We start from the raw sequence: 144,179 nt of genomic DNA, 5'->3' as shown, positions 1-144,179 counted from the left end.
TGAGACGAGCCTGGCCACGCATTGGACCTAGAGGAAAGATTGAGCTACCCTATGCACCTTGAATGTTGTCAAAGAATGAGGAAAAATAGTGAAGGAACAAATATATAGCTTTCGAACACCCACAAGATGTATGAGATGTCTCAAGGGAGCCTTCATAAAGAAAAAGAAAAGAGGTGTGGAGCAACTATCTGGTTTGAAGTCCCACGATTGGCACAAAATGATTCAAATAAGGGTATCTCTAACCATGAATATATAAGTAATTAGTGGAGTAACTATGTGTAAACTTTGGGGTATGATGACTTTTTCCTCAACTAATCATTTGATCTATGAATATTATTTACATTCAGTTCGTACTTCCTACTAGCATATCCCATTGTGTATCCAAAGATGTACGTGATATCATTTACAAGATGGGAGAGCTTGTGTGGTGTGTATACATTGTATTTTTTCATTATATATCTTTGAATTTCTATACAAAAGTAAACAATTCTCAAATACATCTTGACAGATACGTGAGCTCGGAGGAAATTGATCCAAACACATTGCAAGATGCTCGAGTATTATCTGTTGAGATGGTTTGTTTAGTGGAGGAAATTTTTCCTCGGTCCATTTTGACTACTCAGTTACATTTACTCGTACATTTGATTAATGAGATCGCACTTTGTGGGGCAGTTCATGTAAGGTGGATGTTTTTTCTTGAGCGCTTCATGAAAACCTTGAAAGATTTTGTGAGGCAAAAAGCACGGCCTGAGGGAAGCATGGTTGAGGGTTGGTTAGTGTAATCATCCCTTGTTTATATCTCTGAATATCTTGCTGAAGTGGATCCCTCTCATCCACGACTATGGAAAGATGATGAAGACTTGAGGATGACCTCTATAGTACCTCAAGGAAAAGGAATGAGTAAAGTGCTAACAAAAGAAGAACTTCGTAAGTTAAATAGTTTTTTTGTGCTCAATAGTGATGTAATGAGCAAATGGGTGACACTATATAATAAAGCAAGGGCAAGAAGAAAAAGTGAAAGATAAGAATTTGGCACTAGATATGGACGTAATGTCTCATTTCTAGATCATCTAAATGCACTCCCACGTCATATTGATATAGATTGGTTACATGAGGAAATGGAGAGAATGGAAAAAAATGAGAAAATTAATATATCTCAAGAAGAGTGGGAATACGCACGAGGTTGCTGATCAAAGGTGAGACATAGTATCAATTATTTTGTTTCTATAAGTTTTATTTTATATAAATAATTGACATGTTTGATCTTTTATCTTTTACTACTAGTGCACATTATTCAATGCACTTTGGTGTGAGGGTAAACATCTTCGAACTCAACGTATAGATGAAAAGAGAAATACCCAAGATTGTGGTGTCCTTGCTCACTTCGAGGATGCCATTGGTACCATGGAAGGTTATTGTGGCTTGATCCAAGATATTCTGAAGCTTGACTTCAGACGATTCTTTATATATGTACTGGATGTGAAGTGGTTTAAAGAAGTGGTAAAAAATGGTGAGGATTGCACAATCAGACGTCATCCAAGTGGTTTTGTAATCATTGACTCTACAAAATTTTACCAAAACAAGAATGACACATAAGTACTACCTCAACAATGCGAGCAGGTATATATGCAAAGGCTAATTTTTTTATATGTATACATGTGATACATATACACAATATAATAAGTACAATTAAGTTTTTAGCTTTTGTTTTTCAAATACAGGTTGTGTATCATCCAATGGTAAACAATAACCGATGGTGGTATGTCATCCCTATATCTAATCGTTCAAAACCAATATATGGTAATATTACCGACATGGAGATAGTAGATGACAATCCAACAATTAATGATGATGTGCTTGATGACACCATAATGGATAATATGAGTGATATAGTACAAGATGAACCTCGTGAGGATGTTCAAGGAAACGCAGAAGAAGACAATAATGTGATTGTCGATGATATTGATGAAGTTATTGAGCAATATAGCAACACATCTGATAGTGGGATAGACTTATTTGTTTCGTTACCTCTTGGTAACATAGACCTAGAAGTAGATAGTTTAGCAAGGGTTGATCTCATTGAAGATGAGATGGATCATTCACTGTAACATACTTAATTTGCTTAATGATTCAATGTGTATTCCTAATTCTATGGTTTTTATCACGCGCACACGTGCATACTCAAGAATCAATAGTCAAGTTTAAAGCTAAATTGAATTTTCCATGATAAAAAGGGAGTATTTTTTATCATCTTCAAGTAGAGAAATTACGAGATACATATTGCAATGCTTGCTACTAATTGTAAGGTTTCTATCGCTTGCCGCTAATTACTTATATCAGGCTTGTCAACTGGAGGAACTGCCATTCATTAGAGAGAAATGAAAAAGTAATTATTAACTCTATTTTTTTAATTCAATGATTCAATGTGTATTCTTAATTCTATGGTTTTTATCATGCGCACACGTGCATGCTCAAGAATCAATTTCAGGTGGTTAAATAATTAGTAACTTTGGTTTTTTAATTATGTGAATTGCAATTTTAGGTGGTTAAATAATTGTGTGTTTGCTGGCGCGTCTATATTGGCATCTATTTGTATGGATATATAGACACAAAATTCGCATCTATTTACACGCACGTTTACACACACTTATAGACGCAATGATAGACGCGCCCGACTTTGCGCATCTAACATGTGTGTTTATGCCTCGTTTCTGTTATAGTGCATATACACGTGCGAATACATGTACATAATAAACCAAAATTGTTATTTATTTAATTCAATTTACACTTCTATTAGCATGTCTATTTGACAGTTAAACGGGCATATAGATACGCTTACAAACGCGCTTTTACAAGCACTGATAGATGCGAACGAAAAATAAAAAATCTCTTTTTTTTTTAAGATATTTAATTTTATTTTTAAATTTGAATTATGGAACGCGTGTATAAGCGCGTGTACTCTACATTGTAGACGCGTGTATAAACGCGGATTTTCTGCAATTTAGACGCATGGATAGATGCGCAAAACAAAACTGGAAAAAAAAAACCAGAGAGCCCTCTCCCATACATCAGATTGTGCATTTGGAAAAAAGACAATGTATTTTACGGGCACGAGAATTAAAAATAAAAGTCTATATATTCATTATAGATCAAAAGCATTTACACGGGAAGTTTAAGTGCTTGCGACCTAAAGCGTGGCCGCAAGCAGTAGGCTCAAAGATGGATTATACATATACAAGAAAACAAGGCCTCATGAGGAGGTATGGTGCTCCTCTACGAATCTGAAGAAGAAACATCTTCGCTAGTACCACCATGGCTACTAGCGTCGCTATCCCCCTCCTCACTATGCTCCACATCCGGGTTCACCTACACACACAAAAGATCAAGGTTGCTTACATAGACATGGTGGAAAAAAAGTTATAATTAGCTATACTTTTAATAGGAAAGTAAGAAAAGCATACCTCCTCTGGCTGTCGAATGCTCATGGCCGGGTTGTATTGGTCCTCAGTGATGAGACCCTCCTCATAGAAGTGAAGCCATGTGGCTACGCGGTTATGGCCTCGATAGTAACCTACCTCTCTAGGAGTAGGTATCCTACCAATGATAGTAGTCTGCAAAACAATTATGATATACATAAACAATTATGAGTCACAATATATTAGAATAAATTATATAAAGAATTGAAAGAAATATAAATTTTAAAAAACTAAAAATCAAAATATACTTACAAACTCTGCCTCCCACGACTCTCTACCGCCCGATCCGTAATGTGACGATCCCATGGTTTCCATTTGGATCCGTCGCGCCTCTGCATGCTGGCGACTCTTCACTTTCTCTGCTGCTTTCTTCTCGGCTTTCTTCCACTCTATGCGGTGGCACATAGGTGGTTGGCTATAGGCTCCATGTCCCTCCTCCTACATTCGCAGTGAGTCCTTGGCGCGTGTCATGAGGTGGGATCTTTTGTTGTAAAGCATATCCCTCACTTTTGTGCGTCCCCAATCATCCGAGAATCACTGACCCTCAGGATTTGGGTGCCTCCTATGGACTACCCTCAACACCTCCTACCACAAGCCGCTTTTCTGATTTTTGAAGGCAATGAAATAATCTTTATACGTTACATGCATGACGCTCCTCATGTACACCATTACATCCCTTCCTTCATCATCATGGAAGATGCCACCAGCATCTGTAACTCTATAGTACTGGCGTACAACCTCCTCTATGTAATCTACTGGTGAGGGTGATCGCTCGCCACCTCCTAGGCAACCCCCACAAAAGCCTCGTCCTCCCCCTCGACTCTCCCTCCTCCCTCTCTGTTGACTACCCTCTGTCTCGATGGATGCACGTGCTTCTGCAGATGCACGTGCTTCTGCAGATGGTTGTGCTTCAGCCGATGCACGTACAGGTGCTGCATGTGGAGTACCTACATATGGAGTACCTGCATGTGGAGTTTGGGAAGTAGTGCCAGGCAAAGACGTCAGAGGCATTCCAAACATGACACTGAACACCTCGTCGGCTATGGGAGAGCGGCCAAGGTATCTGGTCATCTCTCCCATGAAGTCTTCCCTACTAGGAAAACCTCCAAAAAATGCATTAACCCCCCTGCCAAACGAGGCCAATGTATCATTCATGCGATCCAAATCCGGGTCATTGCTAGATGAACCAGGATAAGACATCTGCAAAAAAAACACAAGGAAAACAGAAATTCCTTTGCATACAAAAAATCATATATTACCTACATTTTCAAAGAGCTTTCTTTAGGCATTGAGCATAAAACTTAAGTGCTAATGCTTCTCATAAACAAGAAAACTGATAAACACAAACATGGGATTGGTCACATTCATCATTGCAAAAATATATTGTTTTTTATCAGAGCTGGGAGACCTGGCGTGTGTATCCCCGCGTCTAAATTGTAGGTTAGACATGCCCTCAGACGCGCTCCCAAAGTCAACCTTCTGTCCACAGCGCATCTTTATTCGTATCTAAGATGTAGCACAGATGCACAGTCAGACGCAAATTCCAGGTCAATCTGCACGCGCATGTATCCTCGCGTGTAGATTGACCTGCACACGCACTAGCACACGCGCTCTAAGACGCGCCCTCAGACGCTATGAGACGAAACATTTTTCACGTCTATATCTGCATCTACACTGAATTGTAGACGCGCTATCAGACACGCTCGGTCGGCTGATTTTAGCCCGACGACCGCCATTGATGATTTACAAAATGCAATAGATAATGGAATCAAAAATCCTAAATACACAGACAGAGCAGAGAGAGAAAGAGAGAAACAAAGAGAGAGAGAGAGAGAGAGAGAGAGAGAGAGAGAGAGAGAGAGAGAGAGACTCACCTTGGGTGTTTGGTGTGGCGGGTGGTGGCGCTTCTTCCTTCTCCTTCTTCCTCTCCTTGGTAAGTTACCCTCCCTTTATGCTTGCTTGCTTGCTTGTTGCTTCTTCTTGTTATCCTCTCTCTTGTTCTCTCTTTCTTCCTCTCCTTGGCTTTCCTTTTTCCCTTCTTGTGTGTTTGAAATGAAAGAAGAGGTGAGTCATGAGGAGGTGAGGCATGAAGAGACAAGGTGAGGCATGAAGAGACTGCATGTCGGCTAAACTCAAGCTTCAGAACCATAAAAAACGCAGGAAAGGAAAGGCGCAGTTTAAAAAGAAATGATTTAAGTATGGTTTGAATTTTGACATGTGCGTCTATTTTTGCGTGTATATCCGCGTCTATTGTTCAGATAGACGCGAGGATAGACACGAATATAGACGCGAAAATAGACGCTAATATAGACGCATATGTAAACGCGGATATAGATGCACATTTAGGCTTTATCATAATTTTTTGTTTTTAAGATAAGTTTTAATAGTGAATTCTTATCATAAGTTTCAATGTATTTATGATGATTTTTGTGTACTTAAAATTGAGATCTTACGTAAACATATGAATGACAAATATTTTAATTTGATGTTGTCATGAATTAGGTTTAATCATGTCGTCGTCATCACCTAGTGCGGTGCATGCTGATGAGTCAATGAGCACATCCTCAAGTGAGGATGAAACATTGCGTCTTCATAATCGAGATGCATGGCTACGACGAAAAATTAAATGCATGTGTGATCGTTGTCGAGGGTGTATTTTTCGAGCATGTCGAATTGCAATGTCACACCTTAGCTTGTATGGAGAATGGGACCGAGAAAAATCACCGGTATTCATTATTTTTTTTACCACTAAGATTGCTAGTCTATGTTACGGGAATTATATATCAAGGTACATGAAACTAATCATTTGATCTATGAATATTGTTTACATTCAGTTTGTACTTCCTACTAGCATATCCCATTGTGTATCCAAAGATGTACGTGATATCATTTACAAGATGGGAGAGCTTGTGAGGTGTGTATACATTGTATTTTTTCATTATATATCTTTGAATTTCTACACAAAAATAAACAATTCTCAAATACATCTTGACAGATACATGAGCTCGAACGAAATTGATCCAAACACATTGCAAGATACTCGAGTATTATCTGTTGAGGTGGTTTGTTTGGTGGAGGAAATTTTTCATCGATCCATTTTGACTACTCAATTACATTTACTCGTACATTTGATTGATGAGATCGCACTTTGTGGGGCAGTTCATGTAAGGTGGATATTTTTTCTTGAGCGCTTCATGAAAACCTTGAAAGATTTTGTGAGGCAAAAAGCACGGCCTGAGGGAAGCATGGCTTAGGGTTGGTTGGTGCAATCATCCCTTGTTTATATCTCTGAATATCTTGCTGAAGTGGATCCCTCTCAACCATGACTATGGAAAGATGATGAAGACTTGAGGATGACCTCTATAGTACCTCAAGGAAAAGGAATGAGTAAAGTGCTAACAAAAGAAGAACTTCGTAAGTTAAATAGTTTTTGTGTGCTCAATAGTGATGTAATGAGCAAATGGGTGACACTATATAATGAAGCAAGGGCAAGAAGAAAAAGGGAAAGACAAGAATTTGGCACTAGATATGGGCGTAATGTCTCATTTCCAGATCATCTAAATGCGCTCCCACGTCATATTGATATAGATTGGTTACATGAGGAAATGGAGAGAATGGAAAAAGAGGAGGAAATTAATATATCTCAAGAAGAGTGGGAATACGCACGAGGTTGCTGACCAAAGGTGAGACATACTATCAATTAATTTGTTTCTATAAGTTTTATTTTATATAAATAATTGACATGTTTGATCTTTTATCTTTTACTACTAGTGCACATTATTCAATGCACTTTGGTGTGAGGGTAAACATCTTCGAACTCAACGTATAGATGAAAAGAGAAATACCCAAGATTGTGGTGTCCTTGCTCACTTCGAGGATGCCAATGGTACCATGGAAGGTTATTGTGGCTTGATCCAAGATATTCTGAAGCTTGACTTCAGACGATTCTTTATATATGTACTGGATGTGAAGTGGTTTAAAGAAGTGGTAAAAAATGGTGAGCATTGCACAATCAGACGTCATCCAAGTGGTTTTGTAATCATTGACTCTACAAAATTTCACCAAAACAAGAATGACACATTAGTACTACCTCAACAATGCGAGCAGGTATATATGCAAAGGCTAATTTTTTTATATGTATACATGTGATACATATACACAATATAATAAGTACAATTAAGTTTTTAGCTTTTGTTTTTCAAATACAGGTTGTGTATCATCCAATGGTAAACAATAACCGATGGTGGTATGTCATCCCTATATCTAATCGTTCAAAACCAATATATGGTAATATTACCGACATGGAGATAGTAGATGACAATCCAACAATTAATGATGATGTGCATGATGACACCATAATGGATGATATGCGTGATATAGTACAAGAGAAAAAGGGCACTACATTCTTCAACTACTTACACCCACGAAGCCCACATTCCTCGCAAGTGGTCCATACGGGATCCATCGATACTACAGTCTACTGTTTGAGCAGGTACGTGTAGCTCGCTGTATAGAAACGATACGGCCTCTCACATCTACAATTCATCAAAATCATAATGTGAATGATTAATTCCCATGTCATTTTGCGTAATGTTGATATCCTTCTCATGATGATTGCCTTGTGATCATCTCCATTACCCTTGGATGGATTGCGCAGAGTTCCCCAGTGGAGAACATAAAGAACGTGACAAGTCCTCTTCTATTCAACACACGCAACTTCACAACAATGTACAAACTTGGATATCCCATTGCAGGAAAGCTATTCACAGTAGATATTGATGCTGCTGCCTAGTTACAACCTCAATCCTCATAACTTGCAAAGCCAACAACAAACCATGGAAATTTGTTTTCCATAGTTTTCGAACTCTATTCTTATCAACTTTGATTTTTTAATTACCTTAAAACCTCTTTTCATGATGGCATTACATTGTTATTATAATGAGATGAGTCTTCCAAAGACTAAGATGATAAAAATCAAGCTATTGACCATCTAAAACTTATACAATGCCGCCATGGTTGTTCTCATTAATATGGATCTCATTCCATGGAAAGCCTCTCACACTACGTTGACAACAAACTATATTGCCGAGCACAAGATGTTTCCCATATTGGCATTAGCTTAGAATGTGCTTTAACTCTTTTATAGGAGAATACCAAGGACAATATGATGCCTCCCATATTGACATTAGCCTACAAAGTGCTTTCACTTTTCTATAAAAACAAACTTCTAAGTTTATGTGATGGATACAACACCATCAAGATGGAAAACAAACTTCTAACTTTATGTGATGGATACAACACCATCAACATGGAAAATAAACAAGCTGCGGATTGTTTAAAAATATCTATTTTTGGCCCATTGGATGGCTTGACAAGCTTGATCATTGGTCCACATGCATGTGTGATTGCCAAAATTTTGACATACGTGTCGATTGCCCAATGAGAAAATTATAGGTCAATTGATGAGTGAATAGATTTATCATTTTATGCATTTAGAAAAGTACTTATGGATGCATCTATAGGCATCCTTATTCCTACATCAAATGACTTGTGTATAAAACCATGTTTATTTTTCCACCAACAAGTGTGTAAACAAATGTGCTTTTATACATACCCCTTTTTAAAATTTAGCTCCGTATATAAACAAGACAATGGATGTGACTAGCCTGGTTAAGAAGAACAAGGGAGTTGTTGGTTTAGATTTGCATAGCATGCATGAGTCTCCAAAAACTAATAGCTCCTTGGGTGTTTTTTGTTTTGTTATTACTCTTTCAAATAGAACAAGAAATTGCACAAATTCAAAATGATCCCATAGCAAGATTATATGTGTACATTTGTAAAGTACATTTCACACATCAATTGGAAGGCCCTCTATGCCCTTCACTTAGCTATAAGATGTCTACTATATGCATGTCATGCACTACATTATATTTCCTTTAAGAAGGAGCTATAATCATCATTCCCTTCCTGCTCAATACCCTCTCCATTGTCCTTCTCTTGTGTATGCCCCCACCACCTCTCTTTGGCTCCCTTCTCGTGCCTCATTTCCTTGTCCCTATAGATATGGAAAAAATTTTAACAACAAAAAAGTAGTGCCAATGCATACAAAAAAGGAAATACATTTTAGAAATGATCTAATTATCATGATGTTGCACCAAATCTACGTCTTTGTAATAAGGCCCTCTTTGTAAAAGTGTGTTTATGTATCATGTCTACTATGATGACACGTATCAATTGTGTCATCATTAGTGGGAATTCATCCCATAATCTTAAACTACAAAACAAAAATACCATCAGTATTATAAAAAATCAATCACGATATTAAAGCATATATAAATGTAATATAATATTTAGATACTTGTAAACTTAGCCTTGCATGTGTAGACCTCATGATTCCAAATGTGATGATCCATACCATTCCATATGGATTCACCATGGCTTTCTTTGCTATGGGTTGAAGATTCTCTTAGATTTGCTCAATGCCCCACCCTCATAAGGTGGCATCAATGATCCATGGTGCTCCATGTTGTAAGGCCCCCATTATGAGGAGAAGCCATGTGTGAGCATAGACATTGGTTGGGTCTTGATGACTTGTATGTCAGATGAGGCCTAGGTGATCATATGGCAAAAAGATTATCTTTATGAATCTAGCCTTTGGGTTAGATAGAGTAGTTATGTTGGTAGCAACTTGAGGCACAACACATCAACAAAGGTCTGAGGAGGGAAGCACCCTTGGCTTGACAATAAAGAAAATAATCCTTGGAATATTTCCTAACCAACTAAGGAAGGTTCATAATATGGTCAAATAGGCCGAGTAGACTACCTTCCCAAGCTATAAAAGAAATATCTCTCCTAATCCATTGTCAATCTATCTTTCACCCATTTAGAGCTCTACTAGCTACCCTAAAGCTCTTCGCCTATTATGTGTCTAAATCACCATCTAAGCTTCATACTAGAATCCCACGGGTGAATAGAGCAATCTTTGTATCAATGCATTTGAAATTCAAGCAACTTCTATTCTTTGCATATTTGTTGTGTGTTCTCTACTTCTTGCTTAGATCGTGTCCATGTTGTGTCGTGTAATTTCTATATGGTATTAGAGCCCAAGGGGCTCTCAGAAGTGAAGAGTACATTGTCACACAATATAATATGCATGGGGGTTTGTGGAAGTCGCTCGCTGCAGGGACGCTAAGCAAGATGGGAATTCCAAGCACAAATCCAAGAAAAATTACAAATCCAAAATTTTATCAGGAGAGTTACAAGGAATACATACCAAACTAGGTGTTCATACATCAAACATGAAGAGAAATATGGTCAGTTGTTTGGATGTCAATGTCGATATGATAAATAATACTTATCCATGGCATGATAGCTCCATCTCTTTCATAATTTTAAGTAGCTTATGGCATCTTTGTTCCCGTGTAAAAGGAACAACATGGCATTGTGATAGCAAAAGGAAGTAAAAGATCTTAGCCATTGATAATCCCAACCTCTCCATCAATTACAAACACATAATCTTGATAGAGGATCATGTGTCCACAATAGCTTGGTCCACTAATATTCCATCAACATATGCTGCTACCCTTTGACAATGTTTTTCCGCATGTTCAAACCAATCGTCACCTGCTCACGCTATTCCCAAGGGCTCGTCAATATACCCTGTATGAAGAATCTTCTTAAATTCTTTACGCAACCTTGGAGACAGCTTAATTAAGTGCAGGAGGTTAAATTCAGTGTAACTTTGCAAAGCAAACTCGCTAAATCAAATTCATGATCGTTAGCAAAAGCTCGCTTTTCTCACTAGACCACTCTCTCCTTTGGTCTCTAAACCAGACTTGATGCCTCTTTCTTGGATTTTGCCTTCTTTTTTTGACAACTCCTTATCCTTCTTGGGGTCGGCTTTACCATCCATGACCTTTAGAGGTCTGCCTTCCATATCAGGGTTAAGGAATTGCGTCCCCTTATTATCTTGCTTAGGATTTTCCTCAACAGGTTTTACCTTATTCTTATAAACTTCTTTACCCTTTTGACCTCTCGTGATAATCCATATATTAGAAGCTTCAGTGCCATTGACACAAACAGCTTCTATAAGGCTAACTCCATTGCCACTAGGGAGCTCCTCTACCATAGCTTTCCCTCTCTGTAGTATTTGTTTCGGTCCTTTATCTTCCTGAAGATTGTTCCCTTACGTTTGATGATTAATCGGACTTGGCTATTTGCTTCCTTGCTGGAGAGAACTAATCTTGCTCCAACATGTACTACCTAAATGGCGAAACTTTCCATATATGTCACATTTAACATTTGGACAATTCCTAGGGAAATGTTGGCCGACACACCACTTACAGCTAAATCTTGAGGGGGCACCTTCAGGGCGTCCACTCCCTATCAAATTTTGATGCTTCTTAAGGAAATTGACATCAAAGGCTATTTGTCTGTATTGTTCCCTAATCATGTTAGTATAGTGCTTCATCATATCCTTAACTTTGCAAAGGACATTTGAGACACTTGACTCATAACCAATATCATCTACCTATCATTCCATTGGCCTAACCACTTGATTAGGAATCGATTGTTGATTCCTTGGAACAACAGTAGAATTTATCATTTGGCTTCCAACATTTGGTGGAGCCACCTGGCTAGGCATGGTTGCACTGGGAGGAGCTGGCAACATGGGCACATTTTTGAATCATGCTTCCTCTCCCATAAGGAGGACTCATGGGTATCCCTTGACTGTCATTTGTCAGTGCGAAAGGATTTACAAACCCTAAACTCGAATTCAAGTTTTCCCTAGTGGTATAAGTTGCTTGCAATCATGATTCTACCTCCTCTGCTCTTGTAATAGCCATGTATAGATGTCAGCAAGAGCAACACTGCTCAACTGCACTTGGATGTTAAAGTCTGACACATTAAAAAGTTATTGCAACTGAGCAACAATAGCTGGAATAGGAATATAGGTTTGCAACTTACAAAATACTTCGTTCAATTTCTTGGCATACCCCTGAACATTTTCATGAGGTTCTTAACGTGTTACATTGAGGATACATAGCCAATATTGACCTCCCCTTTCACGGGCAAATTCTCTTCAAAAGGCCACAAAGAAAAAGTCAATCATAGTTATGGTTCTAACTTCTAGGTTGTGATACCATACAATGGTTCATCCTTTCAAAGTCATATTAAAGAACATCATCAAGTGTCCTTTGTCTTGAATTCAACAGTTAAACATCAACTTTTGGAATTCATTGATTTGAGGTTCCGCATCTTCCTTTGCCAACCCATTAAAAATGGGTAGAGGAAACCCTAAGGATGGCAAGTTTGATATCCCTATTGGGATTGCAATGGGTTGTGCCATAGTAACAACTGGATTCGCTAAAGGAGTTTGGATGCTTGGAACTGTTACTCCACTCGAAGTGGACGGGCTGATTGGAAGAGGGAAAGTACTACAACTTCCTCCTCCGACCTAGGTTTACTAAGACCCCACCCTTGTAAGGATATTGGACCACTCCTTTGTGGAGAATATCTTCTAATGATTTTGGCATGTCCTCTAGCATGTTCAGCTCTTTCTTGCTTCTAAAGTTCGACTTAATGGTCTTTTGAGTCTATCTCATTGCCTTTTGGCATACGCTAATAAATTGGTCCCTATTGACTGAGATTCAGAAACGTCCACTTATTAGCAGCTCCCAAAAAATGCACCACCAATTGGGATCTAAAATGGGCCCGACAATAGCTCTAAAGCAATAGCCAGGCCTCTACTAAAATCACCCTATGCGCCCCCTACGCGGCCTCGTAGCCACAAGCATCTAAGAACTTTATGTTTGTACGTTTTTGTAGTCCAATGAATGCTTCTTTCCCCACTCCTCAAAGGGACTGCCTAAACATGTTATTGTTAAACACCACATAGCACACACACAGGGAGTACCCCTCAGTTGATCACTGCAACTCCACTACGGCTCTCCTACACCTCGAGGATTGGCCCCAAGATACACCGTGAATATAAAACACATTCAAAACAAAGTCCACTCTTTCAATTAAACCATCCAAGAGATGATAGATAAACCTCACCAAATAACCCGCAAGGAACTAAATATCTAGCTCTACGGCTTGGGATACCTCACACTCTCAACGTCGGTCATCACTCATACAAACATGTGCTATGCATCTAGGATACGATACCATGTAGTGCATCAATGCAAGTGGGAATATGACCATCGTGCTCAAATAAATGTTCATTGAAAATGAACAATGTGAAAGTTCGAAGATAATTCTTTTCATCATGACTTTCTTCTACTTCAATAGTGATTCGTTGCTTAGGGCTAGAACCAACCTTCCTCATGCTACTAGTCCCTTTTTTTAATTTTAAACAACTGCGAACCCTATATGCTATGCACCATGAAACTTTAGCATTAATTATACTTTAACTACTCAACAATCCTCTACTCCCTATCGTTCAAAATTTTGCATTCATTGATAGGAGTAAGGCATGGTTTTTTATGTATTTTTATTTACTGAAAGTGATAAAAACTCACTCTAACAAAGAGATAGGACTGAACTGAGGCTAAACCTCATGCTTCAACTCTACCATACATCCACAAACATAAATCTCCTTTTTTTCTATTTTTATGATATGAGAAACCTAAATTTCTCTATTTTTCTTTATTTTTCTCTATTTATTTAAAGAAAAATACATATAATCACTAATTTTCAAGTGTAGACTGAATACTCTCATAGAAAATGATTTTCTAAACATATTTCATTCCATAGGAATGACAAATGCACATTGAAAATCCAAAAAACCGCATATTTTTTCTTAAACTGCCTAGTCTCTAGTTTTGCGTCTTTTGCGTATAATTATTATATGACTAATTTTTCATGATTCTTTCAACATGACTCATCAAATAGAGTATGAGAAATTAAGTGCAATCATCAGCAACCATTTCAAATAACAATTGATCATAAAATAGCAAAATCTACCTTTTTCTCATAAAACCGCTCATTATGATGCACATTTTTCGACGTTGGAGGCCCGTTGATGCTCTTTCATAGCCGTTGACAATCTCTCCAACTTAAATTCACATTTATTTCCACTCCCCCACCACTTTTTGATCAAAAACCTCCATCTCAACCCATCCCCCTCTCTTTTACATTGATCCATGAAAGAACAAACCACAAGAGGAGAGAGAAATAGTGAAATCAGAGCCTGATGTAGAATGCATCAATTTCAAAACCGTTTATCGCGATGGATGGCAATGAGTTGGAGCATCCTGGTGCCCTGAGGATTGTTCCTATTGTTTGCTTATCATAAAAATGGCATTATTTGTATGATATAGGGGCACCAAAAAAAACTTTTGCTTTAAAAAAAACATGTTCACATTTTTGAGTTTGCACTCTGGCCCAAGTAGTTTTTTTAATTTTGGAGGGAAAAATGTGCTCGGATTTGAGATCTGTCTAGATGAATAGCTTCGTGACATTGAAATCAATAATTTGGCCACCGTGATACACTTTCCGACTTCCAAATCACATGGCTGCTTCATAACATGAAACCTTGCAGGGATTAAATGGGGGGTCAAATAGACTCTGATCAATGAACCAAAACTTGCATTGGGTTCCTTGCATTGAACTCCATTTAGAGAAATCCAACTCATCAATCCACAACCATATTATTTTGCATGAAAATTTGGTCTTTTACAACCTCTCGAGCTCTTTTTCGCTTTAAAAATGGCCTTTAAAATTGGCTCTCAACTAAAGATGTATGCAATCATAGATTTGGGAGAAGCCTTCCAATGCCAAAGAGCTAGCATGGCACCCTTGACAAAGTCTTTGATAACTTCAAGCATTGGCATCTCTTTGATAGCTTCCTGGGGGGTCCACCTTATAGAACATGTAAGATACCACATGGGTTCAAAAGAAAAAGTATTATATTTAGTGAAATTTACGTGATTATAAATGACCCCTTATAATTCGCAAGCAAATGGGCAAGTTGAAAGTACTAATAAGCAGCTTGTGGGTATCTTGTCTAAGATAGTCTCTGAGAAGAAACGAGACTGGGACAGGAAGCTATATGTGGCAGTATGGGCGTATAATACCACGTTCAAGCGAGCTACCGGCCATACTTCATTCAAATTGGTTTATGGGGAAGAGTGTGTGTTACCCCTTGAGATCGAATTGCCAACCATACGGTTTGCAATTAACCACTCTTTGGGAGATGAGGATTCCCTTTTTGAACATTTCATGACCATAGCCCACCTGGATGAGCTAAAGTTGCAAAGCTTATTACACCAGGAGGTAGCTAAACGTCGAATACTATCGCCATGGCTTCACCTTCCTCATTGTCAACCCTGACACTTTCAACCCTGCGGATCCCGTCAGCGGCCACTTCGTCATCCATTTGATTGTCTCTAATATAATCATCCCACCCTCCCTGCATGATCATGCAGATGATTCCTCTTTGTCTATAAATTCTCTAAGTGCAGATCTCCATTGTGTTATTAGACTGTATTCGTGAGTTCTGAAGTCGCAACCAGCTGCTTATTTAAGTTCTAAAATCGAAGAAACTACTTGATGGTTTGCCTTTTATATTGATTTACCATGCAGAGGTGGAGAAAAAGGGCACAAGATGTTTCCCATATTGGCATTAGCTTAGAATGTGCTTTGACTCTTTTATAGGAGAATACCAAGGACAATATGATGCCTCCCATATTGACATTAGCCTACAAAGTGCTTTCACTTTTCTATAAAAACAAACTTCTAAGTTTATGTAATGGATACAACACCATCAACATGGCAAGTAAACAAGCTGTGGATTGTTTAAAAATATCTATTTTTGGCCCATTGGATGGCTTGACAAGCTTGATCATTGGTCCACATGCATGTGTGATTGCCAAAATTTTGACTTACGTGTCGATTTCCCAATGAGGAAATTATAGGTCAATTGATGAGTGAATAAATTCATTTTATGCATTTAGAAAAGTACTTATGGATGCGTCTATAGGCATCCTTATTCCTACATCAAATGACTTGTGTATAAAACCATGTTTATTTTTCCACCAACAAGTGTATAAAGAAATGTGCTTTTATACATACCCCTTTTTAAAATTTAGCTCCACATATAAACAAGACAATGGATGTGACTAGCCTGGTTAAAAAGAACAAGGGAGTTGTTGGTTTTAGAATTGCATAGCATGCATGAGTCTCCAACAACTAATAGTTGCTTAGGTGTTTTTTGTTTTGTAATTATTCTTTTAAATAGAACAAGAAATTGCACAAATTCAAAATGATCCCATAGCAAGATTATGTGTGTACCTATGTAAAGTACATTTCACACATCAATTGGAAGGCCCTCCTCATCGTCCTTCTCTATGCCCTTCACTTGGCTATAAGATGTCTACTATATACGTGTCAAGCACTACAATATATTTCCGCTAAGGAGCTATAATCATCATTCCCTTACTGCTCAGTACCCTCTTCATTGTCCTTCTCTTGTGTATGCCCCCACCACCTTCCTTTGGCTCCCTTCTCGTGCCTCATTTCATTGTCCCTATAGATGTGGGGAAAAAAAACTAGCAACAAAAAAGTAGTGCCAATGCATACAACAAAGGAAATACATTTTAGAAATGATTTAACTATCATGTTGTTGCACCATATCTACTTTGTAATAAGGCCCTCTTTGTAAAAGTGTGTTTATGTATCATGCATATTATGATGACATGTATCAATTGTGTCATCATTAGTGGGAATTCATCCCATAATCTTAAACTACTAAACAAAAATACCATCAGTATTATAAAAAATCAATCACAATATTAAAGCATATATAAATGTAAGATAATATTTAGATACTTGTAAACTTAGCCTTGCATGTATAGATCTCATGATTCCAAATGTGATGATCCATACCATTCCATATGGATTCACCATGGCTTTCTTTGCTATGGGTTGAAGATTCTCTTAGATTTGCTCAATGCCCCACCCTCGTAAGGTGCCATCAATGATCCATGGTGCTCCATGTTGTAAGGCCCCCATTATGAGGAGAACCCATGGGTGAGCATAGACATTGGTTGGGTCTTAACGACTTGTATGTCAGATGAGCTCTAAGTGATCATATGGCAAAAAGACGACCTTTATGAATCTATCCTTTGGGTTAGATAGAGTAGTTATGTTGGTAGCAACTTAAGGCACAACACATCAACAAAGGTCCGAGGAGGAAAGCACCCTTGGCTCGCCAGTAAATATTCCTAATCGACTAGTGACGGTTCATAATAGGATCAAATAGGCCGAGTAGACTACCTTCCCATGCTATAAAAGGGAGACCCCTCCAAAGCCATTGTCAATCTATCTTTCACCCATTTAGAGCTCTACTAGCTAAACTTGATCTCTTCAACTATTATTTGTCTGAATCGCCATCTAAGCTTCATACTAGAAGCACACGGGTGGATAGAACTATCTTTGTATCAATTCATTTTAAATTCAAGGAATTTCTATTCTTCGCATATTTGTTGTGTGTTCTCTACTTCTTGCTTAGATTCTCATCTGCTGTGTCATGCAATTTCTATATGGTATTAGAGCCCAAGGGGATCTAAGAAGTGAAGAGTATGTGAGAGGCAAGGGCTTCAATAGGGAAGAGGAGAAATGTCATATGTTTCATCAAGTAGTGGTATGGGCACATTAGACATTGAGGATTTGTCTACCAACCTTTAGCAAAAGGCAAGTTAGATGGTACAAACTACACTATGTGAAAGTTTAAAAGCACAACTATCTTTGATTCTTATGAGCATCTTGAGTTATTGCTTAGGACTAACCCAAAACCAAATCCAACCCATCAAAATCAAGTGTTATGATTCCTCCAAATGCAGATATTCTACAAGCTTGGAAACAAAGAAACGCAAATGCATTATGTCCCTTAGTTATAAGCTATTCTGACAATGTTTTGGCCTTGATTCAGCATACAACCAATCAAAGGCTTGGAACATACTAAGGAATCAGTACAAAACATGAAATGAAACAAGGATTTAGAACTTGGAGAATCAACTAGTAAGAGAGAATTTTGTTGAAGGAGAGGCAAGTAAAGCATTTATCACTCAGATCAAGAATCTGTGCAACCAAATAGTTGGCGGCGCTGGAATATAAAAGACTAGTGAGAAGCTAGCTTAGAGGTGTCTTCAGATTTATCCACCAAAGTTTAATGGATTAGTAACTGCCTTGGACATTGAAGTGAGACCCCAAGCTTTGACATTTAAGGAATTTTGTGCACTACTAATGGAGGATTTCCCGCATAAAGCTTGAGAATGTAGCAGTAGTGAAGATATTGCATTCTCCACCAATGTGAAAGGCAAAGGTAGTTCCTCTACCAATGGTGATAAGATGAAGAAGGGTGGTAATAAAAAGTTTTAAGGATAGTATTTCTACTACAAGAAGAAAAGACATGCAATCGCAAATTGTTATATCAAGAAGGCAGATGAAAGGAAAGCCACCATAAAATCTAAAGGAAAGGAGACAGTCAGCATGGTTGAAGCAGAGTTGGAGTTATTCATGGTGACCATTGAGGATGTGTGTTCCTCAATGTAAGAAATATCTACCACTAACTCGTGGATATTGGATAGTGGCGTCTCTTATCACATGACCAATAAGAAAGGTCTATATAGTTCTAAAAAGTCTCTGCAAGAATCCATCACTATGATAGTTGGGAATTATGTAAAATGCCCTATTGAGGGCATAGGTACTATTTCCTTTGTTAGTGTAAATGGTGAACTAAAAAATATTTCAAATGTGTTATATATTCCAGAGATTAAGAGAAACCTACTATATCAGTTGGTTTTATAACTAATATTGGCCATGAGGTGAGATTCACTAATAAAAATACAAAAAACATCAACAATACTGGCAAAGTGTTAGCAAAGGGAAAAGAAGGAACAACTTGTATGAGCTAAGTGCTCTTATAGCCATTGCTGATGCGAGCACAAGTAAACTTTGGCACGAAATATTTAGTCAAATTGATTTTGCTATGTTAAAGGAGATGTATAAGTAAGGTATAGTTTCTCATCTATCTGTACTAAAACTGAAATGATAGAACCATGTGAAGCTTATATGATGGATAAACAACAGAGTAAGGCATTTCCACAAGAAATCAAGAATAGAGCAAATGCTCCTCTAGAGTTGGTGCATGCTTACTTGTGGAGTAAAATGCATATACAAAGGAAAATCTTCCTATTTTATGTTGATCATTGACAACTAGAGTAGAAAGATGTGGGTATACTTCATCTTTTATAAGGCTCAAGCTTTTGGTTAAAGAATGGCTAAAACTTATTGAGAATGAAACATGATAAAGTGTGAAGAAGTTTAGAACAAATGGTGGTAGTGAGTTCAACTCAAAGGAGTTTGACGACCTTTGCAAGAGCAAAGGGATTAAGTGCCAATTGATGACACCTCATAAACCTCAACAAAATGGCATTGTTGAAGACTAAAATCAAACCATTGTGGAGATGGCAAGGTGCATGCTTAAGGGCAAGGGATTGCTTGACTAATTTTGAGCAGAAGCTGTTTATACTACAATTTACATTCTCAATCAGAGTTATATAAGGGCTCTTTAGGGAAATGGCAAGGTATTACCTGACTAGTTTTGGGCAGAAGCTGTTAATACTACAATCTACATTCTCTGTCGGAGGTATACAAAGGCTCTTTAGGGAAAAACTCATCATAAGGACTATTCTAGTAAGAAACCCTTTGTCTCACATTTTAGAACTTTTGGATATGAATCTCGGGTAAGTTACTCATGAATATATGTGTGCATCATGTGGGTTCAAAATAAGGTTTTTTTTTAATACATTTTTAACATACAAAAGGGTATAGTATAAAGGGATTATTTACAAATTGAATAGAAAATGGTTATGTTTTATTCAAGAAATTTTCACAGAGATAAGGATATTTATAAATAAGCCTTGAACGCACGTGATGTAGAGGATATACATATAGTAACTTCCCCGAGATGTGATTGTTATGCACATGTTCCAAAGGTAAAGTGAAACAAGTTAAATCCAAAAAGCATAAAATGTATCTTCTTGGGTTATATTGATGAGCAAAAGGCTTAGAAATTGTATGGCCAAGATGCAAATGTTGCGATCAACGGATGCGTGGTTTGCGCGTAGCGAATGGAAGAAGCTTCCTCTTTCTCTCTTTTACTCATAAAATTGCATAGGACTCATGAGAAATTAAAAATAGACTAAAAGAGAGGGTAAAATAAGATGAAGCAACACAAGATTGGGTACAATCTCCCCCAACATGAAGTGGGCAGCTTCCTTCATGTCGTATTTATAATAATATTATGAAATCTTCTTTGCCCAAGATTTAGGCCCTTTACAATCACTCTTTGCATAATGAGTTTGAGTGTACTGGAAAAGAGATAGAGTATTTTGAATTAATGGATGCTAGCAGTTGTGCATCCCACAACTCTCTAGAACCATTAATATTTTATTGGATTTATCTTCTAAAAAACTATTAATTTTCTAATAAATATTTACATAGAGGCTATGCGCACACTTTATAAGAAATAGCGGTGCGTCTAATACAATAATCCAATAATTGCCAAATAAATTCTTGAGGATATATTCTTTGAAATGCTTGCGCGTGGCGTGCCTTTCCAATTCACCTTGCTCTACACATTAGCTGCAAAAAATTTAGAAAATCATGTTAGAATAATAACTAACTGAATAATTGCAGCTAGCCACATAAATCAATTAATTTGGAATTCCATATAATAATTCATTCATGAGGACATTAATACTCGTGTGGATAAAATGGTATCACCCATGTTCACATTTACATCGACGCCCGGAAAGGATAGGCATCCCCATCGACCTTCCACCTAAGACAATTCTTAGGAACGTGCCCCGCATTAACGGAGAACCATTTAAGGCACTCATCCCACCAACATACACACAAAGGAGAACCATTTAAGGTGCTCATCCCTTTGCGTAGGTGCCACCTGGCAACATACCCCCGAGATTTAGGACGTCTTGAAAATGAAAAGATGCATTGCTTGTCGTTGAAGAATTTTGGCGTGTAAGACCAAAATTTTAAGCGGCCTTGGACAAGAAATTATAGATGGAAATAGGCAAGAAATGCGAAAAAATTTTATGAAAATTTTGTGAAATTTATGAAGCTAGAAAGAACTGTGCGAGAACTACCTCTATGGAAGAGATAGTCAGCTGTGACTTGTGAAGATTTGCAGAGTCTATATATGACACAGAGTAAGAGAAGATGAAATTGATTATGTAAGTGATAAAAGAGGTAATGTAAGTTGCTTAATAAGGCTTTAAGCCTTTTAAAAAAACTTAATGATTTAGGACAAGAGGACATCGTGGATGTTGCCATGACGGCAAAAAACGCCCCCTCCCCCCAATGAAATCAAAATTGAGCTTAAGCTCTTGATTAAGCTTAAGCAAAGCTTTTAATTAGGCTTTAATTAAGCTTGCTAATCACCTTGAAGCTCGAGTCCTTCACAAAACATAGTACCATGATGTGGGAGTGGGTCTTCTTCAATGTCTGAGAGAATAACATAATTTCTTAACTGTGATAGAGGGGTTGGGGGTTTTGAAGGCCCGGGAATCCAGTCATGTAGTTGGTTCGCGATGAGACGGACCGTAGAGCCAATTTGCAACAAAGGGCTCGCCTTCACGCCAGAGGGTAGGCGATTGGAAGCCTAAGAGGTAGACTGGGCTGTGATACCACAGTTGCGAGCAACGGATGCGTGGTTTGCGCATAGCGAATGGAAGAAGCTCCCTCTTTCTCTCTTTTACTCATAAAATTATATACAACTCATGAGAAATTAAAAATAGACTAAAAGAGAGGGTAAAGTAAGATGAAGGGACACAAGATTGGGTACAATCTCCCCCCAACATGAAGTGGGCAGATCCCTTCATGCCATATTTATAATAATATTATGAAATCTTCTTTGCCCAAGATTTAGGCCCTTTACAATCACTCTTTGCATAAAGAGTTTGAGTGTACTAGAAAAGAGATAGAGTATTCTGAATTAATAGATGCTAGCAGTTGTGCATCCCACAACTCTCTAGAACCATTAATATTTTATTGGACTTATCTTCTAAAAATCTATTTTGCTAATAAATATTTACATAGAGACTATGCACACGCTTTATAAGAAATAGTAGTGCGTCTAATACAATAATCCAATAATTTCCAAATAAATTCTTGAGGAAATAATCTTTAATATGCTTGCACGTGGTGCACCTTTCCAATCCGTGCTCTACACATTAGCTGCCAAAAATTCAAAAATCATGTTAGAATAACAACCAACTGAATAATTGCAGCTATCCACATAAATTAATTAATTTGAAATTCCATACAATAATTAATTCACGAAGACATTAATACTCGTGTGGATAAAATGGTATCACCCATGTTCACATTTACATCGACGCCCGGAAAGGATAGGCGTCCCCATCGACCTTGCGCCTAAGACAATTCTTAGGAACGTGCCCCACATTGGCAGAGAACCATTTACGGTGCTCATCCCACCAACGTACACACAAAGGAGAACCATTTAAGGTGCTCATCCCTTTGCGTAGGTGCCATCTGGCAACATACCCCGAGATTTAGGATGCTTTGCAAATGAAAAGACGCCTTGCTTGTCGTTGAAGAATTTTGGCATGTAAGACCAAAATTTTAAGTGGCCTTTGGACAAGAAATTATAGATGGAAGTAGGCAAGAAAGGCAAAAAAAATTTATGGGAATTTTGTGAAATTTATAAAGCTGAAAAGAACTGTGCGAGAACTACCTCTATGGAAGAGATAGTCAGTTGTGACTTGTGAAGATTTGCAGAGTCTATGTATGCCACAGAGTAACAGAAGATGAAGTTGATTATGTAAGTGATAAAAGAGGTAATGTAACTTGCTTAATAAGGCTTTAAGCCTTAAAAAAACTTGACAATTTAGGACAAGAGGACATCATGGATATTGCCGTGACAGCAAAAAATGCCCCCCCAATGAAATCAAAATTGAGCTTAAGCTCTTGATTAAGCTTAAGCAAAGCTTTTAATTAGGCTTTAATTAAGCTTGCTAATCACCTTGAAGCTCGAGTTATTCACAAAACATGGCGCCATGATGTGGGACTGGGTTTTCTTCAATGTCTGAGAGAATAACAAAATTTCTTGACTGTGATAGAGGGGTTGGGGATTTTGAAGGCCCGGGAATCCAGCCGTGTAGTTGGTTCGCAATGAGACGGACCGTAGAGCCCATTTGTAGTAGAGGGCTCGCCTTCACACTAGAGGGTAGGCGATTAGAAGCCCAAGAGGTCCACTAGGCTGTGATACCACTGTTGCAAGCAACAGATGCGTGGTTTATGCGTAGCAAATGGAAAAAGCTCCATCTTTCTCTCTTTTACTCATAAAATTGCATACAACTCATGAGAAATTAAAAATAGACTAAAAGAGAGGGTAAAGTAAGATGAAGTGACACAAGATTGGGTACAATCTCCCCCTAACATGAAGTGGGCAGCTCCCTTCATGCCATATTTATAATAATATTATGAAATCTTCTTTGCCCAAGATTTAGGCCCTTTACAATCACTCTTTGCATAAAGAGTTTGAGTGTACTGGAAAAGAGATAGAGTATTCTGAATTAATGGATGCTAGCAATTGTGCATCCCACAACTCTCTGAGACCATTAATATTTTATTGGACTTATCTTCTAAACATCTATTAATTTGCTAATAAATATTTACATAGAGGCTATGCGAATGCTTTATAAGAAATACGGTGCGTCTAATACAATAATCCAATAATTGCCAAATAAATTCTTGAGGAAATAATCTTCAAAATGCTTACACGTGGCGTACCTTTCCAATTCACCTTGCTCTACACATCAGCTGCCAAAAATTCAGAAAATCATGTTAGAATAATAACCAACTAAATAATTGCAGCTAGCCACATAAATCAATTAATTTGGAATTTCATACAATAATTAATTCACGAAGACGTTAATAGTCGTGTGGATAAAATGGTATCACCCACGTTCACACTTACATCAACGCCCGGAAAGGATAGGCGTCTCCATCGACCTTTCACCTAAGACAATTCTTAGGAACGTGCCCCGCATTGACGGAGAACCATTTAAGGTGCTCATCTCGCCAACGTATACACAAAGGAGAACCATTTTAAGGTGCTCATCCCTTTGCATAGGTGCCACCTGGCAACATACCCCCGAGATTTAGGATGCCTTGCAAATGAAAAGATGCCTTGCTTGTCGTTGAAGAATTTCTGCGTGTAAGACCAAAATTTTAAGCGGCCTTGGACAAGAAATTATAGATGGAAGTAGGCAAGAAAGGTGAAAAATTTTTATGGAATTTTTGTGAAATTTATGAAGCTAGAAAGAACTATGCGAGAACTACCTCTATGGAAGAGATAGTGAGCTGTGACTTGTGAAGATTTGCAGAGTCTATATATGACACGGAGTAAGAGAAGATGAAATTGATTATGTAAGTGATAAAAGAGGTAATGTAAGTTGCTTAATAAGGCTTTAAGCCTTTTAAAAAAACCTAATGATTTAGGACAAGAGGACATCGTGGATGTTGCCATGACGGCAAAAAACGCCCCCTCCCCCCAATGAAATTGAAATTGAGCTTAAGCTCTTGATTAAGCTTAAGCAAAGATTTTAATTAGGCTTTAATTAAGATTTCTAATCACCTTGAAGCTTGATTCTTCACGAAACATGGCGCCATGATGTGGGAGTAGGTCTTCTTCAATGTTTGAGAGAATAACAGAATTTCTTGACTGTGATAGAGGGGTTGGGGGTTTTGAAAGCCCGGGAATCCAGCCATGTAGTTGGTTCACGATGAGACGGACCGTAGAGCTCGTTGGCAGCAGAGGGCTCGCCTTCACAGCCAGATGGTAGACGATTTGAAGTCCAAGAGGTAGCCTGGGCTGTGATACCACTGTTGTAGGCAACGAATGCATGATTTGCGTGTAGCGAATGGAAGAAGCTCCCTCTTTCTCTCTTTTACTCATAAAATTGCATAGGACTCATGAGAAATTAAAAATAGACTAAAAGAGAGGGTAAAGTAAGATGAAGTGACATAAGATTGGGTACAATCTCCCCCCAACATGAAGTGGGTAGCTCCCTTCATGCTGTATTTATAATAATATTATGAAATCTTCTTTGCGCAAGATTTAGGACCATTACAATCGCTCTTTGCATAAAGAGTTTGAGTGTACTGGAAAAGAGATAGAGTATTCTAAATTAATGGATGCTAGCAGTTGTGCATCCCACAACTCTCTAGAACCATTAATATTTTATTGGACTTATCTTCTAAAAATCTATTTTGCTAATAAATATTTACATAGAGGCTATGCGCACGCTTTATAAGAAATAGCAGTGCATCTAATACAATAATCCAATAATTGCCAAATAAATTCTTGAGGAAATAATCTTTAAAATGCTTGCGCGTGGTACGCCTTTCCAATTCACCGTGCTCTACACATCAGCGGCCAAAAATTCAAAAAATCATATTAGAATAATAACCAACTGAATAATTACAACTAGCCATATAAATCAATAAACTTGAAATTCCATACAATAATTAATTCACGAATACGTTAATACTTGTATGGATAAAATGGTATCACCCACGTTCACACTTACATTGATGCCCGGAAAGGATAGGCATCCCCATCGACCTTGTCCCTAAGACAATTCTTAGGAACATGCCCCGCATTGACGGAGAACCATTAAAGGCGCTCATCCCGCCAACGTACACACAAAGGAGAACTATTTAAGGTGCTCATCCCTTTGTGTAGGTGCCATCTGGCAACAGCAAAGAAGATTATAGTGATATGTGATGTGGTGTTCAAGGAGAAGCCACATATAGTGGAGGAGGAGAATATAAGTTCTTCCAATTTATCATCCTATGAAGTAGTCCACTATGAATCTATCCCAAGAGCTGTCTCTACCCTCAAGGAGGAGGAAATATCATCTTTGGATTATGAAGAAAAAGTTCACCACCTGCAATTATGCCACCACCGGAAAATCCATTGCTGTGATGGGTAAGTAAACTCTATAATCACAATAATCCTATGCCTACCGTAGTTAAAAACAAGGCCAATGGACCAAGGATTTCTCTGAGACTAGAGGAACAAAGAAAGACTTCTATTCACATAGTCAATATGGCCTTGATGGGTGGCTGAGATTATGAGAGAAGTTAAGGAGCCAGTAGACTTAGAACAGGCACTTGTTGCCAATCTAGCACGAAAAGCAGCTATGCAAGCTAGGTATGACATCATAATGAAGAATGATAATTGGGAGCGAATGGATTGGCTAGAAAAGAGAAAGATTATTGGCACAAAGTGGGTCTGAAAGATAAAGTACAAGGTTGATGGTAGCTTGGAAATGTACAAAGTGAGATTAGTTGCACTTGGATTTTCATGGATTGAAGGATTTGATTTTCAAGAATCATTTGCTCCAACTACTAGAATGACCACTATTCGTAGAGTACTTGCAGTGGTTGCTCATAAAAGAAGTGGCAAGTTTATCAAATGGATGTTAAATCAGCATTCTTGAATGGAGACCCCAAGGAGGAGCTATACATGGCTTAGCCACAGGGATTTGAGGCTCCCCATTCTGAGAACAAAGCTTGTAAGCTGAAGAAGGTATTGTATGGGCTAAAATAAGCCCCTAAACCATGGTACCAGTGTGGATAGATAAATTCTTTTTAGGCTTGAATTTCAAAAGATATATCTCAAATGCTAGCTTGTATGTTTACAAGGATAGTGAAAAAATTGTAGTGATAGTCCTATATATGGATGGCCCTCGGGTAAGTTACTCATGAATATATGTGTGCATCATGTGGATTCAAAATAATATATTTTTACACATTTTTTACATGTAGAAGGATGCAATATAAAGGGGTTATTTACAGATTGAATAAAAAAGGGTTATGTTTTATTCAAAAAAAATCACAGATAAGGATATTTATAAATAGACCTTGAATGCACATGATGTCGAGGATATATATATATAGTAACTTCCTCGAGGGATGGCCTTCTCATTACAAGTGAGTATGAAGATATGATCTATTAGACTTGAAAGGCTTTAGACTCTACAATGATAGACTTGGGCTTGTTTCACTATTGTTTGGGGATTGAATTCCAGTAAGAGCTTGGGAAAAATCTTCATCTCTCAAAAGAAGTATGCATGGGAGATCTTAAAAGCCTTTGGCATGACTGAGTGAAAGTAGATATATATACTATGGATGTCAATGTGAAGTCATCCATTGAGGATACATCTATACTAGGAACATTGGGAGGTATAGGAGGTTTGTTGGTAGCCTCATCTACTTGTGTAACACCTGGCCATATATTAGTTTTGTTGTTGGTGTTTTGAGTAGGTTTTCAGACAAAATCTGAGAAAGTAATTGGAAAGCTAAGATGTGAGTGCTCAAATACTTCAAGGGAACTCTTGATTATGGTATCACATCATATGGTTTTGAAAGTGCTCTTATGGGAAACTATAACGACTCAAATTGGGCAAGTAACAATGATTCTACAAATTAGTATCTAAATCTTATTTCTCTTTATATTCAATAATATTCTCTTGGATAAGTAAGAAGCAACCAACTGTGGCATTGTCTTTTGTCGAAGCATAGTACAAGGTAGCTTGTTCTCTTGCATGTAAAGTAGTATGGTTAAGGAGGATCCTAGGGTATATGGGAGTATAAGATGAAGATCCAACAATGCCAAGATGTGACAATCAGAGTTGCATTGCCATTGCCAAAAATCCAAATTTTTATGCATCGTATACCAAACACATTGAGATCTAGTTTTATTATATGTTTGACTTGATTGAGGATGGGATAATAAGCTAGTCTACTATCCAATGATGAAGAATGGAGCTAATATCTTCACCAAGATCTTACAAAGTATCTCCTCTGAAGTCATCTTAAGAGACTCAACGTTGTACCGAGGATGTAGTTCACTTGTAGGTGGACATTGGGGGGGGGGGGGGGGGGGGGGGGGTAGGTATTAGATATGCTCAATGCCCCACCCTCGTAAGGTGCCACCAATGATCCATGGTGCTCTCAGTTGTCAATCCCCCATTATGAGGAGAATTCATGTGTCAACACGGTTGGTTGGGTCCAGACTTGTATGTTAGATGAGGTCTAAGTGATTGGATCACAAAAACGTGACCTTTGTGGATCTAACCTTTAGATTAGATAGAGTAGTTATGCTAGATGTGGGAGTTATGAAGGACCCCTATTTTGGGATCCGAGCACCACGGAAGTGGCCCCTAGTTGGGGGTCTTAGGGGGGCTAGCAGCCTCCCTAGTGGGGGTCTAGTGGTAGCATCCTTGGCCCCTCAAGTAAGTTATACATGTCTGCATCATATGGTTTCAAAATAAGATATTTTCAAAATATCATTTTCATACATTTTTACATACAAAAGGGTATAATATAAAGGGGTTATTTATAGATTGAATAGAAAAGGGTTATGTTTTATTTAGGAATAATTCACATATAAGGATATTTATAAATAAACCTTGAACACATGTGATGTAGAGAATATAAATATAGTAACTTCCTCGAGCCTGGCCCATCAATCTCTCTTTCACCTAGTAAGAGTTTTTCACCCATCATCTGTCTCGATCGCCATCTAAGCTTCATAGTGGAAGTGCATGGGTGGACAGAGCCATTTTTACTTCAATTGATTTGAAATTAAAGAAATTTCTATTCTTCTCATATTTATTGTGTATTCTCTACTCCATGCTTAGATTTTGTCTGATGTGTCATGTAATTTCTACAAAATCCACATGCCACCCTTCTTTATGGTTATGGCCACCCATTGGGATGCAAACTCATAGCATTTATAATAGAATCAAGCCTTTTTGTGCCCTTTTCTTATTGTTTGTTACTTTCTATTTAAGCAACGCTTCTTGTTTTATGGGACCTATTTTACCCTTTCTCACATCTAATGGTCTCTAAATGCATAAATATATGCAAATGTATTAGCACATGTGTGGCATCCACATGTCATGCGCAAACACATATACATATATATACGCATGGCATATGCATATGTGTATACATATTCATATGTGCATATATAAACATACGCATATGCGTATGTATTCACATATGCATAGACATGGCATATGTATAAGCTAGCATGCACATATACATATGTATACATATACACATGGCATATGCATAGGCTTGCATATGCATGTGTAGGGCATAGGCCACTACAATTCCCAGCCTAGGCACAACATAAGCACAAGTAAATCATAGGCTAGCTTTACCCTTATGTCAAGTGCATGTTTATGTTGGACATAGGTGTATGCTAAGCATAGGTATACATTGGTGGGTCTAAGTGTAGGCTAGGCACAAAAGAAAGAGGGAGAGAGAACAAGGGAAACTTTTGCATAGTAGAGAGAGAGAGAGAGAGAGAGAGAGAGAGAGAGAGAGATTTGCACCATCCAAAATGAGAATGTGGGAATCTTGGAAGAAAAAGAGGAAAAATCAATTGTGCACTCCACCCTACTATTTTCCCAAAAGACACACAATCCTTCATAATTTTTTATTATTTATTGATTTTTTGATACATTTGTATTTGTAAGGCTCTACCTTCACATTTCAATTCATTCTAAGTTTTTAGAAGTGCAAGCACATACACTTTTATGTATACCATTTATTTTGATGGATGTGGATGTGGCCCCTCATGTAGGTGTATTTTAGTGCTTTTGAAACAATGTGATTATTATTTTCTTTACAAAAAATGGATATTGGATGTATGCATGGATATTTTTGTGCCTTGTTTTTATGCTTCTTTTGGTGTCATCATTTCCTCCTGCATTGAGATGTGAAGCGTCATCGCTAACCATGTTAAAGAAGAACCACTATCTTTCACAACAAATTCATGAAACTGTTCGCAAGACAACTTCAATAATGATAATGATGACAAGGCCTAGCTATGGTAAGGTATGGGGACTCCAAAACCATGACCACCAAAGTAAGGGAACTCCTACCTTGGTTACTCCCACATTGAAAAGATCTACTAGGCTTAGAAGGATATGGTTATTTCTTCCACAAGGATCACAAGAACAACTTTCTCCATCCCAATGGCGAAAGAAATATGATTCTCTCCATCATGTAACTCAAAGGACACTTGAAGGAATTGGATTCGATTATAGATACTTTGTGATGTGTCTCTTTCAATGGTTATGCCTTGACAAACGTTATTGTGATGTTAATGATGTAATGTTAAAGTTTCTAAATGTGGTTAGGATTTGATTTCATAAAAAAGAGTTTCAAGGATATGTTTCTTGAGTTTAAGGCCTTATCTTTATTTTTGTTCAATTTTTGAACATCCATCTTTTTCCTTTAATGTTCTTTTTTATTCAATGTTTATCATATTAAGGAGATATTATTTTAATTTCTTTCCAAAAAAATATTTATGTGTCATGTGTCATGTCCTTTGCCACATATAGAGATGAGGTATAGAGAGGGGAATGGAATTGGTAGAGGAGGATGGGATTAGGGGGAACTTGGAGGGAAGGAGTTGCAATAAATGGGCAAAGGGTGGAGGGACAAATAATGGAAATAATGCTTTTAGCAGTAAAGGATATAATTGCTCTAAGTTCTTAAATTTAAGTTGTTTTTTAGGGCTTCAACATACTTGTTGAGGGGGCAATAGAAAGGGTGGATTGAGGGTGAGATTTGAAGAGGAAAGGAAAATGCCATGGAGAAGGAGATGAGGGTGCAAGATGGAATGTGCAAGAAGGGATGAATAGGAAGGAATACGTAGGGGCTATGTGGGGGGTTTTTGGAGGAGGACAAGGAAACACATTGTTGCATTGTTGCTTCATCTTTGTTTATAGTCACATCCTTCTCCTCATCTCCCATCTTGCCATGCTTGTTGATGATATGCTTTGCTTCTAATGGAGCATTTATTGTGTTGATACGCAAGCCCTCACTATCAAACTTTTGTGATTCAGATCCATGAAATATTGGTTTGCGAACATGGGAGGGTTAGACTGGGAAGAGTTAAAGGGCAACTCCATGATTCTTGAGGCAAGGATCATGTGGCACACACATGTGCGCGTGCACGCGCACACACATGTGCCTCTCTCTCACTCCGTGTTTGCTTCTATCTTCTTCGTCTTCATCTGCCACTTCCTTTCATGGTGGCCATCTTATTGCAAAAGGACTCCATCCACCCCATCTTATTTCACCTCTCTAACTCCTCCACTAACTTCACATGCTACATTTTTATGCACAGGCTCCATCCATGAGATGTACAACTACTCTAATTGCAAGCAGGGCAAGTGTTTCATCATCATCTTCTTTTCTTCCTCCCCTCTCCTATTTGACCACCTTATTTAACAATGTTGGACATGCACCATTGGCTTCTCTATGCCATATCCTTTTGTGTGTGTTACTATTGGTTTTATTCCACATGACCCAAGGAACCACTTGTAGGTGTTGAAGACGAGGGATGGATGATGGGGAAGAACACCTTCTTCTTCAGTACTATCTACTGCAAGGGAGCAAAAACGTTCTGTCCTTTTTGGGAAGGACATTGGGTTAGGTGTTTTTTTTTTCACACAAGAATTGATTTCTGCTTCTTTTTTCATAAGCATCAAGATTTGGAAACTGAGATTTGTCCTAGTTATGGTAAACATACAAGACCCGAATCTATCTTCTCAAGGGAGTCTTGCGCCAACTCACCCTATTACTATTGCTACATTTTCATGTTTTCTTCCTTTACCCTTTTTCATTTTCACCCATTGCTTCTTCTTTTGGCTTTCAACTTCAACATGTGTTTCTAATCTCTTCACAAGTGAAGAAGGAGGTTGAAGAATAGATTGACTTTTGAGTTAGATTTTGAGCCACATAGGGACTGGAAGAGGGGAAACATCTTCTTCTACTTCCTTGTTCTTTTGCTAAGGTTATATTTAATGCACTACTACATGAAGTTGTGATCAGCAGTTGCAGTTAGAATGCAATCTCACTCCATAGCATCAATATGATATTGTTTCTTTAGTTGCTTTGACATCCATCATGATCCTCTTCCTTGTTGATGTCAATGTGACTCCAGATACATTTGGCAAGCTTGGTGGAATTATATGCTAGGATCATAATTTCCCTTCTTGAAGGGGGAGAAGTAAGTTGTAGGCAAATCAAATTTAAGGGGAGCAAAGGGGATTAGCACTCCTAAAAAATCTCAAACCTCGGAGGAGAATCAATTTGTGATTGGGATTATTTTGAATGGTTCTTTCTTCTACAATCCCATGTTGTTGTTCTTCTATTCTTCTTCTTTTTGCATGTTGTTTTATGTTGAGGGCATTCTTTAATGGCTATCCAAACCTTCTCAAGCCTTGACTAATCACTCTTCCTTCTCTTTATTTCTTTCTTTCTTTATTTTCTTTGTTTTCTTCTCCTTAAAACAATAAATAAAATTGGTTAGATAACAAAAATCAAACAACAAAGGTATGGTAATAATAAAGTAGAGGTTCTTCACAACCCTTCTTCTTCATAGCACTATTCGTATGCCCATCTTCTCATTTTGTGTAGCATTCGACGTTCCTTGTCACTATATAATCTCCCTCAAATTGTAGTTATTGAGATCATACTCTTCCCCGACTGCGCATCAAAATGAAATTTCCCCTTCCATAAACACAAAGCCAGGGAGAAAGTATGCAAAATCTATGCACATGGCTAAGCCATTGATCTCAAAACAAGAAAGAACCACACATCTCGGTCTTAATAATGAACTAAATCATCCTCTTTGTCATTCTCCATAACTTCCATTACACAAAAGAAAGAGGGAAGAGAGAAGAAGGGAAAGAGTAATTTTTGCACATGAGAGAGAGAGAGAGAGAGAGAGAGAGATTTGCACCAATGTAGGAATCTTGGAAAAAAGGAGAGAAAGAGGCCCATAATCAACTGTGCACTCCACCCCACCTTTTCCCAAAATGTAACATGTCTACCTGTTCACTTGCAGGACACGTCTCAGCAGCCCATTGGGAAGAGAGTTTAGAAAGCGCCGCCTGGCACTCCCACGAAATGTCACGGGATTTGCGATCTAGGTCCTCCCGAGTAGGCGAAGTGGAAGCCTTTCCCACTTAGGACCGACCTGAATCAGGGTTTTCCTAATGGTCAAATTCCTAGAGAGTAACTAACGTCAAACCTTAGGCGAACTACTTTACGCAGAAACGTCATGGTTGAAGCAGATTCATGCTGCACTTGGTTCAAGGAGAATGGGAAACGAGAGGGATGCAAAGCTAGACCTCTCTGCCCATAAGGCATAGTCCCATTCCATTCCCCTAAAACAGCACAAATCGGGACTCTAGCATCCTAGATTCTAGGTCAACCTTCCTTGCTGTTAATTTCCTTCGAGAAAAGTTTTCGGCCAATGGGGACCACCCATCCATAGGACCGACCCATGGCCCATCCACCGCACTTTCCTCAGGGTTGCTTTAGTTGTCTAATTACCTACCACATTTAGTTTGACACGCAAAAACAACTTCCTTAATTAGCCAATTATTCACCGGTTCCTTCACGTAATCTTAGCACTGACATAGAAAAACAATGTCAAACAAGTTCCTTTACAACAAATTAATCATATTTATCTTTGGAATACATCATATAATCTAGCCCGAAGGCTATCCATAATCCGCCCGAAGGCAATCCATAATCCACCCGAAGGAAATCCAGCAATCCTTAGGGATTAGTAATCCAAGTTTTCGCCTCGTAGACTAGTATGCCGGCCTCGAGATCCAATCATGAGTCATGTCGGCCTCTTGTGCAGGACCCGCAAGGCAAGGGATTTACGGATAGAGCCCCCTGGCACCCAAGCGTCCTCGTGCTCCAAGTAGCACCCAACGGAGAGACCTCTGGCAGGTTCGGTCCATGTTCCCGGCACGGCTAACAAACCCCTTGGTTACGGTCAGGCAGACAGTCGGGGGTAACTAATGCTGCCTCTCCCTCCAGGTCTTCAACCTGAAGCATTAATTATTTTTCCATCTTTAGTTCGTTGAGCAAAGCAATACAAACAATGCTCCTAAACGATACAAACATAATCAATCCAATGGTCGTTTATTTGGCCAACTGCTAAGGTGTATATCCTTCTCTCTAAATGCGTCCAACATCTGATCGAGGATCAATTGTGACTTGGAAAGATCCCCGAGGGTTTCTTTGCTTGTTTACCCTTTTATCCTTGGGTTAGGGTTTATACCCTATTAACCCAAATTAACTAATACCTTAGGTTCCTTAAGTTAACACAGTAAATCCTGACGACCTCGTCGCCCTAACTTGGTTGGTCAATTTCTTGCTAGGCAATACATAACTTCCCTAACTTGGCAAATCAGCCCAAAGAAGGGTAGTGTAGCAGGATGCCTACTCATCCTTTTGCAATTTAGACTTGCACTAGAACCTGCCAACCTTGTTCTAAGGAGTGGCAACTCTACTTTGTGATTTAACACAAAACCATGCGACGTTGCAACTTGTTGCACAGGTGTCGCACCTAACTCGTGGGATCATTTCTCCCCTCAAACGGCATTTCTTGGTCAAGAAATACGTTTGGTCAAGATGTAGGGTTTGGGAGTCCTCTTGACCCAACCCAATCCCTAACCTTACTAGGTCACAACGCTTGGCCCTAGGGTTTCTAAACTTAATTGAAAGTTTAGTATTAGGTTGGTTGCATCGATGCACTCAGTCACAAGGCATTTCTAAATTCTCTAATCTTGCAAAATCAGTCATCAACAGCTAGATCTCTAGCCACAAAGGTATCCATGCCAAACAACCCAATACTTGAGCTAGCTAGAGAAGAGGCATGCCATGATCCAACCTATCAGAAGTTGCTAAGGGAGATCCCCATCAAGGATCAAGACCCGAAGCTACAGGCAAAGTATCTAGAATTCTCTATCAATAGTGGACTTGTCTACTATAGAACGAGATTATGTATATCGGCAAGCCAGTCACTCAACTAGAAGATACTTTGGGAAGCTCATGACTCCCCTTTTTAAGGACATCCTGGCTATGCCAAGAACCTCAATGCAGTCATCAGAAAGAGCTATTATTGGGAGAGACTTAAAGGTGACGTTCTCAAATACGTCACAGAGTGTTTGTCTTGTCAACGCATTAAGGCCGAACATGTCAAAATGCCTGGGAAGTTGCAACCACTTGACATTCCCCAAATGAAATGGGAATTCATTAGTATGGATTTCTTGTTGGCCTACCTCAGGTTCAGGGAGGTTACAACTCCATTATCGTTGTGGTTGATATGCTAACGAAGGTTGCACATCTTATCCCTGTTAAGACAAACTATAAAGCCTAGGACATTGCAAGATTATTTATTAAGGAGATATTCAAACTGCATGGGTTACCCAGAAGAATCATTAGTGATCGTGACTCACTCTTCACATCACACTTCTGGAGAGCTATCTTCGAAGCCATAGGGACTCAACTCTGTTTTAGTACAGCTTACGATTCCCAAACCGATGGTCAAACGGAGCGAGTCAACCAAGTCATTGAGGATATGCTAAGGGCACAGTGCTGCGGTGAACCCAAAAAGTGGGTCCAATATTTGCTGGCGCTGGTTGAGTTTGCATACAATGCTTCTTACCGACAATGCATTCAAATGTCCCCTTTTCAAGCATTGTACGGGTACAACTGTCGAAGTCCTTTTAACTTTTCGGATCCAACCCTAAGGGTTGAAGCTTCAAGACAAATGCTGGAAGATATGGATGACCAAATCAAGTTAATAAGACAGGACATCCAAGCCGCCAAGGATAGACAAAAGGCTTACGTAGATTTGAAACGTCAAGATAGATCCTTTGTTGGCCCGGAGATATGGTCTTCATTCGCATACGCCCAAAGAAGAGTTCCCTATCCTTAGGTGAATGCAAGAAGCTAAGTCCAAGGTATTGTGGAGGACCCTACAAGATTCTCAAGTGCTTAGGGCCTAATGCTTACAGACTTCAACTCCCTGAGAATCTAAAGGTTCATAATGTATTCCATATCAGCCTACTGAAGAAGTATATATCTAACCCTAGCCACGTACTTGATGATCAACAAGTTGTAATGCCTAGCCAAGGAGTCCTTGAGCTACGGCCTGATAGGATCTTAGATATTAGGGAGAGGCATTTGAGATCCAGAACCTTGATAGAATACCTCGTCTGGTATAAAGATTATCCTGAGGAGAATGCCACTTGGATGGATGAATATGCTCTCAACCAACAATACTCCGAGTTCTTCTCGAGATGAGGACATCTCGATTCCTCTAAGGGGGAGAGAATGTAATATTTCCACTTGAAATATTAAGTCAACCTTAAACCCCACACACCCCGCACAATAAGGCACCCCAAAGTGATCTCCCACATCGAAAAATGTTGGCAATTAAACGCTTACCCCGCGTGCGCAATAATAATCCCCATCCACATTGTGCAAATAAGGCCGAGGTTAAAACCCGCAAGCCGCATGAGAACACCCCTTACGGAAAGGCAAATGGATAAATAATTAAAGTAGTGTAAATTTTTTTATTATTTATCCCCTCCCTTAGCAGATGCATGGCAGGGGAGAGGAGTGTGAGAGGGAGTGTGAGAACTCCTTGTGAGGTGGAGAGCGTGGAGGGAGAGAGAAGCCATGCAAAGCATGCCACGGGGGTGGCTATTTCCCCCCCTCAAAGGCTATCTAACCTCCCCCTTAAGCTTGGAGGGAGGCACGAAGAGTGAGAAGAGGGAGACTCTGCTTGTCATGCAACCGTCGTCGTCAGCCTGCAACGCCATGCAGCCCGCCACGCCGCCGCCTTCAATGCCACGATCGCCATCATCATCACCCTCATAATCATCATCTTCTTTGTCATCTTTCCCTTTCCCAATCATTCCCTCCTTCCACATCATCCTGTAAGTCAAAAGCATAGAAGCTTCTTAGAAGCTTCTAAAAACAAGGCTTCCATAAGCCTTGTTCATCGTCACCACTACGGGTTTTACCTAAAACCACATTCTGTAAGGGCCATGTTCCGCGCAGAATAGAAGATCTCGGGCATAAAGGGATTCAATACGCGAAAGAGCCAAAGAGGAATTGCTGATGAACCAAAATTCGACTCGTCAATGGCTCCCAAGAAAATGGCGAGAGGTGCTCACGCGGGAGTTTCTACCCCGAGCATATGCGTGGACATCCGTACCAGTTCTCAAGCCCAGGTTCTTAAAAGGATTAATCCCGCATAAAAGGAATGCATTAGGCACATTAAATTTTCATCAGAAGAATGCATTTACGCATGTTTCTAATTCACATAGTCAAGTTAAAATGCATTTGGGAAATTATTTCCTTGGACAATTTACAAGAGATAGTGCATGTCGTGCATTTGGGTTTGCTTGCATTTCCAAATTGCAAATCCTATGCGCATATTGCTTAGGTTTAAAAAATATGAAATTGTTTAAATGCATCTTTGATTGGCCATGGAAAAGAAAAGCGCATAAGGCATTTAGGTAGTAATTTTCTACCTGTGGATTCGTATGAGATAATCGTTGTCGTCCATTGGATGTTGTCCAAGTTGCATTACATAGAAATGAAACCATGAACTTGCATATTGCATGTGAAGATGCTTGTATTTTAAGATGGATTAAGTGCCGTAGAACGGATTAAGTCAACATTGGTCTTATGATATTCGTCATGCATGAATCTCATTTATCGAAGTTGTATCTAGAAAAGGTTGCATGTCATATTAAAGCCTAAAATTCAATTGCATTAAACGAAAACTTTGTAGGCAGAGTTCTTGATGTGAATCTAAGTAGGTTTTATGCAAGTTATTTCCCAAATCGTCAATCATCATGATTTTTGCAAGGAAAAGAAATGGTCTTTGCAAACCTTATAGTTACATAGAAGTAAAAGTCTATGATTCGCATACTTGCATGGAATGTTGCATCTTGAATTTATTTATTTACACCTCTTAGGAAAAGTATTTGCATATCTTTTAAGCAAAGATCATTCTTGTCGCAAGACAATTAGATCGTTTTAGGTAGATCACTCCTCCTTTTCAGGCTAGTATTTGATTTCAAAGACATATTCCTCCAATACTTCAATCCATCGACGTTGCCTCATGTTGAGCTCATTCTGGGTAAAGATCCACTTAAGACTTTTATGATCCGTCACTAGGGTAAACTTGTTGCCCATCAGGTAGTGTCTCCAGAGCTTGAGAGCATGCATGACAGCTAACAACTCCAGATCATGGGTAGCATAATTCTTCTCATGGCTCTTCGGTTTCCTCTAAGAGTATGCAACAGGATGACCTTCTTGCATAAGCACACATCCTAAGGCAAGTGTGCTAGCATTAGTTATCACTTCAAACTCCTTACCAAGGTTCGAAACTTTTAGGATAGATGCTGATACCAAACTTTGCTTTAGTTTATCAAAGCTAGATTGTTCAATAGGTGACCATACAATTGATGTTTGCTTCTTTAGTAGATCGATCAGTGGCACCGCAATCAAAGCATAGTCTTTGATAAAGACCCTGTACCATCCCATCAATCCAAGAAAACTGCGTATTTCTTTGATAGTTGTTGGTATTGGCCACTCCAGAACGTCTCTGACTTTGGCCAGATCTACTGAAATTCCTTCCGCTGAAACAATGAATCCCAAATATTCAATCTGTCGTTTGAAGAATGCACACTTCTTTTTTTTGGCATAAAGCTTGTGTGCCCTCATTGTCTCTAGGACAATACGAAGCTGGGGTTCATGATCTTCTTCCTGTTTGGAGTAGACTAAGGTATCGTCGAAGAAGACGAGTACAAAGTCATCAAGATATGGCCTCTCCCAATAATAGCTCTTTCTGATGACTGCATTGAGGTTCTTGACATAGCCAGGATGTCCTTAAAAAGGGGAGTCATGAGCTTCCCAAAGTATCTTCTACTTGAGTGACTGGCTTGCCGATATACATAATCTCGTTCTATAGTAGACAAGTCCACTATTGATAGAGAATTCTAGATACTTTGCCTGTAGCTTCGGGTCTTGATCCTTGATGAAGATCTCGGTCTTGATCCTTGATGGGGATCTCCCTTAGCAACTTTTGATAGGTTGGATCATGGCATGCCTCTTCTCTAGCTAGCTCAAGTATTGGGTTGTTTGGCATGGATACCTTTGTGGCTAGAGATCTAGCTGTTGATGGATTTTGCAAGATTAGAGAATTTAGAAATGCCTTGCGAGACTGAGTGCATCAGCAACTACATTCTCCTTTTCAGGCCAGTATTTGATTTCAAAGTCATATTCCTCCAGCACTTCAATCCATCAACGTTGCCTCATGTTGAGCTCATTCTGGGTAGAGATCCACTTAAGACTTTTATGATCTGTCACTAGGGTAAACTTGTTACCCAGCAGGTAGTGTCTCCAAAGCTTGAGAGCATGGATGACAACTAACAACTCAAAATCGTGGGTAGCGTAATTCTTCTCATGGCTCGTCAGCTTCCTCTAAGAGTATGCAACAGGATGACCTTCTTACATAAGCACACATCCTAAGGCAAGTGTGCTAGCATCAGTTATCACTTCAAACTCCTTACCAAGGTTTGGAAGTTTCAGGATAGGTACTGATACCAAACTTTGCTTTAGTTTATCAAAGCTAGATTGTTTAGCAGGTGACCATACAATTGATGTTTACTTCTTCAGTAGATCGGTCAGTGGCACCGCAATCAAACCATAGTCTTTGATAAAGACCATGTACCATCCCATCAATCCAAGAAAACTGTGTCTTTCTTTGATAGTTGTTGGTATTTGCCACTCCAGAATGTCTTTGACTTTGGCCGGATCTACTAAAATTCCTTCCGCTGAAACAATGAATCCCAGGTATTCAATCTATCGTTTGAAGAACGCACACTTCTTCTTTTTGGCATAAAGCTTGTGTGCCCTCATTGTCTCTAGGACAATGTCAAGCTGGGATTCATGATCTTCTTCTTGTTTTGAGTAGACTAAGGTATTGTCGAAGTAGACGAGTACAAAGTCATCAAGATATGGCCTAAAGATATCCTGCATTAACTTGTTGAAGGTGGCAGGTGCATTTGTCAGCCCCAATGACATGACCAGGAACTCAAAATGCCCATATCTTGTGCTGAATGCCATCTTTGGGATATCTTCTTCCTTGATCCTTATCTGGTAGTATCCAGACCTGAGATCAATCTTGGAGAAGATCTTCGCATCTTGAAGATGGTCAAGAAGTTCATCTATTCTTGGAATGGGATATTTGTTCTTAATGGTTGATTGATTCAACCCTCTGTAATCAATACATAGCCAAAGCGTTCCATCCTTCTTCTTCTGGAACAACACTGCAGCTCCCCATGGTGAACTGCTAGGATGGATGTATCCTTGCTCTAATAATTGCTTGAGTTGCTCCTTCAACTCAATCGCTTCCGGGATGGACATTCTATATGGCCTCTTAGGCGCAGAGAACAAGTGAGGAGGAATAGAGCATGGAAGAGGAGAGGAAAAAGTTGTCCACTGGGTGTTCTTCAGAAGGTTTTTGAGTCTCGATCGAATGCCTGAAGAAGAAGGAATGCAATGCTGGAACAAAATGGGGGATTTTTCCATGATTATGGATCTTGCATACAATTTTTGAAGGGGAATCAGAAGGCGAAAAGAAGAACGATGAAGGTTGCTGTTGAGGAAATCCATACTGGAGGATAATCAGGCTAAAGCGGAGACAGAACTGGCTTTTGGAGAGGAAAAGCATTGATTGGAGTCCAGGGAGTCGAGGAGCTCTGCAACTCCGTCAGCACAGTCATAAGAGTAGCAGTGTAGTCTGCTGCATTCCTTTAAATCTATTGTCCTTAACCTTAGCCTGTGAATCCTCATCAATCGTAGCCTGTGAAACAAGGAGGAGAGCAACAGAATCAGGACTGCAGGTCATGAAATATGCCAACTACTGCTGATCTAGAGAAAATAGGAGATCCGATCAAATATCATACATAGACAAGAAGAAGCATTACTGCCTCTGGAGGACATGGTGCTGACAAGACTTGCGCTTAACTTGGTGCAGACCTGAATGTGGAGAGGAAAAAGCTAACTATGCTTTGTTGGGGGGGCATGGATTTTGGAAGGAGGCATCATGAAGATAGGAGGGGCGTAAAGGTCACTTGAAGGAGTCAGAGAATAGAAAAGGGGACTGCAGCACTGATTCAAAGGTGTGCTTATGGAAAATCAGGGAGAAGAACGGAGGAAGTGGGTGGTTTTCAATGAAGAGCCCGAAGTCTGATAGACAATTTATTTGGGGGAAAGAAGTTCGTGAATTCGAGGCGGAATACAGAGAAGTATTGGCACGATTTAACGCAATTACCAAGAAGTATACGCAAGAGAAACAGGAAATCAAGGTTTGATTCAGTTTCATGACGATTCTTGTGAAATCTGAAGATGAAAGTTAGTGCATATTAATGCTTCTGGTCCCGATGGTGCCGACCTTAGGAGTTCTGGTTGCACCTAAATGGACAGGCAGATTGAAGTGAGATTTTAGAGAAGGGACTCCGTTCATCTCTGTATAAGTTGTTGCTCACCATTCAACAGCTGCTTTCATTCGTGTAGTTGGATCAGAATTTGTCCATAAGTATTTGGGTGAGGGTCCTCGAATGGTCAGAGATGTGTTCTGTCTTGCCAAAGAAAACACGACAGGTTCAAATTACTACGTGCGTATTCTCAGCACCATCGACAGAGAGCTGCTAAAGCCATCCTGGTTCATGCGAACGCTGCCTGAAGCGCTATGAATGCAACCATGGACAACTATAATTACACACTCTGAACAGCGCACTAATGTACCAACCCGCCATCATTTCCAGCATGTCAATCTATAGTAATGTGACAAACCACTTTTCTCTCTTTAACAAAGACAGAGAGACAGAGAACAATCGAATAATCTGAGTATAGAAAGTTTACATTAACATTTATTCAATGGGACATTGACAGAAATTCATTGAGCCAATGCATCAAGCATATCCATCAGTAACAAGTGGATTAATCGAACATGTTCTGGTCATCAAACATATACAATCAATCATGGAGTGATGGAGCATGGCAGCAGATTGCGCTTCAATAACTGTCCTCGTTACAAGCACAGGGAAATCATTTCCACATGAACTATTTGCTCTTTCTGAAAGCTGAAGTTGCATTCAGCCTGGTCACATACCCTTTTTCTCTGCTTATGCTGCTATGATTGGGCTGCTGTTGGTTGCAGTACATGGGCTTTCAAAGTTGGTAATGTATATCATGTCCTATACATGTATGCCCTATACATGTATATCATGTCGTATATACATGTATATCATGTCCTTATGATCCAGGTGTAATTATGTCGTATATACATCTAATCATGCCCTATCCAATCACATTTGTATAGGGCATGGTTGGATGTATATAGGGCATGAAATCACACATATATAATTAGCTTTGAATGATTGGATGATATACATGTATGCCCTATACATGTATATCATGTCCTTATGATCCAGGTGTAATTATGTCGTATATACATCCAATCATGCCCTATCCAATCACATTTGTATAGGGCATGATTGGATGTATATAGGGCATGAAATCACACATATATAATTAGCTTTGAATGATTGGATGTATATTTGTAATACTCAGAAAGAAGTAAAGTTGGTAATGTATTCAAACAAATACTAGCTGTTAAGAGGTTTGGTCATACTCAGGGACTTTATGAGAAATGAAAAATATGTGCGTTTATTTTTGCATCTTTAGCCGCATTTATAAATGCGGATATATAGACGCGTTCTGTATACTAGCGTGAATAGACGACCTGATACACGTGCTTATAAACGCACCCGCTTTTTCGCATGTACAGTGCACGTCTATAGGGCCTTTCTCTTGTAGTGGCTGATGAGGGTCTATATGTCAAGATTGTGGGAGAGAAGGAAGGAGTCTCGCTTGAAGCTTTCTTGCTTGCACAATGGGGGAAGACACACAAGGGTGGAGGCTGAAAACAGTTTTCCTCTTCTTAGTTGTGTAAGCCAAAAGAACTCAAGTACAAAGAAATAGAAGAACCCTCTATATGGGTCTCAAACCAAACTCAACTAACTAAGGTGGCATACTAACTGAGCCACGAACTAGAGTAGATAAGGATAGCTATCATGTAGCTATTATTCAGGGGCGGTGTACCAACCGCATCTGCAACTGACAAGTCGGTGACATAAATAGACAACGGTCACCCTGGTGTATCACGAGTGGAGCTCGATATCTCAACACTCCCCCTCGAGCTCAATCCCAATTCCTGCACGCCAAGCAGGTCTCTGAACTTGCGCATCTTCTCTGCGCCCAATGCCTTCGTGAATATGTCAGCTACCTGATCCTCTGTGCTGGCATAAACTAGATCAATAAGACCTAGTAAAACCCCCTCTCGCACATAGTGATAATGCACCTCAATGTGCTTTGTTCTAGCATGATAGACTGGGTTATTTGCCAAGTGTATACTACTCATGTTGTCACAATAAATGACAACTGGTCCATCTATAGACTGATGCATATCATAAAGTAGCTTATACAACCAAGCTACCTCACATGCAGCCATTGCTGCACCCCTGTACTCAGCCTCTGTGCTCGACAAGGCAACTGTAGGCTGTTTCTTGCTGCTCCAAGTGATTGCAGCACTCCCAAAAGAGAACACATATCCACTGGTAGATCGTCTATCAGAAATACTACCAGCCCAATCAGCATCAGTATATCCATGCAACTGTATCTGAACCCCAGTCTCATAAAATAGTCCATACTGCAATGTGGACTTCACATACCTGAGTATGCGTCTAGCCGCATCCAAATGTGGTTTCCTTGGAGCTTGCATAAACTGACTTACCAATCCAACAGCATAGCTCAAATCTAGCCTGGTAATAGTCATATAAATCAAACTTCCTACTATGCGTCTGTACATAGTAGGGTCTTCTAGAAGCTCACCTGCATCTGTGCTCAGCTTCACATTTTGCTCCAAAGGAACTGAAATAGGCTTACAGCCTGTCATCCCATATTTGGACAGCATGTCCAATCCATACTGCCTCTGCAAGAGCTGTATCCCACTTGGTGATCTAATCACCTCAATGCCCAAGAAATAACGCAGCTCTCCCAAATCCTTCATCTCAAACTTCTGCTTCAATAGCATTTTCACATGAAGGATATCTTCATCACTGTCACCTGTCATAATCAAATCATCAACATAAATGACAAGTAGCATAATACCTTTCTCTGTTTTTCTCACATAAAGTGAGAAATCTGCCTTGGAAATCTGAAAGCCAATAGTGACAAGATACTCTCCTATCTTGTCAGACCATGCTCTAGGTGCTTGCTTCAAGCCATACAAGGCTTTCTTCAACCTGCAAACAAACTCAGGATGAACAGCATGCACATAACCTGGTGGCTGCTCCATATAGACCTCTTCTTGCAAATCACCATGCAAGAAGGCATTCTTTACATCCATCTGATGTAAAGACCATCCCTTTGATGCAGCCATAGCAATGACTGCTCTTACAGTTGCCATCCTTGCAACCGGACTGAATGTTTCTTCATAGTCAATGCCATATGTTTGTGCATACCCCTTGACTACTAATCTTGCCTTGTATCTGTTCACAGAACCATCTGCATTGTGCTTCACCTTATAAACCCACTTACAGCCAATTGCATTTTTACCTTTAGGCAAAGGTACCAATTCCCATGTAGCATTTGCTTCCAAGGCATCCATTTCTTCATCCATGGCTTTCTCCCATTTTTCTTTTCCCATGGCTTGCTCAAAAGAAGTGGGTTCTGGTTCCTGTATCACTTTGACCATATATGCATAGTGAATGGCTGTAAATCCATCATATTTCAGCCTATCCACAGGATACCTAGCTCTCGTAGACCTGCGCAAAGTAGGTTCACTCCCAGGTGCTCTCAAAACATCCCTGGTCTTCCTTACTCCAAGTGTAACAATAGAAGGAATACCCAACTCATCATCAATGCTTTGTTCTGAGCCACTGGATTCACCATCCACATAAGAGTGACCTGCATTCACATCAAACATGGGTTGATCAACCTTCTCTTTTCCTTTTCGTGATACATGCATACCACTATCTGCATTACTTTGAGAAGATTCTCCTGATCTTAATCTGCCTGCCCATGGCGAAGAATGTGAACCACTGCTAGAGGACGCTCCAGGTCCACTAATATTTTGTGATTGCTGCTGTGAATTTTGTGCAGCATTACCATTTTGTGCATCTACATCATCAATCACATTTACTGGTTTATACCAGCTACTCATCTCATCAAAAACAACATCTCTGCTCACTGTAAACTTACGAGTAGAAGGGTTATAGCATCTATACCCTTTTTGCTGCAGAGAATAACCAATAAAGATGCACTTCTCAGCTTTTGGATCCAACTTGGATCTCAGCTCATCTGGCACATGTACATAGGCAATGCAACCAAAAATTTTCAAATGAGAAATATCTGGTTTCCTACCAGTATACCTCTCCTCTGGAGTCATTCCATGTATTGCTGCAGTGGGAGTCCTATTCATTATGTAGACTGCTGTAGCAACTGCTTCAGCCCAATAAAAATCTAGCAAGTCTTTTTCATTGAGCATGGCACGAGATACCTCTCCAATATGCCTGTTTTTCCTTTCTGCAATTCCATTTTGTTGTGGGGTATAACTGCATGAATATTGCTGCTTTATGCCATGCTCCTACAATAACTTTGCAAACTCATTTGAGAGGTACTCTCCCCCTCCATCTGACCTTAGGCATTTTATTTACAGACCTGTTTCTTTTTCAGCCATAGCTTTAAGGGTTTTGAAATGCCCAAAAACTTCACTTTTCTTTTTCATAAAATACACCCAAACTTTTCTGCTATAGTCATCAATAAAAGTGACAAAATAATGACAGCCTCCAAGAGATGCAGCTTTAGTAGTCCACACATCAGAGTGGATTAATTCCAATGGCTTTTCACTCTCTTGAACATGTCTAGGAAATGGTTTCCTTGCCTGTTTTCCAAACTGACAGGCTTCACATACCTTATGCATTTCTGCAACCTTGAATTTCGGCAAACCTGCAACAATATTTTGGGCCTGCATTGATTTAAGTCACTGTATATTAACATGACCAATGCGTTTATGCCAGATATCAATATCTGCAACTACACCGGTCCCATGTGCAAACATTGCTGCACTCAATTCAGACATGTCTGCATCCAATGTAAACATTCTGCCCTTCTTCTTTCCTTTTGCTATCAAGCGACCTTTATTTTTCATATCCTCAACAAAGCATCCATGAGGATTAAATCTGACATGCAAGCCCTGTTCAACCATTTGACCAACAGAAACCAGATTCTTGGTGATATTCGGGACATGAAATACATCGGACAGGTATTTCTTTTTCCCATCCTGCATAGACAAGGGAATTTTTCCAATCTGCACAATAGGATGTGCAGTATCATCACCAGTCTCCACAAATCCTGGTTTTTCCATTTTCCTTGCATCCTCCATCCATTCTGCATGACCTGTCATGTGGTTTGATGCACCTGAGTCAACATACCATACATCATTGCTTTCTTCTGCACTTGTCACAGAATTGTTCATGTGCTGCACCATAAACAAGTGCTCATTTCTGTCATCACCCTGTCTACTAGAAGATGCATAATTCCCTTGTTGCAGTTTTCCATTCATGATGTCATTCTGCTTTTTATAGCAGTCTTTAGCCATATGACCCATTTTACCACAGTAGTAGCATTCAACATTACTGTTTGCATTTTGGCCTCTTTGCCATCCACCACGACCTCTTTGGCTCCCCCTGCCTCTAGAGTTACCACGTCCTCCTCCATAGGACTGGTTTTCTTGAGTCTGCTGCATATTCTGATTTCTGCCACAGCCTCCAAATCGGCCTCCTCTACCTCTGCCTCTACCTCTTCCAGCATTTGAGTAGAAGACAGCTTCTTTTAAAGTTCCTCCTGAAGAAGATGCACCACCATTTCTCTATTCCTCAGAAATTAGAAGAGCAATCAACTCCTCAAAATCAGGAAATCTTTCACGAACTGAAATGGATGTCCGAAATTGTGCATAATCCTTTCCTAGACCATTCAAGGTCACAGAAACTAAATCATCATCTTCCACTGGCGACCCAATGGAAGCAAGTGCATCTGCAATCTTCTTCACCTTCATGTGGTAGTCATTGATGCTCATATTTTCTCTTTGCACATTGTGCAACTCTTGCTTGAGCTGCATTTTCCTGGCTTGCGTATTTGTGCTATACATCTTTGACAGAGTATCCCATGCCTCCTTTGGCATACTTGCATCCTGAATATGCACAATCATAGAGTCTGAAATACTGATAGACAGCCAGTACATAACTTTCCTGGCTCTCTCATGCCATGCTTTGAATGCCTGCATTTGCTGTTGATTGGGAACATCAGGAAGAACTGGTTCTTCTTCATTTCCTGCAACAAATTCCCAATATCCTTTTCCCATAAGGAAATTCGTCATTCTAAACTTCCATGCCTGGAAGTTGTTCTTGTCAAGCTTTTCAGTGACAATCTGTGAAAGAGAATCAGACGCCATTACAGAATACTGCAAGAAATTCTGTCTCTGCAAAAAAACACAGCTTCACCCTCACAAGGGCAAATCTGCAAAACTGGCGAAAGTGGTATTTGACCACAAGTCACTTCCTAGTGACGGTTTTGCATAAACAAGAACCAAGGATGATTCTGAAACTCCCAATGTCTCTGCGCACAAGCATACGATGCAATTTCTACAGTAACTTTTCACCGACCTGTAGAACAGTGGCTAACCAGCATAAAACTGAGCCTTTTCCTGAGTGCGTGCAGAAAACTTCCGCCTCCAAAACAGGCCCCGAAATGGCCTCAAATCAAAAAAACAGGGTCGCCAGGAGCTAAAGCTTTCCCCCGCAGCATATACTGTCCTCTTACTTCACCGCGAAGGGCGTCTCAACCTGAGACAATCCACTCCTGCAATTTTAGGCTGTGCTACCTGTAGAGATCTGCTCCCAAAACAGAAAATGAAAGCAACACTGCTCCTCTTACCAGAACACCGCGAGCTTGGCTTGCTTTCTTGAGCTCCTTACCACGAACAAGGCTCTGATACCATGTCAAGATTGTGGGAGAGAAGGAAGGAGTCTCGCTTGAAGCTTTCTTGCTTGCACAATGGGGGAAGACACACAAGGGTGGAGGCTGAAAACAGTTTTCCTCTTCTTAGTTGTATAAGCCAAAAGAACTCAAGTACAAAGAAATAGAAGAACCCTCTATATGGGTCTCAAACCAAACTCAACTAACTAAGGTGGCATACTAACTGAGCCACGAACTAGAGTAGATAAGGATAGCTATCATGTAGCTATTATTCAGGGGCGGTGTACCAACCGCATCTGCAACTGACAAGTCGGTGACATAAATAGACAACGGTCACCCTGGTGTATCACGAGTGGAGCTCGATATCTCAACACTATATTCCAGCTGATGACACATTTGTTTATATTCTTTCCAGCTGATGAGGGTCTATATTCTAGCTGATGACACATTCTTTCGTTTATATTCTTTCCTAATGAGCATCTAAATTCCAGTTGATGACACATTATTTCGTTTATATTCTTTCCAGCTGGTGAGTGTCTATATTCATGTTGATGACAAATTATTTTATTTATATTCTGTTCATGGGGCCCCACATGTGTTATGTTGTCTATAGAGCGGCGTCGCGAACCGTCTCTAAAGACCTTGTGTTGGAACCATCTCTATAGACCTTGTGTTGTTCTAATGTCACTATAATGTTTTTCTTTAAGTTTTGATGTGACAGATATACTGCCTACATCCCAAGTTCAGTTGAAGGAATTTCTTGGAGATTTTATCTTTTGCAGTGATGTGGCTTATCCTTATTTTACATGTTGTATATTTAGTAGTGATAAAGCTCTTTTGATACCTCTGAATAGGCTATTGTAATTCAGGAGTGATGTAGCTTTTTCTCCGTTGATGTTGTAATTCATGAGTGATGTAGTTCCTTTGATGCCTATGAATAGGCTCTTGTAAGTTCAACTTTGTAATTTTATATTTTGAATATTAATATAACTGTAGGCCTATATAGAGCTGTGGGTTTTTCCCTTGAGCCCCCAAGGGTTTTTTCATCCATAGTAAGGGACCTTTATTTGAGCGGGGGATGTTAGCTATATATAGTTTGTCTATATATAGCGCCCTAGGTCCCCTCTATATATTCCTATCATGTGTGCTCAGTTGACACACTTTTAGGGTTCCACTTCCCGTGTCTCATATCTCTCTTATCTCCTCTCTTCCTTTCGTCTCTCGTCTTCCTCGCAGTTTCCAACGACTTCTGTGCTACTAGTCGCCTATATTTGATTATGGAACGATCGCTAAATGCTATGCATAAAGAGAAAAATCAAAATTTGTATCTTTTCAACAATTAGATCGTCGCACAAACTTCATCCCCCCTCACCATTTAGGTGTTGCTACAGTGCATAGGTGTAAATGATTGTTTTGTATCATTTTTGTGTGTAAAAATCAATAAACACGTATTATAACATAAAGGACAAGGCCAAACCATGGCTTAACCTCATCCTTAACTTCGCCAAACATTCACGCACATAAATCTTATTTTTTCATATTTTTTAGCGCGAAAAATCTAATTTTTCCTATTTTTTGCTATTTTTTCCTATTTATTACTCATGGAGAATAGGTATTTTCTGATTTATTTGTATTAGCTTATTATTTTGACTGAAACTTAACATTTTCTCTGATCTTATCCCATTTCCACTCCTTTTTCCCAACTCAAAATTAAAAAAACCACTAATTTTCATTAAAAATGACATTAGCCAAAGCATGGAGAGGACGGATTGGAGAATGGCCGAGAATTCTACCATTTTCTTTGTGGGCTGATTGTATGACTCACAGTGTTACCATAGGATATATGCCCGCAGAGTTGATGTATGGCCAGAAACCGGTTATGCCGACTAAGACTTGTGCTTTGACTTGGTCAGTTTTACCTTGGCAAGAGGATTTGACAAGAGAGGAGCTCTTAGCTCTTCGGATCCGGCAGTTGGAGAGAAGACCAGAGGATATTCAACTAGCTATTGATAGGTTGAAGGTTGCTAGATTTAGAAATAAGGACAGGTACTGCACTTCAAAAGATGATGAAAAGATGGTTTGGGCCATACATAATCAGACATGTCTTTGACAATGCAACATTTGAGCTGACAGAATTGGATGGGACAGTGCTTAGAGTGCCCATTGCAGGAAAAAGAATCAAGATTTTCAAGAAAAGAGATGAGGAGGATTATGCATTGGAAGAATTTGCAAGAGAAGAGCAACGAGAAGAAGTTCCAGTAGAAGAGACAGATGATGTGGATGATGTGTCAGATAACCTTGCAGGTATAACCGAAGTAGAAGACAAAGAGATTGACTTGTTTGTGGATCTGGATGACAATGATCATGGGTAGTTGGCCCATCCGGAGGATGCGCAGGATCAGAGGGGGTGGATGTCGTACTGCTGCGCATCCAAAGTGTGAACATCCACCGAAAGTTTGTGTGTGTGTCATTTGTGTTTCGTGCATTAACCTAGCCTCTTTATTTTCCATGAATGTCTTAACCCATGCATTAGTTGTAATGTGTGTCTTGCGTGTTTTTCTGCGTATAATCCTTATCTTGTAGTTTGTTTCCTCGAAAAAAGTGTTTCTGTCTCCATTTTAAACTTGTGTGTGTGTCTAGACCTCTTCATTCCATTGTAAAAAACATTGATTGCGTGCATTTATCTTTGTGTGTGTGTGAACGAATGCTTGTGTATGTGTGTGCACATTTTTTAAAAAAACATTAAAAATCGATGCCAAGGAAGATTGTTGAAGCTGTCAAAGCAGTACAAGAAATCCCGGATCTAAGATAAGAAGAAATACAAGAAGCCGAGAGTTAAAATCGAGCTTGAGAAGCCTTGAAGGTGTGAAAGGCCACTTACTAAAATGAGTTCAAGTATGAAGGTATGAAAAGAGATAACCTAATCATTACCAATTATTAACTAAGAAGCTTCTTAGAAGGATACAGAAAGCTTCTGCTTTGATTGAAAAGCATTTTTCTCCATGAATAAACGTCGAACCAAGGCCGAAAATTTCTCAATGATGGAGGCAGTGATGGAGACAACGATGCAGGCGCAATGCAGGATAATAAAAAAGCATAAGCTACTTACAAGCTTTGTATAATAAGCTTCCAGATTTTCGGTACAAACTGCAAAAGGATATTGCAGATCTATAAGCTTTTGAAGCTTTGTGATAGAAATGGCTTTTAGAAAAGCACCTTCAATATCAGACAAATCAGATTTTTTTTGAAAGGGCACGTTTTTTGGCTAGAACGGCCACAGTAGATAATGCAAAGCAGAGAGCAATGCTTTAAAAGCTAAGTGCTCATAAACACAATGGACTGATTATAAGCAAAAATGGAGTCTTCTGAAAGCAAAAGCAGAACAAAGAGAATCACAGAGCTGAAAACACGTGTTGAAAAGCAAAAAGCAAGGCAAAAAGCGTGGAAAAGCTTGAGTTTATGATCTCTCAAGAGCAGGACAGATTAAGGACCAACATAATCTATAAATATGGACAAGGTATGACAGTCCAAACTGTGGGCACCATTTAGAGTAATTCTTGAGCTTGAGATATGATCTTGAGAGTTGAATTTTCAACTTGAGATCGGGCGGCCTAAACCTCGTGGGCTGTTTGGATTCGATTTCATCTTGTATTTTGTAAACATCTTGGTAGTAATACAATTGTTACTTGGCATCATATTCATCTTGATTATTTGCTTTGCTTGATCTTCCATCTTGGAATTTCTCAAGGACCTTTGTGGTCGCGACATTTCTTTCGAAAACCCTTCTACAACGCTTTTTTCAACAACGGAGGAAAATTTCTTTATGAACATTTTCGTCACTTTTACCGTCGCTATAAGACCTATATCTTGTAGTGAATGGCCATGAAAGAGTGTCACTGGGTCTTCAACATTGAAAAATATACGTCCTAATGAGCAAATTTATGAGAAAAATGTAGATTTTACCATTTTATGATGATCAATTGTTGTTTGAAATGGTTAGTAATGATTACATTTGATTGCCCATACTTTGTTTGATTAGTCATGTTGAAAGAATCATGAAAAATTAGTCGTATGCTAATTGTATGCAAAACCAGATAGTAGGCTGTTTAAAGAAAAATATGCAATTTTTGGGTTTTCGATGTGCATTTGTTGTTCTATGGAATGAAATATGCTAAGAAAATCATTTCCTATAACAGTAATCAGTCTACACCTAAAACTTAGTAATTATATGTAATTTTCTTTAAATAAATAGAGAAAAATAAAGAAATTTAGGTTTTTTCGTATCATAAAAATAGAAAAAAGAAGATTGATGTTTGTGGACACATGATAGAGCTACAACATGAGTTTTAGACTTAGTTCAGCCCTATCTCTTTGTTAGATTGAGTTTTTATTACTTTTAATTTTAAAAAAACATAAAAACCATGCCTTACTCCCTATCAATGCATGCAAAATTTTAAATGGTAGGGAGTAGGGGGTTGTTGAGTGGTTAAAGTAAATTAAATATTGATGTTTCATGGTGCATATCATATAGGGTTTGTGGTTGTTTAAAATTTAAAAAAGGGACTAGTAGCACGCGAAAGGTTGGTGCTAGCCCTCAGCAATGAAGCACTGTTGAAGTAGAAGAAAGTCATGAAAAGAATTGTCTTCGCACTTTCACATTGTTGATTTTCAATGACCATTCGTTTGAGTACGATGCCCATATTCACACTTGTATTGATGCACCACATGGTATCATATCCTAGACGCATAGCACCTATTTGTATGAGTAATGACCGATGTTGAGAGTGTGAGGTATCCCAAGCCATCTAGCTAGATATTGAGTTCCTTGGGGGTTATTTGGTGAGGTTTATCTATCATCTCCTAGATCCTTTAGTTGAAAGAGTGGACTTTTTTTCAAATGTGTTTTATTTTCATGGTGCATCTTGGGGCCAATCTTCGAGGTGTAGGAGAGCCATAGTGCAGCCGCGATGGTCAATCGAGGGGTACTCCCTATGTGTGTGATACATGGTGTATAATAGCAGTATGTTTAGGGACTCCCTTTTGAGGAGTGGGGAAAGAAGCATTCGTTAGACCACAAAAATGTACAAACACAAAGTCCTTATACGCTCCCGGTGGCAAGGCCATGTGAGGTGGTTTTAGGTGAGTAGTAGAGGCTTGGCTAATGCCTTAGAGCTAGTGTCTGGCCCATTTTAGGTCCCAACATAAGTCCATCATCCACAAATTTTTTTCTCTAGCATGAATGTTAAATGATTGATTAAGTCAACTTCTCAGAGTGGATATAACATCATGAAATTATGTTACATCTAGAGAAGCCTCACTCCTTCAATGACTCCAAACCCCAACTAGTTGAATAAGCATTGCCATCAACCAGGTTTTGTCTGCACAGAGTTAGTATAGAATTATAAATGCCAATGCCATGAGTAGATGAGGCATTGCATAACATATATCATGCATAAGCTAGGCTAGGTATATGTATAGGCTAGGCTACCCATGGGAATAGGCTAGGTATAAACCATGCATAGGCTAGGCATGGCATATGGAAGCATAGGTCTATGACTAGCTATACCTAGCCAATACACACATCTATCTAGCTCGGGTCTAGCCTACACATATACTTAGCATACACTTATTATCGCATAGACATAGGCCTAGGCCATCCTATTCCTAGACTAGACTATGCATAGCCTAAACCTTGACCAGGACATGCCAAGTATATCCTATACCTATGACTAGACTAGTCTATGCATATGCATGGCTTATGTCTAGCCTAGGGCATGGCCTATAGCCTATTCCTAGCCTACACTTAGACCCACCAATGTATACATATGCTTAGCATACACTTATGTCTAACATAAACATGAAGTAGACATAAGGGTAAAGCTAGCCTATTCTTTACCTGTGCTTATGTTGTGCCTAGGTTGGGAATTGTAGTGCCTATGCCATACACATGCATATGCAAGCCTATGCACATGCCATGTGTATATGTATGCATATGTATATGTGTATGCTAGCTTATACATATGCCATGTCTATGCATATGCGTATGTTTATATATGCACATATGAATATGTGTGCACATATGCATATGCATATGCCATGCGTATATATATGTATCTATGTTTGTATATGACATGTGGATGCCACACATGTGCTAATACATTTGCATATACTTATGCATTTAGAGACCATCAGATGTAGGAAAGGGTAAAATAGGTCCCATAAAACAAGAAGCCTTGCTTGAATAGAAAGTAACAAACAATAAGAAAAGGGCACAAAAAGGCTTGACTCTATTATAAATGCTAATGACTTTGCATCCCAGTGGGTGGCCAAAACCATAAAGAAGGGTTGCATGTGGATTCTGTAGAAATTACATGACACATCAGACAAAATCTAAGCAAGGAGTAGAGAGTACACAATAAATATGAGAAGAATATTAATTTCTTTAATTTCAAATCAATTGAATTAAAAATGGTTCTGTCCACCCATGCACTTCCACTATGAAGCTTAGATGGCGCTCCAGACATATGATGGGTGAAAAACTCTTACAAGGTGAAAGATAGATTGATGGGCTAGGCTCGAGGAAGTTACTATATGTATATTCTCTACATCACATGTGTTCAAGGTTTATTTATAAATATCCTTATGTGTGAATTATTCCTAAATAAAACATAACCCTTTTCTATTCAATTTATAAATAACCCCTTTATATTATACCCTTTTGTATGTAAAAATGTATGAAAATGGTATTTTAAAATATCTTATCTTGAAACCATATGATGCACACATGTATTCATTAGTAACTTACTTGAGGGGACGGCCAAGGATGCTACCACTAGACCCCCACTAGGGAGGCTCCTAACCCCCCTAAGACCCCCAACTAGGGGCCACTTCCATGGTGCCCAGGTCCCAAAATAGGGGTCCTTCATAACTCCCACATCTAGCATAACTACTCTATCTAACCTAAAGGTTAGATCCACAAAGGTCACGTTTTTGTGATCCAATCACTTAGACCTCATCTAACATACAAGTGAGGATCCAACCAACCATGTTGACACATGAATTCTCCTCATAATGGAGGACTAACAACTGAGAGCACCATGGATCTGCACTGGCGGCACCTTATGAGGGTGGGGCATTGAGCATATCTAATACCTACCCCCCCCCCCCCAATGTCCACCCACAAGTGAACTACATCCTCGGTACAACATTGAGTCTCTTAAGATGACTTCAGAGGAGATCCTTCATAAGATCTTGGTAAAGATATTAGCTCCATTCTTCATCATTGGATAGTAGACTAGCTTACTATCCCATCCTCAATCAAGTCAAACATATAATAAAACTACATCTCAATGTGTTTGGTGTATGATGCATTAAAAATTGGATTTTTGGTAATAGCAATGTAACTCTGATTGTCACATCTTAGCATTGTGGAATCTTCATCCTATACTCCCATATACCCTAAGATCCTCCTTAACCATACTACTTTATATGCAAGAGAACAAGCTATCTTGTACTCTACTTCGACAAAAGACAATGCCATAGTTAGTTGCTTCTTACTTATCCAAGAGAATATTCTTGAATATAAAGAGAAACAAGATCTAGGTACTAATTTCATAGAATCATTGTTACTTGCCCAATCTGAGTTGTCATAGTTTCCCATAAGAGAACTTTCAAAACCATATGATGTGATACCATAATCAAGAGTTTCCTTGAAGTATTTGAGCACTCACATCTTAGCTCTCCAATGACTTTCTCGGAGTTTGTTAGAGAATCTACTCAAAACACCAACAATAAAACTAATATCTGGCCAAGTGTTACACAAGTAGATGAGGCTACCAACAAACCTCCTATACCTCCCAATGATCCTAGTACAGATGTATCCTCAATGGATAACTTCACATTGACATCCATAGGTATAGATATCTACTTACACTCAGTCATGCCAAAGGCTTTTAAGATCTCCCATGCATACTTCTTTTGAGAGATGAAGATTTTTCCCAAGCTCTTACTAGACTTCAATCCCCAAACAATAGTGCAACAAGCCCAAGTCTATCATTGTAGAGCCTAAAGCCTTTCAAGTCTAGTAAATCATATCTTCATAGTCACTTGTAATAAGAAGGCCATCCCTCAAGGAAGTTACTATATGTATATCCTCTACATCACGTGCATTCAAGGTCTATTTATAAATATCCTTATCTATGATTTTTTTTAAATAAAACATAGCAATGTTTTATTCAATCTGTAAATAACCCCTTTATATTGCATCATTCTATATATAAAAAATGTATAAAAATAGTATGTTAAAAATACCTTATTTTGAACCCACGCGATGCACACATATATTCATGAGTAACTTACCCGAGGGCCATCCATATATAGGACTATCACTACAGTTTTTTCACTGTCCTTGTAAACATACAAGCTAGCATTTGAGATATATCTTTTGAAATTCAAGCCTAAAAAGAATTTGTCTATCCACTGGTACCATGGTTTAGGGGCTTATTTTAGCCATACAATACCTTCTTCAGCTTACAAGCTTTGTTCTCAAAATGGGGAGCCTCAAATCCCTGTGGCTAAGCCATGTATAGCTCCTCCTTGGGTTCTCCATTCAAGAATGCTGATTTAACATCCATTTGGTAAACTTGCCACTTTTTTTATGATCAACCACTGCAAGTACTCTATGAATAGTGGTCATTCTAGTAGTTGGAGCAAATGATTCTTGAAAATCAAATCCTTCAATCCATGAAAATCCATGTGCAACTAATCTCACTTTGTACATTTCCAAGCTACCATCATCCTTGTAATTTATCTTTCAGACCCACTTGGTGCTAATAATCTTTCTCTTTTCTGGCCAATCCATTCACTCCCAATTATCATTCTTCATTATGATGTCATATCCAGCTTGCATAGTTGCTTTTCATGCTAGATCGGCAACAAGTGCTTCTTCTAAGTCTACTAGCTCCTTAACTTCTCTCATAATCTCAGCCACCCATCAAGGCCATATTGACTATGTGAGTAGAAGTCTTTCTTTGTTCCTCTATTCTCAGAGAAATCCTTGGTCCATTGGCCTTGTTTTTAACTATGGTAGGCATAGGATTATTGTGATTATAGAGTTGCCTTGCCCATCGCCGCAATGGATTTTCTGGTGGTGGCATAATTGCAGGTTAGTGAATTTTTTCTTCATCATCCAAAGATGATGTTTCCTCCTCCTTGATGGTGGAGACACCTCTTGGGATAGATTCATAGTGGACTACTTCATAGGATGATAAAGTGGAAGAACTTATATTCTCCTCTTCCACTATATGTGGTTGCTCCTTGAACACCACATCACATCTCACTATAACCTTCTTTGCATCTTGGACATACAATTTCTAAGCCTTTTGCTCATCAATATAACCCAAGAAGATACATTTTATGCTTTTTGTATTTAACTTTTTTCTCTTATCCTTTGGAACATGTGCATAACATTTATAGCTTGGGGAAGTTACTATATGTATATCCTCTACATCATGTGCGTTCAAGGCCTATTTATAAATATCCTTATCTATGTGAAACTTTCATGAATAAAACATAACTATTTTCTATTCAATCTATAAATAATCCCTTTATACTATACCCTTTTTTATGTAAAAAATGTATAAAATTTGTATTTAAAAAATACCTTATTTTGAACCCACATGATGCACACATATATTCATGAGTAACTTACCCAAGATTCACATCCAAAAGTTCTAAAATGTGAGACAGAGAGTTTCTTACTAGAATAGTCCTCATGATAAGTTTTTCCCTAAAGAGCCTTTGTATGTCTCCGATTGAGAAAGTAGATTGTAGTATTAACAGCAATACCTTGCCATTTCCCTAAAGAGCCCTTGTATAACTCTAATTGAGAATGCAAATTATAGTATTAATAGCTTCTGCTCAAAACTAGTCAAGTAATCCCTTGCTCTTAAACATGCACCTTGCCATTTCCACAATGGTTTGATTTTAGTCTTCAACAATGCCATTTTGTTGAGGTGTATGAGGTGTCATCGATTGACACTTAATCCCTTTGCTCTTGCAAAAGTCTTCAAACTCCTTTGAGTTGAACTCACCACCACCATTTATTCTAAACTTTTTCACACTTTATTGTGTTTCATTCTCAATAAGTTTTAGCCATTCTTTAACCAAAAGCTTGAACCTTATAAAAAATAAAGTTTCTACTCTAGTTGTCAATGATCAACATAAAATAGGAAGATTTTCCTTTGTGTAGGCATTTTACTCCACAAGTCAGCATGCATCAACTCTAGAGGAGCATTTGCTCTATTCTTGCTTTCTTGTGGAAATGCCTTTCTCTGTTGTTTATCCATCATATAAGCTTCACATGGTTCTATCATTTCAGTTTTACTACACATAGATGAGAAACTATACCTTACTTATACATCTCCTTTAACATAGACTAAATATCTCATGACAAAGTTTACTTGTGCCCACACCAGAAATGGCTATAAGAGTACTTAGCCCATACAAGTTGTTCCTTCTTTTCCCTTTGCTGACACTTTGCCAATATTGTTGATGTTTTTTGCATTTTTCTTAGTGAATCTCACGTCATGGCCAAGATTAGTTATAAAACCAATTAATATAGTAGGTTTCTCTTAATCTCTGGAATACATAACACATTTAGTTCACCATTTGCACTAACAAAAGAAATAATACCTATGCCCTCAATAGGGTATTTTACATCATTCCCAACTATCACAGTGATGGATTATTGCAGAGACTTTTTAAGACTATATAGACCTTTCTCATTGGTCATGTGATAAAAGACGCACTATCCAATATCCATGAGTCAGTGGTAGATATTTCTTACATTGAGGAACACACTTCCTCAATGGTCACCATGAATAACTCTAACCTTGATTCAACCATGTTGATTGTCTCCTTTCCTTTAGATTTTGTGGTGGCTTTCTTTTCATCTTCCTTCTTGATATACCAATTTGCAATTGCATGCCTTTTCTTCTTGTAGTAGAAATACTATCCTTAAAACTTTTTATTACCACCCTTCTTCTTCTTATCACCACTGGTAGAGGAACTACCTTTGCCTTTCACATTGGTGGAGAATGCAGTATATTCACTACTGCTACCTTCTCAAGCTTTATGCGGGAAATCCTCCATTAGTAGTGCATAAAATTCCTTAAATGTCAAAGCTTGGGGTCTCACTTGAATGTCTAGGGTAGTTACTAATCCATCAAAATTTGGTGGATAAATCTGAAGACACCTCCAAGCTAGCTTCTCACTAGTCTTTTATATTCCAACGCCAACTATTTGGTTGCACAGATTCTTGATCCGAGTGATAAATGCTTTACTTGCCTCTCCTTCCAACATACTTCTCTCTTACTATTTGATTCTCCAAGTTCTAAATCCTTGTATCATTTCATGTTTTGTACTAATTTATTAGTACGTTCCAAGCATTTGATTGGTTGCATGCTGAATCAAGGTCAAAACATTGTGAGAATAGCTTATAACTAAGGGACATAATGCATCCGCGTTTCTTTGTTTCCAAGCTTGTAGAATATCTACATGTGGGAAAATCATAACACTTGATTTTGATAGGTCGGATTTGGTTCTAGGTCAATCCTAAGCAATAACTCAAGATGCTCATAGGAATCAAAGATAGTTGTGCTTTTAAACACATAGTGTAGTTTGCACCATCTAACTTGCCTTTGCTAAAGGTTGGTAGACAAATCCTCAATGTCTAATGTATCAATATCACTACTTGATGAAACATACGGCATTTCTCATCTTCCCTATTGAAGCCCTTGCTCTCACATACTCTTCACTTCTTAGATCCCCTAATTGGGCTCTAATACCATATAGAAATTGCACGACATAGCAGATGAGAATCTAAGCAAGAAGTAGAGAACACACAATAAATATGCAAAGAATAGAAATTCCTTGAATTTAAAATGAATTGATACAAAGATGGTTCTATCCACCCGCGTGCTTCTAGTATAAATCTCAGATGGTGATTTAGACAAATAATAGTTGAAGAGGCCAAGGTTAGCTAACACAGCTCTAAATAGGTGAAATATAGATTGACAATGGATTTGGAGGGGTCTTCCTTTTATAGCCTAGGAAGGTAGTCTACTCAGCCTATTTGACTATATTATGAACCTTCCCTAGTCGGTTAGGAAATATTCCAAGGCATAAACACACTTTTATGAAGAGGGCCTTATTACAAAGTAGATATGGTGCAAGATCATGATAGTTAGATCGTTTCTAAAATGTATTTCCTTTGTTGTATGCATTGGCACTACTTTTTGGTTACTAAAATTTTTCCGTAGCTATGGGGACAAGGAAATGAGGCACGAGAAGGGAGCCAAAGAGAGGTGGTGGGGGCATACACAAGAGAAGGACAATGGAGAGGGTAATGAGCAGGAAGGGAATGATGATTATAGCTCCTTCTTAAAGGAAATATAATGTAGTACGTGACATGCATATAGTAGACATCTTATAGCCAAGTGAAGGGCATAGAGGGCCTTCCAATTGATGTGTGAAATGTACTTTACACATGTACACATATAATCTTGCTATGGGATCATTTTGGATTTGTGCAATTTCTTGTTCTATTTGAAAGAGCAATTACAAAACAAAAAACACCTAAGAAACTATTAGTTGTTGGAGACTCATGCATGCTATGCAATTCTAAAACCAACAACTCCCTTCACTACAACAAAAACGAGGCATAGATGCGCATGTTAGACGTGCAAAGTCGGGCACGTCTATCACAGCGTCTATCCGCGCGTCTATACATGCGTGTAAATAGACGCAATTTTTGCATCTATATATCCGCGCAAATAGACGCGCTTATACACGCAAAAATAGACGCACACATCAAAATTCAAATCATACTTAAATCATTTCTTTTCAAACTATGCCTTTCCTTTCCTACGTTTTTTGCGGTTCTGAAGCTTGAGTTTAGCGGACATGCAGTCTCTTCATGCCTCACCTAGTCTTTTCATGCCTCACCTCCTCATGACTCACCTCTTCTTTCATTTCAAACACACAAGAAGGGAAAAAGGAAAGCCAAGGAGAGGAAGAAAGAGAGAACAAGAGAGAGGAGAACAAGAAGAAGCAGCAAGCAAGGAAGCAAGCATCAAGGGAGGGTAACTTACCAAGAAGAGGAAGAAGGAGAAGGAAGAAGCGCTATCATCCGCCACACCAAACACCCAAGGTGAGTCTCTCTCTCTCTCTCTCTATCTCTTTCTTTCTATCTTCCTCTCTCTGCTCTGTTTGTGTATTTAGGATTTGTGATTTCATTATGTATTGCATTTTGTAAATCAATAATGGCGGTCGCCTGGTAAAATCATCCGACAAAGCGCGTCTACATCTCAGTGTAGACGCAGATATAGACGTGAAAAATGTTTCTCTGGGGGCACGTCTTTCAGCGCGTGTGCTCTACAGTGTACATGCGAGGATACACACGCTGACAGACGCTCAGAGAGACGCAGGTATAGACGCGCACAGAGACGCAGGTATAGACGTTGTATGTAATATGTTTTATCTACACAGGGTAATATGATTTTTTTTGTGTAGATGTGGAATCCTGGATCCTCCAGCACCCCCATTCAACAAGGTGCAATTCATGGGGGAGATGACCAATTATCTTGGTCACCCTCCCACTGCAGATGAGGTTTTTAGTGTGATGTTTGGGACAACTATCACATCTTTGCCTACACAGGGATCAGCTGAGGTACATGGATCGGTCGAAGCACGTACATCTGCAGAGGCACATGTATCGAGTGAGATAGAGGGTAGTGCACATCGAGGGAGGAGGGAGAGTGGTGCGGGAGGACGAGGAGGTCAAGGGCTTTGTGGGGGTTGCCTAGGTGGTGGCTCTCGATCACCCTCACCGGAAAATGAGAGAGGTGAGCCTCCACAAATGTACTACTCTATCACTGATGTTGGTGATATCTTGCATGACTTCGAGGGGAGGGAAGTGATAGCCTACTTGAGGAGTGTCGTTCATGCCACATACAAAGATCGCATGATTCCCTTCAAGCACCAAAAAAATGGTTTGTGGCAAGAGGTACTGCGGGCAGTACATAAAAGGTACCCTAATCCCGAGAATTCATGATTCTCAGATGATTGGGGATGGTCAAAGGTGAGAGACGCGCTTCATAACAAGAGGTCTCACATTATGACGCACGCCAAGGAGTCATTGCGGAGACAAGAGCAGGGGCGCCCTGGATATGGCCAACCACCCAATTGCCACCGCAAGGAGTGGAAAGAGGCCAAGAAGAGAGCAACGGAGAAAATGACAAGTCGCCAGTATGCAGAGGCGCGACGTATCCAGATGGCAACCTCGTCACATTATGGATCGGGTGGCAGGGAGTCATGGGAGGCTGAGTTTGTAAGTATTATTTGATTCCTTTTTTAAAATTAAATTTTGTAATTTGTTTCACTTCATTATGTAGTGTGTTTTAATGCGTTGTATGTTCAAATTGTTTTGTAGTTTCATTGTTGGTAGGATGCCTACTCCTAGAGAGGTAGGCTACCATCGAGGTCATAATCGGGCATCCACTTGGCAGCATTTCTACGAGGAGGGACTCATCACGGAGGAGCAATATAATCGCGCCATGAGGATTCCACCACCAAAAGAGGTATGTTTTATTTTTTACATGAAAAGTATAGATCAATATGATTTAATGTTTGTAATGGTATTTATATACTTTAATCCTTTGTGTAGGCGAACCCTGATGCAGTTGAGGATAGCGAAGGGGGGACTAGCAGTAGCGGTGGCAGCAACGGTAGCAGCACAGGCAGCGGTGGTGGTAGCGATGATGATGCCTCTTCTAAGGAGATATAGAGGAGCCCCATGCATGCATGCCTCCCCTTGGCTTGTAATTTTCATTTTTGATATGTATTACTTTCAGCAAGTGCTTGCGACCATGAGGTAACAAGCACTAGAACTCATAATGTAAAAATGTTTCATCTATATATATGAAATTTCGTGTGCTACATACATTGTTTTGTTTTCAGTATCCAATCTTCGAAATAATCTTTCTCTGTTTTTCCTAAGTATACAATTTGATGTTGATGGGAGGGAAAAAAAACCAGAGAGCATGTGGCCTGGCCTGCAAAGCCACATGCTCTCTGGTTTTTTTTTCATACCTCTGTTTTGCACGTCTATCAGCGCGTCTAAATTGCAGGATAAATGCGCGTCTATTATCGTCAAAAACTTTTAGAGTAAACGCGGTTATAGACGCGTAGATACACGCGTGTATAGACGCACAATATGAATATATCCACTTTTTTATAAATATGATTATATATTTACGTAGCGCGTTTATATCTGTGTCTATAGGCGCGTCTAAGTGTGCGTCTACTTCTCCCTATAAGCGCGCTTTTAGACACGATTTTGTAGATGCGAAAATAGACACATTAATAAACGCGCCCGACTTTTTTTTTCACAATTCAAATATTGCGTCTACAAGCGCGTCTATGGAGCCTTTTTCTTGTAGTGCTTCTTTTTTTTAACTAGGCTAGTCACATCCATTGTCTTGTTTATATACGGAGCTAAATTTTAAAAAGGGGTATGTATAAAAGCACATTTGTTTACACACTTGTTGGTGGAAAAATAAACATGGTTTTATACACAAGTCATTTGATGTAGGAATAAGGATGCCTATAGATGCATCCATAAGTACTTTTCTAAATGCATAAAATGATAAATCTATTCACTCATCACTTGAGCTATAATTTCCTCATTGGGAAATCGACACGTATGTCAAAATTTTGGCAATCACACATGCATGTGGACCAATGATCAAGCTTGTCAAGCCATCCAATGGGCCAAAAATAGATAGTTTTAAACAATCCGCAACTTGTTTATTTTTCATCTTGATGGTGTTGTATCCATCACATAAACTTAGAAGTTTGTTTTTATAGAAAAGTGAAAGCACTTTGTAGGATAATGTCAATATAGGAGGCATCATATTGTCCTTGGTATTCTCCTATAAAAGAGTTAAAGCACATTCTAAGCTAATGCCAATATGGGAAACATCTTGTGCTCGGCAAGATAGTTTGTTGTCAACGTAGTGTGAGAGGCTTTCTATGGAATGAGATCCATATTAATGAGAACAACCATGGCAGCATTGTATAAGTTTTAGATGGTCAATAGCTTGATATTTATAATCTTAGTCTTTGGAAGACTCGTCTGATTATAATAACAATGTAATGCTGTTGTGAAAAGAGGTTTCAAGGTAATTAAAAAATCAAAGTTGATAAGAATAGAGTTCGAAAACTATGGAAAACAAATTTCCATGGTTTGTTGTTGGGTTTGCAAGTTATGAGGATTGAGGTTGTAACTAGGCAGCAGCATCAATATCTACTGTGAATAGCTTTCCTGCAATGGGATATCCAAGTTTGTACATTGTTGTGAAGTTGTGTGTGTTGAATAGAAGAGGACTTGTCACGTTCTTTATGTTCTCCACTCACAACAAACTCTAGACCACTTACTATATAGAAAGTTCACACTATAACTAGGAAGAATAGCAATCAAACTAGGAAGAATGTAGAATTTTCTAGTTATAACTGGATAATTTTGTCATCACAAACCTCTTCTAACTAGTAAATCCCTTTTTCTAGATAGTATCTAGAAAGTTGAAGCCTTATCTAGTAACATTATCTAGTAAGTTATTGTATATCTAGTAACAATATCAACATAACTAGGAAATTATTTTTATCACTAGTCATAACTAGCAAGTACTATCATCTAACTAGGAAATTATGGATAGTCTTTCAAGTTAACGTAGACTCACGATTTTGCTGGGTAAAACTAGTAAATAAATATTAATTTATTTGAAATTTACATTTGTATATTACTCACTTATGAGCTAAGATTTCGATTCCACACTTATAATAGCTATACTCACTTGTTTGTGTAGCCTATGCTTTTTGAGCTCAAGATTTCTACAAAGTAGCTATTATGAATGACCCTAGAAACCTTTCCATGGTACACAACAAAAACCCCAAATGCAATGAACCGTTTAGGCTCCCATCTCTCCAAAGAGCTCATCCTTTTGAATCGGTTCATTACACTTGACAGTACTTTCCTAATAGAAGGAAACTAATTAGAACTAGGATTTTTCTCTTCATCCAAATTGCTATTTTTCATGGGGAGGAGATCTTGCCTTGTTTTTTGGTCTACATCCCTTATGGAAAAGCTAAGTTTCTTCTAAGTCATAGAAACAACCTTTACCCGAACTTCTTGATCTCATTTGACCACGTCTCTTCCATTATCTATTATTGTACCTAAGTTTTTGGTCTATCATCTAAGGGGCACCCTTAAAAATCTTGTCTCTACCTTTCTATCTGTCCCTATCCTTGTCTATGTCTATCCGTATCCTTGTGCCTATCCCTCAAGGATTTACTCTTTAAATAGAAGACATGTCACCCACGAGTGAAGAGTCTTGGAAAGCCCCCTATTTAGAACTCATATAGGACTAATATGACCATTTTTTTACACTTATACCATGTAAAATAAATGTTTATTTTACACCCCTTTATTATATGTAAGATTTTATGTCAATATGTCTGACATTATATGTGCTGGTAGTACAGACAATGCATTCCCATGACTCCAGTGATAGCTACATATACACAATATTGTATTGGCTATAAATGACCAGACAATGCATAACGATAACTAAGAAATTTACTACAACATTATAAAAAAACCAAAGAAAAAGCATCATAATAATGAAAGCCCCTTCCTCTCTTTCATGGTTGCTAAAGAGATCATTCCATAAGCCATTTTGAAAAATAATAATTTTTATATTGGATGCACCATGGCTGATTTCAAATTCAAAAACCTAAAATGCATTGTTGAATGTTGTGGATATGAAAACAATGGTGCTCCTGGAGACTAACATACACTTCTCTTTTCATCATCATCTTCTTCTTTACATGAATTTTGGCATGTATGTAATCTTGAGGATTTATCGAAGTGACTTACAACTCTTCAATACATATGCAATGTCCAATAATAATATATTCCAATTTACTAATAGGAGATTCAATAGACACTAATGGATAATCAATGATATTGCATAGTGATGGAGGTGATAGAGAATGCCATTGCTCTTATATTGGAATGCTAATTGGGAATAAAATATGGGATGTTGAGAATATACTTGCCTAAATATGACTTGAAAATAACGCAACCACAAATGATGATATCATCAATTCATTAAGATACTCCAATATTGGTGTAGATATTATATTTGTGAATGTCTCCTTGGTATAAAAAGCAACAATATTACAACTGAATGCTCCAACAATGATATATAATAGTTATAAAACTCAAATAATCCTTGAAGTAGATGTCCTTGAGATATAGACTTTGTTGTGAAGGTCCTCAATAAAAGGCCCATTCTTATGATGTAGAGACCTTGTCTTATTTTGAAAGAAAGTCCTTCTTGAGGCTCTTGATTTAGAGATAACTTCTATAATGAAGAAAATCTCTCAACAATTTGGTGCCAACTCAATGAGTGAAAACTAAGATGTAAAGAGAGAGATAAGATGAGCTCTAAGATACATGCAGAGTTTATCAGCCTGGCACTTGATTTTAAGGTTATGAATGATGTAGAATACTAGACCATGAAGAGCTTGGTAATAAGCATTAGAGTTTGAGACTACAATAGAGAAAGCAAAACTAATACTATGTTGGATAATTGCTCTAATATAATGTTGGAAAATAGAATCCAAGAATGTGCAATCCATACAAGAATGCTACTTGATTCTTTCTCTACTTCTTCTACTTGAAAAGCTACCACTAAGTAGCTTATATACAAGTACAAGAGAGTGATAGCTAAGATCCATAATCAATGGGTAGTAGGTGAGAGTTATTGTACATGGTAGATGACCACCTTTTAGTTTTCAGTCAAGAAAGTAGTTGAGCATACCAAGGCTTATTATTATATAGCTAAAATGCCATCCTACAATTGACCCAAAATTTAGTGGTTTATATTTTGAAGTATTAAGGAGATCAAGATAGTGATATGCAAACACTGTGGCATTTAGAAGAGGATCATTGGATTATTGTAGAGGTTTCTAGGGGTTAATTATCATAGTTTGACTCATCTTTCATGTATAATGGTATAAAGAGGTATGGAGAGCCCCAATTCTTAGAGGTCAACTCCATAAAATTTTGGATGGACTTCCGCAACTTCTTTGTAATTGATAAGTACTTTGAGAAAGTTTGCAAATCTCATTAACATCTACTTGTTTTACCAAGACTCACTTTGTGCATCATGATCATATAGACCATTTTGTATGCATTGTTATTGTCTATCCTAATCCCATTGGATGAGTTTTGGAAATCTAATGCGAAGAGAGAGGTCAAAGCTTGCAACAAACTTGAGTTATTATGTCCTACATCTTCACCAATGATAAAGGCAAGCAAGCAAAATGTGCTAGTATGGAGGAGCATGAGTAGCTTAATAAAGAGGAATTGGATCATTCTTTAAAGGAGAGCTACCTATATAACTAAACATTTCTAATGGTTTTCATCTAGAAAAGGTAGCAAATAACCTTTAGAGTGCTAAATAATTCTACATGATAGAATGCCAAGCAAACTATGTGTGGCAAAGAGAGCGAGGAAGGGGCGGGAGGACGCCGTTTTGTCACGTGTCTGTGTTTTCGTCAGGAAGCCTCCTACAAGCAAGCCCTGTTTCTTCCGCGGCTCCCTGTATATTCCATCACGATCTCGCCTCCCCCCTTTCGTATTACAGCTCCCATGGTCGCTATTTTCTCTGCCATAAGCTCCTGTCCATCCCTGAAACCCTACCCTCGGGCTCTTGCTCTTCTCTGCTAATTTTGGTCGCTGCGAATGGCTCTAAACCTTGTGTCCAGTCCCTTCCGGGGTGAGACCCGCCCCAAGAAACGTCCGCGCCTTGGCTGGGACGTTCCATGTCCCTTCTTCTCCGATGAGGCCGCCGCTCGCTTGCAGCCTGCAGATCGCATCCCAACTTCTGTCGGCTCACAAGGCAGCCCAAAATGGGGTTCTTGCAAATCAGAACGCTCTGAGATCAGTTGGCCTTCCTCCAGTGTCACATCCTGTTGCTCACAAGAAGGAATTGCCGCCTAGGCATGCTGCTGATGCACAGGTCTCTTCCATGGCTTGAATCACTAAAACACAGGCCGTGGACCTTATACTCCAGAAGCGTTGCCACACAAGCTTCTATACAGGATGTGGAACAATCCAAAAAGAAGGCAACGAATAGGCAGCACTAGCAACCACATGAAGTCTCAGTTTTGATTGCTGCAAAGAAGAAGCAGTTGGAGTCTGAGGCAGCAAGGTTCAGTAGTAGTGGAAAATCCAAGGAGCAGTGGGAGGAAATAGAAGCATTTTGTCAGAATAATGGAATTGGAAGGAATGCACAGCAATGCAGGGATAAATGGCAGAGGCTCTTACGGGTATACTCAAAGGTTGATGACTGGAAAAAAAAAAGTCTCCTGACAAATTGAGTTTTTGGCAGATGAAGTTGGATGAAAGGAAGGCAGAAGGTTTGCAGTTTGGTCTTGACCAAGAGGCATTTGATGCTTTGAAGGAACTCCACAGCAATGTATATGGAACAAAACCTGGAATTGAAGAGCTCAAAATTTTACTCTAGGTATTTTGGAGCATGGGGATAAGGAAATTGATGGACAGGCTTTTGAAGAGTTAGAGGATACTGTTTTGAGTGAGAAAGATCATGGTACTTCTGAGGACAGAATAAAAACAATAAATGTAGAAGAAACTTGCAATGGACAACTTGATTGCAATGTAGAAGAAACTTGCAATGGACAACTTGATAGCTTTCATGCCTGATTGCAAGCAACTAATATTGGTAAGTTTAAGGTGGCATTTAGAATTGTATATATGCTAACCTTGGCTTCTTTACTACGGTTTTTTCACTTGGTGCTGCTAATTTATTGTTTTCAAATAGGTTAGTGGAGACAGTTGCGTGTTTGTTTGGAGGCTTCCTAATCTTCTGACCAAGATGATGCAGAAATGCTGCAGTTTACAATCTGAATTGCAAACATCCAATCCATCCATACTACTTATTGAATCAAAAGGACAACTAAACAATACTTTTTCAATCCCCATGAGATGTGACAAGTTTTAGACACACGAATTGGATGCTTCTGGTATTGTTGTTACTATTGAACCTCAGCTTGTAAGTAATACAACTCCTGCATTCAAGTTCATTGTGTCTCGGTTGCCTCATTGGGCACAGGCCAAGGTTGTAGAGACCATTTTGGAAATAAGATTTAAGTTTTGTTCTTTTGAATCAAGATGGGTGGAGGTAATATGTCCTTTTATTTACTTTTTGTTCTCTTTAACTTGATTATGTTGAATTACAACAGAGCATGATAGAATGACTCAAGGTTGATGCAGAAGATAGCATCATAGAAGACAAGGCTTTTGATGAATATGTAGAAATCACGGGATCAGAATATCCCCGGATGAGCTGCAAAACGCTTCATTGGAAAAGCTCGAAGAAGTTGGTCAAGATTTTGCTTTTGGATACGTATACTTTGCATTATGTGCTATGTAAGTTCCTTTCACTTCTAACTAGTTTGAAGTTGACTTGATGGTTTGTGCAATCTATTTTTTGTGTGAGTCTAATTATGTGTATTGCTTCTTTAATTATGTAGGGACTAATTGTAAGTCATCTAGGAGACCCAATTCAGTACTAATATGGATTTGAAGAACATTCTCTGATCCTAGATGTTCCACAAGGTAATCCTTTATTGTTGGGAATGGTGCTTTGTTGTTGGGAATGGTAGTTGTGCATTATGCACCTCCCCATATCCGCAAGTGCATCATACTCTATCCTTTTGACTAGTCATGTGGGAAATCTCCCTTAGCACATTGTACCACCCTCCCTTGTTACTTATAGGTACAAATTCCACTCATGTGCTTATGAGTCACCTCCTTCCTTGAAGGACACAGGGAGTGGAAAACAATCACCTTATATTTAGACCTAGTTCCACCCTCCCTGATTGATAAATGCCAAGTCTGGATCAGTTTTTGGTTGCATGAAAGTGTATCTTCCATGGGCTGTTTTTGTCCCATTTTGGGTTGTTTGGGGATGGCAAGTACTCAAAACAAAAGCAATTGCAATTGACAATAAAAAAAAGATTGTACCTACCATGTGGCATTCGCATGAGCATGAGGCAACAATGTTATGACGGTATGTTTATTGAAGTCTTTTGTTTTGTATTGCTTAATGTAATTTACATTTTCAAACATGCATTGCAAACACTTTCTTATTATTACCATGCCTATGTAGGTTTGCCATGTCGACTTCTAATCTAGAGATGATGGCTCTTTTGAAAAAAATGATGAGTGAGGATCCCAAACTACTTGGGCTTGTGGATTCAGTTGTGGAAGAAGTGAAAGGTAACTAACTCTTATAACTAAATTTATACCTAATTTTATTACTAATTCATGTGTTCTAATCCAAGTGCTAAGAAATTAAGTGATTTAGTTTGATATAGCACTTCTTTTTAAAAAATATAAGTCTCTTATGTTTCTAAACTTTGGTTTATTATGTGTACATAAAGGTAACAAAATCACAAATGATGGTACAAGAGATAATGGAACAATGAAAGCTAAGGAGGTCATTGGCCCTAATGTCTCTTCAAATCATGATACAGGTATATGTCTTTATTTCTACTAAACTTTGAAAATTAAAATTTGTACATATATTACATCTTGCTTTATTAGGTGATTCATTTTGAGATTAACTAGCTTTAATTAGTCTCTTTGCCTAATTTAAAATGTTCATAGTTATTCATATTTTTAAACTTTGAGTAATTGTGTGTATATATATAAACATAGATAAAAGAACAACAAAAGGTGGGAAAAGAGGTAATGTAAGAAAGGGAGATCAGGAGGTTACTTGCGATAATGTTTCTTCAAGTCAAGATGCAGGTACCAACTTTAAGGATCAAAAACTTGTACAAATTTGGTGACCCAAATTGATACAAAATATCTTCCAAGATGTGAGAAGAAGAAAACCATTCAATACAAACCATCAAGGCACCCTTAACTTCCTCTATGTTGAGCTTGTACAATTCTAGAGTAGTCGAAGTAGTAAGGCCTTAAACCTAGGTTTTCTTTCTAAACTTTTTGGGGCTTTTACAGCAAAAGAGAACAAGGTAGTTCATTTGATGTAACACTAACCTTGTGAGAGACATTGACGGATTGGTGCTTATGGTGAGCGAGCCATATGGATTGTATCATGGAGGAGATCTCTGCAGCTTGGGAGTGCAAGAAAGACTGGAACTGCTTGGGGGAGAAGAGGTGGGAGGTGCACAGGCGGCGCATGAGGGACTAGCGGCGGGGGCCGTAGGGGGCGAAGCCGATGATGCCCTTGCAGTGGTACATGAGGAGATGGCCATATGCGTAGCACGGGCGGTTGGCGAAGACGTGGTCGTGGTCCTTGAAGTAGGGGGCGCACCATGGCGGCCGACGATACCACGATGCACAGGACCCGGCCCAGCCACCACAGGTACATGATGGGGCCGTATCGCCGGGCCAGTACGCTCAGCCACATGTGTGGCGACTTCCCAGCCACCTGCAGGAAATTCCCAAGGAAAGGCAGGGTGCCCGCCAGCTCATGGCCCGAGCCGGGGGGCAATACTGTACTGCTTGTTGCTACTGGTACTGCTTGTTCCGATGCAAGTGAAGCTGATATCCTAGTTCTTGGGATGGAGGCAGGGGTCTCAACAAATATCAAAGAGGAAGGAGGATCATTGCAATTCACCATTCTTCAATGTGGGACTTGCATTCAAGATCTGAATGTGCAATTGTATGGTGACAGTTCCTAGTTTTATCAATGGTATGATGTGTCAACCATTTTTTGACTTGTTTTCTGTAGTTGATTATGTTGTGGCTGGGGCCGCCTTCGAGTCCTTCTCCTTAGGCTTCAAATGGGGATACTTCTGCCAACACTTCTCCTCGGGATGAGTGCCCTTCCCACAGTGGGGACATTTGGGCTTCTTCTCCTTCGCATCCTTCTTGTCCTCCTCCTTCTTGTCCTTGACCTTCTCCTTCTTTTGTTTCTTCTTCTTGCCGCCACCTGTGCCGGCCGTAAATGCCTTGGTGGAGCCACTGGCTCCCACCTCTTTGAGTCGCTCGTCGTCATGCTCCAAGACAAGCGGGAAAAGCTCCTCCCATAGGAGTGTCTCACGGGTCCTCGAGGTGATGAGGCTGGTATAGAAGACATCATAACGGGGTGATCAGCTGAGTCAATAGAATCATCGCCATATCCTCAGGCGATATCATATGACCAAGAGAGGCTAACTTGCCTCGCATATCCTCCATCTTCGTGATGTGGTCCTTCATGGAAGGAGAATCATCAAGACTGAGCATCTACAACTTCTTCTCCAAGGAAATCTTGTGGGCAAACGTCTTGTTCTGATATAAATACGCAAGCTTCTTCCACACTTCCACCGCGGTCTGTAACTTGTGAACATGTACAAGAACGGAATCATGTAGACTCATAAAAAGAAAGGAACGAGCTCGAGAGTTGAGCCTATCCCACAAGGCTGCACGGTCCATAGAGGTGCAATCGGACGAATCCGCGGGGGGACGGTCGATGGGCGAAGAAACAAGCTCCCAAAGGTCAAATGTATTGAGGATGCATGCCACCTTGCATGACCAGAGGGAGTAGTTGGAACCATCCAACTTATCTTCCTTCGGAAAGGAAGGGAGAATCGGCACCTGAATGGAGGGAATCAAGGAAGGCATCCGCACATCTGAAGCATTCTTCATGGAAGATACATTCGCGGTAGATGGAACCCTCTGAGATGCATGGACTGAAGAAGGACGAGTGTGAGGAGGTTCTTCCCGACGTCAAACCTTGTGATAATCCCGCCTCCGCTCAGAGGAATGATGAGAAAGAAGTTCATCCTCTGAGTCATCAAAGCCCGAAAACTGGTAAGACATCTTCCAATCTGCAAAATACCAAAGAAAGTTGTGCCGATGTCGAAATATGACCAGCAGTGTGGTCACCAACCACCAAGACGCAGGCTGAGAATGCCTACAAACACCTGGATCTGCAAAACGCAAAGATAACTGATGACGATTACCAGAAAAGGGACCACCAGCACCAGGAAACAGCCAGGAAATGAGTCGCCAGCAGGAAATGTACCGCCTGGAGTGGAAGCGACCAGCAGAACAGCAAAACGCAGGCTGTAGATGAGTCGCCCAGCAGGAGGGACAGCCTGGTGGAAAACGCAGGGTTGTTGTGTCGTTGGATGATGTGGCAGCCTCTGTAGTCAGCATGTACAGAAAACGCAGGCTGAAAAGCCTCCAGAAGATGTCGCCTGGGCAGTTGCTGATCAGATGACAGCAGTAGTGAGGTATCTCTCTCCAGAGGATATGTCCTCTGTGCTCTCAATCAGGCAATGATACCATGTGAGACTGAGCAACGGAAGAACACGAACACAGAGGAGAGGAGAGAGAAAGCACGGAATGAAGGAAGAAAGTCTGCACTGACTGAGATGAATGCTGAATACACTGAAATGGACAGAGCAGTCCCTGCACGCAGCTCGGAGCGTCAGTGAGGTCACCAGAACAGACTGAAGGCAATGGCAGCACCAATGCCGGAGCGGGAGACGATGGAGACAGTGCTGAACCTGCAGAATACAATGCTAGGAATGACTGGGGGGCTGCTATATATAGCCCCAGGCTAGAAAACTGGCCGACTTGCCAAATCTGGCCGACCTGGCCAGATTTGGCCGACCAGCCAGATCTGGCCGATCTGCCCAGAAAACTGGGCCGACTGCACAAAAACAGCCCAATATGGGCTGTGTGTCTCCCGAAGGCTGAAGACTGACAAAAAATAGCCACTAATGGACTGACAGAGCTCCTCTGTCTCCTGTCAGACTCTGACAGGAGCTCACAACCAGGAGATGACAGACTGAGAATGATAAAAGAGCAGGCTAACAGTTACTACATAGATGTGATATGTTATAATTTCTTATATGGTAACTTTTTCGATGAAGTTACTATATAGATAATGTCTATTTTTGAAGTTACTATATAGTAACTTTTTTTTATAAAGTTACTATATAGATAGTTATGATATTAAACTTCCTATATAGTAAGTTAACCAAAAAAAGCTTTCTATATGGTAAGTTAACTAGAAAAATGTTTCTATATTGGAAACTATGTTTCTAGATTGACAATCTAGTAAAGTTTGATTTTTCCTATATTAGACTCTTTCTAGTTATGTGGAAATCTAACTAGCAAATTCTATTTTTTTTCCTATATAGTAAGTGGTTTAGAGTTTCTTGTGACTGGGGAACTCTGCGCAATCCATCCAAGGGCAATGGAGATCACAAGGCAATCATCATGAGAAGGATATCAACATTACGCAAAATGACATGGGAATTAATCATTCACATTATGATTTTGATGAATTGTAGATGTGAGAGGTATCGTTTCTATGCAGCGAGCTACACGTACCTGCTCAAACAGTAGACTGTAGTATCGATGGATCCCGTATGGACCACTTGCGAGGAATGTGGGCTTCGTGGGATGTAAGTAGTTGAAGACTGTAGTGCCCTTTTTCTCCACGTCTGCATGGTAAATCAATATCAAGGCAAACCATCAAGTAGTTTCTTCGGTTTTAGAACTTAAACGAGCAGCTGCTTGCGACTTCAGAACTCACGAATACAGTCTAATAAAACACAATGGAGATCTGCACCTAGAGAATTTATAGACGAAGAGGAATCATCTGCATGATCGTGCAGGGAGGGTGGGATGATTATATTAGAGACAATCCAATGGACGACGGAGCGGCCGACGGGATCCGCAGGGTTGAAAGCGTCAGGGTCGACGATGAGGAAGGTGAAGCCATGGCCGCCGTAGCGAGCCAGGTCGGAACCGGAGACTGTGACGACGGGAGGGAGGGAGGTGTCGTTGAAGGAGAAGCGCTGCCCGGCCTCGCGCACGCACTTCCGGCCGGTGTCGAAGCACACCGACAGGCTGATGTTGGGGGCCGCGCCGAACGAGTCCAGCCACGGCGGGACGATGGAGTCCTGCAGCAGCCGCGTACTCCCGCGAATATCATGATTGTGGTACGTGAAAGACGATGGAGCAGAGGCTGAAGAATAAGCCGCATCGTTAACCTGCAGCTGATGACGATGAGCGGAGCTGCAGAGCACAGCTTGAATCGCTGTTAAGCCAAGAAGAAGAAGGAGAAGGAGAAGACGGCGACAAAGAGGAATCAGCTGAGGCTGATCAGGGGCTATAGCCATCCTGGCGGCGTGGCACGTATGATCAATACAGACTATCGATCGAGATCGTGGCCTGTGAATCAGAGAAGAGGTAGCCGTCTTGCCTCCTTGGATTTGCAAAGTACTACTCTCTGCGACCATTTATATTTTATTCGGGAAACAGTTTTTTAAAAATTCAGACCTCCCGCCGTGTTGAATCGGCTCGACGTTTTGCCATTGATCAATTCTAAGTTGAAAAGAGTGCAAAAGCTTTTAAACTTCTCATCTAGACTCTCTCTCTCTCTCTCTCTCACATACAGCGTGAAGTCATGCAACCTCCGAGACGTGTATGCAACAACCGATGAGCGGGCTAGAAGTCATGCAGCGTGAAGACTCGCCTGAAGGAGAAAACAATTGCATGCATTGCGTGCACAAAAAGTCAGGCAGACAAAAGAAGAAAAGAGGACAAGCAACAATCTAGAAAAGCAATAAGCAAGATAGAGATCGATCATGTTAAAGAAGAGACTGAATGTAAACCTTTTTTGTAGAATCAAAATACAACACATTGCCAACTAAACACGCATTATTGAAACATATGAAGAAGCAATTGCGGTACCAAATATATACACAAAAGAATCGAAGAGAAATGGAAAACAAGATTAAGAAACATAACCAAAGCCACTAGTTTGTACAAGAACAAGGCAAAGAATCAAATCAAATCAATGAGACAAAGATAATCGAGTAGAGGAGAACACAGACTTGCAAATGATGAACATTGATGTCAGTATCATTATAGACCACGATAAACATAAGAAATAAGTTTATCATTTGAATATGTAGGCAATTTGCTGCAAAGGCAATTGGAAAATTCCTTGTCTTATTAAATGTTGATGTGCTTTCTCATCCCATAAATCCATATCCTTAATGAGCTAGCTCTAAATTAGAGCTTCGGAGGTTCCTCAATCAGTAATCTCATTAAGGAATCCAAACTCTTGGTCTCTAAACATTTAGCATGCAACTTACTCTTTATCATAGTGCCTAGAGCACTAAAACCTCTCTCATAAGCAGCCATACTTGAGCATTGCTAAGGGTAAGAATATTGGGCTAGACATCCCTCCACATACTATTTACTAGCAAGTGCTCAAGTTATCTATGGCAAGTTATACATGATATCCAATCTCTAGATGTCTTCAAAACTTGGGAACTTCCACTTAAGCTCTTCAACATAAGAATGTTCAAAACTTAGACATTTCCACTTAAGCTCTTCAACATACATCATTACAACAAATTCATGCGTATGCAATTTCTTTGATGTATAATAAAAAGTGGCTAGTTGCTCGATCTTCAGCTTCATATTTCTTTAGGACCCTCTCACGTAATGACCATTGTGCAGGTACAATAATTCTCATACATTGAAGGAAAAAGATGTCTTCAAATTGGGAATTCAAGCTAGAAATCATTGTGCAGGCACAATAATTCTCATACATTGAAGGAAAAAGATGTCTTCAAATTGGGAATTCAAGCTAGAAATCATTGATTTGAAAAAAGCAACTTGAAACACTAGGGTTTCGTTATGATCATAAAACGTGTCCCTATATAAAGCACCTCTCACACTATAGCAAAAGGTCGGGATATGTGCATTATTGATGCCCTTCTAAGAGCACATCCATGTTCATATCTACCAAGACGAACTTATAAGCATGCCCATTTTACAAGCACGTGGAAGAGAGAGGGGGAGAGCTCAAAATTGAGAGAGAGAGAGAGAGAGAGAGAGAGAGAGAGAGAGAGAGAGAGAGAGAGAGAGAGAGAGACCACTGCTGCCACCATCTGCAAAGGAGGAGAGAGGCTTGAAAGAGAAAAGGGAGAGAAGCCATGAAGGCAAATGAATTATTTTTCGAGCCTTTGAGGTATGTACAGTATCTCTCCTCTCCTTTTTTCTTTTTTAAAGCTACATTGTATTATTTTTCTTCTTAGAAATAGCCATATTTTCTTCTTGTTATTGTCAAGGCAAGCAATATTTTTGGCTTCTTCTTCTTCAAAACAAGGTAGCTTTCTTCTTCTTCTTCTTCTTTAGAACACAAAAGAATTTCATCTTTTTCCTTCTTCTTCTTTGAAGGTTAAGAGAAAGAACCAAGGAAGGGCCAACAAAGGTTCATTGCATATGGTGCACTAGCAAGCTTGGAAAAGAAGGTTATTTTCTTTCTCCTCTTTTTGTTTTTAAAAAATATTGTTTTCTTGAAAATAGTTGCACATTTTTCTTTCTTTCTTTACTTTCTTCTTCTTCGTCGCAAGGCATAACCAAGCTTTCTTTTGCTTCTTCTTCTTCTTTCTCTTATTTATACCTCAAGTGAGAAGGTTTCTAAGAGAGGTAGTGAAGAACCCATAGATTAATAATATATTATGAGAGACAATATATTATTTCTCTGTGTGCAAAAAACAGCTCAAGTAGTAGTAATATATTTTTCTTTCTCCTCTTATTCATTTTCAAATTATTAGCATTTTTTGCTTACATGTATTATTTTTTTACTATTTCAATGTTCTCATTTAATTCTTTTTTTTGTTATAATATTTTCCTATTAAAATCATTATGTAAAATTCTAATTATGGATATGTTTAACAATGCATTCAAATGTTAGTTAGATGTGACAATACACTTGTTTATAGATGTGTTTCTAACAATAAATATAGACACATAGATTGATGCATCCAAATTTAGTGTGTATATGTTATAGAGTGTTTATTGTACTTTTACAACTTATGGTTTTTATGTAAGGATAGTTTGACTCACTACAAGGAAACAAAGATATAGCCACAATTTCGACACAAATTGGTGTTGTCACTAATAGTGTTGTTATATATAACAACACAAATAATGACACTATTAGTGAGGAACATAGTGATGGCATACTGAGGGGGGAAAAAAAGGAGTGAAAATCTAAGCGTAGCATTTTGACAATGAATGAGCAAAAGAGAATCAAAGAGAGAGGGGGAGAGCTCAAAGTTGAGAGAGAGAGAGAGAGAGAGAGAGAGAGAGAGAGAGAGAGAGAGAGAGAGAGAGAGAGAGAGAGAGAGAGAGAGAGAGAGAGAGAGAGAGAGAGAGAGAGGGAGCGAGGGAGGGAGGGAGGGAGGGAGGGAGGGAGAGAGAGAGAGAGAGAGAGAGAGAGAGAGAGAGAGAGAGAGAGAGAGAGAGAGAGAGAGAGAGAGAGAGAGAGAGAGAGAGAGAGCACTGCTGCCACCATCCGCAAAGAAGGAGGAGAGAGGCATGAAAGAGAAAAGGGAGGGAAGCCATGAAGGCAAATGAATTCTTTTTCGAGCCTTTAAGGTATGTATATTATCTCTCCTCTCTCTTTTTCTTTTTTTTAATATTCTCTCTTTCTTTTAGTTTGTGGAGAGATGGATAGAGAGAGAGGGGGGAGGGAGAGAGAGAAATAGAGAAAGGAAGGAAGAGAAAGAGAGAGAGAAGAGAGAGGGAGAGAAACAAAGAGGGAGTGAGGGGAGAGAGAAAAAAATAGATAGCAGAAGGGAGATAAAAGAGGAGAGAAAGAAAAAGAGGAAAAATAGAGAGAGGAGGAAGAGAGGGAAAAATACATAAAGAGAGAGAAACAAAGAGAGAGATGGAGAGATAGAGAAACAAAGAGGGAGAGAGAAAAATAGAGAGAGGAAGAGAGAGAGAGGGGGGGAAGGAAAGAGAGAGAACTAGAGAGACAAAAGTAGGGAGAAAAATAGAGAAGGGAGAGAAACAAAAAGGGGGAGAGAGAAAAATAGAGAGAGAGAGAGAGAGAGAAGCAAAGAGAAGGATGGAGACATAGAGAAACAAAGAGGGAGAGAGGGGAATAAGAAAACTCGTGGAAGTTACTCTATGTATATTCTCTTATACATCACGTGCGTTCAAGGTCTATTTATAAATATCCTTATTTGTGAAATTTTTTTTGAATAAAGCATAACTCTTTTCTATTCAATATGTAGATAACCCCTTTATATTGGTAATTTAAAAATACCTTATTTTGAACCTATGTTGTGATGCACATATATATTCACGAGTAACTTACTCGAGAAAGAGAAAAATAGAGAGATAGAGGGAGGGGGAGAGAGAAGGCTAGAAACAAAGAGAGAGAGGGAAGAGAGAAATAAAGATGCATAGGGAGAGAGAAATAGAGGGAGGGACAGAAATAAACAAAAAAAAGACAATTAAATGTAAAGAGAAATAGAGCAATACACACACACAAAGAGAGAGAGAGAGAGAGAGAGAGAGAGAGAAATAAAGGGAGATAAAAATAAATATAAGAAAGAAAAATAAAGAGAGTGAGGGAGATAACGAAAAGAATGGAGAATAGAGATAGGGATGGAGATATATATGTATGTGTGTGTATGTAAGGAGAAAAAGAGAGAGAAATAGAGAGATAAAAAATAAAAAAGTAGAAAATAAAAAGAGAGGGATAGAAATAAAGATGAGGGAGGGAGGTAGAGAAAGGAATATATATTTGCACACACATGTAGATAGAAAAAGAGAGAGAAATAAATAAATAGTGAGAGAAAAGGAGAGATATATAAAGGGAGGGACACTCAAAAAATGGATAGAAAGGGATAGAGAGATATGAGAGGGAGGGAAAAAGAGAGCAAAAAAGGAATATATGTAGATAGAGAAAAAGAAGCAAAAGGAAAACTAAACAACATAAAGAGGAAGGGAGGGAGGGAAAGGGAGGATGAGAGGGAGTGATAAATTGAGAGAGAGAAGTGTATCATTCACTATGATATAGAGAAAATAGACAACAATGAGAGTTGCGACGTTTGAGATCGAGAGGCATATCTCAATTAGAGTATCCCATAGCCTTGCACTTAGTGAAAGCTTAAAATTAGATAAAAGTGTCACTTGTCTATAGACCACATGTGATACTTTGATGAGTTTAAACTAAAAATCATTGATTAAGGAGTCTTAGACTTTGAGTTAACTATGAGAAAAGTATGTACTAATCATGCTTTGCAATCTAACTCATTGAAATAAACTTTAATAATATTAAATGTACCCCAAAATATCCACAAAGAGGTGTCGATCCATCCCAAGCAATGCACCTATTGCGGTCCATAAAAAGTGTTCATGGGCATGCAATGGAAGAAGCATTTGAGTCGATAAGCCCATTAGAGGGCACTCCGCTAACTACACTCTAGACACCATAAGACATTGGGGACCTTTCTTCAATCTTAGGGCTTGAGATGGAGGCCATGATTGATACATTACTACACATGGACATTGGGTCATTTGATCCATTGAGAGAGTATACGCCCATACCATTATACAATGGGTGCCGACTATCTCACTTAAAGATATTTGTGCTCTTTAAGGATATATGCAAAGTACGGATGGAGCAATACAAATGTGACCGAGTTGTTCAAGTACATATTACACTCCTTTATCTTGATGCATAGATAAGAATGATCTTTTATTTCTTCAAAAGTGGCTAGTAGTCCTTGTGAACTATAACATTTGACCATGGATTTCTATGAAGAAAGGATGTCTAATCCTTTAGCTTGCTCATTCTTGGGTGCTATCATCAAGATTATAAACATTTCTCTCTATCCATTAGTTGACAAGCCCAAGATATTGTGGAAGGAGGGGATTACTGTGGAAGACATGAGTAAGCGTATTGGAAGGTGGTCCATTAACATAAGAGTCATTCTTATGTGGACCATGAATGGCCTTCTGGGATTCAGGGAGTACGCACATAAATGAACTTACATTCTTATTTCTAGTATCTAATATCACTCGTTAATATTTGTGTTGACTAGATATGGATATTATGACAAACCTAGTTACCTCAAGTTACTATGCATGCTCATTAGTTTGGGCTCGTAAAGGTTGCAAACCATGAAGAAGATGGTCTATCAAGGATACACTGCATTCTTACCAAAGGTCCATGATTTAAGAGTAGGATTCCTTGGATGACCCCCCCTATATGAATGAATATCCAATTTAGCTAGTATGAGTGGAAGATGATCCACGAGGATTTACTTCCAAGGGAATGAGATGATTCTCAGTTCTCTATGAGCTGTCATATTAGACCCATTTATAGATGAACCATTTGTTGGATCCCATGGATATTTTTAAGAATGTTGGTAGCTTGTTCTGGGACCATATGACAGTTCATACTACCGATCACGATCATGGGATGTCTTACTCTAGAGATACGTTCAATGATTTATAAGTTATCAAATTTAGTATAGTAGATCTCATGTAAGAAGATCAACACATCCTCCATTCAATTCACAAGGTAAGGAGTAATGGAGACAGTCTCTCTCTTTGAGAAGTACTTATCTAGGAGCATGTTCATGATACAAATTCACCTCCTAGTATATCTCATGGATGAAGTGGAGATTGGAGGACCAGTCCATATCAAATGGATGTTCTTCTTGGAGCACTTCATAAAAGTCCTAAAAGGATTTTTGTGACAATAAGCTTATCTGATAGCACGATTGAAGATTGACTAGTGTTAAAGGCATTGGTGTATATTTTGGAGTGGCTACCAATGGTGGATTCAAATAACAAGATATTGTGGATGCTAAAGGATGATGATAGACTAACAAGAGATGTGGTGATTGAAAATGGAATAGAGAAGAGGATAGATGGCATCATGGAGGAGAAAGTGGATTGTTTTTGTATATTACACTATGCATCCATGGAGAAGTGGCTTAATAGGTATAAGTAGGCCAAAAATGAACGTGAGAATAGCACGATTAGAATTTCAACATAGCACATGCTAGTGGCTAATTCGATTTGTCGACGGCGTGGAGGAGTTGCCATGGTCCATGCCTACGAGATGGTTGCATGATGCCTTGACCGTAGCTTCACACCAAGGGGTGGAAGTCTCTAGGGAGGAGCGGGAGTTCTCGAGGGGATATAGTATCTAGCAATTATATGTAGTAACTAACCTAGGCATCAAAATAAAATATTGAGTGGGTGGAAGTCTTTAGGGAGGAGCGGGAGTAACTAACCTAGGCTTTTTTTTATTGTTGTACCTAGCAATTATACGCAGTAACTAACCTAGGCATTTTAATGTATAGTATAAAATCTACAACACAACATGGTCACATGGATGACTTTTTGAGTTGAGTGAATTGGCAAAATACGTTCAACAATAGATTGTGCTATCATGGAGTATTTTAGCAACCTGGAAAGTGTTATTCCTATAGATTACCATAGCTTCTCCATGATTATATTCGATATACAATGGTTTAAACTGGTTTTGAAAGGAGTAGGGGTAACCGTTTGGCAAGGACCCTTTGGATTCTTAGGGATAGACTATAGAAAAAGATGGAATGATTGCACGATACATTTGTCTTGCCAAGTTATTGTACACAAAACAATCACAAATGCTTTTTTGTTCTTTGTGGTAGAATCTTATTTGATATTAAACAAGCAATATTCTACCCAAACCCAAGACAACCTCATTGGTGGTATGTTGTGCAATCAATGCCTAGCATGGACATGGAGAGTATGTAGATAGAGGAGTTGCTATTGTGAGGGGTGGAGGATGAGGAGGGCTTACGGTGTGCCAAGGAGACAATCACACGCAATCTAGGCAAAGAGAGTAGAGTACAAGAATTCTTCGAGAATGAGTAGACTCCTTTTTCTTTAGAGGTCATGAATAGCCATGATTGGAGACATCTCTTCATTTTGTACTCAAAACCTCATTTTTTAGTAACTTTTATCTCTTTCTCTAATCAAGAGATCTCATAAGTATTTTGATTAGTAGAGAGCCAAAAGAGAGTATTTTGGGATATCATGAAGGTAGTAGAGTGCTTGAAAATGGATAAGAAGCAGCAGAGGAAGCAAAAAATGATTTTGTTACTATTGTGGGCTAAAGACATCCATCTTCATATTGCATGATTGATATTTGGATATTTTGAGCCTCTTTCCCTTAGACACTACTTTATAATGCTTTTATTTTTATTTTTTAGTATTTTTAATACTTTTTTAGAAAACTAAGAAAAAAGGTCATCTTATCTCCAAACTTTAGTTTTTGTAACTAAAGTTATGATTTATTATATCCAAAAATTATTATTTAATATGGAATTCTTCACAATATGACTTTTAAATGCTAAAAATACATAATTTATGAGTTTACAGATCCATCTCTTTGTAAAATTATTATAATAGTTAGAACAAATTATTCTAAAAAAGTCATATAAGTATTGTAAAAAAATTTAAGAGAAATCTTAAAATATTAGTTGAATCTAAAATATTTATGAGAAAATTTTATCAAGTGAATATGGGTATGGGTATGCTATATATTCTTGTCAAACACTCTAAATATATTGTAAATTTTGAATAAAGTAGGATTCATAATGAGAATAATAAAAACCTTACAAAATCATATCAACTTATCAGCATGTTTTTAAAATAAGGTGGTTTCATTAAGTAAAATAAGCTCAAGGTGTGTACATTACACGAATAAAACATAGCCACAATGAGCACAACTTCACTATCACCTCCACCATTAGTTTAGTAGATGTGCACATACTTAGTTAAATGACTATGCAAATCTAATAGAAGTTCATTGCAAAAAAATAGAGTCAATTAGTAATTGCTAATTGGGTGTAACCTTTCAAAATGAGAAATCATGATAGATATAATAATATTTTAATTACTAATTAAATTGGCCATTGATAACGACTATCTCTTATTATATGACAATTAATTTTTAGCTAAATTTTGCACACAAGTTACACATTTAAATACAACAATTAGACACTAGATTTTGTTAAAAATTGATGGATCTTAAAGTAGGAAATTATAATATCGCAAAGTCTCAAAAATGGCCAAGGTAGACTTGTTCGATTAACCCATAACACAAAGCTACTTAGTGAATTCTTAGATAAATTATAATGAGAAGAACTCAACCCAAATGAATAGACACTCAATTGAAATGAGATAAATTAGAAGCTTGAATACTTCATGAAGAAATTTCCCAACTTGATGAATTGTGTAATTGTTTAATGTGAAATTATTGAATTTACCTTTTTTTTTTTGTAGAATAAATTAATAAATGAATTATTTAAAAAGAACTATATTCTTAAAATGAACTCCTTAAAGCTATACTTTAAGTAAAATTTCTTGCTATGATTGTTGTTTCCAAAATCAATTATTAATAGTTTGGTCCATACATATGGTATGTGGAGCAAGTGTGGCTATTCCCAAGTATGCCACTAAGTTTTGCCATTGGTATTTGGCTCTATCTCATTTTTTGAGACGATCAATACCATAGATGAGAGGTCTCTCCCCACGAGAGGTGACTAGTTTCCAAAAAATCGTGATGGCTAGTGGGGCTCTAGAAAGATTATCATGATTTCTAGAACATTACCAATATCTTGTGCCAATATCTTGCAAGCTTGAAAGAGGTGAAAAAGATCCAAATGGTTTTGATATATATCTAGATTCTTTTTAAAGCAAAATTTGTACCCGATTTATGAGGCAAGATATGCGCATTAACCAATTATGAGAAATAATATGTGTTCCCTATTGATGGAATAAAGAACTATTTGTAAAGAGATAAATTCAATTGCCTTTGTTTTTGGTACATAAATTTATGTGAAAGAACTCAACTAAAGCTATATAATTAGATAACTAAAGAATACCATGGGTGTGTGGTAGGAACTAACTGGGCAATTTTGTCCAAGAAGAACATCATATAGATGAATGGATCCATTTAGTAGGGTGGCTTCTCAACAGCGATACATCTAGAGTTGAAAAACAATGAATACTCTAGGATCTAAGCCTTTGAACCATTTTAGGGGGTGGTGTGACATTATATCTTATGGGATGAGTAATTAACATTCTATTCCTCTTGATTTCTTACTCCTCTCATTTAACCAAATGTAGCATTTGCCCCAATTCGAGCTTTAAATAATCAAATAAGTGGCTCTCTTAGCTCAATGCTAGACTTCCTTTACGAGACCCTAGTTGATTCATTATGTTAACCATTTCACGCAAGATGGGCTACAAAAGCAAAGAGAAAAAAGTGATGAGTGATATAAGAATAAAAAGAATAATGGGTACACAAAGGTTGAAGTCGAAAATTAGTAGAAAACAAAAGTGAGTACTCAAAAGTACATTCATTATATCAAAATGGTTTAAATAAATGTTGGAAATGAAAGGGAAACTCATAGAGAAACAAAGCTGAAAACAAGATGTAGGTGTGAGGCACTCTAGGATAAATTCAAAAATTAAATTCAATATTGTAATATCCCTCACCCGCCGCATAAAACACCCCCCTTTTTTCAAAATAATTGAAAAAATTTTATCCCCTCCCCCCTGTCGTCACCGACAAGTGTCAGGGGGGGAAGAAGAGGGATGACGTTGACGAGGGAGAAGTGGCCAAGAACAATGGCCGAGGACAAAGATTGCAATGAAGGAGAGAATCGACGATGACGAAGGCCTTATGACCCACTACCTTCCCCTCCCTTAGAGCATGATGGCCACTCCACAGGCCATACCACCATGCAATATCATGTCTTGCCCCCATTCTTTTCTTTAAAAAAGAGGGAGATACACACAGAGAGAGAGAGAGAGAGAGAGAGAGGCGTATCTATTGAATTAGTGGTCCACACTTACGCATTGAAAGCAAGTGAGTGGGAGGGGGGACAGGGGAGCCACCTAACACCCTATAATCCTTCTTTTCCACCCTATTCACAAATGGAGGAAATATAAGAGGATTAATAGGAGGTAACCCTCAATGTAATTGCCTACACATGCAACATCGATTAATATTGTAATGTGTCCACCTGTTATCTTCAGGACACGTCTTAGCAGTCCATCGGAAAGGATATCTAGAAGGCTCTGCCCGGCACGACCATGGAATGTTACGGGGTTTGCGATCTAGGACTTTCCGCATCTGCCATGTAGCGGAAGTATTCCGGTTGTTCCCACTTAGGACCGACCTGAATTAGGGTTTTCCCTATTGGTCATTTCCTAACGGCAACTAGCGTCGAACCCAAGAGAACTACTTTACGCAGAAACGCCAGGTTCGAAGCAGATTCACGCTGCACTTGGTTCAAGGAGAATGGGAAACGAGAGGGATGCGAAGCTCAACCTCTCTACCATAAGGCATAGTCCCATTCCGTTCCCCTAAAACATCGTAAATCGGAATCAGTTATAACTCTAGGTCAACACTCTTGTTGTTCGTGTTCGTTGACGATCTTTCAGATGTCCATCGTGATTTGAGAAAAGTTTCCGGCCAACCGGGAACACCCATCCATAGGACGGACCCATGGCCACATCCACCGCACTTTCCTCAAGTTGTTTTAGTTATTTAATTACCTAACACATTTAGTTGGATATGTACAATCAACTTCTTTAATTAGCCCATTAGGCACTGTTTCTTTCATGTAATCATATCACTTGACATAGAAAAGCAATGTCAAACAAGTTCCTTTTTAACAAGTTATCATATTTATCTTTGAAATACATAAAGTCCAGCCCGTAGGCTTATCCAAAATCCGCCCGAAGGCTATCCAGCAATCCACAGGGATCACTAATCCAAGATTCCGCCCGTAGACTAGTATGTGGGCCTCGAGATCCATTCCCAAGTCACATTAGCCTCTTGTGCAGGGCCCGAAAGGCGAGGGATTTATGACCAGAGCCCCCTGGGACCCAAGCGTCCTCTTGCTCCAAGTAGCGCTCAACGAAGAGACCTCTCGTGGTGAATTCGGTCCACTTTCCCGGTGCGGTTAACAACCCCCTTGGTTAGGGTCACGCAGGCAGTTGGGGGTAACTGAAGCTGCCTCTCCCTTCAGGCCTTCAACCTGAAGTATTAGATATCCATTTATCTTTTAATTCATTAATCAAACAAAGCCAAACCGTGCTCTTAAATGTGTTACAAGCACAAACATTTCCATTGGTCGTTTGTTGTTGGCCAACTGCTAAGGAGTGAATCCTTTTCGAATGCATCCAGCACTCGATCCGGGATGACTTGCGACTTGGCAAGATCCCCTATATCCTGGGTTAGGGCGTACCCTATTAACCCGACTTGGTCAATACCTTAAGTCCATATGTTATTCCAATTTATTGGTTTTTCCTTTGCTCCAAGCAATTATTTTTACCCCAGAAAGATACTATATTAGGACGATTATTCATCCTCTTGCAAGATAACTTGCGTAAGAATCTGCCAACCTCATTCCGAGAATTGGCCATTCCCTTGTGATCCAATCACAAGATCATACGACTTTGCACTTGTTGCACAAGTGTCGCATCGAACTATGGGACTATTTTACCCATCAAATGGAGTCACGAAACAATCTGTTCCTGATTACATTAGACTGACATTGTCAGTCCTAGGGTTTCAAGTTCCATCTTTTAGCGAAAGATTCTTAAGGAAAAACCCTAGATCACTTCTCAATTATGTTGTGTGTTCCCTACATTCGGTGAATGTGGGCAAGTATTTAGGGTATAGGAGTTTCGGTTTTAGCAATACGTGCGACTAGGTCACGTATTAAATCATAGTTAGTTCTTTGGAATTGAATTAACTCTTTCTAAAACGAGTACTCCGTGGGTTTAGGTGTTTTAGGTTTATGCCAATTTAACCTATCTACTTTTGAAGATAATTATGCTATTATTTCCATAACACATGACTCATTGTCTACGCGTAAATTGATTTCCAGCCTTAACTTATCGATTTAAGATCAAGCATAGGCTAGGTTATAACCTAATTCCAATTAATCATCCTATAACTTACGAACAAGATTCATGCTAAACAAGCAACCTTTTACTAATAATTATGCAGTTGAAAAATGATAATTGACCAATTTATGCAACTTAGGAATCATTTCATGCCTTGCACTTTCCTATGGATTCTTAGCACTTTCCATGATGACTCATTGCGAAGAAGATATGGCCTAATAATGTGACATGCAATTTTATACTTCCATGCCTAAATAGAGTGCACTATCTTAATTCTATTTTTGTAAATATGGACTAAATGCATATCAATTTTCTACTCACTTTATTTTTGTTCATTTTATTGAAAATACTAATGACTAAATTCCTCTGTCATGAGCTAATTTTTCTAAAGCATTTAAGACAAAAAATGCATCCTATTTCCAACAATTATCCTCGCACGATTGAATTATAACAATACCAAATAAAAATTAGGAAGGAAAACCTGGACTTGGGGTGAGATGTCCACGTGGATGCTAGGAGACGATCCTCCTGCGGTTGTGCCTTGGGTTTTCTTAGGAGGCATCGCGAATGTAGCCTTTCCGTCGTGGATGCAGCTTTGCGAATTCCCTTTTTGAAATACCACCATCCTTTATGAGTCTTCTGTTCTTTCCTTTCGTACAAGCTATTTGAAGGGATACTTGTGGAGGAGGGGAGAAACCACAAAAAGGGTTCAAAACCGGGAAGGGGGTGTTTCAAAATCCTCCGCGAATAAGGCCCATTAAAGCCATGGGAAGGGCTTAATGGCCTTTTAAAGACTCACAAGAAAGGGGAATAAAAGGTGTAGAAACCCTTACGAGGGCTTTTGTATGGGGAAAGAAGGTGTCAAAAGACCCTTAACACCCTCTTTTCTTTTTGTAAGGGGGTAAAACAAAAGGGTATAAAAGGGTCTTTAGGGAGTCCTTAGGGGAAATTTAAGGGGGGGGAAAAAAGGGCCTAAAGTAAAACCTTTTTGAGAGGGGGAAAGGGGGCTTATAGAGCCATAAGGGAAATTTTTTTTGGCGGGGGGGGGGGGGGGGGGGGGGGGGGGGGGGGGGGGGGGGGGGCGGGGGGGAGGGGGAGGGGGGGGCGGGTGCGGGGGGGATAGGCAAAGGTGTGAAAAGGGGGATTAGGAAGCCCCCTTGGAAGCTTCCAAGGGCCTTCTAGGAGCCTCACAAAGGGCATGTGGGGGGTGGAGGCCGTCGACAGATGGCAGCGAAGATAAGGTAGCTGGCGGCGATGTGGGCAGGGTCGGACTCTAGTGGCAACTGCGATGGCGATTGGGCGGCGTCTCATCCTCCAACGGCTTCACGGCGGCGACCTTCCTCTTCTGGCAGTGTTGACCACCTCTCTCTCTCTTGCCCAGAGTCATGGCCCTCTCCTCCATCAAAGCTCCTATGGCCACTAGTTTTATAGGGAGAGGGAGAGGTTCCTCCCTCCCCTACGCGGCAGCGGGCATGGCCTCCTTCCCTCCGCAGGCTCCAACAAGAAGCTTGCCATACCTTCTATTCCCCTCCCCCTCCAGCACGACAATCGGCTGGGGGGGATAATGAAAAAGAAAAAAAATTTGACATTTATCCATTGTAGGCAAATTCAACCAAAGGCAAGTATTGAATCCACCTTTTTGGCTCACGACAGCAGTATGCCCTAAGCATGTCCTCGATGACTTGATTGACTTGCTTTGTTTGGCCATCTGTTTGGGGATGGTAAGCTATGCTAAAGTAGAGTTGAGTCCCAATGGCTTCAAAGACGGCTCTCCAGAAGTGTGATGTGAAGAGAGAATCACGATCACTAACGATTCTTCTTGGTAGCCCATGTAGCTTGAATATATCCTTGATAAACAATCTTGCAATGTCTGAGGCTTTATAGTTTGTCTTCACTAGAATAAGGTATGCAACCTTAGTTAGCATGACAACCACAATCATGATGGAGTTGTATCCTCCCTGAACTTGGGTTAGGCCAACAACAAAATCCATGCTGATGAATTCCCATTTCATTTGGGGAATGTCAAGCGGTTGCAACTTCCCTGGCATTTTGACATGTTCGGCTTTGATATGTTGATAAGACAAACACTTGGTGACATATTTGAGAACGTCACTTTTAAGCCTCTCCCAATGGTAGCTCTTCCTAACTGCATTGAGAGTCTTGGAATAGCCAGGATGTCCTGAGAAAGGGGAATTATGAGCTTCCCACAATATCTTCTGCTTAAGTGACTGACTTGCCGATATGCACAGCCTCGTTCTATAGTAGACAAGTCCACTATTGATAGAGAATTCATGATACTTAGCCTGCAGCTTTTGGTTCTGATCCTTGATAGAGATCTCCCTTAGCATCGTTTGGTAGGCTGGATCATGGCATGCATCCTCTCTAGCTAACTCAAGTATTGGATTGTTTGGCATAGATACTTTTGTAGCTAGAGATCTAGTTGTTGATGGATTTTGCAAGATTAGAGAATTAAGGAATGCCTTGCAACTGAGTGCATCGGCAACTACGTTCTCTTTTTCAGGTCGGTACTTGATTTCAAAATCGTACTCTTCCAGCACTTCAATCCACCGATGTTACCTCATGTTGAGCTCGTTTTGGGTAAAGATCCACTTGAGACTCTTATGGTCAGTTACTAGTGTAAACTTGTTACCCAATAGGTAGTGTCTCCAAAGCTTTAGAGCATGGATGATAGCTAGCAATTCCAGATCATGTGTAGCATAATTCTTCTCATGACTCTTCAATTTCCTTGAAGAGTATGCTACATGGTGATCTTCCTGCATGAGTACACATCCTAAGGCAAGTGCGCTAGCATCCGTTACTACCTCAAACTCCTTACTAAGGTCTGGAAGCTTTAGGATAGGCGCTAATACCAAACTCTGCTTCAATCTATCGAAGCTAGTTTGTTCGGGAGTTGACCATGTAATGGATGTTTGCTTCTTTAGTAAGTCTGTCAAAGGTGGTGCAATCAAAGCATAGTTTTTTATAAAGACCCTATACCATCCTGTCAATCCAAGAAAGCTATGTATTTCTTTGATAGTTGTTGGTATTGGCCATTCTAGCACATCTTTGACCTTGGCTGGGTCTACTGAGATTCCTTCCGCTGATATGATGAATCCCAGATATTCAATCTGACGTTTGAAGAATGCACACTTCTTCATCTTAGCATATAGCTTATGTGACCTCATTGTCTCAAGGACAATCCAAAGTTGGGATTCATGAACTTCTTCCTGTTTAGAATAGAATAGAGTGTCTTTGAAGAAGACGAGCACAACATCATCAAGATATGGCCTAAAGATATCCTGCATTAACCTGTTGAAGGTGGCAGGTGCATTTGTAAGCCCAAATGACATAACTAGGAACTCAAAGTGTCCATATCTTGTATTGAAGTCCGTCTTGGGGATATCTTCTTCCTTGATCCTTATCTGATAGTAACCCGACCTGAGAGCAATCTTGGAGAAGATCTTTTCTGATTTTTGAAGGCAATGAAACAATCTTTATACGTCGCATGCACAATGCTCCTCATGTACGCCATTATATCCCTTCCTTCATCATCATGAAAGATGCCACCAGCATCTGTAACTCTATAGTACTGGCGTACAACCTCCTCTACGTGATTTACTGGTGAGGGTGATCGCTCGCCACCTCCTACGAAACCCCCACACAAGCCTCGTCCTCCCCCTCGAATCTCCCTCCTCCCTCTCTGTTGACTACCCTCTGCCTCGCTGGACTCATGAGCTTCTGCAGATGCACGTGCTTCTGCAGATGCTTGTGCTTCAACCAATGCACGTACAGGTGTTGCACGTGGAGTACCTGCATGTGGAGTACCAGCATGTGGAGTTTGGGAAGTAGTGCCAGGCAAAGACGTCAGAGGCGTTCCAGACATAACACTGAACACCTCGTCCGCTGTGGGAGAGCGGCCAAGGTGTCTGGTCATCTCTCCCATGAAGTCTTCCCTACTAGGAAAACCTCCAAAAAATGCATTGACCCCCTACTAAACGAGGCCAATGTATCATTCATGCGATCCAATCTGGGTCATTGCTAGATGAACCAGGATACGATATCTGCAATAAAAACACAGGAAAAAGACAAATTTATTTGCATACAAAAAATCATATATTACCTACATTTTCAAAGAGCTTTCTTTAGACATTGAGCATAAAACTTAAGTGCTAATGCTTCTCATAAACAAGAAAACTGATAAACACAAACATGGGATTGGTCACATTCATCATTGCAAAAATATATTGTTTTTTATCAGAATTCGGAGACTTGGCGCATGTATCCCCGCGTCTAAATTGCAGGTTAGACGCGCCCTCAAACGCAGTCCCAAAGTCAACCTTCTGTCCAGCGCGTCTATATTCGCATCTAAGATGCAGCATAGACGCGTTGTCAGACGCACATTCCAGGTCAATGCTCTGCACCTGCGTGTATCATTGCGTGTAGACTGCAGAGCACACGCGCCAGCACACGCGCTCTAAGACGCGCCCTCAGATGCTAGGAGAGGAAACATTTTTCGCATCTATATCTACGTCTACATTGAAATGTAGACGCGCTATCAGACGTGCTCGGTCGGCTAATTTTAGCCCGACAACCGCCATTGATGATTTACAAAATGCAATAAACAATGGAATCTCAAATCCTAAATACATAGACAGAGCAGAGAGAGAAAGAAAGAAACCAAGAGAGAGAGAGAGAGAGAGAGAGAGAGAGAGACTCACCTTGGGTGTTTGGTGTGGCGGGTGGTGGCGCTTCTTCCTTCTCCTTCTTCCTCTCCTTGGTAAGTTACCCTCCCTTGATGCTTGCTTGCTGCTTCTTCTTGTTCTCCTCTCTCTTGTTCTCTCTTTCTTCCTCTCCTTGGCTTTCCTTTTTCCCTTCTTGTGTGTTTGAAATAAAAGAAGAGGTGAGTCATGAGGAGGTGAGGCATGAAGAGACTGCATGTCGGCTAAACTCAAGCTTCAGAACCGCAAAAAACGCAGGAAAGGAAAGGCGCAGTTTGAAAAGAAATGATTTAAGTATGGTTTGAATTTTGACATGTGCGTCTATTTTTGCGTGTATATGCGCGTCTATTGTTTAGATAGACGCGAGGATAGACACGAATATAGACGCGGAAATAGACGCTAATATAGATGCGTATGTAAACGCGGATATAGACGCACATTTAGGCATTTTATGAATTTACTTGTTTTTTCAGGTTTAACCACGTCAAGATATCATGCATGTCCTATTTGCGGTCCCTCTCTAGTTTCCTCTAGGCCGGCACGTTTAAAGAAGGTTATCTACGACAATCATCATCGATTTCTTCCTATTGACCATCCCAAATATGTTCTCCCGACTAATGGAATGACTCCACAATCTCTAACCATTCGAGATTAAAAGGAGAGATGGATTAATACCGACAGCCACCCTCCACTCGACATGAGTCGGTAAGAAGTGCATTTCTCTCGATTGACGTTAAAGTATTTAGCATGATGAATTGTTTACATAATATATTGTTTGTTTGTTAGATTCTCTATTTTTTTTTCTTCCGTACTGGACTGAACTCAAGATCAATTACCTGTTGGACCCCATGCACATATTCAAAAATGTTGTATCTACATTATGGGATCACTTGATAGGGGCTCGTGATTCAGATAATATAAGGGAGGATTTACGTAACATTGGTCGCATGAGACGAGCCTGGCCACGCATTGGACCTAGAGGAAAGATTGAGCTACCCTATGCACCTTGAATGTTGTCAAAGAATGAGGAAAAATAGTGAAGGAACAAATATATAGCTTTCGAACACCCACAAGATGTATGAGATGTCTCAAGGGAGCCTTCATAAAGAAAAAGAAAAGAGGTGTGGAGCAACTATCTGGTTTGAAGTCCCACGATTGGCACAAAATGATTCAAATAAGGGTATCTCTAACCATGAATATATAAGTAATTAGTGGAGTAACTATGTGTAAACTTTGGGGTATGATGACTTTTTCCTCAACTAATCATTTGATCTATGAATATTATTTACATTCAGTTCGTACTTCCTACTAGCATATCCCATTGTGTATCCAAAGATGTACGTGATATCATTTACAAGATGGGAGAGCTTGTGTGGTGTGTATACATTGTATTTTTTCATTATATATCTTTGAATTTCTATACAAAAGTAAACAATTCTCAAATACATCTTGACAGATACGTGAGCTCGGAGGAAATTGATCCAAACACATTGCAAGATGCTCGAGTATTATCTGTTGAGATGGTTTGTTTAGTGGAGGAAATTTTTCCTCGGTCCATTTTGACTACTCAGTTACATTTACTCGTACATTTGATTAATGAGATCGCACTTTGTGGGGCAGTTCATGTAAGGTGGATGTTTTTTCTTGAGCGCTTCATGAAAACCTTGAAAGATTTTGTGAGGCAAAAAGCACGGCCTGAGGGAAGCATGGTTGAGGGTTGGTTAGTGTAATCATCCCTTGTTTATATCTCTGAATATCTTGCTGAAGTGGATCCCTCTCATCCACGACTATGGAAAGATGATGAAGACTTGAGGATGACCTCTATAGTACCTCAAGGAAAAGGAATGAGTAAAGTGCTAACAAAAGAAGAACTTCGTAAGTTAAATAGTTTTTTTGTGCTCAATAGTGATGTAATGAGCAAATGGGTGACACTATATAATAAAGCAAGGGCAAGAAGAAAAAGTGAAAGACAAGAATTTGGCACTAGATATGGACGTAATGTCTCATTTCTAGATCATCTAAATGCACTCCCACGTCATATTGATATAGATTGGTTACATGAGGAAATGGAGAGAATGGAAAAAAATGAGAAAATTAATATATCTCAAGAAGAGTGGGAATACGCACGAGGTTGCTGATCAAAGGTGAGACATAGTATCAATTATTTTGTTTCTATAAGTTTTATTTTATATAAATAATTGACATGTTTGATCTTTTATCTTTTACTACTAGTGCACATTATTCAATGCACTTTGGTGTGAGGGTAAACATCTTCGAACTCAACGTATAGATGAAAAGAGAAATACCCAAGATTGTGGTGTCCTTGCTCACTTCGAGGATGCCATTGGTACCATGGAAGGTTATTGTGGCTTGATCCAAGATATTCTGAAGCTTGACTTCAGACGATTCTTTATATATGTACTGGATGTGAAGTGGTTTAAAGAAGTGGTAAAAAATGGTGAGGATTGCACAATCAGACGTCATCCAAGTGGTTTTGTAATCATTGACTCTACAAAATTTTACCAAAACAAGAATGACACATAAGTACTACCTCAACAATGCGAGCAGGTATATATGCAAAGGCTAATTTTTTTATATGTATACATGTGATACATATACACAATATAATAAGTACAATTAAGTTTTTAGCTTTTGTTTTTCAAATACAGGTTGTGTATCATCCAATGGTAAACAATAACCGATGGTGGTATGTCATCCCTATATCTAATCGTTCAAAACCAATATATGGTAATATTACCGACATGGAGATAGTAGATGACAATCCAACAATTAATGATGATGTGCTTGATGACACCATAATGGATAATATGAGTGATATAGTACAAGATGAACCTCGTGAGGATGTTCAAGGAAACGCAGAAGAAGACAATAATGTGATTGTCGATGATATTGATGAAGTTATTGAGCAATATAGCAACACATCTGATAGTGGGATAGACTTATTTGTTTCGTTACCTCTTGGTAACATAGACCTAGAAGTAGATAGTTTAGCAAGGGTTGATCTCATTGAAGATGAGATGGATCATTCACTGTAACATACTTAATTTGCTTAATGATTCAATGTGTATTCCTAATTCTATGGTTTTTATCACGCGCACACGTGCATACTCAAGAATCAATAGTCAAGTTTAAAGCTAAATTGAATTTTCCATGATAAAAAGGGAGTATTTTTTATCATCTTCAAGTAGAGAAATTACGAGATACATATTGCAATGCTTGCTACTAATTGTAAGGTTTCTATCGCTTGCCGCTAATTACTTATATCAGGCTTGTCAACTGGAGGAACTGCCATTCATTAGAGAGAAATGAAAAAGTAATTATTAACTCTATTTTTTTAATTCAATGATTCAATGTGTATTCTTAATTCTATGGTTTTTATCATGCGCACACGTGCATGCTCAAGAATCAATTTCAGGTGGTTAAATAATTAGTAACTTTGGTTTTTTAATTATGTGAATTGCAATTTTAGGTGGTTAAATAATTGTGTGTTTGCTGGCGCGTCTATATTGGCATCTATTTGTATGGATATATAGACACAAAATTCGCATCTATTTACACGCACGTTTACACACACTTATAGACGCAATGATAGACGCGCCCGACTTTGCGCATCTAACATGTGTGTTTATGCCTCGTTTCTGTTATAGTGCATATACACGTGCGAATACATGTACATAATAAACCAAAATTGTTATTTATTTAATTCAATTTACACTTCTATTAGCATGTCTATTTGACAGTTAAACGGGCATATAGATACGCTTACAAACGCGCTTTTACAAGCACTGATAGATGCGAACGAAAAATAAAAAATCTCTTTTTTTTTTAAGATATTTAATTTTATTTTTAAATTTGAATTATGGAACGCGTGTATAAGCGCGTGTACTCTACATTGTAGACGCGTGTATAAACGCGGATTTTCTGCAATTTAGACGCATGGATAGATGCGCAAAACAAAACTGGAAAAAAAAAACCAGAGAGCCCTCTCCCATACATCAGATTGTGCATTTGGAAAAAAGACAATGTATTTTACGGGCACGAGAATTAAAAATAAAAGTCTATATATTCATTATAGATCAAAAGCATTTACACGGGAAGTTTAAGTGCTTGCGACCTAAAGCGTGGCCGCAAGCAGTAGGCTCAAAGATGGATTATACATATACAAGAAAACAAGGCCTCATGAGGAGGTATGGTGCTCCTCTACGAATCTGAAGAAGAAACATCTTCGCTAGTACCACCATGGCTACTAGCGTCGCTATCCCCCTCCTCACTATGCTCCACATCCGGGTTCACCTACACACACAAAAGATCAAGGTTGCTTACATAGACATGGTGGAAAAAAAGTTATAATTAGCTATACTTTTAATAGGAAAGTAAGAAAAGCATACCTCCTCTGGCTGTCGAATGCTCATGGCCGGGTTGTATTGGTCCTCAGTGATGAGACCCTCCTCATAGAAGTGAAGCCATGTGGCTACGCGGTTATGGCCTCGATAGTAACCTACCTCTCTAGGAGTAGGTATCCTACCAATGATAGTAGTCTGCAAAACAATTATGATATACATAAACAATTATGAGTCACAATATATTAGAATAAATTATATAAAGAATTGAAAGAAATATAAATTTTAAAAAACTAAAAATCAAAATATACTTACAAACTCTGCCTCCCACGACTCTCTACCGCCCGATCCGTAATGTGACGATCCCATGGTTTCCATTTGGATCCGTCGCGCCTCTGCATGCTGGCGACTCTTCACTTTCTCTGCTGCTTTCTTCTCGGCTTTCTTCCACTCTATGCGGTGGCACATAGGTGGTTGGCTATAGGCTCCATGTCCCTCCTCCTACATTCGCAGTGAGTCCTTGGCGCGTGTCATGAGGTGGGATCTTTTGTTGTAAAGCATATCCCTCACTTTTGTGCGTCCCCAATCATCCGAGAATCACTGACCCTCAGGATTTGGGTGCCTCCTATGGACTACCCTCAACACCTCCTACCACAAGCCGCTTTTCTGATTTTTGAAGGCAATGAAATAATCTTTATACGTTACATGCATGACGCTCCTCATGTACACCATTACATCCCTTCCTTCATCATCATGGAAGATGCCACCAGCATCTGTAACTCTATAGTACTGGCGTACAACCTCCTCTATGTAATCTACTGGTGAGGGTGATCGCTCGCCACCTCCTAGGCAACCCCCACAAAAGCCTCGTCCTCCCCCTCGACTCTCCCTCCTCCCTCTCTGTTGACTACCCTCTGTCTCGATGGATGCACGTGCTTCTGCAGATGCACGTGCTTCTGCAGATGGTTGTGCTTCAGCCGATGCACGTACAGGTGCTGCATGTGGAGTACCTACATATGGAGTACCTGCATGTGGAGTTTGGGAAGTAGTGCCAGGCAAAGACGTCAGAGGCATTCCAAACATGACACTGAACACCTCGTCGGCTATGGGAGAGCGGCCAAGGTATCTGGTCATCTCTCCCATGAAGTCTTCCCTACTAGGAAAACCTCCAAAAAATGCATTAACCCCCCTGCCAAACGAGGCCAATGTATCATTCATGCGATCCAAATCCGGGTCATTGCTAGATGAACCAGGATAAGACATCTGCAAAAAAAACACAAGGAAAACAGAAATTCCTTTGCATACAAAAAATCATATATTACCTACATTTTCAAAGAGCTTTCTTTAGGCATTGAGCATAAAACTTAAGTGCTAATGCTTCTCATAAACAAGAAAACTGATAAACACAAACATGGGATTGGTCACATTCATCATTGCAAAAATATATTGTTTTTTATCAGAGCTGGGAGACCTGGCGTGTGTATCCCCGCGTCTAAATTGTAGGTTAGACATGCCCTCAGACGCGCTCCCAAAGTCAACCTTCTGTCCACAGCGCATCTTTATTCGTATCTAAGATGTAGCACAGATGCACAGTCAGACGCAAATTCCAGGTCAATCTGCACGCGCATGTATCCTCGCGTGTAGATTGACCTGCACACGCACTAGCACACGCGCTCTAAGACGCGCCCTCAGACGCTATGAGACGAAACATTTTTCACGTCTATATCTGCATCTACACTGAATTGTAGACGCGCTATCAGACACGCTCGGTCGGCTGATTTTAGCCCGACGACCGCCATTGATGATTTACAAAATGCAATAGATAATGGAATCAAAAATCCTAAATACACAGACAGAGCAGAGAGAGAAAGAGAGAAACAAAGAGAGAGAGAGAGAGAGAGAGAGAGAGAGAGAGAGAGAGAGAGAGAGAGACTCACCTTGGGTGTTTGGTGTGGCGGGTGGTGGCGCTTCTTCCTTCTCCTTCTTCCTCTCCTTGGTAAGTTACCCTCCCTTTATGCTTGCTTGCTTGCTTGTTGCTTCTTCTTGTTATCCTCTCTCTTGTTCTCTCTTTCTTCCTCTCCTTGGCTTTCCTTTTTCCCTTCTTGTGTGTTTGAAATGAAAGAAGAGGTGAGTCATGAGGAGGTGAGGCATGAAGAGACAAGGTGAGGCATGAAGAGACTGCATGTCGGCTAAACTCAAGCTTCAGAACCATAAAAAACGCAGGAAAGGAAAGGCGCAGTTTAAAAAGAAATGATTTAAGTATGGTTTGAATTTTGACATGTGCGTCTATTTTTGCGTGTATATCCGCGTCTATTGTTCAGATAGACGCGAGGATAGACACGAATATAGACGCGAAAATAGACGCTAATATAGACGCATATGTAAACGCGGATATAGATGCACATTTAGGCTTTATCATAATTTTTTGTTTTTAAGATAAGTTTTAATAGTGAATTCTTATCATAAGTTTCAATGTATTTATGATGATTTTTGTGTACTTAAAATTGAGATCTTACGTAAACATATGAATGACAAATATTTTAATTTGATGTTGTCATGAATTAGGTTTAATCATGTCGTCGTCATCACCTAGTGCGGTGCATGCTGATGAGTCAATGAGCACATCCTCAAGTGAGGATGAAACATTGCGTCTTCATAATCGAGATGCATGGCTACGACGAAAAATTAAATGCATGTGTGATCGTTGTCGAGGGTGTATTTTTCGAGCATGTCGAATTGCAATGTCACACCTTAGCTTGTATGGAGAATGGGACCGAGAAAAATCACCGGTATTCATTATTTTTTTTACCACTAAGATTGCTAGTCTATGTTACGGGAATTATATATCAAGGTACATGAAACTAATCATTTGATCTATGAATATTGTTTACATTCAGTTTGTACTTCCTACTAGCATATCCCATTGTGTATCCAAAGATGTACGTGATATCATTTACAAGATGGGAGAGCTTGTGAGGTGTGTATACATTGTATTTTTTCATTATATATCTTTGAATTTCTACACAAAAATAAACAATTCTCAAATACATCTTGACAGATACATGAGCTCGAACGAAATTGATCCAAACACATTGCAAGATACTCGAGTATTATCTGTTGAGGTGGTTTGTTTGGTGGAGGAAATTTTTCATCGATCCATTTTGACTACTCAATTACATTTACTCGTACATTTGATTGATGAGATCGCACTTTGTGGGGCAGTTCATGTAAGGTGGATATTTTTTCTTGAGCGCTTCATGAAAACCTTGAAAGATTTTGTGAGGCAAAAAGCACGGCCTGAGGGAAGCATGGCTTAGGGTTGGTTGGTGCAATCATCCCTTGTTTATATCTCTGAATATCTTGCTGAAGTGGATCCCTCTCAACCATGACTATGGAAAGATGATGAAGACTTGAGGATGACCTCTATAGTACCTCAAGGAAAAGGAATGAGTAAAGTGCTAACAAAAGAAGAACTTCGTAAGTTAAATAGTTTTTGTGTGCTCAATAGTGATGTAATGAGCAAATGGGTGACACTATATAATGAAGCAAGGGCAAGAAGAAAAAGGGAAAGACAAGAATTTGGCACTAGATATGGGCGTAATGTCTCATTTCCAGATCATCTAAATGCGCTCCCACGTCATATTGATATAGATTGGTTACATGAGGAAATGGAGAGAATGGAAAAAGAGGAGGAAATTAATATATCTCAAGAAGAGTGGGAATACGCACGAGGTTGCTGACCAAAGGTGAGACATACTATCAATTAATTTGTTTCTATAAGTTTTATTTTATATAAATAATTGACATGTTTGATCTTTTATCTTTTACTACTAGTGCACATTATTCAATGCACTTTGGTGTGAGGGTAAACATCTTCGAACTCAACGTATAGATGAAAAGAGAAATACCCAAGATTGTGGTGTCCTTGCTCACTTCGAGGATGCCAATGGTACCATGGAAGGTTATTGTGGCTTGATCCAAGATATTCTGAAGCTTGACTTCAGACGATTCTTTATATATGTACTGGATGTGAAGTGGTTTAAAGAAGTGGTAAAAAATGGTGAGCATTGCACAATCAGACGTCATCCAAGTGGTTTTGTAATCATTGACTCTACAAAATTTCACCAAAACAAGAATGACACATTAGTACTACCTCAACAATGCGAGCAGGTATATATGCAAAGGCTAATTTTTTTATATGTATACATGTGATACATATACACAATATAATAAGTACAATTAAGTTTTTAGCTTTTGTTTTTCAAATACAGGTTGTGTATCATCCAATGGTAAACAATAACCGATGGTGGTATGTCATCCCTATATCTAATCGTTCAAAACCAATATATGGTAATATTACCGACATGGAGATAGTAGATGACAATCCAACAATTAATGATGATGTGCATGATGACACCATAATGGATGATATGCGTGATATAGTACAAGAGAAAAAGGGCACTACATTCTTCAACTACTTACACCCACGAAGCCCACATTCCTCGCAAGTGGTCCATACGGGATCCATCGATACTACAGTCTACTGTTTGAGCAGGTACGTGTAGCTCGCTGTATAGAAACGATACGGCCTCTCACATCTACAATTCATCAAAATCATAATGTGAATGATTAATTCCCATGTCATTTTGCGTAATGTTGATATCCTTCTCATGATGATTGCCTTGTGATCATCTCCATTACCCTTGGATGGATTGCGCAGAGTTCCCCAGTGGAGAACATAAAGAACGTGACAAGTCCTCTTCTATTCAACACACGCAACTTCACAACAATGTACAAACTTGGATATCCCATTGCAGGAAAGCTATTCACAGTAGATATTGATGCTGCTGCCTAGTTACAACCTCAATCCTCATAACTTGCAAAGCCAACAACAAACCATGGAAATTTGTTTTCCATAGTTTTCGAACTCTATTCTTATCAACTTTGATTTTTTAATTACCTTAAAACCTCTTTTCATGATGGCATTACATTGTTATTATAATGAGATGAGTCTTCCAAAGACTAAGATGATAAAAATCAAGCTATTGACCATCTAAAACTTATACAATGCCGCCATGGTTGTTCTCATTAATATGGATCTCATTCCATGGAAAGCCTCTCACACTACGTTGACAACAAACTATATTGCCGAGCACAAGATGTTTCCCATATTGGCATTAGCTTAGAATGTGCTTTAACTCTTTTATAGGAGAATACCAAGGACAATATGATGCCTCCCATATTGACATTAGCCTACAAAGTGCTTTCACTTTTCTATAAAAACAAACTTCTAAGTTTATGTGATGGATACAACACCATCAAGATGGAAAACAAACTTCTAACTTTATGTGATGGATACAACACCATCAACATGGAAAATAAACAAGCTGCGGATTGTTTAAAAATATCTATTTTTGGCCCATTGGATGGCTTGACAAGCTTGATCATTGGTCCACATGCATGTGTGATTGCCAAAATTTTGACATACGTGTCGATTGCCCAATGAGAAAATTATAGGTCAATTGATGAGTGAATAGATTTATCATTTTATGCATTTAGAAAAGTACTTATGGATGCATCTATAGGCATCCTTATTCCTACATCAAATGACTTGTGTATAAAACCATGTTTATTTTTCCACCAACAAGTGTGTAAACAAATGTGCTTTTATACATACCCCTTTTTAAAATTTAGCTCCGTATATAAACAAGACAATGGATGTGACTAGCCTGGTTAAGAAGAACAAGGGAGTTGTTGGTTTAGATTTGCATAGCATGCATGAGTCTCCAAAAACTAATAGCTCCTTGGGTGTTTTTTGTTTTGTTATTACTCTTTCAAATAGAACAAGAAATTGCACAAATTCAAAATGATCCCATAGCAAGATTATATGTGTACATTTGTAAAGTACATTTCACACATCAATTGGAAGGCCCTCTATGCCCTTCACTTAGCTATAAGATGTCTACTATATGCATGTCATGCACTACATTATATTTCCTTTAAGAAGGAGCTATAATCATCATTCCCTTCCTGCTCAATACCCTCTCCATTGTCCTTCTCTTGTGTATGCCCCCACCACCTCTCTTTGGCTCCCTTCTCGTGCCTCATTTCCTTGTCCCTATAGATATGGAAAAAATTTTAACAACAAAAAAGTAGTGCCAATGCATACAAAAAAGGAAATACATTTTAGAAATGATCTAATTATCATGATGTTGCACCAAATCTACGTCTTTGTAATAAGGCCCTCTTTGTAAAAGTGTGTTTATGTATCATGTCTACTATGATGACACGTATCAATTGTGTCATCATTAGTGGGAATTCATCCCATAATCTTAAACTACAAAACAAAAATACCATCAGTATTATAAAAAATCAATCACGATATTAAAGCATATATAAATGTAATATAATATTTAGATACTTGTAAACTTAGCCTTGCATGTGTAGACCTCATGATTCCAAATGTGATGATCCATACCATTCCATATGGATTCACCATGGCTTTCTTTGCTATGGGTTGAAGATTCTCTTAGATTTGCTCAATGCCCCACCCTCATAAGGTGGCATCAATGATCCATGGTGCTCCATGTTGTAAGGCCCCCATTATGAGGAGAAGCCATGTGTGAGCATAGACATTGGTTGGGTCTTGATGACTTGTATGTCAGATGAGGCCTAGGTGATCATATGGCAAAAAGATTATCTTTATGAATCTAGCCTTTGGGTTAGATAGAGTAGTTATGTTGGTAGCAACTTGAGGCACAACACATCAACAAAGGTCTGAGGAGGGAAGCACCCTTGGCTTGACAATAAAGAAAATAATCCTTGGAATATTTCCTAACCAACTAAGGAAGGTTCATAATATGGTCAAATAGGCCGAGTAGACTACCTTCCCAAGCTATAAAAGAAATATCTCTCCTAATCCATTGTCAATCTATCTTTCACCCATTTAGAGCTCTACTAGCTACCCTAAAGCTCTTCGCCTATTATGTGTCTAAATCACCATCTAAGCTTCATACTAGAATCCCACGGGTGAATAGAGCAATCTTTGTATCAATGCATTTGAAATTCAAGCAACTTCTATTCTTTGCATATTTGTTGTGTGTTCTCTACTTCTTGCTTAGATCGTGTCCATGTTGTGTCGTGTAATTTCTATATGGTATTAGAGCCCAAGGGGCTCTCAGAAGTGAAGAGTACATTGTCACACAATATAATATGCATGGGGGTTTGTGGAAGTCGCTCGCTGCAGGGACGCTAAGCAAGATGGGAATTCCAAGCACAAATCCAAGAAAAATTACAAATCCAAAATTTTATCAGGAGAGTTACAAGGAATACATACCAAACTAGGTGTTCATACATCAAACATGAAGAGAAATATGGTCAGTTGTTTGGATGTCAATGTCGATATGATAAATAATACTTATCCATGGCATGATAGCTCCATCTCTTTCATAATTTTAAGTAGCTTATGGCATCTTTGTTCCCGTGTAAAAGGAACAACATGGCATTGTGATAGCAAAAGGAAGTAAAAGATCTTAGCCATTGATAATCCCAACCTCTCCATCAATTACAAACACATAATCTTGATAGAGGATCATGTGTCCACAATAGCTTGGTCCACTAATATTCCATCAACATATGCTGCTACCCTTTGACAATGTTTTTCCGCATGTTCAAACCAATCGTCACCTGCTCACGCTATTCCCAAGGGCTCGTCAATATACCCTGTATGAAGAATCTTCTTAAATTCTTTACGCAACCTTGGAGACAGCTTAATTAAGTGCAGGAGGTTAAATTCAGTGTAACTTTGCAAAGCAAACTCGCTAAATCAAATTCATGATCGTTAGCAAAAGCTCGCTTTTCTCACTAGACCACTCTCTCCTTTGGTCTCTAAACCAGACTTGATGCCTCTTTCTTGGATTTTGCCTTCTTTTTTTGACAACTCCTTATCCTTCTTGGGGTCGGCTTTACCATCCATGACCTTTAGAGGTCTGCCTTCCATATCAGGGTTAAGGAATTGCGTCCCCTTATTATCTTGCTTAGGATTTTCCTCAACAGGTTTTACCTTATTCTTATAAACTTCTTTACCCTTTTGACCTCTCGTGATAATCCATATATTAGAAGCTTCAGTGCCATTGACACAAACAGCTTCTATAAGGCTAACTCCATTGCCACTAGGGAGCTCCTCTACCATAGCTTTCCCTCTCTGTAGTATTTGTTTCGGTCCTTTATCTTCCTGAAGATTGTTCCCTTACGTTTGATGATTAATCGGACTTGGCTATTTGCTTCCTTGCTGGAGAGAACTAATCTTGCTCCAACATGTACTACCTAAATGGCGAAACTTTCCATATATGTCACATTTAACATTTGGACAATTCCTAGGGAAATGTTGGCCGACACACCACTTACAGCTAAATCTTGAGGGGGCACCTTCAGGGCGTCCACTCCCTATCAAATTTTGATGCTTCTTAAGGAAATTGACATCAAAGGCTATTTGTCTGTATTGTTCCCTAATCATGTTAGTATAGTGCTTCATCATATCCTTAACTTTGCAAAGGACATTTGAGACACTTGACTCATAACCAATATCATCTACCTATCATTCCATTGGCCTAACCACTTGATTAGGAATCGATTGTTGATTCCTTGGAACAACAGTAGAATTTATCATTTGGCTTCCAACATTTGGTGGAGCCACCTGGCTAGGCATGGTTGCACTGGGAGGAGCTGGCAACATGGGCACATTTTTGAATCATGCTTCCTCTCCCATAAGGAGGACTCATGGGTATCCCTTGACTGTCATTTGTCAGTGCGAAAGGATTTACAAACCCTAAACTCGAATTCAAGTTTTCCCTAGTGGTATAAGTTGCTTGCAATCATGATTCTACCTCCTCTGCTCTTGTAATAGCCATGTATAGATGTCAGCAAGAGCAACACTGCTCAACTGCACTTGGATGTTAAAGTCTGACACATTAAAAAGTTATTGCAACTGAGCAACAATAGCTGGAATAGGAATATAGGTTTGCAACTTACAAAATACTTCGTTCAATTTCTTGGCATACCCCTGAACATTTTCATGAGGTTCTTAACGTGTTACATTGAGGATACATAGCCAATATTGACCTCCCCTTTCACGGGCAAATTCTCTTCAAAAGGCCACAAAGAAAAAGTCAATCATAGTTATGGTTCTAACTTCTAGGTTGTGATACCATACAATGGTTCATCCTTTCAAAGTCATATTAAAGAACATCATCAAGTGTCCTTTGTCTTGAATTCAACAGTTAAACATCAACTTTTGGAATTCATTGATTTGAGGTTCCGCATCTTCCTTTGCCAACCCATTAAAAATGGGTAGAGGAAACCCTAAGGATGGCAAGTTTGATATCCCTATTGGGATTGCAATGGGTTGTGCCATAGTAACAACTGGATTCGCTAAAGGAGTTTGGATGCTTGGAACTGTTACTCCACTCGAAGTGGACGGGCTGATTGGAAGAGGGAAAGTACTACAACTTCCTCCTCCGACCTAGGTTTACTAAGACCCCACCCTTGTAAGGATATTGGACCACTCCTTTGTGGAGAATATCTTCTAATGATTTTGGCATGTCCTCTAGCATGTTCAGCTCTTTCTTGCTTCTAAAGTTCGACTTAATGGTCTTTTGAGTCTATCTCATTGCCTTTTGGCATACGCTAATAAATTGGTCCCTATTGACTGAGATTCAGAAACGTCCACTTATTAGCAGCTCCCAAAAAATGCACCACCAATTGGGATCTAAAATGGGCCCGACAATAGCTCTAAAGCAATAGCCAGGCCTCTACTAAAATCACCCTATGCGCCCCCTACGCGGCCTCGTAGCCACAAGCATCTAAGAACTTTATGTTTGTACGTTTTTGTAGTCCAATGAATGCTTCTTTCCCCACTCCTCAAAGGGACTGCCTAAACATGTTATTGTTAAACACCACATAGCACACACACAGGGAGTACCCCTCAGTTGATCACTGCAACTCCACTACGGCTCTCCTACACCTCGAGGATTGGCCCCAAGATACACCGTGAATATAAAACACATTCAAAACAAAGTCCACTCTTTCAATTAAACCATCCAAGAGATGATAGATAAACCTCACCAAATAACCCGCAAGGAACTAAATATCTAGCTCTACGGCTTGGGATACCTCACACTCTCAACGTCGGTCATCACTCATACAAACATGTGCTATGCATCTAGGATACGATACCATGTAGTGCATCAATGCAAGTGGGAATATGACCATCGTGCTCAAATAAATGTTCATTGAAAATGAACAATGTGAAAGTTCGAAGATAATTCTTTTCATCATGACTTTCTTCTACTTCAATAGTGATTCGTTGCTTAGGGCTAGAACCAACCTTCCTCATGCTACTAGTCCCTTTTTTTAATTTTAAACAACTGCGAACCCTATATGCTATGCACCATGAAACTTTAGCATTAATTATACTTTAACTACTCAACAATCCTCTACTCCCTATCGTTCAAAATTTTGCATTCATTGATAGGAGTAAGGCATGGTTTTTTATGTATTTTTATTTACTGAAAGTGATAAAAACTCACTCTAACAAAGAGATAGGACTGAACTGAGGCTAAACCTCATGCTTCAACTCTACCATACATCCACAAACATAAATCTCCTTTTTTTCTATTTTTATGATATGAGAAACCTAAATTTCTCTATTTTTCTTTATTTTTCTCTATTTATTTAAAGAAAAATACATATAATCACTAATTTTCAAGTGTAGACTGAATACTCTCATAGAAAATGATTTTCTAAACATATTTCATTCCATAGGAATGACAAATGCACATTGAAAATCCAAAAAACCGCATATTTTTTCTTAAACTGCCTAGTCTCTAGTTTTGCGTCTTTTGCGTATAATTATTATATGACTAATTTTTCATGATTCTTTCAACATGACTCATCAAATAGAGTATGAGAAATTAAGTGCAATCATCAGCAACCATTTCAAATAACAATTGATCATAAAATAGCAAAATCTACCTTTTTCTCATAAAACCGCTCATTATGATGCACATTTTTCGACGTTGGAGGCCCGTTGATGCTCTTTCATAGCCGTTGACAATCTCTCCAACTTAAATTCACATTTATTTCCACTCCCCCACCACTTTTTGATCAAAAACCTCCATCTCAACCCATCCCCCTCTCTTTTACATTGATCCATGAAAGAACAAACCACAAGAGGAGAGAGAAATAGTGAAATCAGAGCCTGATGTAGAATGCATCAATTTCAAAACCGTTTATCGCGATGGATGGCAATGAGTTGGAGCATCCTGGTGCCCTGAGGATTGTTCCTATTGTTTGCTTATCATAAAAATGGCATTATTTGTATGATATAGGGGCACCAAAAAAAACTTTTGCTTTAAAAAAAACATGTTCACATTTTTGAGTTTGCACTCTGGCCCAAGTAGTTTTTTTAATTTTGGAGGGAAAAATGTGCTCGGATTTGAGATCTGTCTAGATGAATAGCTTCGTGACATTGAAATCAATAATTTGGCCACCGTGATACACTTTCCGACTTCCAAATCACATGGCTGCTTCATAACATGAAACCTTGCAGGGATTAAATGGGGGGTCAAATAGACTCTGATCAATGAACCAAAACTTGCATTGGGTTCCTTGCATTGAACTCCATTTAGAGAAATCCAACTCATCAATCCACAACCATATTATTTTGCATGAAAATTTGGTCTTTTACAACCTCTCGAGCTCTTTTTCGCTTTAAAAATGGCCTTTAAAATTGGCTCTCAACTAAAGATGTATGCAATCATAGATTTGGGAGAAGCCTTCCAATGCCAAAGAGCTAGCATGGCACCCTTGACAAAGTCTTTGATAACTTCAAGCATTGGCATCTCTTTGATAGCTTCCTGGGGGGTCCACCTTATAGAACATGTAAGATACCACATGGGTTCAAAAGAAAAAGTATTATATTTAGTGAAATTTACGTGATTATAAATGACCCCTTATAATTCGCAAGCAAATGGGCAAGTTGAAAGTACTAATAAGCAGCTTGTGGGTATCTTGTCTAAGATAGTCTCTGAGAAGAAACGAGACTGGGACAGGAAGCTATATGTGGCAGTATGGGCGTATAATACCACGTTCAAGCGAGCTACCGGCCATACTTCATTCAAATTGGTTTATGGGGAAGAGTGTGTGTTACCCCTTGAGATCGAATTGCCAACCATACGGTTTGCAATTAACCACTCTTTGGGAGATGAGGATTCCCTTTTTGAACATTTCATGACCATAGCCCACCTGGATGAGCTAAAGTTGCAAAGCTTATTACACCAGGAGGTAGCTAAACGTCGAATACTATCGCCATGGCTTCACCTTCCTCATTGTCAACCCTGACACTTTCAACCCTGCGGATCCCGTCAGCGGCCACTTCGTCATCCATTTGATTGTCTCTAATATAATCATCCCACCCTCCCTGCATGATCATGCAGATGATTCCTCTTTGTCTATAAATTCTCTAAGTGCAGATCTCCATTGTGTTATTAGACTGTATTCGTGAGTTCTGAAGTCGCAACCAGCTGCTTATTTAAGTTCTAAAATCGAAGAAACTACTTGATGGTTTGCCTTTTATATTGATTTACCATGCAGAGGTGGAGAAAAAGGGCACAAGATGTTTCCCATATTGGCATTAGCTTAGAATGTGCTTTGACTCTTTTATAGGAGAATACCAAGGACAATATGATGCCTCCCATATTGACATTAGCCTACAAAGTGCTTTCACTTTTCTATAAAAACAAACTTCTAAGTTTATGTAATGGATACAACACCATCAACATGGCAAGTAAACAAGCTGTGGATTGTTTAAAAATATCTATTTTTGGCCCATTGGATGGCTTGACAAGCTTGATCATTGGTCCACATGCATGTGTGATTGCCAAAATTTTGACTTACGTGTCGATTTCCCAATGAGGAAATTATAGGTCAATTGATGAGTGAATAAATTCATTTTATGCATTTAGAAAAGTACTTATGGATGCGTCTATAGGCATCCTTATTCCTACATCAAATGACTTGTGTATAAAACCATGTTTATTTTTCCACCAACAAGTGTATAAAGAAATGTGCTTTTATACATACCCCTTTTTAAAATTTAGCTCCACATATAAACAAGACAATGGATGTGACTAGCCTGGTTAAAAAGAACAAGGGAGTTGTTGGTTTTAGAATTGCATAGCATGCATGAGTCTCCAACAACTAATAGTTGCTTAGGTGTTTTTTGTTTTGTAATTATTCTTTTAAATAGAACAAGAAATTGCACAAATTCAAAATGATCCCATAGCAAGATTATGTGTGTACCTATGTAAAGTACATTTCACACATCAATTGGAAGGCCCTCCTCATCGTCCTTCTCTATGCCCTTCACTTGGCTATAAGATGTCTACTATATACGTGTCAAGCACTACAATATATTTCCGCTAAGGAGCTATAATCATCATTCCCTTACTGCTCAGTACCCTCTTCATTGTCCTTCTCTTGTGTATGCCCCCACCACCTTCCTTTGGCTCCCTTCTCGTGCCTCATTTCATTGTCCCTATAGATGTGGGGAAAAAAAACTAGCAACAAAAAAGTAGTGCCAATGCATACAACAAAGGAAATACATTTTAGAAATGATTTAACTATCATGTTGTTGCACCATATCTACTTTGTAATAAGGCCCTCTTTGTAAAAGTGTGTTTATGTATCATGCATATTATGATGACATGTATCAATTGTGTCATCATTAGTGGGAATTCATCCCATAATCTTAAACTACTAAACAAAAATACCATCAGTATTATAAAAAATCAATCACAATATTAAAGCATATATAAATGTAAGATAATATTTAGATACTTGTAAACTTAGCCTTGCATGTATAGATCTCATGATTCCAAATGTGATGATCCATACCATTCCATATGGATTCACCATGGCTTTCTTTGCTATGGGTTGAAGATTCTCTTAGATTTGCTCAATGCCCCACCCTCGTAAGGTGCCATCAATGATCCATGGTGCTCCATGTTGTAAGGCCCCCATTATGAGGAGAACCCATGGGTGAGCATAGACATTGGTTGGGTCTTAACGACTTGTATGTCAGATGAGCTCTAAGTGATCATATGGCAAAAAGACGACCTTTATGAATCTATCCTTTGGGTTAGATAGAGTAGTTATGTTGGTAGCAACTTAAGGCACAACACATCAACAAAGGTCCGAGGAGGAAAGCACCCTTGGCTCGCCAGTAAATATTCCTAATCGACTAGTGACGGTTCATAATAGGATCAAATAGGCCGAGTAGACTACCTTCCCATGCTATAAAAGGGAGACCCCTCCAAAGCCATTGTCAATCTATCTTTCACCCATTTAGAGCTCTACTAGCTAAACTTGATCTCTTCAACTATTATTTGTCTGAATCGCCATCTAAGCTTCATACTAGAAGCACACGGGTGGATAGAACTATCTTTGTATCAATTCATTTTAAATTCAAGGAATTTCTATTCTTCGCATATTTGTTGTGTGTTCTCTACTTCTTGCTTAGATTCTCATCTGCTGTGTCATGCAATTTCTATATGGTATTAGAGCCCAAGGGGATCTAAGAAGTGAAGAGTATGTGAGAGGCAAGGGCTTCAATAGGGAAGAGGAGAAATGTCATATGTTTCATCAAGTAGTGGTATGGGCACATTAGACATTGAGGATTTGTCTACCAACCTTTAGCAAAAGGCAAGTTAGATGGTACAAACTACACTATGTGAAAGTTTAAAAGCACAACTATCTTTGATTCTTATGAGCATCTTGAGTTATTGCTTAGGACTAACCCAAAACCAAATCCAACCCATCAAAATCAAGTGTTATGATTCCTCCAAATGCAGATATTCTACAAGCTTGGAAACAAAGAAACGCAAATGCATTATGTCCCTTAGTTATAAGCTATTCTGACAATGTTTTGGCCTTGATTCAGCATACAACCAATCAAAGGCTTGGAACATACTAAGGAATCAGTACAAAACATGAAATGAAACAAGGATTTAGAACTTGGAGAATCAACTAGTAAGAGAGAATTTTGTTGAAGGAGAGGCAAGTAAAGCATTTATCACTCAGATCAAGAATCTGTGCAACCAAATAGTTGGCGGCGCTGGAATATAAAAGACTAGTGAGAAGCTAGCTTAGAGGTGTCTTCAGATTTATCCACCAAAGTTTAATGGATTAGTAACTGCCTTGGACATTGAAGTGAGACCCCAAGCTTTGACATTTAAGGAATTTTGTGCACTACTAATGGAGGATTTCCCGCATAAAGCTTGAGAATGTAGCAGTAGTGAAGATATTGCATTCTCCACCAATGTGAAAGGCAAAGGTAGTTCCTCTACCAATGGTGATAAGATGAAGAAGGGTGGTAATAAAAAGTTTTAAGGATAGTATTTCTACTACAAGAAGAAAAGACATGCAATCGCAAATTGTTATATCAAGAAGGCAGATGAAAGGAAAGCCACCATAAAATCTAAAGGAAAGGAGACAGTCAGCATGGTTGAAGCAGAGTTGGAGTTATTCATGGTGACCATTGAGGATGTGTGTTCCTCAATGTAAGAAATATCTACCACTAACTCGTGGATATTGGATAGTGGCGTCTCTTATCACATGACCAATAAGAAAGGTCTATATAGTTCTAAAAAGTCTCTGCAAGAATCCATCACTATGATAGTTGGGAATTATGTAAAATGCCCTATTGAGGGCATAGGTACTATTTCCTTTGTTAGTGTAAATGGTGAACTAAAAAATATTTCAAATGTGTTATATATTCCAGAGATTAAGAGAAACCTACTATATCAGTTGGTTTTATAACTAATATTGGCCATGAGGTGAGATTCACTAATAAAAATACAAAAAACATCAACAATACTGGCAAAGTGTTAGCAAAGGGAAAAGAAGGAACAACTTGTATGAGCTAAGTGCTCTTATAGCCATTGCTGATGCGAGCACAAGTAAACTTTGGCACGAAATATTTAGTCAAATTGATTTTGCTATGTTAAAGGAGATGTATAAGTAAGGTATAGTTTCTCATCTATCTGTACTAAAACTGAAATGATAGAACCATGTGAAGCTTATATGATGGATAAACAACAGAGTAAGGCATTTCCACAAGAAATCAAGAATAGAGCAAATGCTCCTCTAGAGTTGGTGCATGCTTACTTGTGGAGTAAAATGCATATACAAAGGAAAATCTTCCTATTTTATGTTGATCATTGACAACTAGAGTAGAAAGATGTGGGTATACTTCATCTTTTATAAGGCTCAAGCTTTTGGTTAAAGAATGGCTAAAACTTATTGAGAATGAAACATGATAAAGTGTGAAGAAGTTTAGAACAAATGGTGGTAGTGAGTTCAACTCAAAGGAGTTTGACGACCTTTGCAAGAGCAAAGGGATTAAGTGCCAATTGATGACACCTCATAAACCTCAACAAAATGGCATTGTTGAAGACTAAAATCAAACCATTGTGGAGATGGCAAGGTGCATGCTTAAGGGCAAGGGATTGCTTGACTAATTTTGAGCAGAAGCTGTTTATACTACAATTTACATTCTCAATCAGAGTTATATAAGGGCTCTTTAGGGAAATGGCAAGGTATTACCTGACTAGTTTTGGGCAGAAGCTGTTAATACTACAATCTACATTCTCTGTCGGAGGTATACAAAGGCTCTTTAGGGAAAAACTCATCATAAGGACTATTCTAGTAAGAAACCCTTTGTCTCACATTTTAGAACTTTTGGATATGAATCTCGGGTAAGTTACTCATGAATATATGTGTGCATCATGTGGGTTCAAAATAAGGTTTTTTTTTAATACATTTTTAACATACAAAAGGGTATAGTATAAAGGGATTATTTACAAATTGAATAGAAAATGGTTATGTTTTATTCAAGAAATTTTCACAGAGATAAGGATATTTATAAATAAGCCTTGAACGCACGTGATGTAGAGGATATACATATAGTAACTTCCCCGAGATGTGATTGTTATGCACATGTTCCAAAGGTAAAGTGAAACAAGTTAAATCCAAAAAGCATAAAATGTATCTTCTTGGGTTATATTGATGAGCAAAAGGCTTAGAAATTGTATGGCCAAGATGCAAATGTTGCGATCAACGGATGCGTGGTTTGCGCGTAGCGAATGGAAGAAGCTTCCTCTTTCTCTCTTTTACTCATAAAATTGCATAGGACTCATGAGAAATTAAAAATAGACTAAAAGAGAGGGTAAAATAAGATGAAGCAACACAAGATTGGGTACAATCTCCCCCAACATGAAGTGGGCAGCTTCCTTCATGTCGTATTTATAATAATATTATGAAATCTTCTTTGCCCAAGATTTAGGCCCTTTACAATCACTCTTTGCATAATGAGTTTGAGTGTACTGGAAAAGAGATAGAGTATTTTGAATTAATGGATGCTAGCAGTTGTGCATCCCACAACTCTCTAGAACCATTAATATTTTATTGGATTTATCTTCTAAAAAACTATTAATTTTCTAATAAATATTTACATAGAGGCTATGCGCACACTTTATAAGAAATAGCGGTGCGTCTAATACAATAATCCAATAATTGCCAAATAAATTCTTGAGGATATATTCTTTGAAATGCTTGCGCGTGGCGTGCCTTTCCAATTCACCTTGCTCTACACATTAGCTGCAAAAAATTTAGAAAATCATGTTAGAATAATAACTAACTGAATAATTGCAGCTAGCCACATAAATCAATTAATTTGGAATTCCATATAATAATTCATTCATGAGGACATTAATACTCGTGTGGATAAAATGGTATCACCCATGTTCACATTTACATCGACGCCCGGAAAGGATAGGCATCCCCATCGACCTTCCACCTAAGACAATTCTTAGGAACGTGCCCCGCATTAACGGAGAACCATTTAAGGCACTCATCCCACCAACATACACACAAAGGAGAACCATTTAAGGTGCTCATCCCTTTGCGTAGGTGCCACCTGGCAACATACCCCCGAGATTTAGGACGTCTTGAAAATGAAAAGATGCATTGCTTGTCGTTGAAGAATTTTGGCGTGTAAGACCAAAATTTTAAGCGGCCTTGGACAAGAAATTATAGATGGAAATAGGCAAGAAATGCGAAAAAATTTTATGAAAATTTTGTGAAATTTATGAAGCTAGAAAGAACTGTGCGAGAACTACCTCTATGGAAGAGATAGTCAGCTGTGACTTGTGAAGATTTGCAGAGTCTATATATGACACAGAGTAAGAGAAGATGAAATTGATTATGTAAGTGATAAAAGAGGTAATGTAAGTTGCTTAATAAGGCTTTAAGCCTTTTAAAAAAACTTAATGATTTAGGACAAGAGGACATCGTGGATGTTGCCATGACGGCAAAAAACGCCCCCTCCCCCCAATGAAATCAAAATTGAGCTTAAGCTCTTGATTAAGCTTAAGCAAAGCTTTTAATTAGGCTTTAATTAAGCTTGCTAATCACCTTGAAGCTCGAGTCCTTCACAAAACATAGTACCATGATGTGGGAGTGGGTCTTCTTCAATGTCTGAGAGAATAACATAATTTCTTAACTGTGATAGAGGGGTTGGGGGTTTTGAAGGCCCGGGAATCCAGTCATGTAGTTGGTTCGCGATGAGACGGACCGTAGAGCCAATTTGCAACAAAGGGCTCGCCTTCACGCCAGAGGGTAGGCGATTGGAAGCCTAAGAGGTAGACTGGGCTGTGATACCACAGTTGCGAGCAACGGATGCGTGGTTTGCGCATAGCGAATGGAAGAAGCTCCCTCTTTCTCTCTTTTACTCATAAAATTATATACAACTCATGAGAAATTAAAAATAGACTAAAAGAGAGGGTAAAGTAAGATGAAGGGACACAAGATTGGGTACAATCTCCCCCCAACATGAAGTGGGCAGATCCCTTCATGCCATATTTATAATAATATTATGAAATCTTCTTTGCCCAAGATTTAGGCCCTTTACAATCACTCTTTGCATAAAGAGTTTGAGTGTACTAGAAAAGAGATAGAGTATTCTGAATTAATAGATGCTAGCAGTTGTGCATCCCACAACTCTCTAGAACCATTAATATTTTATTGGACTTATCTTCTAAAAATCTATTTTGCTAATAAATATTTACATAGAGACTATGCACACGCTTTATAAGAAATAGTAGTGCGTCTAATACAATAATCCAATAATTTCCAAATAAATTCTTGAGGAAATAATCTTTAATATGCTTGCACGTGGTGCACCTTTCCAATCCGTGCTCTACACATTAGCTGCCAAAAATTCAAAAATCATGTTAGAATAACAACCAACTGAATAATTGCAGCTATCCACATAAATTAATTAATTTGAAATTCCATACAATAATTAATTCACGAAGACATTAATACTCGTGTGGATAAAATGGTATCACCCATGTTCACATTTACATCGACGCCCGGAAAGGATAGGCGTCCCCATCGACCTTGCGCCTAAGACAATTCTTAGGAACGTGCCCCACATTGGCAGAGAACCATTTACGGTGCTCATCCCACCAACGTACACACAAAGGAGAACCATTTAAGGTGCTCATCCCTTTGTGTAGGTGCCATCTGGCAACATACCCCGAGATTTAGGATGCTTTGCAAATGAAAAGACGCCTTGCTTGTCGTTGAAGAATTTTGGCATGTAAGACCAAAATTTTAAGTGGCCTTTGGACAAGAAATTATAGATGGAAGTAGGCAAGAAAGGCAAAAAAAATTTATGGGAATTTTGTGAAATTTATAAAGCTGAAAAGAACTGTGCGAGAACTACCTCTATGGAAGAGATAGTCAGTTGTGACTTGTGAAGATTTGCAGAGTCTATGTATGCCACAGAGTAACAGAAGATGAAGTTGATTATGTAAGTGATAAAAGAGGTAATGTAACTTGCTTAATAAGGCTTTAAGCCTTAAAAAAACTTGACAATTTAGGACAAGAGGACATCATGGATATTGCCGTGACAGCAAAAAATGCCCCCCCAATGAAATCAAAATTGAGCTTAAGCTCTTGATTAAGCTTAAGCAAAGCTTTTAATTAGGCTTTAATTAAGCTTGCTAATCACCTTGAAGCTCGAGTTATTCACAAAACATGGCGCCATGATGTGGGACTGGGTTTTCTTCAATGTCTGAGAGAATAACAAAATTTCTTGACTGTGATAGAGGGGTTGGGGATTTTGAAGGCCCGGGAATCCAGCCGTGTAGTTGGTTCGCAATGAGACGGACCGTAGAGCCCATTTGTAGTAGAGGGCTCGCCTTCACACTAGAGGGTAGGCGATTAGAAGCCCAAGAGGTCCACTAGGCTGTGATACCACTGTTGCAAGCAACAGATGCGTGGTTTATGCGTAGCAAATGGAAAAAGCTCCATCTTTCTCTCTTTTACTCATAAAATTGCATACAACTCATGAGAAATTAAAAATAGACTAAAAGAGAGGGTAAAGTAAGATGAAGTGACACAAGATTGGGTACAATCTCCCCCTAACATGAAGTGGGCAGCTCCCTTCATGCCATATTTATAATAATATTATGAAATCTTCTTTGCCCAAGATTTAGGCCCTTTACAATCACTCTTTGCATAAAGAGTTTGAGTGTACTGGAAAAGAGATAGAGTATTCTGAATTAATGGATGCTAGCAATTGTGCATCCCACAACTCTCTGAGACCATTAATATTTTATTGGACTTATCTTCTAAACATCTATTAATTTGCTAATAAATATTTACATAGAGGCTATGCGAATGCTTTATAAGAAATACGGTGCGTCTAATACAATAATCCAATAATTGCCAAATAAATTCTTGAGGAAATAATCTTCAAAATGCTTACACGTGGCGTACCTTTCCAATTCACCTTGCTCTACACATCAGCTGCCAAAAATTCAGAAAATCATGTTAGAATAATAACCAACTGAATAATTGCAGCTAGCCACATAAATCAATTAATTTGGAATTTCATACAATAATTAATTCACGAAGACGTTAATAGTCGTGTGGATAAAATGGTATCACCCACGTTCACACTTACATCAACGCCCGGAAAGGATAGGCGTCTCCATCGACCTTTCACCTAAGACAATTCTTAGGAACGTGCCCCGCATTGACGGAGAACCATTTAAGGTGCTCATCTCGCCAACGTATACACAAAGGAGAACCATTTTAAGGTGCTCATCCCTTTGCATAGGTGCCACCTGGCAACATACCCCCGAGATTTAGGATGCCTTGCAAATGAAAAGATGCCTTGCTTGTCGTTGAAGAATTTCTGCGTGTAAGACCAAAATTTTAAGCGGCCTTGGACAAGAAATTATAGATGGAAGTAGGCAAGAAAGGTGAAAAATTTTTATGGAATTTTTGTGAAATTTATGAAGCTAGAAAGAACTATGCGAGAACTACCTCTATGGAAGAGATAGTGAGCTGTGACTTGTGAAGATTTGCAGAGTCTATATATGACACGGAGTAAGAGAAGATGAAATTGATTATGTAAGTGATAAAAGAGGTAATGTAAGTTGCTTAATAAGGCTTTAAGCCTTTTAAAAAAACCTAATGATTTAGGACAAGAGGACATCGTGGATGTTGCCATGACGGCAAAAAACGCCCCCTCCCCCCAATGAAATTGAAATTGAGCTTAAGCTCTTGATTAAGCTTAAGCAAAGATTTTAATTAGGCTTTAATTAAGATTTCTAATCACCTTGAAGCTTGATTCTTCACGAAACATGGCGCCATGATGTGGGAGTAGGTCTTCTTCAATGTTTGAGAGAATAACAGAATTTCTTGACTGTGATAGAGGGGTTGGGGGTTTTGAAAGCCCGGGAATCCAGCCATGTAGTTGGTTCACGATGAGACGGACCGTAGAGCTCGTTGGCAGCAGAGGGCTCGCCTTCACAGCCAGATGGTAGACGATTTGAAGTCCAAGAGGTAGCCTGGGCTGTGATACCACTGTTGTAGGCAACGAATGCATGATTTGCGTGTAGCGAATGGAAGAAGCTCCCTCTTTCTCTCTTTTACTCATAAAATTGCATAGGACTCATGAGAAATTAAAAATAGACTAAAAGAGAGGGTAAAGTAAGATGAAGTGACATAAGATTGGGTACAATCTCCCCCCAACATGAAGTGGGTAGCTCCCTTCATGCTGTATTTATAATAATATTATGAAATCTTCTTTGCGCAAGATTTAGGACCATTACAATCGCTCTTTGCATAAAGAGTTTGAGTGTACTGGAAAAGAGATAGAGTATTCTAAATTAATGGATGCTAGCAGTTGTGCATCCCACAACTCTCTAGAACCATTAATATTTTATTGGACTTATCTTCTAAAAATCTATTTTGCTAATAAATATTTACATAGAGGCTATGCGCACGCTTTATAAGAAATAGCAGTGCATCTAATACAATAATCCAATAATTGCCAAATAAATTCTTGAGGAAATAATCTTTAAAATGCTTGCGCGTGGTACGCCTTTCCAATTCACCGTGCTCTACACATCAGCGGCCAAAAATTCAAAAAATCATATTAGAATAATAACCAACTGAATAATTACAACTAGCCATATAAATCAATAAACTTGAAATTCCATACAATAATTAATTCACGAATACGTTAATACTTGTATGGATAAAATGGTATCACCCACGTTCACACTTACATTGATGCCCGGAAAGGATAGGCATCCCCATCGACCTTGTCCCTAAGACAATTCTTAGGAACATGCCCCGCATTGACGGAGAACCATTAAAGGCGCTCATCCCGCCAACGTACACACAAAGGAGAACTATTTAAGGTGCTCATCCCTTTGTGTAGGTGCCATCTGGCAACAGCAAAGAAGATTATAGTGATATGTGATGTGGTGTTCAAGGAGAAGCCACATATAGTGGAGGAGGAGAATATAAGTTCTTCCAATTTATCATCCTATGAAGTAGTCCACTATGAATCTATCCCAAGAGCTGTCTCTACCCTCAAGGAGGAGGAAATATCATCTTTGGATTATGAAGAAAAAGTTCACCACCTGCAATTATGCCACCACCGGAAAATCCATTGCTGTGATGGGTAAGTAAACTCTATAATCACAATAATCCTATGCCTACCGTAGTTAAAAACAAGGCCAATGGACCAAGGATTTCTCTGAGACTAGAGGAACAAAGAAAGACTTCTATTCACATAGTCAATATGGCCTTGATGGGTGGCTGAGATTATGAGAGAAGTTAAGGAGCCAGTAGACTTAGAACAGGCACTTGTTGCCAATCTAGCACGAAAAGCAGCTATGCAAGCTAGGTATGACATCATAATGAAGAATGATAATTGGGAGCGAATGGATTGGCTAGAAAAGAGAAAGATTATTGGCACAAAGTGGGTCTGAAAGATAAAGTACAAGGTTGATGGTAGCTTGGAAATGTACAAAGTGAGATTAGTTGCACTTGGATTTTCATGGATTGAAGGATTTGATTTTCAAGAATCATTTGCTCCAACTACTAGAATGACCACTATTCGTAGAGTACTTGCAGTGGTTGCTCATAAAAGAAGTGGCAAGTTTATCAAATGGATGTTAAATCAGCATTCTTGAATGGAGACCCCAAGGAGGAGCTATACATGGCTTAGCCACAGGGATTTGAGGCTCCCCATTCTGAGAACAAAGCTTGTAAGCTGAAGAAGGTATTGTATGGGCTAAAATAAGCCCCTAAACCATGGTACCAGTGTGGATAGATAAATTCTTTTTAGGCTTGAATTTCAAAAGATATATCTCAAATGCTAGCTTGTATGTTTACAAGGATAGTGAAAAAATTGTAGTGATAGTCCTATATATGGATGGCCCTCGGGTAAGTTACTCATGAATATATGTGTGCATCATGTGGATTCAAAATAATATATTTTTACACATTTTTTACATGTAGAAGGATGCAATATAAAGGGGTTATTTACAGATTGAATAAAAAAGGGTTATGTTTTATTCAAAAAAAATCACAGATAAGGATATTTATAAATAGACCTTGAATGCACATGATGTCGAGGATATATATATATAGTAACTTCCTCGAGGGATGGCCTTCTCATTACAAGTGAGTATGAAGATATGATCTATTAGACTTGAAAGGCTTTAGACTCTACAATGATAGACTTGGGCTTGTTTCACTATTGTTTGGGGATTGAATTCCAGTAAGAGCTTGGGAAAAATCTTCATCTCTCAAAAGAAGTATGCATGGGAGATCTTAAAAGCCTTTGGCATGACTGAGTGAAAGTAGATATATATACTATGGATGTCAATGTGAAGTCATCCATTGAGGATACATCTATACTAGGAACATTGGGAGGTATAGGAGGTTTGTTGGTAGCCTCATCTACTTGTGTAACACCTGGCCATATATTAGTTTTGTTGTTGGTGTTTTGAGTAGGTTTTCAGACAAAATCTGAGAAAGTAATTGGAAAGCTAAGATGTGAGTGCTCAAATACTTCAAGGGAACTCTTGATTATGGTATCACATCATATGGTTTTGAAAGTGCTCTTATGGGAAACTATAACGACTCAAATTGGGCAAGTAACAATGATTCTACAAATTAGTATCTAAATCTTATTTCTCTTTATATTCAATAATATTCTCTTGGATAAGTAAGAAGCAACCAACTGTGGCATTGTCTTTTGTCGAAGCATAGTACAAGGTAGCTTGTTCTCTTGCATGTAAAGTAGTATGGTTAAGGAGGATCCTAGGGTATATGGGAGTATAAGATGAAGATCCAACAATGCCAAGATGTGACAATCAGAGTTGCATTGCCATTGCCAAAAATCCAAATTTTTATGCATCGTATACCAAACACATTGAGATCTAGTTTTATTATATGTTTGACTTGATTGAGGATGGGATAATAAGCTAGTCTACTATCCAATGATGAAGAATGGAGCTAATATCTTCACCAAGATCTTACAAAGTATCTCCTCTGAAGTCATCTTAAGAGACTCAACGTTGTACCGAGGATGTAGTTCACTTGTAGGTGGACATTGGGGGGGGGGGGGGGGGGGGTAGGTATTAGATATGCTCAATGCCCCACCCTCGTAAGGTGCCACCAATGATCCATGGTGCTCTCAGTTGTCAATCCCCCATTATGAGGAGAATTCATGTGTCAACACGGTTGGTTGGGTCCAGACTTGTATGTTAGATGAGGTCTAAGTGATTGGATCACAAAAACGTGACCTTTGTGGATCTAACCTTTAGATTAGATAGAGTAGTTATGCTAGATGTGGGAGTTATGAAGGACCCCTATTTTGGGATCCGAGCACCACGGAAGTGGCCCCTAGTTGGGGGTCTTAGGGGGGCTAGCAGCCTCCCTAGTGGGGGTCTAGTGGTAGCATCCTTGGCCCCTCAAGTAAGTTATACATGTCTGCATCATATGGTTTCAAAATAAGATATTTTCAAAATATCATTTTCATACATTTTTACATACAAAAGGGTATAATATAAAGGGGTTATTTATAGATTGAATAGAAAAGGGTTATGTTTTATTTAGGAATAATTCACATATAAGGATATTTATAAATAAACCTTGAACACATGTGATGTAGAGAATATAAATATAGTAACTTCCTCGAGCCTGGCCCATCAATCTCTCTTTCACCTAGTAAGAGTTTTTCACCCATCATCTGTCTCGATCGCCATCTAAGCTTCATAGTGGAAGTGCATGGGTGGACAGAGCCATTTTTACTTCAATTGATTTGAAATTAAAGAAATTTCTATTCTTCTCATATTTATTGTGTATTCTCTACTCCATGCTTAGATTTTGTCTGATGTGTCATGTAATTTCTACAAAATCCACATGCCACCCTTCTTTATGGTTATGGCCACCCATTGGGATGCAAACTCATAGCATTTATAATAGAATCAAGCCTTTTTGTGCCCTTTTCTTATTGTTTGTTACTTTCTATTTAAGCAACGCTTCTTGTTTTATGGGACCTATTTTACCCTTTCTCACATCTAATGGTCTCTAAATGCATAAATATATGCAAATGTATTAGCACATGTGTGGCATCCACATGTCATGCGCAAACACATATACATATATATACGCATGGCATATGCATATGTGTATACATATTCATATGTGCATATATAAACATACGCATATGCGTATGTATTCACATATGCATAGACATGGCATATGTATAAGCTAGCATGCACATATACATATGTATACATATACACATGGCATATGCATAGGCTTGCATATGCATGTGTAGGGCATAGGCCACTACAATTCCCAGCCTAGGCACAACATAAGCACAAGTAAATCATAGGCTAGCTTTACCCTTATGTCAAGTGCATGTTTATGTTGGACATAGGTGTATGCTAAGCATAGGTATACATTGGTGGGTCTAAGTGTAGGCTAGGCACAAAAGAAAGAGGGAGAGAGAACAAGGGAAACTTTTGCATAGTAGAGAGAGAGAGAGAGAGAGAGAGAGAGAGAGAGAGAGATTTGCACCATCCAAAATGAGAATGTGGGAATCTTGGAAGAAAAAGAGGAAAAATCAATTGTGCACTCCACCCTACTATTTTCCCAAAAGACACACAATCCTTCATAATTTTTTATTATTTATTGATTTTTTGATACATTTGTATTTGTAAGGCTCTACCTTCACATTTCAATTCATTCTAAGTTTTTAGAAGTGCAAGCACATACACTTTTATGTATACCATTTATTTTGATGGATGTGGATGTGGCCCCTCATGTAGGTGTATTTTAGTGCTTTTGAAACAATGTGATTATTATTTTCTTTACAAAAAATGGATATTGGATGTATGCATGGATATTTTTGTGCCTTGTTTTTATGCTTCTTTTGGTGTCATCATTTCCTCCTGCATTGAGATGTGAAGCGTCATCGCTAACCATGTTAAAGAAGAACCACTATCTTTCACAACAAATTCATGAAACTGTTCGCAAGACAACTTCAATAATGATAATGATGACAAGGCCTAGCTATGGTAAGGTATGGGGACTCCAAAACCATGACCACCAAAGTAAGGGAACTCCTACCTTGGTTACTCCCACATTGAAAAGATCTACTAGGCTTAGAAGGATATGGTTATTTCTTCCACAAGGATCACAAGAACAACTTTCTCCATCCCAATGGCGAAAGAAATATGATTCTCTCCATCATGTAACTCAAAGGACACTTGAAGGAATTGGATTCGATTATAGATACTTTGTGATGTGTCTCTTTCAATGGTTATGCCTTGACAAACGTTATTGTGATGTTAATGATGTAATGTTAAAGTTTCTAAATGTGGTTAGGATTTGATTTCATAAAAAAGAGTTTCAAGGATATGTTTCTTGAGTTTAAGGCCTTATCTTTATTTTTGTTCAATTTTTGAACATCCATCTTTTTCCTTTAATGTTCTTTTTTATTCAATGTTTATCATATTAAGGAGATATTATTTTAATTTCTTTCCAAAAAAATATTTATGTGTCATGTGTCATGTCCTTTGCCACATATAGAGATGAGGTATAGAGAGGGGAATGGAATTGGTAGAGGAGGATGGGATTAGGGGGAACTTGGAGGGAAGGAGTTGCAATAAATGGGCAAAGGGTGGAGGGACAAATAATGGAAATAATGCTTTTAGCAGTAAAGGATATAATTGCTCTAAGTTCTTAAATTTAAGTTGTTTTTTAGGGCTTCAACATACTTGTTGAGGGGGCAATAGAAAGGGTGGATTGAGGGTGAGATTTGAAGAGGAAAGGAAAATGCCATGGAGAAGGAGATGAGGGTGCAAGATGGAATGTGCAAGAAGGGATGAATAGGAAGGAATACGTAGGGGCTATGTGGGGGGTTTTTGGAGGAGGACAAGGAAACACATTGTTGCATTGTTGCTTCATCTTTGTTTATAGTCACATCCTTCTCCTCATCTCCCATCTTGCCATGCTTGTTGATGATATGCTTTGCTTCTAATGGAGCATTTATTGTGTTGATACGCAAGCCCTCACTATCAAACTTTTGTGATTCAGATCCATGAAATATTGGTTTGCGAACATGGGAGGGTTAGACTGGGAAGAGTTAAAGGGCAACTCCATGATTCTTGAGGCAAGGATCATGTGGCACACACATGTGCGCGTGCACGCGCACACACATGTGCCTCTCTCTCACTCCGTGTTTGCTTCTATCTTCTTCGTCTTCATCTGCCACTTCCTTTCATGGTGGCCATCTTATTGCAAAAGGACTCCATCCACCCCATCTTATTTCACCTCTCTAACTCCTCCACTAACTTCACATGCTACATTTTTATGCACAGGCTCCATCCATGAGATGTACAACTACTCTAATTGCAAGCAGGGCAAGTGTTTCATCATCATCTTCTTTTCTTCCTCCCCTCTCCTATTTGACCACCTTATTTAACAATGTTGGACATGCACCATTGGCTTCTCTATGCCATATCCTTTTGTGTGTGTTACTATTGGTTTTATTCCACATGACCCAAGGAACCACTTGTAGGTGTTGAAGACGAGGGATGGATGATGGGGAAGAACACCTTCTTCTTCAGTACTATCTACTGCAAGGGAGCAAAAACGTTCTGTCCTTTTTGGGAAGGACATTGGGTTAGGTGTTTTTTTTTTCACACAAGAATTGATTTCTGCTTCTTTTTTCATAAGCATCAAGATTTGGAAACTGAGATTTGTCCTAGTTATGGTAAACATACAAGACCCGAATCTATCTTCTCAAGGGAGTCTTGCGCCAACTCACCCTATTACTATTGCTACATTTTCATGTTTTCTTCCTTTACCCTTTTTCATTTTCACCCATTGCTTCTTCTTTTGGCTTTCAACTTCAACATGTGTTTCTAATCTCTTCACAAGTGAAGAAGGAGGTTGAAGAATAGATTGACTTTTGAGTTAGATTTTGAGCCACATAGGGACTGGAAGAGGGGAAACATCTTCTTCTACTTCCTTGTTCTTTTGCTAAGGTTATATTTAATGCACTACTACATGAAGTTGTGATCAGCAGTTGCAGTTAGAATGCAATCTCACTCCATAGCATCAATATGATATTGTTTCTTTAGTTGCTTTGACATCCATCATGATCCTCTTCCTTGTTGATGTCAATGTGACTCCAGATACATTTGGCAAGCTTGGTGGAATTATATGCTAGGATCATAATTTCCCTTCTTGAAGGGGGAGAAGTAAGTTGTAGGCAAATCAAATTTAAGGGGAGCAAAGGGGATTAGCACTCCTAAAAAATCTCAAACCTCGGAGGAGAATCAATTTGTGATTGGGATTATTTTGAATGGTTCTTTCTTCTACAATCCCATGTTGTTGTTCTTCTATTCTTCTTCTTTTTGCATGTTGTTTTATGTTGAGGGCATTCTTTAATGGCTATCCAAACCTTCTCAAGCCTTGACTAATCACTCTTCCTTCTCTTTATTTCTTTCTTTCTTTATTTTCTTTGTTTTCTTCTCCTTAAAACAATAAATAAAATTGGTTAGATAACAAAAATCAAACAACAAAGGTATGGTAATAATAAAGTAGAGGTTCTTCACAACCCTTCTTCTTCATAGCACTATTCGTATGCCCATCTTCTCATTTTGTGTAGCATTCGACGTTCCTTGTCACTATATAATCTCCCTCAAATTGTAGTTATTGAGATCATACTCTTCCCCGACTGCGCATCAAAATGAAATTTCCCCTTCCATAAACACAAAGCCAGGGAGAAAGTATGCAAAATCTATGCACATGGCTAAGCCATTGATCTCAAAACAAGAAAGAACCACACATCTCGGTCTTAATAATGAACTAAATCATCCTCTTTGTCATTCTCCATAACTTCCATTACACAAAAGAAAGAGGGAAGAGAGAAGAAGGGAAAGAGTAATTTTTGCACATGAGAGAGAGAGAGAGAGAGAGAGAGAGATTTGCACCAATGTAGGAATCTTGGAAAAAAGGAGAGAAAGAGGCCCATAATCAACTGTGCACTCCACCCCACCTTTTCCCAAAATGTAACATGTCTACCTGTTCACTTGCAGGACACGTCTCAGCAGCCCATTGGGAAGAGAGTTTAGAAAGCGCCGCCTGGCACTCCCACGAAATGTCACGGGATTTGCGATCTAGGTCCTCCCGAGTAGGCGAAGTGGAAGCCTTTCCCACTTAGGACCGACCTGAATCAGGGTTTTCCTAATGGTCAAATTCCTAGAGAGTAACTAACGTCAAACCTTAGGCGAACTACTTTACGCAGAAACGTCATGGTTGAAGCAGATTCATGCTGCACTTGGTTCAAGGAGAATGGGAAACGAGAGGGATGCAAAGCTAGACCTCTCTGCCCATAAGGCATAGTCCCATTCCATTCCCCTAAAACAGCACAAATCGGGACTCTAGCATCCTAGATTCTAGGTCAACCTTCCTTGCTGTTAATTTCCTTCGAGAAAAGTTTTCGGCCAATGGGGACCACCCATCCATAGGACCGACCCATGGCCCATCCACCGCACTTTCCTCAGGGTTGCTTTAGTTGTCTAATTACCTACCACATTTAGTTTGACACGCAAAAACAACTTCCTTAATTAGCCAATTATTCACCGGTTCCTTCACGTAATCTTAGCACTGACATAGAAAAACAATGTCAAACAAGTTCCTTTACAACAAATTAATCATATTTATCTTTGGAATACATCATATAATCTAGCCCGAAGGCTATCCATAATCCGCCCGAAGGCAATCCATAATCCACCCGAAGGAAATCCAGCAATCCTTAGGGATTAGTAATCCAAGTTTTCGCCTCGTAGACTAGTATGCCGGCCTCGAGATCCAATCATGAGTCATGTCGGCCTCTTGTGCAGGACCCGCAAGGCAAGGGATTTACGGATAGAGCCCCCTGGCACCCAAGCGTCCTCGTGCTCCAAGTAGCACCCAACGGAGAGACCTCTGGCAGGTTCGGTCCATGTTCCCGGCACGGCTAACAAACCCCTTGGTTACGGTCAGGCAGACAGTCGGGGGTAACTAATGCTGCCTCTCCCTCCAGGTCTTCAACCTGAAGCATTAATTATTTTTCCATCTTTAGTTCGTTGAGCAAAGCAATACAAACAATGCTCCTAAACGATACAAACATAATCAATCCAATGGTCGTTTATTTGGCCAACTGCTAAGGTGTATATCCTTCTCTCTAAATGCGTCCAACATCTGATCGAGGATCAATTGTGACTTGGAAAGATCCCCGAGGGTTTCTTTGCTTGTTTACCCTTTTATCCTTGGGTTAGGGTTTATACCCTATTAACCCAAATTAACTAATACCTTAGGTTCCTTAAGTTAACACAGTAAATCCTGACGACCTCGTCGCCCTAACTTGGTTGGTCAATTTCTTGCTAGGCAATACATAACTTCCCTAACTTGGCAAATCAGCCCAAAGAAGGGTAGTGTAGCAGGATGCCTACTCATCCTTTTGCAATTTAGACTTGCACTAGAACCTGCCAACCTTGTTCTAAGGAGTGGCAACTCTACTTTGTGATTTAACACAAAACCATGCGACGTTGCAACTTGTTGCACAGGTGTCGCACCTAACTCGTGGGATCATTTCTCCCCTCAAACGGCATTTCTTGGTCAAGAAATACGTTTGGTCAAGATGTAGGGTTTGGGAGTCCTCTTGACCCAACCCAATCCCTAACCTTACTAGGTCACAACGCTTGGCCCTAGGGTTTCTAAACTTAATTGAAAGTTTAGTATTAGGTTGGTTGCATCGATGCACTCAGTCACAAGGCATTTCTAAATTCTCTAATCTTGCAAAATCAGTCATCAACAGCTAGATCTCTAGCCACAAAGGTATCCATGCCAAACAACCCAATACTTGAGCTAGCTAGAGAAGAGGCATGCCATGATCCAACCTATCAGAAGTTGCTAAGGGAGATCCCCATCAAGGATCAAGACCCGAAGCTACAGGCAAAGTATCTAGAATTCTCTATCAATAGTGGACTTGTCTACTATAGAACGAGATTATGTATATCGGCAAGCCAGTCACTCAACTAGAAGATACTTTGGGAAGCTCATGACTCCCCTTTTTAAGGACATCCTGGCTATGCCAAGAACCTCAATGCAGTCATCAGAAAGAGCTATTATTGGGAGAGACTTAAAGGTGACGTTCTCAAATACGTCACAGAGTGTTTGTCTTGTCAACGCATTAAGGCCGAACATGTCAAAATGCCTGGGAAGTTGCAACCACTTGACATTCCCCAAATGAAATGGGAATTCATTAGTATGGATTTCTTGTTGGCCTACCTCAGGTTCAGGGAGGTTACAACTCCATTATCGTTGTGGTTGATATGCTAACGAAGGTTGCACATCTTATCCCTGTTAAGACAAACTATAAAGCCTAGGACATTGCAAGATTATTTATTAAGGAGATATTCAAACTGCATGGGTTACCCAGAAGAATCATTAGTGATCGTGACTCACTCTTCACATCACACTTCTGGAGAGCTATCTTCGAAGCCATAGGGACTCAACTCTGTTTTAGTACAGCTTACGATTCCCAAACCGATGGTCAAACGGAGCGAGTCAACCAAGTCATTGAGGATATGCTAAGGGCACAGTGCTGCGGTGAACCCAAAAAGTGGGTCCAATATTTGCTGGCGCTGGTTGAGTTTGCATACAATGCTTCTTACCGACAATGCATTCAAATGTCCCCTTTTCAAGCATTGTACGGGTACAACTGTCGAAGTCCTTTTAACTTTTCGGATCCAACCCTAAGGGTTGAAGCTTCAAGACAAATGCTGGAAGATATGGATGACCAAATCAAGTTAATAAGACAGGACATCCAAGCCGCCAAGGATAGACAAAAGGCTTACGTAGATTTGAAACGTCAAGATAGATCCTTTGTTGGCCCGGAGATATGGTCTTCATTCGCATACGCCCAAAGAAGAGTTCCCTATCCTTAGGTGAATGCAAGAAGCTAAGTCCAAGGTATTGTGGAGGACCCTACAAGATTCTCAAGTGCTTAGGGCCTAATGCTTACAGACTTCAACTCCCTGAGAATCTAAAGGTTCATAATGTATTCCATATCAGCCTACTGAAGAAGTATATATCTAACCCTAGCCACGTACTTGATGATCAACAAGTTGTAATGCCTAGCCAAGGAGTCCTTGAGCTACGGCCTGATAGGATCTTAGATATTAGGGAGAGGCATTTGAGATCCAGAACCTTGATAGAATACCTCGTCTGGTATAAAGATTATCCTGAGGAGAATGCCACTTGGATGGATGAATATGCTCTCAACCAACAATACTCCGAGTTCTTCTCGAGATGAGGACATCTCGATTCCTCTAAGGGGGAGAGAATGTAATATTTCCACTTGAAATATTAAGTCAACCTTAAACCCCACACACCCCGCACAATAAGGCACCCCAAAGTGATCTCCCACATCGAAAAATGTTGGCAATTAAACGCTTACCCCGCGTGCGCAATAATAATCCCCATCCACATTGTGCAAATAAGGCCGAGGTTAAAACCCGCAAGCCGCATGAGAACACCCCTTACGGAAAGGCAAATGGATAAATAATTAAAGTAGTGTAAATTTTTTTATTATTTATCCCCTCCCTTAGCAGATGCATGGCAGGGGAGAGGAGTGTGAGAGGGAGTGTGAGAACTCCTTGTGAGGTGGAGAGCGTGGAGGGAGAGAGAAGCCATGCAAAGCATGCCACGGGGGTGGCTATTTCCCCCCCTCAAAGGCTATCTAACCTCCCCCTTAAGCTTGGAGGGAGGCACGAAGAGTGAGAAGAGGGAGACTCTGCTTGTCATGCAACCGTCGTCGTCAGCCTGCAACGCCATGCAGCCCGCCACGCCGCCGCCTTCAATGCCACGATCGCCATCATCATCACCCTCATAATCATCATCTTCTTTGTCATCTTTCCCTTTCCCAATCATTCCCTCCTTCCACATCATCCTGTAAGTCAAAAGCATAGAAGCTTCTTAGAAGCTTCTAAAAACAAGGCTTCCATAAGCCTTGTTCATCGTCACCACTACGGGTTTTACCTAAAACCACATTCTGTAAGGGCCATGTTCCGCGCAGAATAGAAGATCTCGGGCATAAAGGGATTCAATACGCGAAAGAGCCAAAGAGGAATTGCTGATGAACCAAAATTCGACTCGTCAATGGCTCCCAAGAAAATGGCGAGAGGTGCTCACGCGGGAGTTTCTACCCCGAGCATATGCGTGGACATCCGTACCAGTTCTCAAGCCCAGGTTCTTAAAAGGATTAATCCCGCATAAAAGGAATGCATTAGGCACATTAAATTTTCATCAGAAGAATGCATTTACGCATGTTTCTAATTCACATAGTCAAGTTAAAATGCATTTGGGAAATTATTTCCTTGGACAATTTACAAGAGATAGTGCATGTCGTGCATTTGGGTTTGCTTGCATTTCCAAATTGCAAATCCTATGCGCATATTGCTTAGGTTTAAAAAATATGAAATTGTTTAAATGCATCTTTGATTGGCCATGGAAAAGAAAAGCGCATAAGGCATTTAGGTAGTAATTTTCTACCTGTGGATTCGTATGAGATAATCGTTGTCGTCCATTGGATGTTGTCCAAGTTGCATTACATAGAAATGAAACCATGAACTTGCATATTGCATGTGAAGATGCTTGTATTTTAAGATGGATTAAGTGCCGTAGAACGGATTAAGTCAACATTGGTCTTATGATATTCGTCATGCATGAATCTCATTTATCGAAGTTGTATCTAGAAAAGGTTGCATGTCATATTAAAGCCTAAAATTCAATTGCATTAAACGAAAACTTTGTAGGCAGAGTTCTTGATGTGAATCTAAGTAGGTTTTATGCAAGTTATTTCCCAAATCGTCAATCATCATGATTTTTGCAAGGAAAAGAAATGGTCTTTGCAAACCTTATAGTTACATAGAAGTAAAAGTCTATGATTCGCATACTTGCATGGAATGTTGCATCTTGAATTTATTTATTTACACCTCTTAGGAAAAGTATTTGCATATCTTTTAAGCAAAGATCATTCTTGTCGCAAGACAATTAGATCGTTTTAGGTAGATCACTCCTCCTTTTCAGGCTAGTATTTGATTTCAAAGACATATTCCTCCAATACTTCAATCCATCGACGTTGCCTCATGTTGAGCTCATTCTGGGTAAAGATCCACTTAAGACTTTTATGATCCGTCACTAGGGTAAACTTGTTGCCCATCAGGTAGTGTCTCCAGAGCTTGAGAGCATGCATGACAGCTAACAACTCCAGATCATGGGTAGCATAATTCTTCTCATGGCTCTTCGGTTTCCTCTAAGAGTATGCAACAGGATGACCTTCTTGCATAAGCACACATCCTAAGGCAAGTGTGCTAGCATTAGTTATCACTTCAAACTCCTTACCAAGGTTCGAAACTTTTAGGATAGATGCTGATACCAAACTTTGCTTTAGTTTATCAAAGCTAGATTGTTCAATAGGTGACCATACAATTGATGTTTGCTTCTTTAGTAGATCGATCAGTGGCACCGCAATCAAAGCATAGTCTTTGATAAAGACCCTGTACCATCCCATCAATCCAAGAAAACTGCGTATTTCTTTGATAGTTGTTGGTATTGGCCACTCCAGAACGTCTCTGACTTTGGCCAGATCTACTGAAATTCCTTCCGCTGAAACAATGAATCCCAAATATTCAATCTGTCGTTTGAAGAATGCACACTTCTTTTTTTTGGCATAAAGCTTGTGTGCCCTCATTGTCTCTAGGACAATACGAAGCTGGGGTTCATGATCTTCTTCCTGTTTGGAGTAGACTAAGGTATCGTCGAAGAAGACGAGTACAAAGTCATCAAGATATGGCCTCTCCCAATAATAGCTCTTTCTGATGACTGCATTGAGGTTCTTGACATAGCCAGGATGTCCTTAAAAAGGGGAGTCATGAGCTTCCCAAAGTATCTTCTACTTGAGTGACTGGCTTGCCGATATACATAATCTCGTTCTATAGTAGACAAGTCCACTATTGATAGAGAATTCTAGATACTTTGCCTGTAGCTTCGGGTCTTGATCCTTGATGAAGATCTCGGTCTTGATCCTTGATGGGGATCTCCCTTAGCAACTTTTGATAGGTTGGATCATGGCATGCCTCTTCTCTAGCTAGCTCAAGTATTGGGTTGTTTGGCATGGATACCTTTGTGGCTAGAGATCTAGCTGTTGATGGATTTTGCAAGATTAGAGAATTTAGAAATGCCTTGCGAGACTGAGTGCATCAGCAACTACATTCTCCTTTTCAGGCCAGTATTTGATTTCAAAGTCATATTCCTCCAGCACTTCAATCCATCAACGTTGCCTCATGTTGAGCTCATTCTGGGTAGAGATCCACTTAAGACTTTTATGATCTGTCACTAGGGTAAACTTGTTACCCAGCAGGTAGTGTCTCCAAAGCTTGAGAGCATGGATGACAACTAACAACTCAAAATCGTGGGTAGCGTAATTCTTCTCATGGCTCGTCAGCTTCCTCTAAGAGTATGCAACAGGATGACCTTCTTACATAAGCACACATCCTAAGGCAAGTGTGCTAGCATCAGTTATCACTTCAAACTCCTTACCAAGGTTTGGAAGTTTCAGGATAGGTACTGATACCAAACTTTGCTTTAGTTTATCAAAGCTAGATTGTTTAGCAGGTGACCATACAATTGATGTTTACTTCTTCAGTAGATCGGTCAGTGGCACCGCAATCAAACCATAGTCTTTGATAAAGACCATGTACCATCCCATCAATCCAAGAAAACTGTGTCTTTCTTTGATAGTTGTTGGTATTTGCCACTCCAGAATGTCTTTGACTTTGGCCGGATCTACTAAAATTCCTTCCGCTGAAACAATGAATCCCAGGTATTCAATCTATCGTTTGAAGAACGCACACTTCTTCTTTTTGGCATAAAGCTTGTGTGCCCTCATTGTCTCTAGGACAATGTCAAGCTGGGATTCATGATCTTCTTCTTGTTTTGAGTAGACTAAGGTATTGTCGAAGTAGACGAGTACAAAGTCATCAAGATATGGCCTAAAGATATCCTGCATTAACTTGTTGAAGGTGGCAGGTGCATTTGTCAGCCCCAATGACATGACCAGGAACTCAAAATGCCCATATCTTGTGCTGAATGCCATCTTTGGGATATCTTCTTCCTTGATCCTTATCTGGTAGTATCCAGACCTGAGATCAATCTTGGAGAAGATCTTCGCATCTTGAAGATGGTCAAGAAGTTCATCTATTCTTGGAATGGGATATTTGTTCTTAATGGTTGATTGATTCAACCCTCTGTAATCAATACATAGCCAAAGCGTTCCATCCTTCTTCTTCTGGAACAACACTGCAGCTCCCCATGGTGAACTGCTAGGATGGATGTATCCTTGCTCTAATAATTGCTTGAGTTGCTCCTTCAACTCAATCGCTTCCGGGATGGACATTCTATATGGCCTCTTAGGCGCAGAGAACAAGTGAGGAGGAATAGAGCATGGAAGAGGAGAGGAAAAAGTTGTCCACTGGGTGTTCTTCAGAAGGTTTTTGAGTCTCGATCGAATGCCTGAAGAAGAAGGAATGCAATGCTGGAACAAAATGGGGGATTTTTCCATGATTATGGATCTTGCATACAATTTTTGAAGGGGAATCAGAAGGCGAAAAGAAGAACGATGAAGGTTGCTGTTGAGGAAATCCATACTGGAGGATAATCAGGCTAAAGCGGAGACAGAACTGGCTTTTGGAGAGGAAAAGCATTGATTGGAGTCCAGGGAGTCGAGGAGCTCTGCAACTCCGTCAGCACAGTCATAAGAGTAGCAGTGTAGTCTGCTGCATTCCTTTAAATCTATTGTCCTTAACCTTAGCCTGTGAATCCTCATCAATCGTAGCCTGTGAAACAAGGAGGAGAGCAACAGAATCAGGACTGCAGGTCATGAAATATGCCAACTACTGCTGATCTAGAGAAAATAGGAGATCCGATCAAATATCATACATAGACAAGAAGAAGCATTACTGCCTCTGGAGGACATGGTGCTGACAAGACTTGCGCTTAACTTGGTGCAGACCTGAATGTGGAGAGGAAAAAGCTAACTATGCTTTGTTGGGGGGGCATGGATTTTGGAAGGAGGCATCATGAAGATAGGAGGGGCGTAAAGGTCACTTGAAGGAGTCAGAGAATAGAAAAGGGGACTGCAGCACTGATTCAAAGGTGTGCTTATGGAAAATCAGGGAGAAGAACGGAGGAAGTGGGTGGTTTTCAATGAAGAGCCCGAAGTCTGATAGACAATTTATTTGGGGGAAAGAAGTTCGTGAATTCGAGGCGGAATACAGAGAAGTATTGGCACGATTTAACGCAATTACCAAGAAGTATACGCAAGAGAAACAGGAAATCAAGGTTTGATTCAGTTTCATGACGATTCTTGTGAAATCTGAAGATGAAAGTTAGTGCATATTAATGCTTCTGGTCCCGATGGTGCCGACCTTAGGAGTTCTGGTTGCACCTAAATGGACAGGCAGATTGAAGTGAGATTTTAGAGAAGGGACTCCGTTCATCTCTGTATAAGTTGTTGCTCACCATTCAACAGCTGCTTTCATTCGTGTAGTTGGATCAGAATTTGTCCATAAGTATTTGGGTGAGGGTCCTCGAATGGTCAGAGATGTGTTCTGTCTTGCCAAAGAAAACACGACAGGTTCAAATTACTACGTGCGTATTCTCAGCACCATCGACAGAGAGCTGCTAAAGCCATCCTGGTTCATGCGAACGCTGCCTGAAGCGCTATGAATGCAACCATGGACAACTATAATTACACACTCTGAACAGCGCACTAATGTACCAACCCGCCATCATTTCCAGCATGTCAATCTATAGTAATGTGACAAACCACTTTTCTCTCTTTAACAAAGACAGAGAGACAGAGAACAATCGAATAATCTGAGTATAGAAAGTTTACATTAACATTTATTCAATGGGACATTGACAGAAATTCATTGAGCCAATGCATCAAGCATATCCATCAGTAACAAGTGGATTAATCGAACATGTTCTGGTCATCAAACATATACAATCAATCATGGAGTGATGGAGCATGGCAGCAGATTGCGCTTCAATAACTGTCCTCGTTACAAGCACAGGGAAATCATTTCCACATGAACTATTTGCTCTTTCTGAAAGCTGAAGTTGCATTCAGCCTGGTCACATACCCTTTTTCTCTGCTTATGCTGCTATGATTGGGCTGCTGTTGGTTGCAGTACATGGGCTTTCAAAGTTCTGAACTTAGCACTGATGAAGGTGCTTAAGACATAGTAATAACTATGAATGGGAAGAGATCAAAAACTACAGTAAAAGCACTATAGAGTTTGACAATCTGACTTGTAGTAAACAGAGAGATAGAGCTTTCATTGCATGTCCAGGCCAGAATAATCTTGCTGTGAGAAAAGACGAATCTTCAACAACTGTGGATTTGAACTTAGACAATAATTAACTGCCTGAATTAAAAGTTCATGTTGTCACAACAGAGCTTTACTAATATTGACCTTCTATCCTGAAATTATTCAAAGTCCTCTGTGGTTGCGACATTGCTTTCACAAACCCTTCGACAACGCCCCAATAATGAATGCCCAGGTTCCGAAAATAGATCCCCATGGAATAGTTGCATAAAGCATGTTTTAATTCTCATAGGGAAGTTTAAATGCATTGGAAAATTTATGTACTCATTCGATCTATAAAGTTTAGTTGCATGTCGTGTATTTGCAATTGCTTGCACTTTCGTGATTCTCTTCAAGTTGGTCCAAAGGTATGCAAGTCGGTGGGCTGCTATGTAATATATCCCTGATTCACCCATCCATCTCTGTTCCACGTACAGGGGTGAAGGATTGTAGATACAGTCTAGAATATTCATCATGCCTAGCCTCCGTCGATAATTCGAAGCACACATTGCAGTCATAAACATAACCTGGAACACCAAGATTTTGTTCCATGCTTCGCAACTCTACAGCCCAACATCTCTAAGTAAGTAAGGAAATGTTCTTATCAACAACATTGCTCTACTTTCCCTCATTAAGTGTCCTTGTAAACATTAGATCCCGTTGGTTTGCTCTGTTACCAACTGTAACGTGTCTCCTTGTCCACTTGTAGGACGCATCTTAGCAGCCCATCGGAAAGAGAGTCTAGAAAGTGCCACCTAGCACTCACAAGGAATTTCACGGGGTTTGCGATCAAGGTCTTCCCGAGTCTGCCATGAAGTGGAAGCATCTGGCCGCTCCCACTTAGGATGAACCACTTTGCATAGAACATCAGGGTTTTCCTAATAGTCAAGTTCCTAGGAGGTAGCTAGCGTCAAGCCCCAGACGAACCACTTTGCGTAGAACATCAGGGTCGAAGAGGATTTATGCTGCACTTGGTTCAAGGAGAATGGGAAACGAGGGATGCGAAGCTTGACCTCTCTGCCCGTAAGGCATAGTCCCATTCCGTTCCTCTAAAACAACATAAATCAGGACTCTAGCTCTATTGCTTCTAGGACATTGTTGCCTTGCTGTCAAATCCTTTGAGAAAAGTTCCCGGCCAACCGAGACCACCCTTCCGTAGGACGGACCCAGAGTCACATCCACCGTACTTTCCTCGGGTTTAGTTTGACAAGCAAAAATAACTTCCTTAATTAACCAATTAATCACTGGTTCCTTCACATAACTTAGGCACTGACATAGAAAAACAGTATCAAGCAAGTTTCTTTTTCAACACTTGATCTTTATTTATTAGTCTTTGGAATACATCAAATAACCTGTTGGAAGGCTATTCCAGCAATCCACAGGGATCGCTATTCCAAGTTCCCTCCGTTGACTAGTATGCGGGCCTTGAGATCCCATCTCGAGTCATGTCGGCCTCTTGTGAAGGATCTGGAGGCAAGTGATTTATGGCCAGAGCCTCCCCTGGCACCCAAGCGTCCTCGTACTCCAAGTAGCACCCACGAAGAGACCTCTCACGGTGGGTTCGGTCCACGTACCCGGCGCAGCTAACAGCCCCCTTGGATAAGGTCAAGTAGACAGTCGGAGGTAACTGGTACTACCTCTCCCTCCAAGATTTTAACCTGAAGCATTAGTTGTTTTTTCTGAATTAGTTCCTTGAGTAAAGAAGTACAAATAGTGCACCTAAGTGTACAATCACGAGCATTCCAGTGGTCATTTGTACGGCCAAACTGCTAAGGTGTGATTCCTTCTCCTCGAATACTTTCAGCATTCGATCAATCGCGACTTGGCAAGCTCCCAAGGGTTTCTAAGCTGAGTTGCTTGTTTACCCTTTTTCCTTGGGTTAGGGTTTATATCCTTTTGACCCAAATTGTCACTACTTTAGGTTTCCTTATATTATGGTCAATAAATCTTGGACAACCTCGTTGCTCTAACTTGGTTGGTCAACTTCTTTCTTGGCAATTCGTAACTACCCTAGCTTGGCAAATCAGTCCCAAGGAAGAGTGATGTAGCAGGAAGACTACTCAACTTCTAGAAAATTAGACTCGTAATTAGAACTCGCCAAACTTGGTCTAAGGAGTAGCAATACTATTTTGTGATCTAGACAGAAGATCATACGATGTTGCAGCTTGTAGCATGAGATAGGTGTCAGTATCTGACTTGTGGTGATTATATCTTTCTTCGTACGATATTTCTTGATCAAGAATACCTTTGATCAAGATATAGGGTTTGGGAGTCCTATTTATCTAATCCAAAACCCTAACTCTACTAGAATTGATAAATGTTTTGGCCCTAGGGTCCCTAAATTCTTGCGGAGGTCTAGTATTTGGTCAATTGATCCTTAGGGTGGGAGCCCTAGATCATTCTTGCATGGCGTTTAAATAATCCTAACATTTCACGGATGTGGGTAGAACCTTTAAGATTGGAAGTATTAAATCGGCATCCTAAGTGCGATACTAGGCAGAATTTTAACATAACTTAACCTAAGCCAGCATATTGAGGTGTTTGTCGTATGCTAACTATTCACACCTTTATGAATCTCATGTGAGTTACACAATTACATGCGATCTACCTAATTGATCTAAATGTCTTACAAGTAAAGGTGATCTTTCCCTTAGAGATGCAAATACTTTCTTCTAAACTTGCAAGCACATTCCCTAAAAGATCTAGGTAACTGCAAGATGTATGAGATGTATCATTCCATGCGGATATGAAATTTCAAGACCATAGACCTTTTGCCGTTATGTAGCTATAGGATCTATAGAGTTCTTTCTTTTCCTTGCCCTATGCGATATTGATTGACATTCAGTGTTAATTCTTATAAACCCTACGTTTTATGTATCGAATTCAAGCTTTAGTATTTTAATGAAGATGCATCCTTTCCCAAATTCGAACTTTGATAAAAGAATTCCATGCATGGATGTATCATTCTTTCATGATCAGTTGCCAATGAATACATCATTGATTTAATCCCTCTTTTATCACTTATCTCAACCTAAAATGAAGCTATCATTGCATGCAAATTGCATAATATATATGTTTTATTGTCAAAGTTCATAAATCTTTTTCCTTTCAATGCAACTATTCTGTCTACGATTATATTCTACATGAGTCACAACCAAGAATTTATTTCATAAGTGCATTATGTGTCATAAGCCCTATCCTTTGCGAGATGCAACAAGGATGTTTTCGCACAATTTCATCTTTTAACTTATGCAACATACGTTCAAAAATGTGACTACCCTCGACCGTGGAAATGCAAGCAAATGCAAGTACTCATCATGCAACTAAACTTGTAAATCGAGCAAGTATATACATTTTCCAATGCATTTATGTTTCCTTACGTGAATCAAAACATGCTTTATGCATTCTTTCCATGCATGAATATTATTCGAAACTTGGGCATTCAATACCGGGGTGTTGTCTACTCTCATACTTTGGGTGGAAGCTCCCACGTGCGCTCCTCTTGACTTTTGCTGCTTAGGAGCCATTGACGCAATAGATTTCGACTCAGCGAACTCCCCCTTGGCACCCCTTATGAGTTTCGGAGCTGCTATTGCTCGAGACCTCCTTCTCTGTGCACAGGAAATAGGCCTTGTAAGACACATCTCAAGCTTCTGGCAACACAGGGAGATGACGTGTGTTGGTGGGGGTGATGATGGTGAAGATGACAATGAGGGAGATGATGGTGATGGTGATGGTGATGGTGATGGGGGCAGTAGCAGCCAGGTGGCGTGGCCAATACGGCGGCGGCGGCAGTCGGCGGACAACGGCGGCAGCTTCCCATGATGCCCCTCCCCTTTTCAAGCTTGGTAGGGGGGTTTATATGGGGTGAAAGGGGGGGGGGGGGGGGGGGGTGGCCACACAAGTGGCAATTGCATGCTTCCCTCCCCCATGCCCCTCCATAACACCTACTCCCTCTCTCTCTCCCCACCATGCAATGGGTGAAGGAGAGGGAGTTTTTTTTTTTTTTTTTGCAAATTAATCATTATCTCTTTTCCCCCTTGAAGGGGAGTTCCTATGGTGGCTTGCAGTCTCGAGCCACGGTTTCATATGCACCACGCGGGAATGGTATTGTTAATGCACGAGGATGGAGCACTTAGGCCAGTGTTTCTTTGTTGTAGGAGATTACTTCGGGTTGCTTTTGTGCGAGGTCTAGGGTCGTTAATATTTCCTTGGAAAAATATTACATGTGTCCCAAACTTACAGGAAATTCCCATTTTTCCCAATATGGTGTTTAAAGAAATGTTTTCAACTGAAAACACTACTCTATCCCACTCAATCTTCCCCCGAGTGTTCCCTTATTCCCTTTATTTTCCTCCATTAAGTTCCCTTGTAATCGTAGATCCCGTTGGTGTGCTCTGATACCAACTGTAATGTGCCCGCTCCTCAATTTGCGGGACACGTCTTAGCAGTCCATCAAGAGATATATCTAGAAGATGCCGCCCGGCACTCCCAAGGAATGATACAGGGTTTGCCAACTAGGGTCTCTTGAGTCTGCCCCGCAATGGAACTTATGAACGTTCCCCACTAGGATCGACTTGAAGTCTGGGTTCCTTATAATCGAGTCTTCCTAACAGCCTTCTAGCGTCGGTTTACAACTACTCCACTTTGCACAAATAAAACTGGACCAAAGTAGACTCATACCACACTTGGTTCAAAGAGAATAGGAAATGAGGGGGATGCATCACTCGACCTCTCTGCCCGTAGGGCATAGTCCCATTTCGGTCCCCTAAAATGCTATGAATTAGGGTTCTAACCAACATTGTCTAAGGTCATCGTCTGAATTTTCCTAACATTTCCTTTGAGGAAAGCTCTCGGCTAATTGAGACCACCCTTCCATAGGATAGACCCATTGATCACATCCACCATGCTTCCCTTGGGGATTGTTTTAGTTATCTAATTACCTACCACATTATGTTTGACATATAAACACAGCTTCCTTAATTAACCCATTAATCACAAGTTCCTTTACGTAATTTAGGGCACTGACACGAAGACAAGATAAAACAAGATCAAACACTTCCTTAACTTATCTTCAAATTAATGTTTGTCTCCTTCCCATACAGGAGAATTAAGTGTTCATTTCTACCTTCGTAGAAAAATCCTTCCGTCTCCCGGCAATAAAACTCGAAGGTTTATCCTACCAAGATTCCGCCTTGTAACTAGTAACAAGGCCATGAGATCCCATCTCAAGTCATGTAGAACACTTGTCTAGGGTTTAGAGGCATTGGGATTTACGGCCAGAGCCCCCACTGGCACCCAAGCATCCTCCTATGCCAAGTAATTTCCATGGAGAGACCTCTCATGGCGGGTTCAGTCTACAATCCTGACGCAAATTCACAACCCCCTTGGTTAGGGTTTGGTGGTTTGCAGGGGGTAGCTAGTGCCATCCTTCCTTAATTATTCCTTTAGGAAATCAACCACAACTGAAGCAACCAGCCTAATAACATTTACTAAGGAAAACATCCATTTTGTTCCCATGGAAATCAATCATCATAGACCTGGCCATGATATCATCAACCACACCCCACTTGGATTAACATCCAAAACCACATCAACAAACAGTTGAATGCACAACCTCTTGCTTCAAGGCATCACAATCCTATTGCATGCACTACCAAAATTTAACTTGGATGTATCAAAACACTTTTACAACCTTTTCAAACAACAAGCATAACTTGGGTCAACAATCCGTCTTTAACAAGATCAGCCTTTGTTAAAACCATTCCAACAGTTCCAAGCAACATGCTTAGCATAAATCAACTACCCTAAAGTTCACCCTCCCCCTTGGGTTAGGGCTTCGCAAGGTCGATTTAACAAGTTCCTTCTAGATCCTTTAAATAAACTAAGCTATTTCATCTTGATCTTTATTAATCGTGGCTAGCTATTTAGGGTAGAAGATCAACCCAATTCCTAGAGTAGCTATCTAATATCTCAGGTCACCAACAAGTGCTAACCCATATTGCTAGTACATCACCAAGAGTACGTTAACGAGATTCCAACCTGATTAGCCATAGGTTATCCAATCTTCATCTATCGGCTAGAGTTCAAACAAGGATCTCTAAACATAATTTCTTTTAGAACTACTATTCTAACAATGTTTATCGTGCAATCCCATTGTGTGTGCAAGTTAACATATATCGACATGTGCATGATCTAACTGATACTTTAATGTACTCTATCATCCTCGTGCATGAAAAAATGGTTTGCAATCTTAGGATGCTATTGCATTTTTTTGATAAGGGAGTAATTTTATCTCTTTTGGTGCGAGGCTCCAATCCTTTTCATGAAAATAATGCAAGATTCTAGCTCTTTCTAAATGCAAACTAAGGTAATCCATTCAGTATATAATACAAAAATATCTTCTATTATCAATCAGTAGAATGTTCTTCATGCAAGTGTTTGTGTCAGGTATTTCGGCATCTTATAATGTGTTTTCCTTAATCAATTTTACCTATCATTTCATTGACCATAAATATGAAATATCTTATGATTATTAAAACTATCGTAACTAGATTCATGCCTAGATTCTTTACCTATCAAACCATGCAATATGAATTTTATTATGATCCCCTATCCTCATGAGATAAGCAAGACATCGTAGCAATACCTGATTGTGGGGAGAAACTTTAGTGTTTACCCTTGGCAGTGTGTTTGCATGGGTGGTGGCATCTTGTCCCGAATCTTCGTCCATGGTTGTGGGATTCCCATTCACTTGGGAAGATCTCCGCTTCGGGGCCATCCTCAATTATGAGACTCTCTAAGTCATGGAGAGAAATTTTGTAAGAACCTTGGCCAAGAGACAATGTACGAATAGGGAGCACCTATTGGGAGTTGTGTATCTCATACACGAACTTTGGTAGAGAGCTTTAATGGGATGCGTCTTCTTATGCACGGATTGCAGAACTCTAGCACTCTAATGCCACCTGAGCATATCCTGATGGTGAAGGTATACTCCCAAAGGCACAAAAAGGGAGCCCATGCATGAATTGGGCTTAGGGGGAGGGAAGGTTGGAAAAGTTCTAGAACCTTCTCTCTCTCTCTTCTTCTCCTTCCCTCTCTCCCTCCTTCTTCCCCTTCTTCTTCTCCTTCTCTTCTCCCTCTTCTTCTTTTTCTTCTTCTCCTTCTCTTCTCTCCCTCCTTCT

General features: G+C 39.3%; 1 protein-coding gene across 1 annotated transcript; it reads left to right on the top strand.

Annotated features, from left to right (window-relative positions):
- Positions 1 to 70,673: 70,673 nt before the first annotated feature.
- Positions 70,674 to 73,792, top strand: LOC148035185 (uncharacterized). Its single transcript, XM_087680781.1, has 5 exons — positions 70,674 to 70,774; positions 70,874 to 70,983; positions 71,148 to 71,240; positions 71,425 to 71,517; positions 73,683 to 73,792. Exons 2-5 carry the CDS (start codon positions 70,881 to 70,883, stop codon positions 73,790 to 73,792), a joined length of 399 nt encoding a protein of 132 aa, XP_087536907.1. The 5' UTR covers positions 70,674 to 70,774; positions 70,874 to 70,880.
- The last annotated feature ends 70,387 nt before the right edge of the window (positions 73,793 to 144,179 follow it).

Source organism: Lygodium microphyllum, chromosome 6 (genome assembly GCF_053477565.2).
Source record: "Lygodium microphyllum isolate KBCC chromosome 6, Lygodium_microphyllum_v1.1.10, whole genome shotgun sequence".
Taxonomy (NCBI): Eukaryota; Viridiplantae; Streptophyta; class Polypodiopsida; order Schizaeales; family Lygodiaceae; genus Lygodium; species Lygodium microphyllum.
Note: the sequence above shows the minus strand (reverse complement) of the source record. Positions and strands in the feature narration are given on the sequence as shown.

Bases quoted from the DNA above. Each gene is read 5' to 3' on its own strand.
- LOC148035185 (XM_087680781.1), top strand. From the start codon at position 70,881: ATGTCGACTTCTAATCTAGAGATGATGGCTCTTTTGAAAAAAATGATG. The intron at 71,241-71,424 runs GTATATGTCTTT...ATATAAACATAG, and splicing joins CTCTTCAAATCATGATACAG to ATAAAAGAACAACAAAAGGT. The intron at 71,518-73,682 runs GTACCAACTTTA...GACGATTACCAG, and splicing joins TTCTTCAAGTCAAGATGCAG to AAAAGGGACCACCAGCACCA.